Genomic DNA, 144,179 nt, shown 5'->3' with positions numbered 1-144,179 from the left:
AGCTGCCTGGAGCGGGGGCCCAACTCTCCAGGCAGACTTTGAGGCCCCACCCTACCTACCTGGCTACAGCTGCAGACTACCCTGTGGAGGGTTTCTTTTTATATATTTCAAACTTTTTAAGGTTGCTGAGAGGGCACCTTCATCCCTTCCTTGCCTGGAACAGCAGCTGTAGCTCTGTCTATGCTGGAGGAGCTCCCATTGACCTTTCAGCTTCGAGAGCCCACCTGGATTGGCCACTAACTGACCAATCAAAGCAAAATCACGGGAGGGAGGTGGGTGTGAGTGACTGTTCCCAACACAAGGCTCGGTCGGGAACTGCATCTGACCCCGACGCCAGGTCCCCAAGTCAAAATACAAAATCCTGCCTTTTGAGTCGCCGGGCTTCTCTAATGGTTCACAATATATAAATTGATTTGCAAAGCAAAAATCCCACTTTTCAGAGACAAACAGAAATCCTGCTGGGAGAAGTGAACAGTAGAAAGTGAGCTCTGTCTAGAACAGAGCAGCATAGGATTCAAAATGAGCTACCAACAAGGATGGCAGGAGCTGTGGTCGTCAGCTCTGAGCCCCATGGCCCACACCTGCAGACAATGATGGAAGAAGTTTTTGACTTTACCAGGCTAGGCAATGTTAAAAAATACTGTTGCCTTCCATTAATTCATTATGCTAAGCATCGATGACACTTGCAATTACCTGCCTTTCACACTTCTCCTTTCAATGTTGATGATGAACGCCTATTGTGCGGGAATTCATAGAAAGTTTACAAGTTAAAAGCACAGAAAGAGGCCACTTGGCCCATCGTGTCTCCACCAGCCGACAAACAAGCCAGCCGGCCTAACCCCACTTTCTAGCATTTGGTCTGTAACCCTGCAGGTTATGGCACTGTAAGCCTTCCCCATTGCTTCATTCACATTATGCATACAGTCAATCAAAAATATTTTTCCCAGAGGGTCAGAGCATATTATCATAGCCTTCATGGGCCACAACTGACACTTGGGTATCACTGTATATCATCAAGTTAGTAATAAATTCCCATTTCAATTCTCAATGCAGAAGAAGACAGTACATAAGTAAGAGAGTGGCTGCACCCCCAATATTTCTCCTGTTACTGCACATGCGGAAGAAACCTTACAAAATCTGGGGAAAGGAGGTTGGATCCTGGATATGACATGGGATCTCAGGGTCTGTTGCAATCTTCTGCTATTTTATCTCATCCTATTTTCTCACCCAATCACTGTTGGCAAAAAATATACTGAAAAACTTTACTATGTCAATCTTTCTACTACAAACAGCAAATAAAGCCTGTTCAAAAGGATAGTAAAGGAGCCTCTGTTCTTTTTCTGTTTCTCCAGGTGTTACATAGGGAACCAAGCCAGGACTCATTACATCTTCAAAGCAGCCTTTCTCATGATTCATAATATTCCTTGCAATTGGCATCTTAGATAAATCTATCTTGGAATATTTAAATAGTAACTGCGTTGAGTAAAATGCAGAGCACAACTGAGCAGGAGATGGAGGTGGCAAAGGAGCAGGAAGCACATACTGGCTGGAGGATTTGCTTGCAGCTTACTTGTCTGTCAAGTCTAGAGATCTGGACCATATGGCTAGTATTTAAATTACAAATGCATTCCAAATACCAGGTTACTGTGGGCAGAATCTTGTTGCGGCATTGGACCTGCTGGCAGGAGAGCTGGCAAGAGACCCGTGCTGCCTCTTTTTGGGATGGCCCACTGAACCATGAGCCAATCAGGCAGTGGCAAAACTAGCGGTGGGCCTTCCCTTGGAATCAAGACCCCAGGGGCAGAAGTCCCACCTACTGAGAGCTGCTAATCAAAGGCCAGCCACCCTTGGGCTCAGCAGTACCACTGGGGAGGTTGTGGCTGTTGCCGGAAAGACAGCTATCGGAGTCCCAGTATCGCGGAGCGACCCAGGCCACAGGTAAGTAATGTGGAGATGGGGTTTCCCAGGATGATGGTGGCAGGGAAAGGGATGCAGGTCGATCAGCAGCAAGGATAAGGATGTGGCTCCCAGTACCCCAACCCCCACCTTCCCAATGTCCAGTCCCTCAGTCAGGCACTTTGATCAAGGGACAACCCCCACCTCCCCACCCAGAGGTGACAAGCTGGCTGCACAGATTTAGCTGTCATGCACACAGCATGGCAACAGTCCTGCATGCAGCTGGGTTAATACATGGCAGCGAGATGAGGCCCTTAAGAGGTCATTAATTGGCCACTTACAGGCCTCAATAAACAAGGAAGGTAGACCATGGCGTTCCCACCCAGAACTTAATTCTGGCAGAGCCAAGAAGGCAGCAGGGTTCTGGTATGCCACCACCCCACCAAATTATATGTCTTTCCCGCCTCCAAGCTCACCATCAGTAAGAGAAGAAGATTCCTACCTGTATCACTTGGGACAACACCAAGCAGTTTACTGCAGACACTAATTTCAGTATGGAGTTCTCCTGCAGCATATATGCAGCCTTTCACTCTGGCTTTACATCACTGTAGTCCACCTTGGAGCAAAACTCCACCCCCACATGCCAAGGGACCAAAGACTAGTTGATGCCTCTGTAATGGATGGTCAGACTGCTGATATAAAGGCCAGTATTCTAGAGTGAACTGGACTATGAAGAAATGATGCACTCTTCATGAGTGTCTTTGGTGTACTTTGAAAATATGATGCAATTGTCAGAGAAATTCAGCACTTCCACACGCCCAGCAGGAAGGTGCATTTGAAGGGAGCATATGCCCTTGGAGCATGCCTAATATTAGACCACATAATAGCATCATAAGACATAGGATCAGAAGAAGGCCATTTGGCCCATCGAGTCTGCTCCGCCATTCAATGAGATCATGACTGATCTGATAATCCTCAATTCCACTTTCCTGCCTTTTCCCCATAACCCTTGATTCTCTTACTGATTAAAAATCTGTCCATCTCAGCTTTGAATATACTTAACGACCAAGCCTCTCCAGCCATCTGCAGTAAAGAATTCCACAGATTCACCACCCTCTGAGAGAAGAAATTCCTCCTCATCTCTGTCTTAAATGGGCTAACCCTTACTCTGAGATTATGCCCTCTGGTCCTAGATTCTCCAACAAGGGGAAACAACCTCTCAGCACCTACCCTGTCAAGCCCCCTAAGAATCTTATATATTTCAATAAGGTCACCTCTCATTCTTCTAAACTCCAATAAGTACAGGCCCAACCTACTCAACCTCTCCTCATAAGAAAATCCCTCCATACCCAGGATCAATTTAGTGAACCTTCTCTGGACTACCTCCAATTCCAGTATATCTTTCCTTAGATAAGAGGACCAAAACTGTTCAGTGTTCTAGGTGTGGTCTAACTAGTGCCTTGTATAGTTTTAGCAAGACTTCCCTATTTTTATACTCCATTCCCTTTGAAATAAAGGTCAACATTCCATTTGCCTTCCCTATTACCTGCTGAATGGGTGAATTTAACCCATATTATTTCCTGAACATGGTGGTAAACGCTTTGTGGCCCAAATGTTTACACAACATTGTTTCTTTTTATTGTATCACATTGGTGGCAAAGTTGAAAGGCTTGCCAATGGTCATTTCTTACGGTGTCCAAAAGATATGTCAACCCACCCATTAGATGGCCAGATGTAATATTGCAGGCAAATGTACCATATACACATCTGGAAGAATATTGCTACTTCACTACCTGCTACAGTTATGCCAGTCAATGTCCTTCATCTTCAAAAAAAAAGTTTCAAAGCTGACACAGAAAAAGAGGCTGAACGTTTCTACTGATAACAATTGAGGTACAAAGGCCAAACTAAGCCCTGTCAGTCTAACAGCAATCAATGGTTTTCATCACATTTTGAATAAAATTTCAATCAAAAGAGTCTGGAATGGATAGTGTAGAACTCATTAATACTAGATTGATGTAAAGGGTCACTCTTGGAGGACTTTGTGATCAAAGAATTACAGCAACTTTATCCTACCTGTTAACAAGTTTTCAAAGCTAGACGAGATTATAGTCGGCTAAAAAAAGAAAAAAATGTTCCAATTTCAACATTGAATTTAATTGAAGTCGGATTCATTCAAATGCTGTGACCTCAAGCGTAAGGCAAGCAATGTAAGGATTGCAAGATTTCATTTGTACTAAAGCTAGAATTGCTAATTAGCTTGCCCAAAGTCAGCATATCTAGACCAATATTGCACTCACCAATAATGGGTAAAGTACAAGTTACCAACTTCAGTTGAGAGGTTAAGGAATGAAATACATAGCTCACAACTGACAGTGAGTTCAACTGTTGTTTACAAAAAGTAAGATTGACTTTGATACCAGATGTTTTTTTAAACTGGATTTGAGGAACGAAGATAAAAGGCATGTCTAATAAATTACCTAATGTGATGGGACTCCATGGTTTGTACATAAATTAAATAAAAAACAGATGCTGGAAAATTCTAAGGATATCATTGGAAAATCATAAATAACTGAATTTTTGTTAAATTCCTTTGAAAGTTTCTTTAAACAAACAGAGTCTAAGAAAGAAGCTTGGAGGTGGGGAGGGGAGGGGAGGGGGGGTTGGAAGAAGAGAGGATCAACTCTAAAAACAGGAATCCCTTCAAAACAAAAAGAAGCAAGACCGAGAAAGGCGGTGCTTCCATCAGCTAATCTGGTCTTTGAAGGAGGATGGTTTCAATCAGATGTCTGCATTGAGTTAGAGTCTGTCCTTTAAATATATATATTTAATTTCTCATATTTTCAGAGTTTGAACCATGAATAAAATCAGTTGGATTTCAGCTGTTTGTGTTTGCATTGATGTGATAACGTTGCCCTAATCCTGAAATCATACCTTGAATTATTTATTAGGGAAGATTGGATTGAAGTGAGTAATAAACCTCCTGGGTGAGAACCACTAGTTAAATCAGCAGATCTTGCAATACTCAAACTTGCTAGTTAATTCCTATAAACGTAAATGTTTGGTAAACTACTTTTAGAGGGACAGTGAAAAAGTTGCAATCCATTTTTGCCACAAAGACATCACACGGAAATAATGTGATTCATTTTAATACAGTTTACATCATTATTAAAAGGAATAAAATATTGTCAACCAGTCCCTTTACCTCCTCCTATTTTTGGACCAATCTTCCCACTCTCTTTTCCTGAAGATATTGGCTCCTTATTGGGCTATTGGAGGATCAAATAACCCATAAGACATAGGAGCAGAAATTAGGCCATTCGACCCATCGAGTCTGCTCCGCCATTCAACCATGGCTGATAAGTTTCTCAACCCCATTCTCCCCGTTACATTGGCCATTTTTCACAAGTGAGACCTAACAACGAGGTCAATCGGCTTTCAACCGTAATCTCAGGAACTAGCATCGGCGTGACAACTAAACCCGATCCTAACCTAACCTGAGCACCTGCACGGTGCTGAGGAACAGGAACCTTGCCTAATTGTTCGCGTACTGAGGTCAATTGTGGCTACATGGATATACGTGGCTGAGACCAGCTACTTCAGTGTCGGTCGAGGTCCACCCAGCGGTCCTCCAGATATTTGTGGCTCACGAATTCCCGCTTTACTGGATATCTTTGTTCAATAACACCAGTGGGGGTAATTTTCTGAATATATAGCGCACATTGGAAGTTGCAGGCAGCGTCCCAGTCACCTTGCTGCTAAGGATAGTTCATCTCCGCCAGCCCAGAAATCATTTCCAAGATCCCTTTCAAGGCTAATCCTGTCGCGGGCCGGATTTCAATTCATTCCATTGGGAATTAAAAGCGTTTTTGTGTGTTTGAAAGATAACTGCATACAGCAACCTGTAACCAAGTTTGTGTTTTTTTTTTCGTTTATCCTCTACGCGATGTCACTAAACAACTCAGTAATTCTCTCCTGGGGCAGGATTTGCTAACCGGACCATGAGAAAATGCTAATATTTAGTTGGTGATTAAAAGCCAACAGGATGATTTAATCTGAAGTGTGTCTGTTCGCTTGCATTATGTTTGTGAATTCAGCCGAGTGTTTGGAAATCTGTGGTGGATGGAGATGAAATAACAGCGGCAAAGCCAAAACAAGAGAGGAAAAGCGCACTCCTTCGTAATAGTAATGTTAAAAAAAAATCTATTTGGAGACTAGGCTTGCGAAACATTCATGAAGAACAATCTGATAGGTATTTTCATCAGGAAAAGTGGGAATCGACCAGCAGTTCTGAAATGAGTGCAAAGTAAATTTGTTTAATTTTGTCAACACAGATTCTCCGTGCACTTGGCTCCTGTGTTCAATGTCTGAACACCACGCTTTATAATTCTTGTTGCCCCTCCTCCCCAATAAAACTCGGATTAAGAAAATCTCGCAATCTGCTTTAATTAAGTGGGGATCTACATCTTTCTTCCTGGCCAGTTGGCAATCTAAAATATACCCCAAGGCACCCCATCACACTGATTTTTTTTAAGCAAAAGCAAATACATTGATAACGGGGAGGACGAGCAAAGAGTACGGAAGTTACAGCAAACAAAATTTGACACCCAGCCACTGAATAGCACTAGGGGCCGATTGCCGAAGGTTTAGTCACAGAGATACGTCTTAAGAAGTGACTTAAAGGAGGGAAGAGAATAGCTTAAAAAAGGAGACACGTCGAAGCATTTCGTCTTGCACTCATCAGGACACTTGGCAAGAATACCAATATAATGGGAAAACAACAATTTATACTGTGTGTGAAGAGTGCCCAACCAGCCAGCGCTTGCAAAACCCAAAACACTGTCCAACATTAGATGTGATTCTGCGATTGGACATTTGCTAAATAATCCTCAGTGTGCTAAGAATTACACTGACAACCAATTTAAGATTGTCTTTTGGGCTCGCAGTGTGGCACATTTGCGTGTACTGGAAGCTACATAGATTAATACACAGGGCCCTGTTCTTTGCAGACAAAAAGAACATATACACCCATTGCACCTGTTTCAGCTAAATGAAATAAGTGACATCCATTCGCTGACTCATTCCTCAGGGCAATGCCTTGACTAATCAGGGTCAAGCTGCCTGGTTTAAATTTCAAACAATGCTTGGCAGTTAACTGTCAGTCATCATCACCAGGGCATTTTCCATGGCAACACCTCTACCGATCAGAGTCCATTTGCAACCAATCAGCAACCTCTTCACATACAATATAAATTGTTGTTTTCCCCTTATATTGATATTCTTGGCAAGTGTCCTGATAAGTGCAAGATGAAAAGCTTCAACATGTTTCTTTTTTCAGCACTACTCAAGTTGTGTACCAAATGACTAAAGAGAATAGCAATGTCAAAGAGGTTTGGGAAGGACTTCCGAGTTTAGGGTATTGGCAACTGAAGGCATTGCTACCAATGATCAAAATTGGGGATGTTCAAGAGGCCAAAATTGGAGGAGCACACATATCTGAGGGTTGTGGGACTCGAGGAGATTGCAGAGATAGGGAGGGGTGAGCCCTGGAGGATTTCAAATACAAGGATGAGAATTTTAAAATCAAGGTGTTACCTGACTGGGAGCCAATGTAGGTTGAGGAGCACAGGGGTAATGAGTGAATGGGGCTTGGTTTGAATGAGCACATGGGCAGCAATGTTTTGGATGATGCCAGCTGTGGCTCAGTTGATAGCACTCTCTGAGTCAGAAGAATGTGGTTCAAGTCTCACTCCAGGACTTGAGCACAAACTTCTACACTGACACTCTGAGTGAGTCGACATTGTTAAAAGTGCAGTCTTTCAGATGAGATATTAATAAACCGAGGACTTCTCAGTTGATGTAAAAGATGTCATGGCACTATTTCAAAGAAGGGAAGGGGAGTTATTCCTGGTATCCTGGCCAATATTTATCCCTCAATTGACATCACAAAGTCTGGTCATTATCACATTGCTGATTGTGGGGACTAGCTGAGTGCAAAATGGCTGCAAGTTTTTTTACATTGCGACAGTGACCATATTCAAAAGTACTTAATTGGCAATAAAATGCCTTGGGATGTCCGGTGATGATGAAAGGCACTAGATAAATGCAAGTCTTTCTTTTCCCAAGTTTACAGCCAGGAGTGCATTGGAATAATCAAGTCTAGAAGTAACAAAGACCTGGATGAGAGTTTCAGTAACAGATGAGCTGAGGCAGGGGTTGGATTGAGCAATATTGCAGAGGTGGAAATAGGCAGTCTTGTTGATAATGCACAATTGTGGTTGGAAGCTCATTTCAAGGTCAAGCATAACGCCAAGTTAGTGAACAATCTGTTTTAGCTTCAGTTTCTAGGGAGAGGGATGGAGCTAGGGAAAGGAGTTTGTGGCCGTGACCAATGTTTAGTTGGAGAGCACACAGATATACAAGCGTTCTGATGAAACGTCATCTCAACCTGAAATGTCAACTCTGTTTCTCTTCACAGATGCTGTCTGACCTGCTGAGCATTTGCAGCACTTTTTTTATTTTATAAAAATATTAAGAATCACTATAGCATTTTGTTTACAAAGGGAAGGGATTAAGTCAAGTTGGAATAGGAAATGTGAACAGTTTAGATAATATTTTACAGAGATGGTGATGAATATATAGAACAGACTGACCGTGAAGTAATGGAGTTAGACAATTTCAGTAAATTCAACAATAAACTGAATATTGCCTTGGCAGAGAAATGGATTAAGTGGTATGACAGCTTAATATTTCTTAATACATAAATATTATAACCTAGTTCTAAACCTTCAAACCATTATGGTTTATCTTACAAACCCATGAGGTTTCAAGTAACAATACAAGTCTGCTTATTTTACTTTAAGTTAGCAAGGTGAAAAACAAAAAAATGTTGATTAGTTTAGAGCGGGTGAATCCTGTCATTCCAATGATACCAAAATACCAGCAAGAGAAAATAGATGTTTGGTTAGAACAAGAAAACCTGAATATAATGTGTGCATAATACAGCGAGTAAGAGTTCCTCTTCCTCCATTTTCATGAATACCGTATGTCAACTAAGTGATTAGTAAGCATTACTATCGAAGATCATTGAATAGAAAAGAAAGATACTATAGGAAATACTAAACCTTATTTACTTCATGTTGTCATGTTTTGCCACACTTTTGTGTCACCTTTTTCCAATATAAATTTTGATGTCCACATTTATAATGGGTGCTACCTATGTAAACTTGTCATTCTGTAAAATACTCTCCTACCACTGACGGCACTTTAGCGCCTTTTTTTATTTCCCATGCTACACAGCCATAACAAAAAAGAATAATATTAATATAACATCAAAGTATCATAAAAATCTGGATAAAACATAGATCTTTAAAATAGAAAAGGAATTATAATCATGCCTTACATTATAACAATGGCTACACCTGAATTTTACTTAAATTGGTTGTAAAGTGATTTGATACATCCTGGGGTCATGAAAGGTACTGTATAACTGCAAGCTCTTTCTTTATCTGTGTGCCAGGATCCAATTCTCCCTCGATGTCTAACCCAACATCATCGGAAGACTATACTTCGTCATGATTCCCTGTGTGTAACACCACAGAAGATCAACTAGTATATGATTAAATAGTGGTCTCACTATAGGGATACAAAGTTCATTTCACAATGAAGAGCTGTTAACAAAACCAAATGAATTGGACAGCAATGAATTATAGAGATATTCCTCAGTGGGATCAATTTTTCACTAATGTGTATTCTGTTTATGCACAACTGTGTGGGTAGATTAGCTTGAAGTGAGATAATTAAAGTTTCTTTTCATTAAGTTTTAAGACCTGAATATTGTACATAGTGCTAGATCCAGAAGAATGTAAGAAATGGGAACAGGAGCAGGCTATTCTGCCCTTCAAGCCTGCTCCAGCATTCCAAAAGATAATGGTTAATCTACCTCAACTCCACCTTCCTGCAATGTTCCCTTATCCCTAGATTCCCTTAGTATCCAAAAATCTATCAATCTCTGAATTGAGTATACTCAACAACTGAGTAACCACAGCCCTCTTAGATAGAGAATTCAAAAAGTTTACAATCCTCTGAGTGAAGGAAATTCTCATCTTAGTCCAAAAATAGTCAACCTCTTATTCTGATACAATGAGCTCCTAGATTTAGACTCCCTAGCCAGGGAAACATTCTCTCAGCATCTACCCTGTCAATTCCCTTAAGAATTTTCTACGTTTCAATGAGATCATCTCACATTTTTCCAAACTCAAAGAAATATAGGCTTAGTCTACTCAAGCTCCCTGCATAGGACAATTCCCTTTCCCAGGAATTAGTCAAGTGAACATTTGTTGAACTGCCTCTATAACAAGTTTATTCTTCCTTAGTTAATGAGACCAAAATTGTACAGCAGTACTCCAGGCATAGTCTCAACAAGGCCATATACAATTGCAGTAACACTTCTTTACTCTTATATGGAGCAATTCCGAAGATGTGGCTGCAGGATGACAATGATTGGGTCCTTAATATTGAAGGGTACATGACATTCAGGAAGAATATGAAGCTAGGTAAAGGTGGAGGGGTAGCACTGTTAATCAAAGAGGGCATTGGTGCAATAGTTAGAAATGACCTTGGCTCAGGAACTCAGGATGTAGAATCGGTTTGGGTGGAGATGAGGAACAGTAGGGGAACAAAGTCATTAGTGGGAGTGGTCTACAGGCCCCCTGACAGTAGCCAGAGTGTAGGACAAAGTGTTCAAGGGAAAATATTGTGTATTTGTGATAAAAGGACAGCAATAATCATGGGTGATTTTAATCTACACATAAACTGGAAAAATCAGATTGGCAGTAGTAGCCTGGATGAGTTCTTAGAATGCTTTTGAGGTAGTTTCTTAGAGCAGTATGTTCTGGAACCAACCACAGAACAGGTTATATTAGATTTAGTATTGTGTAACATGACAGAATTAATTAATGGCCTCAGAGTAAAGGCACCCCTAGGTAGCAGCAACCACAATATGATTGAATTTTACATCCAGTTTGAAAGGGAGGAGAGTGTGTCTTAAACTTAAATAAGGACAATTATGTGGGGATGAAAGCTGAGCCAGTTGAAGTGAACTGGGAAACTAGGCTAGAGGATAGATCAATAGAGAAGCAGTGGCAGACATTTCAGGGGATATTTCAGAGTATTCAGAATTAGTACATCCCTACTATAAAGAAAAATTATAAGGGGTGGACCCAACATCCGTGGTTAACTAAAGATGTTAAGGAAAGCATCAAACTTAAGGAAAAAGCATACAACTCCGCAAAGATGAGTGGCAGAAAAGATGATTGGACAGAGTATAAAGAACGGCAGAGAATGACTAAAAGATTAATCAGGAGAAAGAAATTAGAGTACGAGAGGAAGCTAGCTAGAAATGTAAAAACAGATAGCAAGAGTTTCTACAGATACCTAAAAAGGAAAAGAATAAGTAAAGAGAGTGACAGTGGGGAGTTAATAGTAGATAATAAGGAAATGGCAGAAGAAATGAACAAATATTATGCTTCTGTGTTCACTACAGAGGATACAAAAAACGTTCCGATAAAAGCTGCAAATTAGGAGGTAAATGGGAGAGAGGAACTTGGTAAAATTGAAATCACTAGGGAAATGATACTGAGCAAATTGATGGAGCTGCAGGCTGGCAAGTCTCCGGGTCCTGATGGACTACATCTTAGGGCCTTAAAAGAGGTGGCTAATGAGGTAGTTGATGCGCTGGTGTTAATTTTCCAAAATTCTCTAGATTCTGGAAGGTTACATCAGATTGGAAAGTAGCAAATATTCAAGAAGGGAGGGAGGCAGAAAACAGGAAACTATAGGCCAGTTATCTTGATGTCTGTCATGGGGAAGTTATTAGAGTCGATTATTAAGGAGGTTATAGCTGGGCACCTAGAAGCGCTCAAGACAATTAGGAAGAGTCAGCATGGTTTTGTGAAAGGAAAATCATGTTAAACCAATTTATTGGAGTTTTTTGAAGGAGTAACATGCACAGTGGATAAAGGGGACTCTGTAGACGAACTGTACTTGGATTTCCAGAAGGCATTTGATAAGGTGCCACATCAAAGATTATTACAGAAAATAAAAGTGCTTGGTGTAGGGGGTAACATATTAGCATGAATAGAAGATTGGCTGGCTGGCAGAAAGCAGAGAGGATGCATAAATGGATCTTTTTCTGATTGGCAGGATGTGACGAGTGGCATCCCACAGGGGTCTGTACTGTGGCCTCAACTTTTTACGATTTACATCAACGACTTAGATGAGGGGAGTGAAGACATTGTAGCTAAATTTGCAGATGACACAAAGATAGGTAGGAAAGTATGTTGTGAAGAGGACATGAGGAAGTTGCAGATGAATATAGATAGGATGAGTGAATGGGCAAAGATCTGGCAAATGTGGGAAAATGTGAAGTTGTTCACTTTGGCAGTAAGAACAAAAAAGCAGAGTACCACTTAAGTGGAGAATGGCTGCATAATTCTGAGGTGCAGAGGGATCTAGGTGTTCCAGTGGATGAGTCACATAAAGTTAGTATGCAGGTACAGCAAGTAATTAAGAAGGCTAATAGAATGCTATCCTTTATTACGAGAGGGATTGAACATAAAAGTAAGGATATAATGCTTCAGCTTTACAGGGCATTGGTGAGACCGCAGTGTGCAGTTTTGGTCTCCTTATTTAAGGAAGGATGTAAATGCATTGGAGGAGGTTTACCAGATTGATGCCTGGAATGAATGGGCTGTCTTATGAGGAAAGGTTGGACAGACTGGGCTTGTTTCCACTGGAGTTTAGAAGAGTGAGGGATGATTTGATTGAAGTATATAAGATCCTGAACGGCCTCAACAAGGTGGACGTCAAAAGGATGTTTCCTTTTGTGAGTCCAGAACTAGGGGGCACCGTTTTAAAAATGGGCGTTGCCCTTTTAGGACAGAGATGAGGAGAAATTTTTTTCTCACAGAGGGTTGTGCAACTTTGGAACTCTCTGCCTCAGTAGGTGGTGGAGGCGGGAGTCATTGAATATTTTTAAGGCAGAGGTAGATATATTCTTGTTAGGCAAGGGAATCAAAGGTTATTGGGGTTAGATGGGAATGAGGAAATCGAAACACAAGAAGATCAGCCATGATCTTATTGAATGGCGGAGCAAGCTCGAGGGGCCAAATGGTCTACCCCTGTTACTATTTCTTATGTTCTTATACACCAATCATTTTGTAATAAAAGCTAACATATGATTTGCTATACTAATTACTTGCTGTACCTGCATGTTAAATTTGTGATTTGTGTACAAGTACACCCAGGTCCCTTTGAATACAAATGTTTGTCAGTCTCTTAAATATTCTACCTTTTTATTTTTCCTTTCAAAATGCATTAACTTCATGTTTCACCACATTAAATGTCATCTGCCAAATTCTTTCCCATTCATTTGCAACTATGTCCCCTTTCATCACTTACTTTCCCAGTAGCTTTGTTTCATCAGCAAATTAGGATGCATTATACTTGGTCCCCTTATCTAAGTCATCAATATAGATTGAAAAGCAATGGTCAAGCAATGTCTTGATTTTAAAATTCACTTCCTTGTTTTCAAATGCCTCAATGGCCTCGTCCCTCCCTACCCCTGTATTCTCCTCCAGCCCTACAACCCTCTGAGATATCTGTGCTCATCTAATTCAGGCGTCTTGAGCATATCCAACTTGAATCGCTCCACTTTGGTGCTGTGCCTTCAGTTGCCTAAGCTCTAAAATCTGGAATTCCTTCCCTACATTGCTCCACCTCTCTATTTTGCTTTCTTCCTCTAAGACACCCCTTAAAGCTTATCTCTTTGATCAAGCTTTTGATCATCTGACCTAATATCTTTATGTGGCTCAGTGTCATATTTTGTTTTATAATGCTCCTGTGAAGTGTCTTGGGACATTTTATGTTGTTAAAGGCACTTTATAAATGTAAGTTGTTGATTTAAATAGCTGAGGCCCAAGCACTGATCCTCAAGGTAGCCCATTCTGAAAATGACCTGTTTATTCCTAATCTATTTTCTGCCTGTTAGCCAATCCTCAATCCAAATTAACATATTACCCCCAATTACATAAGCCCTAATTGTGTGGAATAAAACCCTAACTTTGTGGTCAGGGGACAGTTTGCCATTGCAATGAAACGTCACAGAAAAGCTTAAAGGTTGCCAAATCAGGTAGCTTGTCATTGTAAAAAACACCTACAGACTTCAGCATTGGTCCCATCTACTACTGAGTAGTGTATTCAAAAAATCCTAGGTGCTTATAATAATCTCCATTAATATGTTCAATCAATATGAATTCATTATTTCAGTACACAAAGTTCTGCGATTAAACATTACTAAAACAGTTGATATGATATATAATTTAGAACAATGTACAATGAAGCCATACTATAGTATATCATTAACACCTTTTCACCTTATTTTTCAAATCCAAAAATTAATTCCTGAAAATCAGACATGGAAGTTACAACACTCTTCACCTTCATCAACCCCACCCCACTCCCCCAACTCTCAGGGTGTTCAAAACACTTTATAGCCAAATAAGCACTTTACTTTTGGTATTACAGGAAACACGACAGTCAGTTTTCACACAGAAGTTTCACCAACAGCAATGGGATAATGACTGAATAATCTGTTTTTTAGTGATGTTGATTGAGGGATGCATATTGGCCAGTAAACCAAGGGTAACTTCCTGCTCTTTTTGAAATAGTCCCTTGGGATACTTTATGTTCACCTGAATGGGCAGATGGGCCTTGGTTTAATGTCTCATCCAAAATGCAGCACCTCTAACAGTGCACAGTGGAATGAACACACCACCTTCTGATTCAGAGGCAAGAGTGCTACCAACCAAACCACAGCTGACGCCCAGACTGACTTACACGCAGCTAAGATATGATTCTGCAGGGGCCAAGCATCAATGAGTATCTCATTCAAATTATCATTCTTTATTTGTGTACATTGATACTGACTGTCAGCAGGCTACTTTAACCCTGGAGGCAATGCACATGTCTGATGTCCACATATGCTGAAATTATAGAATAGTAATTAGGAGTGTAAAAACAAATTAACATAGAAACATAGAAAATAGGAGCAGGAGTAGGCCATTCGGCCCTTCGAGCCTGCTCCGCCATTCATTATGATCATGGCTGATCATCCAACTCAATAGCCTGCTCCCACTTTCTCCCCATACCCTTTGATCCCTTTCGCCCCAAGAGCTATATCTAACTCCTTCTTGAAAACATACAATGTTTTGGTCTCAACTACTTTCTGTGGTAACGAATTCCACAGGCTCACCACTCTCTGGGTGAAGAAATTTCTCCTCATCTCAGTCCTAAATGGTCTACCCCATATCCTCAGACTGTGACCCCTGGTTCTGGACTCCCCCACCATCGGGAACATCCTTCCTGCATCTACCCTGTCTAGTCCTGTTAGAATTTTTATAAGTTTCTATGAGATCCCCCCCTCATTCTTCTGAACTCCAGCGAATATAATCCTAATCGATTCAATCTCTCCTCATATGTCAGTCCCGCCATCCCAAGAATCAGTCGGGTAAACCTTCGCTGCACTCCCTCTATAGCAAGTTCATCCTTCCTCAGATAAGGAGACCAAAACTACACACAATATTCCAGGTGTGGTCTCACCAAGGCCCTGTACAATTGCAGCAAGACATCCCTGCTCCTGTACTTGAATCCTCTGGCTATGAAGGCCAACATACCATTTGCTTTCTTTACCGTCGGCTGCACCTGCATGCTTATCTTCAGCGACTGATGTACAAGGACACCCATGTCTCGTTGCACATTCCCCTTTCCCAATTTATAGCCATTCAGATAATAATCTGCCTTCCTGTTTTGGCTAACCTCACATTTATTCACATTATACTGCATCTGCCATGCATTTGCCCACTCACTCAGCTTGTCCAAATCACACTGAAGCATCTCTGCATCCTCCTCACAGCTCACCCTCCTACCCAGCTTTGTGTCATCTGCAAATTTGGAGATATTACATTTAATTCCCTCATCTAAATCATTAATATATATTGTGAATAACTGGGGTCCCAGCACTGATCCCTGCGGTACCCCACTAGTCACTGCCTGCCATTCGGAAAAAGACCCGTTTATTTCAACTCTTTGTTTCCTGTCTGCCAACCAGTTTTCTATCCATCTCAATACACTACCCCCAATCCCATGTGCTTTAATTTTACACACCAATCTCTTATGAGGGACTTTGTCGAAAGCCTTCTGAAAGTCCAAATGAACTACATCCACTGGCTCCCCCTCATCAACTCTACCAGTTACATCCTCGAAAAATTTCAGTAGATTTGTCAAGCATGATTTCCCTTTCATAAATCCATGCTGACTCTGTCCGATTCTGCCACTGTTTTCCACGTGCTCAGCTATTAAATCTTTTATAATGGCCTCTAGAATTTTCCCCACTACCGACATCAGGCTGACTGGTCTATAATTCCCTGTTCTCTCTCTGCCTCCCTTTTTAAATAGTGGGGTTACATTAGCTACCTTCCAATCTGTAGGAACTGTTCCAGAGTCTATAGAATCTCAGAAGATGACAACCAGTGTGTCCACTATTTCTAGGGCTACTTCCTTAAGTACTCTGGGATGTAGACTATCAGGCCCCGGAGATTTATCGGCCTTCAATCCCATCAATTTCTCCAACACCATTTCCCTGCTAATACTGATTTCTTTCAGTTTCTCCCTCTCACTAAACCCTGTGTTCCCCGACATTTCTGGTATGTTATTAGTGTCCTCCTTTGTGAAGACAGAATTGGAAGACCTGCATTCCTTTAGTGCCTTTCATGACCACCAAAATGCTTTACAGCCAGTGAAGTGCTTTTTGATGTATAGTCACTGTTGTAGGAAATGTGGCAGCTAACTTGTGCACAGCCAATTCCCACAAACAGCAATGTGATAATGACCAGATCATCTGTTTTTTGTGGTGCTGATTGAAGGATAAATATTGGCCAGGACTCTGGGGATAAGTCCCCTGCTCATCTTCGTAATAGTGCCATGGGATCTTTTACATCCAGCTGAGAGGGCAGACGGCACCTGGGTTTAACTTCTCATCCAAAAGATGGCACCTTCAACAGTGCAGCACACCTTCAGTTACCAGAGTGTTGGCCTTAAACACACAACCTCTGGCTCAAACTGAACCTCTGGCTTCTAACTGAACTGCAGCTAACACTCAAGAGCTGAGAGCCTGACTAATCCTCCCCCTGACCCACCTCACTACTTTTCCTTGCTCAGGGGTGCTGAGACCATTCATAGGAACATAAGAAATAAGAGCAGGAGCCCCTCGAACCTGTTCTGCCATTCAATTGGATCATGGCTGATCCCCTACCTCAAAGCCATTTCCCCACTCCCTATATCCCTTAATGTCTTTAATATCTAGGAATTGATCAATCTCAGTCCTGAACATGCCCAATGACTGAGCCTCCATGGCCATCTGGGGTAGAGAATTCCACAAAATTCTCCTCATCCAGTCCTAAATGGCCTGCCCTGTATTCTGAGATTGTGTCCCCTGGTTCTAGACCACCCCCGCCCTCCCCCCTCCGCCCCCCCCCCCCCCCCCCCCCACCACCCCCACTCCAGTATCCACCTTGTCGAGCCCTGTAAGAATTTTATATGTTTCAATGAGATCACCTCTTCTCCTTTTCTCCTTTCACAGCTGCACAGGGCAGTAAATGAAACTGAAGCTTCCTGGTCTGTTTGATTCATTACCACAGGTCAATGCCATTAACCTCCAATCTCTAGAGTAGACTCGAATCAAAAAAATCATCGAGTTGATGCAATTTTTTTTTTTATCACTCTGACAAAAAGGAGCAGTGAAACTGCAGCTTACGCTTAATGAACTAAGGCTGATTGAGATTTTTAATAGTGGTATCATACCACCTGGAGGAGGCAGTGTCACACTGCTCCGTCTTACATCAGTAGAATTGTTACTCAGTGTATAGATACATGTTGAGGCTTTTCTGATGGTCTTTTAACGCATTTTTAATTCATGGTTAGAAAAGAGAAAATGGGATAGTCAGATTTTTTAAACTTTGCCCATCAACCTGCAACTGTAGTGACATTTTTCAAGTTCTGCTTTATCCAATTGGAATATGCGGGGATGTACAGTCAAATTGCCAGATTTCTACATTCACTTTTATCTAAATATGTTACAATCTCTGTCTCTTGCCCAACTCCAGTTGCAACTATCTTCTAAATGGAGATTTAAATTCTCTGGGCTGGCAATAATTTCATAACTAAATCACAAAATATGTGTGGCTATTGAACTAATTTAGTCCAACTCAGAAATTACATTCTTTCAACTGTCTAGGTCCCATGTACTGAATTCCTCCGCCTCCCAATTCCCCTTTGAAACCCTGCTTAGAACCCATCTGAGCAAGTATTTGGTTACCCCCTCCTTTTGGCTGAGGGTCTAGCTTTTCTCAGGCCTCGGCGAAATAACTTGGGGCGTTCGCTAAATAAATGCAAGCGATACTTGTTGGACTGGAATATCAAAACACCTCCCAACAATGAGGGAGAGATCGCGGCAACGCATCGGCACTAGGGTAAAGCTCACAAGACTGGAGTGTGACACAAAAAAAACTACCAATTTCAAAATAATTGATCACTCAGGTATTGGGCAATAAATAAAAGAGGAGAATGTGGCTTACCTTTCTGATTGTTAACTTTGACAGTTATCTGGATGGTGGATTTGCCGCGAAGTCTCTTTGATAAATACACTTTGCCGGAGTCCCTCTCGATCTGAACCGGGGCATCGGCCGGGGCGATCACTTCAAACTGTCGCCGCTCAAACTTCCAGTCGGGCACTGTGTAAATGACATTGCCGACCTTGTCCTCTTCAGGCACAGTCACCGAGTAAAACATCTCATCGGGCACGGAGCGAGCTTCTCGCCCGCCACCGGGAAGCCCCGCACTCCTGGGCTTGACATTGAGCAGCACTGTCAGGGGCTCGCTGAGCTGGGCGCTCGCCCCTCTATCCTGGCCGTAAATTGACAGTTTGAGGGGCTCCATCTCCATTAGAGAGTCCACAAGCAGGATTTGCCCGGTCCCCGGAACCACGAAAAGCTGAGGGATCTGCGGGAAGGAGCGATAGATGATCTCAGCATTCCTCCCTTCATCTCTGTCCGTGGCGGTGACACGGGCGATCTCTGATCCCACAGGAGTCATCTCGTCCAGCTCCAGCCTCAGGACTTGCTCTGGGCTGAACACCGGCCTGTTGTCGTTCACATCGCCGACTCTCACTTTCACCAGCGCTGAGGTGCACTTTGAGCTGTCAGGGCAGCCAGGGGCCGGCGAGAAGCAGCTCAGCTTCAGCAGGTAGCCAGCTCTCACCTCCCGGTCCAAAGGTGCTGCCGTTCTGAGCAGGACGTTGCCACCGGCGTGGTAGAGGCGGAAAAGCGAGTTCCCGTCCCCGCCGAGCTCAAACCGCAGCCTGGCCCCGGCGGGCTGTACAGGGCAGAGCCTGCGGCCAGGGAGGCTGAGGCCGGCCACTTGGCTGCCGGGCAGAGTGTTTTCAGGGACCTGGCCGTAAAACACCGGCGTGGGGCCAGAGGAGCCCGAGTCCCTCACAGCTACAGAGAGAAGCCACAGAGAGTGCCAGAGGAAGACAGGGCCTGGGAGACAGGATGGGATAGCAGGCAGGAGGTGCATGGCTGTCATCCCAGAGGTTGCAAACTGATGCAGAAATGAAGCTGGGACAGTTAGTCAAACAACCTTGAGGCAGTGATTTCGCCAATTTACCATGAAATAATCTCGAAAACTAAAGGCTGGCTGTTTTAAGATTGAGAAAAGCTCCTTCTCTCTTTTTTTTTGGAATCAAAGGTTTCGGCAGCTCCTGTTTAAAGCTCCCCGATCCCAGGCATGTTGCTGACACAGGAGCTTTACTGAAAGCACCAGACTTCGACCCGCTCCAACTTTCATTCAATCAGCGACAACCCCGCCCCTACCGTGCCCACTCCCGGCTTCAGCCAATCAGAGCGCAGCGCGGGGCGCCGTGGGCCACGCCCACTTGGAAACTCCTCCAATCAGAGGACTGGTGCAGAAGGCGGGGTCCCTACCCCTCGCCCGGAGTTTTTCCCGGTTGAAAGTGACATGGTCCAGAGTGAATTCTACAGTCAGGGAGGCTGCAGGATTTCTGTTGTCCTCGCTGGTTACAGCCTCTTAATATACAGACTGTCGAATTTTTGGACAACCCATGTTATTTTTAAAATCGGATTTGCAACAGCTTAAATTATGAAATAAAATTAATATGTATGTTATATATTAGAGATGCAATTATGTTCTTAATTATTTTATTTATAATTTAAAAAACAGGGTCTATGGATAAACATAATTAAGCAAAGAGTAGAGTTGCCAGCAATTCAACGAAATGACCGTTGTGCCTACAATGGTCACAGAATCCCATTAAATTCATGGAAACAATTGTATTGAGTAGGTTACCTCCAAAGCCATCTGGATTGGTCACTACAATAGAGGTAGAATATTCCTACAATGGTGATTGCTCATATTAGCTGGCTACTAATCTGAAAAGAGTCCAGCTACCATTACCAGTAACGTTAACGTTTTGTAAAGGTCGGTAATGAGCAGCAAGCTGAGCACAGCATTTGAGACAGACTTGAGCAGCTTTGACCAAGATGTCCAACAGTTAGTGTTTGCCATGGTATCTCAGAATTCTAGACTTTGTCCGAAGGTAATTTGCATTTAATTTAATTAATTATACAAATAAAATCAAAATAATTTTCAGCGAATGCAATTTCAAGTTTCGAAGACTAACGATGTCTTTGTTGAAAAGTGCAACCCTGTAATGCAATCTCCTGCAAGGACCGAATGGTGTTTCTTGCGTTCCTTATCACCTTATTCTGACAAAATAATTAATGCCTCCCTTTGGTGACCAAAAGACCTCCATTCATAGGAGGAAGTAAGAGAGGGGAGAAAAACAGCGTTTACCATTTTAGGAGGGGAATGTCTAGTCTCACGATCTAGTCTCCTTGCACTTAACTGAAAGTCCGAGCTATCACATCGATTTGCTGTGCTCTGCCGGAAGCCGGTATCCTCCAACCTAAAGTGAAAACAGAAAATGCTGGAAAAACTCAGTAGATCTGACAGCATCTGTGGAGAGAGAAACAGAGTTAACGTTTTCAAACCGTATAACCCTTCTTCAGAGCTGAAGGAGACTCGAAACTTAACTCTGTTTCTCTCTCCACAGATGCTGTCAGACCTGCTGAGTTTTTCCAGCATTTTCTATTTTTATTTCAGTTTTCCAGCATCCGCAGTATTTTGCTTTTACCCTCAAGCCTAATACCGAAACAATTTCCGAAGAGCTGGCAAAGTCCCTTTCTCATTTTTTTTTAGAAAAAAAGACAAAACGTTTACCCGTCAGCTGAAATAATCTTGAGTTACACGAACTGTGATATTCTGTTTTTGCATTGCATGCTACTTTGGTAATGGATGAAAAAGAATAGCTGTTGCAAATCGTATTTGTGAAGCGTCAAAATTGCACTCGGAACACCCTGTCTCTAAAATAACAAACACGACCAACCTATTGAAATGCTATAGGTTTGCAAGAACATTTGTCATAACAATCTTACCACAAACGTCCCATTAAAAGTAGAGAATTTTATGAAGGTATCAATTTATCTACCTACATTTCTCCTTAGTGTGTTTATATTGCGGATTGCAAATATCTAAATAACGGGTCACTACGGCAGTTAAATATACATTACAATACATTACAATTTTATTAAATTGCAGCAGGTAAATCCAAGCGATATTTCTTTTCCCCGTTGAACTGAAAAATGGATAACTGAACTAGAGGTCAATAATCTAATTTCAAAGAGTAAAACCTAATGTGATTTTGATGATATGCAAAACGAATAATATAACTTGAGGTTCGCTTACTAGGTACGTTAGAATCATAGAAATGTTACAGCACAGAAGGGGGTCTCTCTGTCCATGCCAGCTCTCTGTATGAGCAATTCAGCTGGTCTAACTCCCCTGCCTTTTCCATTGTACCCCTGCAAATCTATTCTCTTCAGATAATTATCCAATCCCCTTTTGAAAGGCATGAATCTGCCTCCACCACAATCATGGGACACTGGCACCAGTACTGGGGAAAGTGGGAGCTGTACCATTGGGATGGTCTTCATCTGAACTACACTCTGGCAAGTCATATGACTAAGGAGTAACGAGGGCTTTAAACTAAAGAGTGTGAGTGGGGATCATGTGAGGGAGATGAGGCAAATCAAAGGGTAACAACAAGGTGCTAGAGCAGGGTAACAATTTGGGTAAACATAACCAGAGTGGGGCAGGAAGGGAGAGAGGGTACAAACTTAACAGTGCACCAGTAGTTAAGGCCAGAGATTGCATAAATGGTAAAAAGACAGGGTTAAATGCTCTGTATCTGAATGCATGCAGCATTCATAACAAAACAGGTGAATTGTTGGCACAGATAGAAATTAATATGCATGACCCAATAACCATCACAGAGACATGTTATCAGGGTGACCAAGGCTGGGAACAGAATACTGCAGGACATTTGACATTTTGAGAAGATAGGAAGCTAGGAAATGGTGGTGGGGTAGCTCTGTTAATTAAGGATTTCATTAGTGCAGCTCAAAAGATCAAGATGTAGAATCAGTTTGTGGAGAGACAGGAAATAGGAAAGATAAGAGGCCTGCTAACAGTTACACTGTAGGACAGTGTATATCAGAAGAAATAAATGGGGTGTGTAAGAAAGGAACTGCAATAATCATGGGCAACTTTAATCTACATGTATCAGAGAATCACACAGTGCAGAAGAGGCCCTTTGGCCCATCGAGTCTGCACCGACACATGAGAAACATCTGACCTACCTACCTAATCCCATTTACCAGCACTTGGCCCATAGCCTTGAATGTTATAACGTGCCAAGTGCTCATCCAGGTACTTTTTAAAGGATGCGAGGCAACCCGCCTTCACCACCCTCCCAGGCAGAGCATTCCGGACCATCATCACCCTCTGGTTAAGAAAATTTTTCCTCACATCCTCCCTAAACCTCCTGCCCCTCACCTTGAACTTATGTCCCCTTGTGACTGACCCTTCCACTAAGGGGAACAGCTGCTCCCTATCCACCCTGTCCATGCCCCTCATAATCTTGTACACCTCGATCAGGTCGCCACTCAGTCTTCTCTGCTCCAACGAAAACAACCCAAGTCTATCCAACCTCTCTTCATAACTTAAATGTTTCATCCCAGGCAACATCCTGGTGAATCTCCTCTGCACACCCTCCAGTGCAATCACATCCTTCCTATAATGTGATGACCAGAACTGCACACAGTACTCCAGCTGTGGCCTCACCAAGGTTCTATACAACTCCAACATGACCTTCCTACTTTTGTAATCTATGCCTCGATTGATAAAGGCAAGTGCCCCATATGCCTTTTTCACCACCCCATTAACACGTCCCTCCGCCTTCAAAGATCTATGGACACACGTGCCAAGGTCCCTTTGTTCCTCAGAACTTCCTAGTGTCATGCCGTTCATTGAATACTTCCTTGTCAAACTACTCCTTCCAAAGTGTATCACCTCACACTTTTCAGGGTTAAATGTAGATTGGATGAATCAGATTGGCAAATATATCCTGGAAAATTAGCTCACAGAGTGTATGCAGGACAATTTCTTAGAGCAGTACACCCTAGAGCCAACCAGGAAGCAGGCTATTCTAGACCTGCTAATGAGCAATGAGACAGGATTAATCAATAACCTCATGGTAAAGGAGCCTTTAGGTAACAGCGATCATAAAATGATAGAATTTCATGTTCAGTTTGAAGGGGTGAAGTGTGGGTCTAAGACAAGTGTCTTAAACCTGAATAAAGGTCATTATAAGGGTATGAAAGCAGAGCCACCTAAAGTGAACAGGGGAACTAGGTTAAAAGATAGGACAGTAGAGATGCAGTGGCAGACTTTTAGGGAGATAGTCAATAACTCTCAGAAAATATATATCCCAATATGAAGAAAGAGTCTTTCAGAAGGATGCATCATTCATGACTGAATAAAGAAGCTAAGGATTGCATCAAGTTGAAAGAAATACTGTACAAATCTGCAAAGATTAGTGGTAGGTCAGGGGATTGATCAGATTTTAAGAACCAGCAAAGAATGACTAAAAAGAAGACATGGAAAGTTGAGTATGAGAGAAAGCTAGCTGTAATATAAAAACGAATAGTAATAATTCCTACAAGTATTTAAGTAGGAAAAGAATAACTAAAGCTAGTGTTGGTCCTCTAGGTGGTGTGCCTGGGGAATTAATAATGGAAAACAAGGAAATAGCAGAGATATTGAACAGATATTTTGTGTCTGTCTCACTGTAGAAGACTTAGAAAACTTCCCAAAGGTACTTTAAAATCAAAAGGTGATCAGGAGGGAGGAACTTAAAACAATCACCATCACTAGGGAAAAGATGTTGGGAAAACAATTAGATCTAAAGGCTGACAAGTCCCCAAGGCCAGATGGCCTAAATCCTAGAATTTTAAAAGAAGTGGCTGCAGAGATTGTAAATGCATTGGTTTTAATCTTCCAAAATTCCTTAGATTCTGGAAGGGTTCCAGTGGATTGGAAAATAGCTAATGTAACGCATTTATTCAAGGAAGGAGGGAGGCAGAAAGCAGGAAACTACAGGCCAGTTAGCCTAATACCTGTCATAGGGGAATTGCTAAAACCCATTATTAAGGAGGTTATAGCAGGATACTTAGAAAATGATAATGTGATCAGGCTGAGTCAACATGGCGTTGCAAAAGGGAAATTGTGTTCTTAGAGTTTTTTAAGGAAGTGACAGCAAGGTGGATAAAGGGGAACCGATAGATGTGGTGTACTTGAATTTCCAAAAGGCATTTGATAAGGTGCCACACCAAAGGCTACTGCACAAGACAAGAGAACAAGGTGTAGGGGGTAACATATTAGCATAGATAAAGGATTATTTAACTAACAAGAAACAGAGTAGTGGAGTGCCACAGGGATCAGTGCTGCGATCTTAACTATTTACAATCTATTTCAATGATTTGGATGAAGGGACTGAATGTATGGTAGCTAAATTGGCCAATGACACTAAGATAGATAGGAAAGTAAGTTGTGAAGAGGAGGTACAGAGTCAACAAATGAATATAGACAGGTTAAAGGTGTGGGCAAAAATTTGGTAGATGGAGTATAATGTGGGAAAATGTGAACTAATCCACTTTGGCAGGAAGAATAGAAAAGCAGTATAGTATTTAAATGGGGAGAGATTGCCGAACTTGGCGCGACGGGGGATCTGGGTGCCCTGGTACATAAATCACAAAAAGTTAGTTAGCAGGTATAGCAAGTAATTGGAAAGACAAATGGAATGTTGGTGTTTATTGCAAGGGGAATGGAATATAAAAGCAGAGAAGTTGTACTGCAGCTGTACAAAGCTTTTGTGAGACCACATCTGGAGTACTGTGTACAGTTTTAATCTCCTTATTTGAAAAAAAGATGTAATTGCATTAGAAGCAGCTCAGAGAAGGTTTACTTGATTCATTCCTGGGATGAAGGGCTTATCCAATCAAGAAAAGTTGAACAGGTTGGAGCTATCCCATTGGAGTAGAGAAGAATGAGAGGTGATCTTATTGAAACACATAAGATCCTGAGGGGACTTGATAGGCTGGATACCCAGAGGATGTTTCCTAAGATCACTACCTTAGGAAACTAGAAGAGTAGAACTAAAGGACACAGTTTAAGACTAAGAGGTTTTCTTTCTTTAATAGTGCTGTTTACATTTGCAGTTTTCCAATCTGCTGGGACATTTCCAGAATCTAAGGAATTTTGGAAGGTTACAGCCAACGCATTCACTATCTCTGCAGTCACCTCTTTTAAGACCCTGGCATGTAGGTCATCAGGTCCAGGGGACTGGTCAGCCTTTAGTTCCATTAGTTTTCCTTGTACCTTTCTCTAGCGATTGTGATTATTTTAAGTTCCTACCTCCTTGCTTTTCTACTCTTCTTGGGAGGCTTTTTGTGTATTCCACTGTGGAGACAGATACAAAATATTTGTTCAAAGTCTCTGTCATTTCCTATTTTCCATTATTAATTCCTCAGCCTCTAGGGAACCAACATTCACCGTCGCTACTGCTTTCCTTTTTATATACTTGTAGAAGCTTTTACTGTCTGTTTTTATATTTCTTACTAGTTTCTCTCACACTGCAATTTCTCCCTTTTTTACTATCTTTTTCATCATCCTTTGCTGGTTTCTAAAATTTTCCCAATCTTCTGGGCTGCCACTAATCTTTGCAGCATTGCACCTTTCTTTCAATTTGAAACCATCTTTTATTTTATTCTTTGATTGGATGTAAGCATCGCTAGCAAGGCTAGCATTTATTGCACATCCCTAATTGTGTTTGAACTGAGTGGCTTGCTAGGCCATGGTAGAGGGAACAAAGAAAAGTACAGCACAGGAACTTTGGCCCTCCAAGCATGCGCCGATCATATTGCCTGTCAAACTAAAACATTTTGCACTTCCGGGGTCCGTTTCCCTCTATTCCCACCCTTTTCATGTATTTGTCAAGCTGCCTCTTAAACACCACTATCGTACCTGCTTCCACCACCTCCTCTGGCAGCAAATTCCAGACACTCACTACCCTCTGCATAAAAAACTTGCCCCGCACATCTCCTCTAAAGTTTTCTCCTCTCACCTTAAATCTATGTCCCCTAGTAATTGATTCTTCCATCCTGGGAAAAAGCTTCTGATTATCTACTCTGTCCATGCCACTCATAATTTTGTAAACATCTATCAAGTCGCCCCTCAATCTCCGTTACTCTAGTGAGAACAATCCGAGTTTCTCCAACCTCTCCTCATAGCTAATAACCTCCAGACCAGGCAGCATCCTGGTAAACCTCCTCTGCACCCTCTCCAAAACCTCCATATCCTTCTGGTATTTTGGCGACCAGAATTGCACGCAATATTCCAAGTGTGGCCTAACCAAGGTTCTATACAGCTGCAGCATGACATCCCAGCTTTTATACTCAATACCCTTGCTGATGAAGGCAAGCATGCCATATGCCTTCCTGACTACCTTATCCACCTGCGTTGCCACTTTCAGTGACCTGTGGACCTGTACACCCAGATCCCTTTGCCCGTCGATGCACTTAAGGGTTCTGCCATTTACTGTATAATTCCTACCTGTATTAGACCTTCCAAAATGCATCACCTCACATTTGCCCGGATTGAACTCCATCTGCCATTTCTCTACCCAAGTCTCCAACCAATCTATATCCCATTGTATCCTTTGACAATCCTCTTCACTATCTGCAACTCCACCAACCTTAGTGTTGTCTGCAAACTTACTAATTAGCCCAGTTACATTTTCCTCCAGATCATTTACGTATACTACAAACAGCAAAGGTCCCAGCACCGATCCCTGCGGAACACCACTAGTCACAGCTCTCCATTCAGAAAAGCACCCTTCCACTGCTACCCTCTGTCTTCTATGACCAAGCCAATTCTGTATCCATCTCATCCAGCTCTCCTCTGATCCTGTGTGACTTTAACTTCTGTACCAGTCTGCCATGAGGGACCTTGTCAAATGCCTTACTGAAATCCATATAGATAACATCCACTACCCTTCCATCGTCGATCATCTTTGTCACTTCCTCGAAAAACTCGATCAAGTTAGTGAGACATGACATCCCCTTCACAAAACCATGCTGCCTCTCACTAATATGCCCATTTGCTTCCAAATGGTAGTAAATCCTGTCACGAAGAATCTTCTCCAATAATTTCCCTACCACTGACGTAAAGCTCACCGGCCTGTAATTTCCTGGATTATCCCTGCTATCCTTCTTAAACAATGGAACAACATTGGCCATTCTCCAGTCCTCTGGGACCTCACCCATAGCCAGTGAGGATACAAATATTTCTGACAAGGCCTCAGCAATCTCCTCCCTTGCCTCTCTCAGTACTTTGAGATAGATCCCATCTGGCCCTGGGGACTTATCCACCTTAATATTCTTCAAGACACCTAACACCTCCTCTTTTTTGATCTCAACATGATCCAGGCTATCTACACACTCTTCCCTAGACAAATCGACCGCTAAATCCTTCTCTTTGGTGAATACTGATGAGAAGTATTCATTTAGTATCTCTCCCATTTCTTCTGGCTCCACACACAGATTCCCACCTCTGTCCCTGAGTGGGCCTACCCTTTCCCTGGCTACCCTCTTGCTTTTTACATATGTATAAAAGGCCTTGGGATTTTCCTTAATCCTGGTTGCCAATGACTTTTCATGACCCCTTTTAGCCCTCCTGACTCCTAGCTTAAGTTTCTTCCTACTTTCTTTATATTCTCCACAGGCTTCATCTGTTCCCAGCCTTCTAGCCCTTACGAATGCTTCCCTTTTCTTTTTGACTAATCTCACAATATCCTTCGTTAACCAAGGTTCCTGAAACTTGCCATACTTATCCTTCATCCTAGCAGGAACATGCCGGTCCTGAACTCTTATCAACTGACGTTTGAAAACCCCCCACATGTCAGTTGTTGATTTGCCCTCAAACATCCGCCTCCAGTCTAGATTCCTCAGTTCCTGCATAATATTGTTATAATTAGCCTTCCCCCAATTAAGCAGCTTAACCCGAGGACTCCTGTTATCCTCATCCACCAGTACTTTGAAACTTACTGAATTAAGGCCACTTTTCCCGAAATGCTCTCCTACTGAAACTTCAACCACCTGACTGAGTTCATTCCCTAATACCAGGTCCAGTATCGCCCCTTCACTAGTTGGACTATCTACATATTGTCTCAGGAAGCCCTCCTGGATTCACTTTACAAATTCTGCACCATCCAAACCCCTAGCACTAAGTGATTCCCAGTCAATTTAGGGAAAGTTAAAATCACCCACCACAACAACCCTATTGCTTTTACATCTTTCCAAAATCTGCCCACATAACTGTTCCTCAATCTCCCGCCAGCAATTGGGAGGCCTATAGTAAACTCCCAACATTGTGACTGCACCCTTCCTATTCCGGAGCTTTACCCATATTGCCTCGCTGCATGAGCCCAATGAGGTATCCTCCCGTCGTACAGCTGTGATATTCCCCTTAACCAGCAGTGCAACTTCCCCACCTCTTCTACATCCCTCTCTATACTGCCTGAAACATCTAAATCCTGGGATGTTTATCTGCCAATCCTGTCCATCCTTCAACCAAGTCTCTGTAATAGCAATAACATCATAGTCCCAAGTACTAATCCAAGCTCTAAGCTCATCTGCCTTGCCTGTTATACTTCTTGCATTGAAACAAATGTATTTCAGACCCCCAGTCCCACTGTGTTCAGTAATTTCTCCCTGCCTGCTCTTCCTCTTAGTCCTACTGGCCATATTCACTAGTTCCCAGTCATTTATTTCACCTGCTGACTTATTGCTCTGGTTCCCACCCCCTGCCATACTAGTTTAAACCCTCCCGAGTGACACTAGTAAACCTCGCAGCCAGGATATTGGTGCCCCTCCAGTTTAGACGTAACCCATCCTTCTTGTACAGGTCCCACCTGCCCCGGAAGAGATCCCAATGATCCAGATATCAGAAACCCTCCCTCCTACACCATCTGTTCAGCCATGTGTTTAGCTGCACTATCTGCCTATTTCTAGCCTCACTGGCACGTGGCACAGGGAGTAATCCTGACATTACAACCCTAGAGGTCCTGTTTTTTAACGTTCTGCCTAACTCCCTGAACTCCCGCTGCAGGACCTCGTCACTCTTCCTGCCTATGTCGTTAGTACCAATGTGTACCACGGCCTCTGGCTGTTCTCCCTCCCCCTTCAGAATGTCCCGTACCCGATCAGAGACATCTTGGACCCTGGCACCAGGGAGGCAACATACCATCCTGGTGTCTCTTCCACGACCATAGAAGCGCCTATCTGAGCCCCTGACTATAGAGTCCCCTATGACAATTGCTCTTCTGTGCTCTTCCCCTGCTGAACAACAGAGCCAGCCGAGGTGCCACTGCTCTGGCTACTGCTGTTGTTTTCCCCTGATAGGCCATCCCCCCAACAGTATCCAAAACAGTATACCTGTTAGAGAGGGGGACAGCCACAGGGGATTTCTGCACTGACTGCCTGCCCCTTCTAGTGATCACCCATCTATCTGTCTGTACCTTGGCTGTGACCATGTCTGTAAAACTTATGTCACTTTCCGCCACCTGAATGTTCCTAAGTGCATCCAACTGCTGCTCCAACCAATCCATGCGGTCTGTGAGGAGCTGCAATTGGGTACACTTCCTGCAGATGTAGTTGTCCGGGACACTTGAAGCGTCACAGATTTCCCACATCCCACAGGTGAAGCACTTCACCCAAGCAACTGCCATTCCTAGAACTATTTAATAAATTAATTTAAATCTAATAACTGCTTATTGACTCCTTATTAACTATACGTTCCCTAGGGCTAGATTTCTACTATAAATGCTAAATTCTAAGAACAGTAATCCCCTGCTTCTGGTCTAGATACCCTCTACTTATTAATTAAGTGATTAATTTATTTGGTTTAATTAGTTTAACAATGTTTTAGATTCAAATTCAGTGTAAATTCCCTGCCAGCCAATCAGGTCACAGATTTACCATGACCCTACTTTTAATTAATTTTTTTTTAAGACCCAAGGTCCGCCCTCCGACTCTGCTCCCTGGAACTAGGCTGCGAATCCCTGAGGTAAGGTTTTTATACTCACCGCTCTGGAACTCCGCCCTCTGACTTTGCTCCCTGGAAGTTAAGAGTCAACCACATTGCCATGGTCTGGAGTCACATGTAGGCCAGACCAGGTAAGGATTTTTAAATTTTATTCATAACATGTCCCTGCTCATGTGACAGAGTCCCATGGGGGGACAAATTTTTCACATTGCTCAAGTTTTAAATTTTTGAGTTTATAAATCTTCAGCTTCATAAAGCAGCTCTGTGCCTCAGGGAGCTTTCATTGTGCGATCTTCCACGCTTGCCCTCCTCCCAGCCCAACTCCGGCAATGCTGAGCTCTGCAGCGTGTGATTCATGCTGGCTGGCCATTAATTGGCCAGCCAGCGTGAAATTGATGTCAGGGCCCGATCGCAGGCGACCGCTCCTGGGCCTGCCATGCCCACACGACAAGGTGAAAATCCTGGTCACTGATTCTCAACTTCGCCTGGCTAGGTGTAATATATCACTCCCTCTTTGAATTCAATCTAATCTGGTTTATTTAAAAATGCAATTGTTCTCTTTACACCTCACATTCTAAAACTTCCCCCATGTTTACCTACTTAACATTTCAAACCTAGCTTATGTTCTGTTACATCAAATCCTTCTGACCAGCCGCCTTTAATTCAATTAAATCACACAGGCACACATGCACACAGACCCCACTATTACTCTACAATAAATTCCAATAACATTATGAAAATTATTATATCTTCCTGACATCCAAATCAGATGACGAGCCTCTGGACTTGGTCATGTCACAGTTGCTGGAGCTACAAAGGCAAGCTCGGGAACATCAGGAAAGGATGTCTGCTGCTCTCCTCAGATTGCAAGGCATGATGGGGGAGTCCATCCACCTTCGCTCTGAGGTGATTGCGTCGGCATGCCAATGCAGCGAGGTCAACACTGGTAGGATGGCGGCCACCATGGAGACTTTGGTCCAGGACATCACTCCTGCACTGCTACGCGAGCTCAACTCCATCGCTGATGCCATAGTTGGCCTCCAACATTGTGTACGTGAGAGGGGTGCCGGGCAGCTCAATCTCACTCCAGCTACCCCTTCTCCTCAAGAAGTCAGCCTGGGGCCCTTAGGGAGAAGGATCAGCAGGTGCACACCCCAGGGCCATCCACCCAGGTGACTCTGGGAATGTTTGGCCCTTCCGCATCCCCTCTTCCTATGACCTCAGCAGCTCCATCTTTACAGGACGAAGAGGGTGCCACTGCCACAGCAGAACCCCAAAAGCAGGCCAGGGCCTTCCAGGTCTCAGCCCTCCAGAGGACACCTGCCAATGTCATCACAGACAGGGTACTGCAGCAGGCTGCCTCCACCTCTGTGGATGTCCGGGGAACAACAAGACGTAGTGGCAGGGTTAGGAAAGTTAAGAAGAACTAGTTGCACAGTCTGGGCACGGGTGTTAATCACTTGTACATAATGTTCACTATTATCAATAAACTCCCAAGAATTCCTCCCTGCCTATAGCTCCTTGTTCTGATGAGCAGTGTTCTTGTCACTCAGATGTGAAACCTTTCTGCACAAGATAAAGGCAGATTTCTCAGTCCAGGGCCTCTTCCTTGTGTTTTGCGGATGGTCTGGCCTCACGGTCCCTGGACACATTACTGATGCCTGCACCTCAATGATGCTTGTCATTGTTGCCAGAATGTCGTGGGCAGGCATCACCGAGTTCTCTCATTCTCTATGTGTGCTCCCAGCACCTATATCGTGGGGCTGACCCCCATCTCTTCAGCATTTGTGACCAGTGATGCTGTGCTCCTGAAGGACTCAGGTGCTGAAGGTGGACAAAGGATCAGATGCTTCTAAAGTTTCATGGCTGCATCTCTATGATATGTCCCTGAACACAGAGCGCAAGCAAGCTACTCTCGGCCAGACAGGAGTTAAACGTTCTCAGAGATCTGTGGGGTGTCCTCACTCTGAAGAAGGGTCATATGGACTCGAAACGTCAACTCTGTTTCTCTCTCCACAGATGCTGTCAGACCTGCTGAGTTTTTCTAGCATTTTCTGTGTTTGTTTCATATTTCCAGCATCAGCTGTATTTTGCTTTTATCTATGTAGTATCCTCACTGCATGTCTTCATCATCCTCCTGCAATCAAGCGACTATTAGGGCCTCCGCTGCATCTCAATAACAGGATTTTCTCAGAGGGTATGTGTGCTGCCGTAAGCCAGACTGGAGTCAAGCATTCACAGATGCAATGTGAGGATCTATGGTGCCTCCTCACTGCATGTCGTCATCATCCTCCACAAATCTGGCAGCTATGAGGGCCTCCCAAGTGCGCCTGCCTTGTTTAACCAGTGTGAGGGCCTCATCCCCGTCATCATCGCCTCAGAGAACCTCACCTTCATCCCTGTTGGCGTCCTCCTCACCTTCATCCCTGTCGGTGTCCTCCTCATTAGAGGAGACTCCAGCTCGTCCATCTCCTCCTCAGCCAGCTCCGCTCCCCATTGCAACGCCAGATTGTAAAGGGCACAGCAGAGGACAATGATGCATGACACCCTCTGTGGACTATATTGCAGGGCTCCACCAGACTGGTCCAGGCACTGGAACCTCATTTTCAGTATCCCAATGGTTTGCTCCACCAAGGTGCAAGTTGCAGGATGAGCCTCGTTATTCCTTCGCCCTGCTACAGTCTGAGGCCGCCGCATGAATGTCATCAGCCACAGCCTCTGCGGGTAGCCCTTGTCCCTGAGGAGCCATCCCTGAAGCTTCTGTGGATCCTGGAAGACGTCAGGGATCTGTGACCGACCGAGGATGTAGGAGTTGTGGATACTCCCTGGAAACCATGTGTAGACCTGCAGGACGCATTTGTGGTGGTCGCACACCAGCTGCACATTCAGCGAATGGGATTCCTTGTGGTTGATGTAGTTCACCGTGTGCTGCAACGGATATCTGAGCACCACGTGAGTGCAGTCGATCACACCCTGCACCTGTAGGAAACTCAAGATCTGGGTGAATCCAATCACTCTTGCATCCTGGCTCTCTTGGTCCCAGGCGAAATGCACAGAGTTGTGTGCCCTCGCGAAGATGGCATCTGTGACCTCATGGATGCATTTGTGGGTGGCGACTTTAAAGATCCCACAGAGGTCATCTGCAGAGCTCTGAAAGGAGCCACTGGTTTAGGAATTGAACGCTGCAGTCACATTCATGGCCACTGGCAGTGGGTGCCCTCCAGGTCCCCATGATGCCAAATCCTGCAGAAGCCGACAGATGTGACAACCAGTTCCCTAAACATGCACAGTCTTCGGTGACACCGGTTCTTGGTCATCTGCAGGAATAAAAGGTGGAATTCATAGGCCCTGGGTGTCGCTAGGCGCCAACCAGTGATGGCTCGCTTTGGCTCTTCAGAGGTGTGTGCGGGAGTCCCAGCGGCCTCTTCTCCCAGAGGGTGCTGCTGCTCCCTCTGCACAGTCAGGAGCTTCACTCGCTCTCTACTCCATCATCTTCACTCTCTGTAGGCCATCAGGCATACGGCTAGTTCACCAGGCTCCATGATCCTGATGTACTCCTGCAGGATGAAAGAGAGGGAGAAACATGGGTTAGCATGGGTGTACTAAGAACCTGTCCTGATTAAGTCTAAAGGGCCCTTAACGCTTCCCAGATAGTGCTGGCCACCATTTGGATAGACAGAGTTTAGTGCATTGCACGGCTGCCCAAAAGCACCCCCACCTCCACCTCATTCTACCCAGCCGCTTGGCGGCAGCTTTGCCCATTGGACTGCATGCTGTACTGTCAGCTCAGGCACAGACATTCTCCTAAACTGCGCTGCAAGGCTGCACTGTTAGCGTGAACCATGGGGGAGATTGGTAGACTGGTCCAAACTGGGATGATGACATTGCAAGAGGCTATGAGTACCTCTACCAGTGACTGCTCCATGGGCAGCTTTAGCAAGGAGATTGTACAATGTGTGCAGTTGTACAACTGTTCTGCCGTCCACTAAAATACCCATGACGTTGCAGTCTGTGTTGGTTGGGGGTGGGGGTGGGGGGAGGGGGCTGTGAAAAGTTCAGGAGCACTTGGTGGTACTTTGATGCCTCTGTGTTGCTTGAGTGGGCAGATAAGCTAGAGGCCCAACTCCAATCAGATCAATGGCTCTGCTTGAACTGTCTCACTTGCAGAGGAATGATCATTTTATATAGGTTTCCCTAATGCGTGTCCGCTTCCCTCACCCACCCTACCCCACAATCCGAATGCTTGTGCCCTATATTCAACCGCAAGGCAGCCCTTGCCACCCCCAAAAGCTGCGACAGCAGGGCTGCCATTGCATCCCCCCCCCCCGCAACAACCCGCCCCAACCACAAAGCAGCCTTTGCCCTCCCCACCCACACAACACGCCTCAAGCTTGAAGTCCAACAGGTGACCCTGGCGAGTGCTGCACATTGTTGCTGTGCACTCACCTCTAAGTTCCCCTCAAAGTGCAGCCTGCCAAGTGTATGCTTTTTATGTGCTTTTGTGAAACACGTTGGCGTGCTTTCCCACTGATGTGGACCGACAATCCAGCGGAGAGGAAAATTCTGGCGGACAGGCTTAATAATAATATGCAGATGTATGACAATAAGGTTCCCGGTGTCTGATGGCAGAAAACGTGGCCCGCCATCGATGGGCTGAGTGGACGATCTCAAACTGGTTTCACACCATCACGAAACCAATCGCACCATATTGCCCACTCACATCACCGAACACGCCCGACGCCAGCAGGCACAGAAAATCCCTACCTAGGTCATTAATATAGATCAAGAAAAGAAGTGGTCTTAAGTGGCCCTTGGGAACCCCACCATATACTGTCCTCCAGCCCAAAAAACAGCCGTTCACCACTACTCTCTTTCCTGTCACTCAGCCAACTTTGGATCCATGCTGCCACTGACCTTTTTACCCCATGTCAACTTTGCAGACAAGCCTATTGTATCTTTATCTTTATCAAGCATCTTTTGGAAGTCAATGTATGCCACATCAACTGTATTACTCGCATCAACACTCTCTGTCGCCTCATCAAAACATTCAATCAAATTAGTTAAACACAATTTTCCCTTAATGAAGCTGTGCTGGCTTTCTGTAATTAATTTACATTTGTCCAAATGACTGTTAATTTTATCCTGAGATTATCATTGGTAAAAGGTTGCCCGCTGTCAAGGTTAAACTGACTGGCCTGTGGTTATTTTACACCCCTTTTTGAACAAGGGTGCAACATTTGCAATTCACCAGTCCTCTTTCACTACGACTTTGGCAGCATCTTTATCTGGGTAAAGACTATAGACATTGTGAATAAGCATGAATCTTTTTCGTTTTACATATCAAACAATTCAACTGTATTGCAAGTTTTCCAAATATAGAGACAGATACAGTGCGAAGAGTATTTACGCATTTTACAAGGATTGGAGGTTGGAACAAAAATATCTGATAAGATCTATAATGATCTTAACTATTAAATATATTATAGGAAAATTATGTCATGTAGTCATGTCTTGCACATGGTTAGTTGATAATAAAGGAAGGATGATGGAATGGAGAAGGGTAATGGAGGAAGATGAGAGGATAATAGGACAGAGAGGAGGAGGAGCAGGGCAGAAGGGGCCAGCATACAATACAGTCAACACCTTTTATTTCATTTAATGACCCACCACTATTTTAACAAATAAAACATTTGAAACACACAAAGGAGTTAGACAATAAGGCAAGTTATTTTATAGGATGGTTATTATTTCAGACTAGGGACCAAATACTTTCCTCTAAAAATAAATTCCCATTAATGCATGAAAGAGAAAAATCTTTTGAGGTGTAGACAGGATCAGCAATGCTGAGGATATGGATATGGACAAAGCGACGGCCTGATCCAAAGCAAATTTTCCTGGAGTTAAGAGGTGTCGACTGACAGCAGAGGAGCAGTGAGAAAGCCACATAGGAACCATTAGTGTCAGGAATGGCTGAATGGGAGAGTAATGCTTTCAGCTGTCATGGTCCAAAACTCTGGAATTATCTCTTTAAAACTCTCCACCTCTTTCTCTTCCTTTAAGACACTCCAAACCTACCTCTTTGACCAAGCACTTTGGACCATCTGTCCTTTGTTTTTTCATGTGGCTTGGTGTCAAATTTTGTTTGATAATATTCCCATGAATCACCCTGGGACGTTTCACTATGTTAAAGGCATATTATATAAACACAAGTTGTTGCTGCTGCCATTTAGGGAAAGAAACCATCAGTCTTCTAGTTGAAATGCAGCCATCTTATAGTGCTCTTTGGGGGTTGCTTAGCTCAGTTTGCTAAATATACTGGAGTGTGATGTAAAATGACCCCAACGGTGTGGGGTTCAATTTCTGTACTGGCTATGGTGGTTCATGGAGGTCTGCCTCCACACTTTGCCCAACGGTTGTGAAGTGGTGCCCCTCAAGCTATGTATAATGAATTGTCTCTCTCTAATGGAGAAAAATGTCTTTGGTCCTTTGTGAATTATGACTAATTACCTTGCCTTATAGTGCTCCTCTATAAGTTTCAGGCATGATATTCTTTTCCTGGATACCGACAATCTTTAATGCCTCCAATACTCTTGCCTCCCTTTCCCTCTTCTTGTGGCCTGTGCAGGTCTTCTCTGCTTTACTCACCCCTGCTGCTGCTCCTGATTTAGCAGCCTTAATGGTAAGCCAAAAGCATTCCCGTGTCCAATAATTCAGAGCTAAGCAAATTTTTTGAAATTGTTCTTGGCCTCCACAAACTCTAGCTGTAACAGTATCAATGAGAAATGTTTGCCAAAACAACCAAAACTCTGGCCCAACCGTCCCCAAAATGACTAATCAGAGACTTATCTTGATGGAGGTGAAGATACTATTAAACACCATGTGTGAAAGCTAGTTACTGATTTGGCCTCCCCCCAAAATTCAAATTCTACCATCTGCTGTGGCAGGATTTGACCCTGGGTCTCTGGATTATCAATCCAGCGACAAAACAACTACACCATCACCTCCTTATTAACATCTGGGGGTTAGTGCCAAAATTGGGAGAGCTGTCTCACAGACTAGTCAAGCAACAGCCTGACATAGTCATCCTCACGGAATCACATCTTACAGATAATGTCCCATACACCAACTATCACCATCCCTGGGTATGCCCTGTCCCACCGGCAGGACAGACCCAGAAGAGGTGGCGGCACAGTGGTATACAGTCAGGAGGGAGTTGCTCTGGGAGTCCTTAATATTGACTCCGGACCCCATGTAGTCTCATAGCATCAGGTCAAACATGGGCAAGGAAACTTCCTGCTAATTTTTTTTTTGCAAAAATATACTTTATTCATAAAATATCTTCAACCACATTCCAAACCATTTCAAAAATACCATTACAGAGGTACAATCAGGTTCAACTTTTACAACATGTATCACCAGGTGCATCAGTACAAACAATATTACAATCATTTGCAGACATTCATTTTGAGCTGTACAGCCTGAGGGGATTTAAAAAGCTCCCAGTCCCTCGGTGCACTGTGGCAGAAAGGTCTTAGACAGCGACCCTTCCCCATTGCGCCTTTGCGGCAGCTGCCCCAAGCTTTAGTGCGTCCCTCAGCACGTAGTCCTGGACTTTGGAATGTGCCAGTCTGCAACACTCGATCGGGGACAACTCTTTGCGCTGGAAGACCAACAAGTTTCGGGCAGACCAAAGAGCGTCTTTCACCGAGTTGATGATCCTCCAGCTGCAGTTGATGTTTGTCTCGGTGTGTGTCCCTGGGAACAGCCCGTAGAGCACAGAGTCCTGTGTCCAGAACTGCTCTGGATGAACCTCGACAGAAACCAATGCACCTCTCTCCAGACCTTCTTTGCAAAGGCACAATCAACAAGAAGGTGAACAACGGTCTCTTCCCCACCACAGCCACCTCAAGGGCAATGTGCCGAGGGGGTGAGACTCCTGGCATGTAGGAAGGATCTGACTGGGAGGGCCTTTCTCACCACTAGCCAAGCTACGTCTTGGTGCTTGTTGGAAAGTTCTGGTGATGAGGCATTCTGCCAAATGACTTTGACAGTCTGCTCGGGGTACCATCCCACAGGATCCACCCTCTCCTTTTCCCTCAGGGCCTCTAAGACATTAAGTGCCGACCACTGCCTGATGGACTTGTGGTCAAAGGTGTTTCTCTGCATAAATTTTTCCACAAGGGACAGGTGGTACGGTACGGTCCAACTACTTGGAGCATTCCGCGGCAGCGTGGCCAAACCCATCCTTCGCAACACCAGGGACAGGTAGAACCTCAGCATGTAGTGACACTTGGTGTTTGCGTACTGAGGGTCTACGCATCGCTTGATGCAGCCACACACAAAGGTGGCCATCAGTATGAGGGCGATGTTGGGCACGTTTTTTTCCCCCTTTATCTAGAGGCTTGTACATCGCGTGCCTGCGGACACGATCCATTTTTGACCTCCAGATAAAGCAGAAGATGGCTCGAGTGATCGCCACCACGCAGGAGTGTGGAATGGGCCAGACCTGCGCCACGTACAGCAACAGCAAGAGTGCCTCACACCTGATGACCAGGTTCTTACCCGCAATGGAGAGGAAGCGTTGCTCCCACATGCCCAGTTTCCTTTTCACCATAGACACTCGCTCCTTCCAGTTTCTAACGCATGCCCTGGTCCCTCCGAACCATATCCCCAGCACCTTCAGGCCGTCAGCCCTGACAGTGAAGGGGACAAAGGATTGGTCAGCCCAGTTCCCAAAGAACATGGCCTCGCTCTTTCCACGGTTTACCTTGGTTCCCGAGGCCAGTTCGAACTGGTCGCAGATGTGGATCAGTCTGCGCACCGATAGCGGATCCGAGCTGAAGACGGCGACATCATCCATGTACAGGGAGGCTTTGACCTGAGTGCCTCCACTGCCTTGGATCGTCACTCCTCTTATGCCCGGATCCTTCCTGATGGACTCAGCAAAGGGTTCTTTGCAACACACGAAAAGAACAGGCGAGAGAGGATAGCCCTGCCTGACTCCAGATTTAATCGGAAAGCTATCTGTTTCCCACCCATTGATTGAGACTGGGCTACTGATGTTAGAGTAGAGCAGTTGGATCCAATTTCGAATTCCCTCCCCAAACCCCATTTTGGAGAGCACATCCACCATGTAGGTGTGCGATATTCTGTCAAAGGCCTTCTCCTGATCCAAGCTGATGAGACAGGTGTCCACACCCCTGTCCTGTACATAGGCAATCGTATCCCTGAGCAGCGCGAGGCTGTCAGAGATCTTCCTGCCTGGCACAGTGCAGGTCTGGTCAGGGTGGATCACCAATTCCAGAGCAGACTTGACCCGATTGTCGATGACCTTAGACAGAATCTTATAGTCCACATTCAACAGTGAAATGGGTCGCCAATTTCTAATTTCCTCCCTTCCCCCCTTGTGCTTGTAGATAAGGGTGATAATGCCTTTCCTCATGGATTCTGACATACTGCCGGCCAGGAGCATACTCTCGTACACTTCTAGCAGGTCTGGGCCGATCCAGTCCCACAGAGCCGAATACAACTCCGCCGGCAAGCCGTCGCTTCCGGGAGTTCTACTCTTCTCGAAGGACTCAAGGGCCTTAGTCAGTTTGTCAGGAGTTAGCGGTTTTTCCAGACTCTCCCGTGTACTGTCGTCTAAGACCTCCGTGATAGAGGACAGGAAGGACTGGGAGGCCGTGCTGTCTGTGGGCTTCACTTCATACAATCCGGCAGAAAAGGATTTGCCCAACCTCAAAATGTCGGACTGCGATGACTTTACTGAGCCGTCTTCTTCCTTCAGACTGATGATCACAGAGCTCTCTCTGTGTACCTTTTGGAAGAAGAAATGTGAGCACGTCTCATCGTGCTCCACGGAGCGGACTCTGGAACGGAAGATGATCTTGGAGGCCTCCGAGGCAAAGCGCGAGGCTTGCTGGCTCTTCACCTTTTAGAGTTCCTCCTTGACATCGACCCCCATCGACTGCAGCCGGAGCAGATTCTGCATGTTTTTCTGGAGTCGCGACATTTCCCTCTGTTCCTTTCTAGCTTTCTGGGTGCCTTTGAGGATGAAAAACCTCTTGATGTTTCCCTTGATCGCTTCCCACCAGTGTGTCAGGGACTCAAAGAGGGGTTTCACGGTTCTCCAACCTTTGTAATCCCTCTTGAGCTCCTCAATGTTCTCTGGGGTCAGCAGTTGCACGTTTAGCTTCCATGACCCCCTGCCCACCCTCTGGTCCTTCGCTAAGTGGCAGTCCACCAGTAGGAGGCAGTGGTCAGAGAAAAACACCGGCTTGACGTCGGTGGATCTGACTGTGAATGCACGGGACACAAACAGGAAGTCTATCCCGGAACGGATGGACCCGTCTGGCCGCGACCAGGTGTATCTACGCTGCGCTCCGTCTGCAGGGTTGCTGAAGATGTTGTGCAGCTTGGCATCCTTAACTGTTTCCATCAGGGATCTGGACGTAGCGTCCAATCTGCTGTCGGCCCTGATGGATCGTCCAGCCACATCGATGATGCAGTTGAAGTCACCGCCCAGAATGACCGGCCTGGAGGTCGCCAGCAGCAGTGGGAGCTGCTGAAAAACCTCCAGCCGCTCGGCCCCTTGTGACGGGCCGTACACGTTAATTAACCGGAGTGGAGCGTTCTTGTACATTACATCTGCTACGAGGAGGCGCCCGCCCACCACCTCCTTAACCTCGGAGACGGTGAAGTTGCCTCCCCGCAGCAGAATACCCAGGCCAGAGGAACGAGAGTCGTTTCCGCCCGACCAGATCGATGGCCCGTGGGACCAACATCGTGACCATTGCCTGTAGGAGCTGAGGTGTGGAATCGCACACTCCTGCAGAAACAACAGGTCAGCTTTGACCTTGGCAAGGTAGTCCAAGGTCGCCACACATCGCGTAGTAGATTTAATGCTACGCACATTTATGGATACAATCTTTAAACCCATTTTAAAGCATTTATTCTCCTACCAAACCTATTGTCTCTGAGAGTCCCAGACCTTTAGTCTGCTCCTTCATACCTGTAGTGGGTTAAATTCCTTCACTTTGGATGGGCTGAGGAAGTCCTCATTGGCAGTGTTCTGCTCGGGTAGCATCTGGGGGTTCGCGCAGAGAGCGGGGTTTGAGATGACCTTTGCTGGAGAAGCTTCTCCAAACCTCACCCCCTCTGGGGCGTTGCTGTTCCCAGCTTCCCGGAGCTGGGGTGCGCTGATCGCCTCACTGCTCCCAGATTCCTGGGGCTGTGGTGCACTGGCCTCTTCGGGTTGCAGGCAAAGTTGGGGTGTGCTGGTCTCCTCGTTGTCTCCAATGTTCTGGAGCTCGCGTGTCTCGTCCTCCAACTCCCTAGAGCTTTGCCGCTTTTTCTGTCAGTGCTGCCCTGGCACTTCTTCGTCCAAAGAGCTGCTGCCTTTGTCATCCGTGCCAGATGGGAGACGCCTCTTGCCACTTGTCTGGGAAATGGCTTGGTTCCTTCTTAGCCCCTTCTTCCTTTTGGCTCTCTTCACCGTCTGCCACTCCCCCTGCTGCTTTTCCACTGCTGCCTCCTCCTCCTCCATTGATTCACTCTCCTGAGGAGTGGGAGGTTCATGGGGCAGTGCTGTTGATTGGCTATCTGTTGCCTCAATCTCTTCCTCCACCTTTCTCTCTCTGTGTCCTCCTTTGTCCCGTTGAGCTCCCTGGGGGCCTTGGTGGTAGTAGTGACACGAAGCATTTCTTCTGCTTCCTCCTCGTTGGCTTTGGCTGCCTGTCCGTAAGTACGGCAGCGTTTGGGGCAGGTCCTGTAGAGGTGGCCTGCCTCGCCACACAGGTTGCAGCACTTAGCCTGTTTGCAGTCTTTTGTCTGGTGCCCTTCCTGTTTTCAGTTCTTACAGAAGGAGGCGCTGCAGTTGGCCGCCACATGACCAGACTTGACGCATGAGCGACAATGTTTGGGTTGCCCAGCGTAGACAAGGTAGCCACGGCTTCCCCCGATAGCGAATCTGGAAGGAGGATGGAAGGTGGCACCCTTACCGTCGGTCTTGAGCAAGACCTTAAACTGGCGTTTGCCTGTCCAGATCCCCAAATCGTCTCTAACCTCGGTGCAGCTCCCCACCTTATCGAAGTACCTGGTGAGGGAGGTGAGCACATCGGCGACAGGGACAAAGGGGTTGTACAGATGCACCGTCACCACCCGGTCCCGTTGCAACGGCAAAGCAAAGAGCGGCTCCGCCGTCAGGATCTTCATCTCCGGCAGGTCTCTCTTCTCCTCGAACACCCTCAGGAGCTTGACGCAGTCTGCCACTCGCTTGAATGTCACGTCGAAAAATCCAGCGCTGGGGAAGTCCTGCAGGGTGTGGATCTCCGCAGCTTCGAAACCGCACGCCTTCAACAGGATCCTCCTGGCGAAGAAGGCCCGATCCATAGGTGCTCCTCCTTCACTGTCCTTCACCGTGACTCGGACGGTGTTAGATACCCCATGGTATAGGGTTCGATTGGTTATAGCATTTGCTTCCCGACCTTGCCCTGGCAGAACCATGATCATGGTCTCTCCACTGCCAGGTAAGTAACTTCCTGCTAATTACCACATACTGCCCTCCCTCAGGTGATGATCTTACATTGCCTCTGCTCTGCACACACAAAACTGCTATCAGTAATATTCAGCACATCTCATTGAATGTAAATTCTCATTGCATCACCAGCCCCTTTGAACTCCATCTCTTCTAACAATAAAACCTCTTTCATAGTGCCAATTTTATTAGTAAGCGAGCTAGGTGCCAGATTTCACTTGCCTCCTTGAATGCTCTATTCAACAAAATGCAAATGTACCCCTACCTCTCAAAACTAGTACACATCAAAGCACCCAGGCTAGCTGGCTTTAATCCAATTAAGACACACCCACAGACTAAACCCCTATTTTAAAAGAAAAATACTTTCCAATAATATTATATACATTAATAGCTTCATGACACAAGGGCATAGAATATACTCTAGGTGGGGGACTTCAATGTCCATCACCGAGAATGGCTCAGTAACACCACTACTGACCGAGCTGGCTGAATCCTAAAGGACATAGCTGCTAGACTGGGTCTGTGGCAGATGGTGAGGGAACCAACAAGAGGGTAAAAGTTGCTTGACCTCATCCTCACCAACCTGTCTTCTTCAGATGCATCTGTCCATGACAGTATCGGTAGGAGTGACCACACACATTGTGGAGACGAAGTCCCGCCTTCACATTGAGGATACCCTCCACTGTGTTGTGTGGCACTACCACCATGCTAAATGGGATAAATTTTGAATAGATATATCAACTCAAGATTGGGCATCTATGAGGCGCTGTGGGCCATCAGCAGCAGCATAATTGTACTTGAACACAATCTGTAGCCTCATGGCCTGGCATATCCCCCACTCTAACATTACCATCAAGCCAGGGGTTCAACCCTGGTTCAATGAAGAGTGGAGAGTTTGCCAGGAGCAGTACCAGGCATACCTAAAAATGAGGCGTCAACCTGGTGAAGCTATAACACAGGACTACCTGTGTGCCAAAAAGCATAAGCATCAAATGATAAACAGAGCTAAGCGATCCCACAACCAACGGATCTGATCTAAGCTCTGCAGTCCTGCCACATCCAGTCGTGAATGGTGGTGGACAATTAAACAACTCACTGGAAGAAGAGGCTCCACAAATATTCCCATTCTCAATGATGGGGGAACCCAGCACACCAGTGCAAAAGATCAGGCTGAAGCATTTGCTACAATCTTCAGCCAGAAGTGCCGAGTGGATGACCCATCTCAGCCTCCTCTGGAGGTCCCTAGCATAATAGATGCTAGTTTTTAGCCAATTCAGTTTACTCCACATGATATCAAAAAACAGCTGAAGGCACTGGATACTGCAAAGGCTTTGGGCCCTGACAATATCCTGGCAATAGTACTGAATACTTCTGCTCCAGAACGTGCCACGCCACTAGCCAAGATGTTCCAGTATAGCTACAACACTGGCACCTACCTGGCTATGTGGAAAATTGTGCAGGTATGTCCTGTGCACAAAAAACAGGGGAAATCGAACCCAGCTAATTACCGCCCCATCAGTCTACTCTCATCAGTAAAGTAATGAAAGGGGTCATCAACAGTGCTATCAAGTGGTACTTGCTTAGCAATAACCTGCTCACTGATGCTCAGTTTGGTTTCCGCCAGGGCCACTCAGCTCCTGACCTCATTACAGCCTTGGTTCAAACGTGGACAAAAGACTGCGGTGCGGTGAGAGTGACTGCCCTTGGCATCAAGGCCACATTTCACCAAGTGTGGCATCAAGGAGCCCTAGCAAAACTGGAGCCAATGGGAATCAGGGGGAAAACTCTTCGCTGGTTGGAGTCATACCTAGCACAAAGGAAGATAGTTGTGGTTGTTAGAGGTCAGTCATTTCAGCTCCAGGGCATCACCGCAGGAGTTCCTCAGCGTAGTGTCCTTGGCTCAACCATCTTCAGCTGCTTCATCAATGACCTTCCTTCCATCATAAAGTCAGGAGTGGGGATGTTTGCTGATCATTGCACAACGTTCAACACCATTCACGACTCCTCAGACACAGAAGCAGTCCATGTCCAAATGCAGCAATAGCCAAGCTTGGGCTGACAAGTGGCAAGTACATTCACACCACAGAAGTGCCAGGCAATGACCTTCTCCAACAAAAGAGAATCTAACCATCGCCCCCTTGATGTTCAATGGCATTACCTTCACTGAATCCCCCACTATCAACATCCTGGGGGTTACCATTGACCAGAAACTGAACTGGACTAACCGTATAAATACTGTGGCTACAAGAGCAGGTCAGAGGGTAGGAATCGTGCAACGAGTAACTCACCTCCTAACTCCCCAAAGCCTGTCCACCATTTACAAGGCACAAGTCAGGAGTGTGATGGAATACTCTCCACTTGCCTGGATGAGTGCAGCTCCCACAACACTCAAGAAGCTTGACACCATCCAGGACAAAGCAGCCACCATATTAGCACCACATCCACAAACATTCACTCCCTCCACCACAGACACAGTAGCAGCAGTGGATACCATCTACAAGATGCCCTGTGGGAATTCACCAAGGCTCCTTAGACAGCACCTTCTATACCCATAATCACTATCATCTACAAGGACAAGGGCAGCAGATAGATGGGAACACCACCACTTGGAAGTTCCCCTCCAAGTCACTCACCATCCTGACTTGGAAATATATCACCGTTCCTTCACTGTCGCTGGGTTAAAATCCTGAAACTCCCTTCCTAACAGCACAGTGGGTGTACCTACATCACATGGACTGCACTGGTTCAAGAAGGCAGCTCACCACCACCTTCCCAAGGGCAATTAGGGATGGGCAATAAATGCTGGGCTAGTCAGCGAAGCCCACATCCTCTGAATGAATGAAAAAAAAACACGCAAGGCACTTTGAAATTTATCCCCCAGTGTATTATTCTATTGCCAAAGTACAAGCGTGCACCCTTTATGTTACAGAGTTTAATCAGCAAGTAAACATCAATGAGTTCACTATAAAGTTAATTGTTATTCAGGCTGAAGATCGGAACCATGATTCTTTGGAAAGTTAATGAAGAGCCTGCGAGCGACTTCAGTATATCGATGTTCTTAAGTTTATCTGTACATTTCAAATTAATGAATTCCTTCATTTCCTTACTCTTCTACTTTTTGAAAAAATGTTACAAAAATTTCCATTGAACATTTTGTTATGGATAACGTTTGCAGATAAAATTATTTTAAAGCTGCGTATGATTTCATACCTGCGTGAAGAGTCAAGATATTACTTTAGATCACAGGAATGACTAACCTTATATCCTTCAATATGTTTTGTTAAGGGCATAAGTATCAACGTGTTACACTGAAATATCTCAAAAGGTTACATCCATGACATCTCGCCAAATATAACATGTTTTATCAGATTCTTTAATTTAAACTATAAATTTCAATGGCAGTATCTTGAGGGAAATTGTACTCCTTGGGAGAATACTTTGATTTCAATTTTTTTCTGGAAATCACAAATACATCTCAATACAAAGTTAATTTTCCATAACTTTTATTTGCAACAGCACTTGTGTGAGGATTATAATCAACATTTCCAAAGCAAAACACCTTCTAAACTAAAACTACAGTAACACACATATGGATAATTCGCTATCAAGTTAGGGCTAGTCAGCAATACATGGTAACTTGAATTACATTTTGTGGTCAAAAAGTACCTAGACCTGTTGTGGTGCTGACTGAATACGACTCTAAAAGCTCTCTGAAATTGATGATACAAGATTTGTAAGGTGATCCTTTATCACTGATATGAATTTGATATTTATTCACTGCTTATTTTAGAAAAAGTTTTCTTTTAATTTTCTCCCCCTTACCCTTCATCTCCTGAATACATCAACTCACAGTTGGAGTGCTGTTGCTGGGTCATGGCTGTTTGCTACAAAACTCAAGTGATCTTTTGATATATAAAAATCTGGAGAAAGAGTATTGAGAGATTATTCAAGCATGAGGATCATCATGACCGAGATAGATAGGTTCTTGATTGGTAAGGGGATCAAAGGTTACGGGGAGAAGGCGGGAGAATGGGGTTGAGGAACTTATCAGCCATGATTGAATGGCGGAGCAGACTCGATGAGCCGATTGGCCTAATTTCTGCTCCTATGTCTTATGGACTAAATCCTCAACTTGTTCTCATTTATACATTGCCAGCACAAATCACTGGAGCAATCAAGAGCAAGAAGCTTGGAAGCTCCCTTCCAATGCAGGATTGATGGAGCTAATGGAACACGCACTCCCAACTATTCAGCATGAAACAAGGAATATCAAACCAAGAGTTTTACTGAGCTTAGAGACCACGTGGTGCATTGACCAACTGAGCTACTAAGGAGAACCTTCTCTCTTATTTTAAGCAGCACCACAAATTAATTTACTCAGCAACATTTTGATGGCAAACCTTTGACAAGTTCCGTGCAAGTCACTGGGGGGGGGGGGGGAAAGAAGAGTGAGGGTGGTGATGGTAGCATCAGAAAATACATTTAATGAAATACCAACGTTAAAATTCCCTTTGGTGTTTTAATAATACAAAATGTGCAATAGTACAAGTTAGAGAAATACAGCAAATAACAAAATATAAGGTTTTTTCCACTATAAAAACATCTGACACTCCAAATAGCATTCATTGAATACTCTTCTCTAGGAGCTACTGAAGCTTTGCAACAGAAAATTACAACAATTCATGCTTGATCATTCCATTGGACATTGTTGAGCATTTCAGCAGAAGTGAGTACCAATGCTAAAAATTTAAAAGTTATTAAACAAAAAGGAGTAGAATCTTGTATCAATCTGGTATTTGTGAACCATGCACTTATGCCACTCCTGAAATGTACTTTGTTTTCTAGAGGTGTTACAGAGCACAAAAGATAAAATAGTGCTCATACCACAGTCATGCCATACTTCATTTGTGCAGGATATGCGCAAATATGTAGAGAAGAAAATGTCAGAACAATGTAGCAAAGACAAAATGCTGAACTACAACCAGAACAAGCCTCTGGAGGTTGTGCTTTAGGTAAGTGTAGTCTGACCAGTGCACTGTACAATGTTCAATTATGGTCATAACCATTGCAAAAAAGCTCCACATGAATTGAACAGGATAGAGAGAAGAGGAAAATGACTGAACCAAATGAGAAAAGACTAGAAAACCTAGATCTCTACAGTTTTGAAAGGAAAGAGTTAATACTGTCTTCAGAGTTAGAAAAACATTGCACGGTATAGGTAAGATTAATACAAATTGAGATGGGGAGAACAACCAGAGTTCACAAATTGAATGTTGTGAAAATCTAAAACAAATATTATTAAGAATTTAAAGAGTGCAACTTTGGGATAATGTGTCAGGTCAGATGTTGGGGGGCACAGGAGAGAAGATTAAGAGCATTTAAAATATGGATGAATGCTAGTGTGGAAAAGTATAAAGCACAGAAGAATGACAGGCTAAGTAGCTATTCCTTGCTCTTGGCTTTTTATTTTGTTTAAAAAATGCCATTCTGTTCATCACGTTTGCATCTTTCAGTGAGCATTTAGAAATGACATGGTTATGGACTCTCTCAATTTATTTCATTTCCTCACAAAGGTGAGTGGCTACAGATAACATTTTCCTGTATTTCTCCTGCAAATCTCCAAAATAATCCAGTTAACCTGCACTACATCAAACATTACATTAATAGCAAGATATACAGCACCTAAACTGGGCGGTGGAAAAAGTACCCTCTCACCACTGTAGTTACTATCTTTTCAGTATTGGTACTAAGATTATACAAAGTACTGAGGGTACTGCCTCTGACAGATGCACATCAGGCACATGTAAGTGTTTATCTTTTATCCAGCGAGTAATGTAAATGTATCCTGCTGTCACGGCTTATAGTTACGCATGACTTATGGCTAATAGCGCTATTGAACATGGGAAATAAGTTTTCAGTCTAACAGTAGATACTGCATTATACTGTAAGGTTTTAAACAGCAAGTGTCCAGATTTTATAAAGTTTAAAATTTGACTATTTATTACTTCACTTTTGAGTGCAAACATTTTAATTCTAATGTCTTAGGTTTCTGAGATATACACCACCCAAATGCATTAAAGCCAAGCGATTATTTTCAAAATTTTTCTTCAACATATAAGATTAACAGGAATGGGAAATTGTATAGCACATGATAGCTCATTTAAATAATTGTCTGCAAATATCATTTTTGGTTTCACATGTTGACAGATGGACTTGTATTCATGTGAGACCAAGGCTTCAATCACAAAGCTTGAATCAAATTTCTAATACCTTTTTCTTAAATATGATGGCCATTAGACAGGATGTTGACTTTTGGGAATGTTTATATGGAGAAAAATAAACATAAGATGAATAGATAGATAAAACAAATTACAATGGACTGAGAAACTAGTGGAAATGCTTCAAGGGTAAAGCAGTTTTTACAGATATTGTCCCACAGAAATTTAAGTACAATGAATACATACAATGTTAGACATTTGTATGGAGTAGAAGGTTTGGAATTCTAGTGACAAATAGTATTTGTATGCAACTAATGCCCACATCGCTAGGTGTGACACAGAAAACTATCGCATTAATCAATAAAAGCAACACTGACGGTGGTCATGAAAATATAATAGGCTACACCATCCCACATATAGGGGGTTCAAAGTACCAGAACAGCAGAAAGAATATAGCACCAAGGAGGGAAAGAATATAATACCGAGGGGGGAAAAGACAGCAAAGGTGTTATATGACATTTATAAAGTACCAAAAAGAATCAGAAGCTTCATGCTGGGGTCTATACTTAGGGTCAAAATAATTGGTCCCTAGCAATATATTTCAATTAGAATGGAACTCTATCGACAGTACAGAAAATCTTAAAGCTACAATCCTACAGGAACCATGTACCTATTGCAAGGCACAACATTTAAGAGGATTACCAGTATGTAACTAATGCATATAGTAATGAAGCACACAGACCATCCCAACTCCCTTTTTGTTCTCCTCAACCACTTCCACCTAAATCCAATACTTGCTAGTCTGGATCATGATGTTTGATTTTCCCTAAATATAGACCAGCACAAGACAGACCAATATCCAGGAACTGATAGTATCTACCCTACAGTATTATAAGAAAGAGGTGAGGAAATTGCAGATACAGCAGTTATAATTTTACAAGGCTCTTTGGACTCAGGAATTATGCTTTTGGATTGGAAAACTGCGAAAGTTACTCCATTATTCAGGCACTACAGACCCGCCACTTTAACATCACTTGTGGGGAAGTTCATGAAATCTATCAAAGACAGAGTAACCGAGTACCTGGACAAAGCTGATCCAAGAATGTCAGCATGGATTTGTGAAGGATGCGCTATGCCTAGTTGCTTTTGTTGAGGAGGACTAGCATAGTGAATAGGGATATTGTCTACACAGACATTCTGAAAGCTTTTGTATAGAGCCCACACAAGAGATTATTAGCAAATATGAAAACGCATGGAATTGGAAGTAACCTTGTGACATGGGTCAGTAACTGAGTGGTGGGTAGGACAGCAAGGGTGAGGATAATGAGAGTGTTCCCTGATTGGTCAGATGTGACAAGTAATTTTCCCCATGGATCTGCACTTTTCCAGATAGTGTTTACTAGGAAGACAGCAACATTCTCATGGTCCTCCTATTAATGCAAGTATTAAAACATGAAAACCTGCAAATCAATGCTACCACAAGTGACTGAACCTTGGCCACCTGGCTCCTGATCCAACCAGTAAAAACCCATTGGAAAATAGGGGCAACAAAGCCGAGAAATAGGACTGGCAACAAGAACATACCAGCTCAACATTGAAGGCCAATCCAGGCAAAACATGAGCTACCTGCATAAGAAGTCTCTGACAGGAGTGTGGACACGGTCACACTGCAAGAAACCTACCTCATGGACCACTCCAACTGCCAAGCCCACATTCCAGGGTACCAACTCATTGCAAGCAGGGATAACAAGACATACCCACCTACATCAAGGAAATCCTCACCAAAGATGTAAAAGACCAAAAATCAGACAACCCTACTCCATCTCCATCAATGTAGATAAGCTGACCACCATAGATGTCTACAAGCCACCAAATGACATGTGGCCCAACATCACAATACAGCCTGCAGCACATCCAACCACTACACTGGCAACTTCAACAGCCAACATCAGATGTGGTGATACCTCAACAGCAGGAGAATAAATGTCTGACAAGGCTTCTGTGCATGACCTAAAGCTTGTGCATGATGTAAAGCAGCCTGGCATATTCATTTAGTCAGATGGGAGCAGGACCACTCACCTGATTTTGCTTCACAAACCACGAAAGCAATGGCTGAATGCCAACAAGTGCTGCCCACCTTTCCCCACTCTCAACATCACCTACACCTTGCGCACATCAGCCTTGAACTGCCATCCATAAACTCTAAGCCAAAACCATGCTGGAATTTGTGGAAAGGCAACTGGGATGCCTACAGCAGATACTTAGAAACCACCATTAACTGGATCCCACCCCTCCCCAAAAACTCTAACCCCTTCATTCAACATCTCAAATTGGCAGCCACTAAATTTGTTTCCCAGGGGCTTCAGAAAAGCTTTCATTCCTTGCTGGACCCTGGAAAATGACTGGTTCATGGAAGAATACAGGAAGAATGAAGACCCCAATGTGGCAAAAGCACTCCGAGTCCCTTGTTGAAGGGCGCTTCATAAGATGGCAGGAACCAGTGGAGAAGACTGGCTTCACGTACTCAAGCCAAAATGAAACTCCTACACCATCTGGGAGCAGCTAAACAACTCCCACATCAGTGGCCCTGAATCAACACTGATGCTGTTGCTTCACAACTCCTAATAAAACTCAAACATTACCAGCTAGCAGTGAAGATAAGTGAATGGTAAAAACAGCCTTGATGCAGTCTCTCAAGACTTCCCAAGAACAGACAGATTTCTCAGGTCTTTACACAAAAAAGAGGAAGTGGACAATGTTCTGAGTCAGAGGAGTTTTTTTTTTAATGCCTTTCGGCTCGAGTGCGTGAAGTCAATCTTCTCCGCTGTTTCTTGCCATCTTATACATAAGAGGAAGTGAACAACACTCTGTCAGCAAACAAGTCAGACAAAGCAGCAGGAGTTGGTGGGATTTACCCAGAATTCATGAAGAGCTTTGGACCACAGGGAATGAAGTGGCTAGCAAAGTTGTTCACCAATATCCACAGCACAGGCACCATTCCAAACATCTGGCATCAATCCAAGATAGTGGCCATTGCCAAGCCAGAGAAACCATTTGATGACCCATGCAGCTACTGCCCCATTGCCCTGCTCTCAATAATATATAAGGTCCTGGAACGCCTACTGCCAAGCAGATCGAGTCCCACCCTGGAAGCAGCGATGCCCCCACACCCCAACAGGCAGATTTTCAGACATGCTGCAACTGCTCTGAGCAGATCCTGACACTGACCTCACATATTGGGACTGGTTTCCAGGAAGGTCCAGAAAGACTTATCCTGTGTCTATGACGTAGCATGGCGCACAGGCATGAAACCTTGAAACTCTCCAAAATCAATGGCTCTGTGAAGACCCTACAACTAATTAACTCCGTCATCAGCAACCGACAGTTTCATGTGAACCTTGGAGATCCAATCAGCTGGCCATGCATAACCAACAACTGGCTCCCACAGTGTTCTTGCACCACCTCTTCAACATACAGACCAGTGACCTCCCCCCCCCACAAAAAGTCACAGATCTTCGCATTTGCTGATTACTTGCCCCAGGGTTTCCAGGCTAAAGAACTTCAGGACACTGAGAAAACACTCACTGAAGATCTATGTTTCCTAGAAGCCTACTCAGGATATGGAGACTTTGACCAAATGCTGTCAAGGCTGTCATTTCAGCCTGAATGAGAAGTCATGAGGATTACTTCTGAAACGTTAAGACCAACACAGCTTGAGTGGTTTCCTGTGCCAGCACATATTGAAGCTCCTGAAGTCTGAGGGAAAACCTCCTCCTCAAAGAACACCACTGGCTGACAATCAATGAAGCACTCCCATTGACACAGGACCTCAAAAACCCCATGCAGCTGTCTGAAATCCCGTAGTGCCTACTAGAACACATTCTACATCCTACAAACTAACGACAGCCCAACCTCTCGATGGTACACCTCCTGGTGATTGCAAACATCACCAACTGCAACCTGGTAACTGATCCGAGTGGTGAAGGCCCAGGTTTCAACTTTCCACAGAAACTCTGAACAACTCTCAACCGCTTGTGGATGTGCCAGGGAAGATGTGGCAACTTGCTCCACAAGTGGAACATGAGGAATAGCTTTAATTGTGACTGTGGCCATCCAAGTCAGACCATTGTCCAAAAACTGAACTTCTTTCCTGAGAGACCCATTCCTGGTGGCATCACAACCATTCACACTGTGTCAGCTGAAGCCATTGAATGGATTGTTAGCCTCAACATTAAATTGTAACTCCTTCCCCAGCCATACAAATAATAACAATGTATTGGGGATTTTGATTTTTCATTATAGAATTAATGACTTAGATGAAGGATGACAGTTATGTATCTAAGTTTGCACATAACACTAAGTTAGGAGGCACAGTTTTATAGATGGGAGTAGGAAGTTACAAAGGGACCTTGACAGACTAAATGAGTGGGCTAAACTGCAGTGAAGTATGAGGTTATTCACTTACGAAAAATAAATTGGAATATTTTCTAAATGGAGAGAGACTTTCAGCTGTGGAGGAACAAACAGATTTAGGTATTTGTATGCACAAATCATTAAAAGATAGTGCACAGATCAAAAAAGTATCAAAAAAGCTACTGAAATGTTGTTTTATCTGAAATGGTCTGGGATACATAGGGAAGAAAAGTGATGCTTCAGTTGTACAGAGATTTGGTCAGACTCCATTTGGAGTATTGCATTCAGCTTTGGGCACTGCACCTCAGAAAAGATAAACAGGCCTTGGAGATGGTACACTGGAGATTTGTCAAAATTATACCAGAGATTAAGGGGTTAAATTGTGAAGCCAGATTGCATAAACTTGGTTTGCATTTCCTTGAGTTTAAAAGATTGAGGGGTGATCTAATCGAGGTACTGAAATGCAAAAGGTATACAAAGGCAGACAGAGAAACAATTTCCTCTGGTATGAGAATCCAGAGTCAGGAGAGGGCATAATCTTTAATTTGCTAGGATTTTTAGCAGTGAAATCATGAAGCACTTCTTCCCCACATAAAGGATAGTGGGAATTTTGGAACTCTATCTTTCAAACATTATGGATGTTGGGCCAATAGAAATGCTCAAGATATTTGTTTAATAAGGAAGTCAAGCAAGAGCGAATAAATTTAGTTGAAGTAAAAACAACCATGATCTATTTGTAATTGAATGGCAAAACAGGCTTGAAAGGATAAATAGCCTACCCCTATCCCAAATACTATCTCCTACACCTTGCTATTTTTTCAACTCAGCAGGATTAACTTTCTTACCTACATCAGCCAAAATCCCTCTTAAATGCCTTATCATCATATACATTTATTTTAATCCACACCATAGAGTGTTCTTTGACAAAACATGTCAGTTGAAATAAAAATGTATTTTACAATCTAACAAACATAATACAAGCTATAAAAGATATTTTCTAAACCATCTAATACCCAGGCCTGATTTTAAAAAGCATCTTAAGTGGGTACTCTGCTCTACTTTACTACTGTTTCACCACCAAATGAGACACCAACTTGCAGTTATAGTACACTATATAAAAAAATGCACAGAATCAAAAGGATAATTTTTGTGATTTTTTTTCCTGCTCATCAAGGTGAGGAATGCTCTGCTGAGGAATGGAACGCTTTCCAGTTGAAGCACCTGGTGGTAGCATCAAGTATTCTCGGGTAAGGTGAAGAGTAGTCATATTGGACTCAGAACATTAACTCCGTTTCTTTCTCCAGAGATGCTGTCAGGTCTGCTGAGTATTTCCAGCACTTTGTTTTTTTTATTGCAGAGTATAGCTGTCTCTACTCTTTCACTGGCAAAAGATTACTCTCTGCTGTATCAGCGTGACTCTTTTCCTCCACTTTCCACACTAGGCAACCTGCGGCCTTTTTGAGTGAGATTACCAATTAGTATCAAAGTAGCTTTGTGTTGAAGGCTTTGAGACTACACAAACTCATTTATAATGGTCATTAAAGCCATTCATCCCTTCAGTCTGGGCTTGACTTCAACGTCTAACCTACTGCAGCATTTCTTTCCACTCAAAAGTTATTTTCTTTTTCAAAGTGAATGTGGTGTTTTCCTTCCCTATTTTCCACTGTTATGTTTTTCTCTTCTCAGTAAAGGTGCTGAAATGGAAAAGCCAAATCACTTGCTTCCCACCTTTGTGACTATGGTAGTATTCTCCCCAATACAGGTCTGATAAGTTGAGTTAAAAGCTAGACCACAAAAAGGACATCAATGAGCAGCAAAATACATCACCAGCATTGCCTGAGTAATCTTGAAGTGCAGATGCCTAATTCTAGCTCTTCTTGATTTTTTCCCCTCATCTGATGTTCTGGAAGATGGCTCATGACAGCAGGAGTGTGAGACAATGTGTGAACAATCTTCTATCTTGTTATATCACTCTTTAGAAATCAAGATTTTCTTGCAATTTAAAATTAAAAATATGTGGTGCCTAATAATTTGATACTAAATAAAATTCATTCGTAATATACAAGATCAAAGAACAGTTAGTTTACTGTACATGTGGACTGCATGGATGTTAAACAAGACTGTTCTAAAAGATGTTCCCCTTTCAATTTACCAAGCTAGTAATTAAAAGAAACACTAACTTAGTCATACTTAATAACAATTTTTAGTAAGGCCTCAAGGATTCAACACAAAAGTCCTGTTTCTCTGGGTATCCATAAACAAAAACAGTGAAGTAAATTACCCACTGTAATACTTTAAAAAAATGTTTACAACTGATATAAAAGTTGCTAAGCTTTGGGCAGAACTTAGGCATGTAGACTATGTGCACAATGCCCGAGTGTGCTTAAGCTCCACCTAGAGTGCAGTGGTTTTTAAGATCATGTGTAGCCCAGTAGGGTTTGTTCCTTATCCAAACAAGTAAATTCAATACTCTTCTGCAGCTGAATTAATAGATGTGGATTAACTTATTTCAACCTGTTGCAAGTTTCTGTTTTAGTCCTCCATTCTGAACAACAATACCTGAGGGTGATTTCAAAAAGCAAGATTTGCCCTCTTTTCGTTTCAGACTAATTTGTAAAAAATAAGTTAAAAAACAACTGTTATTTATATGCTTTTAAAAGTTCCATTTTAAAAGTCCATCTGTAAAATGAGACATTGCTTCAACACATTAAATATATGCAACACGAATGAGGGTGATGATTGGGAAGGTTTCAATCTTCATTAGTACTGAAATGATATCAGTGTATTGACTCTGTACATGCGATATGACCTATTCCAGTAAACACGAGTGAAATAGTTGACATATGGAGAATAGTCCAGTTTAATCTCATGGCAAAATCGTCCATACAGGGAAAACGCATAGTTTGCATCACTGTCTCCTTCACCATAAAGTATCTGGAAAAGGAAAATAAAATAAAATTGTAGTTGTGAACACATAGAAAATATTCACATCAAAACAGTCAGAAACAGTGGCCTTCACATTCTTAAGCACAGGAGCTTACTAAAGCATTTCACTTGCAAATTATTTACAGTACAGGAAAATTAAGCCCAAATAAGTCTGTAACGGTGTTTTTCTCTATGAGCCAAGACCAAAACCAATCTACCACACACTCCTCCTGTCATTTAAATGCACTCGAAGGGCAATTTCATTTCAAACAATTATTTAATTCCCTTAGAAGTGCTATGAAATCTGTTCTGACAATTTGTGGCAGAGTTCCACACTCTAATCACCCTCGGTGTAAATTTTGTTTCTAACCCCTTGAGGTTGTTTACAATTATCTTAACTCCTTCCTGCCCTTTCATTGCTATCTGATCTACTATTGTCACTCTTCAGAATTTTGAAGGATGCTTTTCGGTTAGCTTTTGTCCTCAGCGAAAGTGGAAAAGTGCTAGCTTCTCAAGTTTTTTTGAAAACTCTAACCCATCATCCTAAATGATAGTTTAGTGTATCCATGAGTACATTTTTCATTGCTCCTCATAATGGGGCATCCAAAACATACACAATAATCCAGATGATGTCCAATTTAAGCTCTTGTGCAAGTTCAACATTACTTCCTTGCTTTTGTACTCAAAGGTGGGAATTCTCTAACCTTAGTGGAATGACGGGACTGTTTTTGGGTTGGGAACTTGACTCATTGATTTGTGTGCCTGGCCAATTCGGTTTCCCAGAGCAAGCTAATTTTCATCCCACCTCCAGGCTCCCTGACCGATTAGGGAGGACAGGTGGAATAACGCCTTCATTCTGTCAAAGGAAGGGTTTCTAATTAAAGGGATCCTGTCATGGGTTACAGTGGATCAAATAAACATGGATTCCTAAGCCTGCAGCAACCACAGGAATGGAGGTGAGTCCTTGGAAGGCCACTCCCCAGGTCTCTCACTCTTCTTTGCTGTGGGATCTGATGGGCTGCAATGAGGTGAGCTCACATGAGCACAGGAGGAAGAGGACAATCTCCCCAACAAAGCAGGCCTGGGTGGAAGTGACCGAGGAAGTCAGCAGCAGAAGTATGGTCCCAGATCCAACCTGCAGACAGCACACCAAGAGGATCTGGGACCTCAGGAGGGCAGGACAGGTGAGTGGCATAGCACTTTCAGGTGTCAAGCCCACACTGAATTTCTCAGCATTATCCTGCACAGCATTCAAGTCAACATGCCTTGAAGCACCACTCATTCCTCTCTCTGCAGACACCCAACATCCCCATCTGAACAGCCAAAACACACTCACCCAATTTCCCTCTTGCACACATGCCTCCCAGTCACCCTGCACAAATTGTGTCCTTTCTTCCTTTCCACACAAGCCTTTACTAGCACTCACATGCCTTCCTTACTTGCAAGAGAGATCACTTGGCGAGAGACAGAGATGAGTGACAACCTGGCGAGAGACTAATGATATCAAGGGATATGGGGATAATGGGGAAAAATGGCATAGAGGTAGATGATCAACCATGATCTGTTTGGATGGTGGAGCAGGCTCGATGGGCTGAATGGCCTATTCCTGCTCCTATGTTCAAAAAGGGGTGCCAGGATAAAGCTGGCAACTACAGACCAGTCAGTCTGACTTCAGTGGTAGGGAAACTTCTGGAAACTTTTTTTTTATTCATTCATGGGATATGGGCTTTGTTGACTGTGTCAGCATTTATTGCCATCCCTAATTGCCCATGAGAAGGTGGTGGTGAGCTTCCTTCTTGAACTGCTGCAGTCCATGTGGTGTACGTACACCCACAGTGCTGTTAGGAAGGGGGTTCCAGGATTTTGACCCAGCGAAAATGAAGTAACGGTGATATATTTCCAAGTCAGGGTGGTGAGTGACTTGGAAGGGAACTTCCAGGTGGTGGTGTTCCCATCTATATGCTGCCCTTGTCCTTCTAGATGGTAGTGGCCTTGGGTTTGGAAGTTGCTGTTGGAGAAGAACTGTCATGGACCAAGCGTTGGTGAATTTCTGCAGTGCATCTTATGGATGGTACATACTGCTGTTACTGTGCGTTGGTGGAGGAGAGAGTGAATGTTTGTAGATATGGTGCCAATCAAGTGGGTTATTTATCCTGGATGGTGTCAAGCTTCTTGAGTGTTGTGGGAGCTACACTCATCCAGGCAATAGATATCACCACCACCATCAACACCCCTTTGTCCTTTTGTCTATGACATCTTTGGCAATCCCTTCTTTGCCTCCACCTATCACTGGCCCCCTATCCAGCTCTACCTGTCCCAACCCCTCTACCAGCTTATATTCCACCTCATTTCTCGATTTCCTTAGTTCTGATGAAGTGTCATATGGACTCGAAATGTCAACTGTATTCCTCTTTGCAGTTGCAGTCAGACCTGCTGAGTTTTTCCAGGTATTTTTGTTTTTGTGAATGAATAACTACTTCGGCCTCATCTTGAGTACTACGTCTAGTTCTGGGTGCCATACTTGAGGAAGGACGTGAAGGCATTGAAGAGAGTACAGAGGATCTTCACAAGAATGATTCCAAGGATAAAAAGCTGTAGCAATGAGGACTGATTGGAGAGGTTATGACTGTTTTCCTTAATAGAGGTATTCAAGATCCTGAGGAGTATGGACAGGGTAAATAGTGAGGAACTGATCTCACTCAAGAAACCATCAAGAACTAGTGGGCACAAATTCAAATAATTGGCAAAAGGAAGAAAGTGATGTGAGGAAACATTTTTTCACCCAGACTTGGAGTCTGGAACGAACTTCCTGAGAGGGTGGTGGAGGCAGGTTCAATCGGAATTCAAAATGGAATTGAAAAGAAAGAACGTACAAGGCTACGGGGATAAGGCAGGGGAGTGGGACTAGGTAGAATGCTCTTTCAGAGAGCCAGTGCAAAATCGATGGGCCAAATGGCCTCCTTCCACATTGTAAAGATTCTGTGATTCTGAGTGGCGAGGGTTGTTCTCCAGTGGCAATAAGTGCTGACCTGTTCGCTGGGAAGGAGGTCTTAGTCCAGGAGTTTCAGATGTCAACAGCAATGAGAGTCTGCACCTCCAGAGGTACTGGTACTCAGACAGGTCAACAGAGCTGATCCTCTCTCTGCCTGTAGACCCTGTTTTGGGGGGTCTTGCCTCTTTAAGCTCTCTGCCCTGTGGAAGGACATGTGGTTGAGGAAAAAGCAGCCGGTGCTGCTGCTGGTATTGCTTCTATTAGGTCTGGAACTGTGGGTGCAGCCTCTGCACTTGCTGCTCAGTAAAAGTGGAAGGTAGAGCTATATAAGATGATCCCATGCCATGGTGAAGACTGGCAGCAGGAAAATGTGGCTGAAGCAGAGTAAAGTGCTAGACAGGGTGTGGTGCTTTCCAAGATGTTGGCAGGCACCTACCAAGCAGTGAAAGGAAGTGATGGAAGAAGTGATTTGAAAAGCAGCTTCTCAATGACCACGGCTGCAGCTCTTCCGTTTAACTAATCAAAGGTTTCCCAGCTTGTCAGTTTCACTGAAGAAGTTCCTCCCACTGTGCACTTGCTTAGTGGCTCCAGTGAAGCACAGAAACAGCATGGAAGCCGTCTGCTGTTGGGAAAGGAGGAATTCATGGTTAAAAATACTCTTAATTGCTTTTTTAAATCACCTCACCTTTCCTACCAGACCACGGGCGTTTCCCCCTGGACTTGCAGACCGTCTGGAGAAAGTCACAAGACAGCGGGATCAGATTGGGTCAATTGCAAGCTGCAAGACCCACTTCCACAAGGCTGAAAATTCTGCCCTTTGTCTGCAGCTACAAATCAAGGATTCCATTTGGCTTTTTTGGCCTTGTCTACTTAAACTGCCATTTTTGCAACCTGTGTGACTGCAGACACAGGCCCCCTATTCTTCTACCCACTTAAAATTTTGGCATTTAAGCTGCATTTACTTGACATTTTTTATACAGTGAAATGTGCCCACAGCCTGTCTGCCAATCCTGCGATCCTATTTATTTTGCAATCTTTCAATCTCGCTGCAATTTGCCTTACTCATCAATTTAGTGTCATCAGAAAACATTGACATCGATCACTCAATTCTTAAATCTGACTATTTATGTACATAGTAGGTAAGAGTATTTCCAACAAAGACCACTGTGCAAAACCACTGTAATGATGACCATGGACCATGAAACCAATGTCGATTGTTGTAAAAACCCATGTGGTTCGCTAATAATACCCTTTAGGGAAGGAAATCTGTCGTCCTTACCTGGTCTGGCCTACATGTGACTCCAGACCCAAAGCAATGTGGATGACTCTTAACTGCCTTCTGAAATGGCCTAGCAAGCCTCTCAGTTGAAACAAACCACTACAACGTCACTAAAAAGAAATGAAACCGGACAGGCCACCTAGGCACCGGAAACGACAACGGAAATCACAGCCCTGTCAACACTGCAAAGTCCTCCTTACCAGAATCTGGGGGCTAGTGCCATAATTGGGAGAGCTGTCTCACAGGCTAGCCAAGCAACAGCCTGACATAGTCATCCTCACGGAATCATGCCTCACAGACAATGTCCCAGACTCCACCATCACCATCCCTGGGTATGTCCTGTCCCACCGGCAGGACAGACCCACCAGAGATGGGGGCACAGTAGTACACAATTGGGAGGGAGTTGCTTTGGGAGTCCTCAACATCGACTCCAGACCCCATGAAGTCTAATGGCTTCAGGTCAAACATGGGCAGGGAAACCTCCTGCTAATTATCACATACCGCCCTCCCTCAGCTGATGAATCAGTGCTCCTCCATGTTGAACATCACTTGGAGGAAGCACTGAAGGTGGCAAGTGTGCAGAATGCACTCCAGGTGGGGGACTTCAATGTCCATCACCAAGAGTGGCTCGGTAGCACCACTACTGACCGAGCTGGCCGAATCCTAAATGACATAGCTGCTAGACTGGGTCTGCAGCAGGTGGTGAGGGAACCAACAAGAGGGAAAAACATACTTTATCTCACCAACCTGCCTGCCGCAGATACATCTGTCCATGACAGTATCGGTCATTGTGGAGATGAAGTCCTGATTTCACATTGAGGATTCCCCTCCTTTGTGTTATGTGGCACTATCACCGTACTAAATGGGAGAGATCTAGCAACTCAAGACTGGGCATCCATGAGGCGCTGTGGGCCATCAGCAGCAGCAGAATTGTACTCAAACACAATCTGTAACCTCATGAGGCAGCATATCTCCCACTCTACCATTACCATCAAGCCTGGTTCAATGAAGAGTGCAGGAGGGCATGCCAGGAGCAGCATCAAACATACCTAAAAATGAGGTGTCAACCTGGTGACACTATAACACAGGACTACTTGCGTGCCAAACAACATAAGCAGCAATTGATAGACAGAGCTAAGCGATCCCACAACGAACGGATCAGATCTAAGCTCTGCAGTCCTGCCACATCCATTCGTGAATGGTGGTGGACAATTAAACAACCCACTGGAGGAGGAGGCTCCACAAATATCCCCATCCTCAATGATGGAGGAGCCCATCACATCAGTGCAAAAGATAAGACTGAAGCATTTGCTACAATCTTCAGCCAGAAGTGCCAAGTGGATGATCCATCTCGGCCTACTCCGGAGGTCCCCAGCATCACAGATTCCAGTCTTCAGCCAATTCGATTCACTCCACGTGATATCAAGAAACGGCTGAAGCACTGGATAGCGCAAAGGCTTTGGGCCCTGACAATATCCCGGCAATAGTACTGAAGACTTGTGCTCCAGAACTTGCCACGCCCCTAGTCAAGCTGTTTCAGTGCAGCTACAACACTGGTATCTACCCGGCTATGTGGAAAATAGCCTAGGTATGTCCTGTACACAAAAAGCAGAACAAATCCAACCCGGCCAATTACTGCCCCATCAGTCTACTCTCCATCATCAGTAAAGTAATGGAAGGGGTCATCAACAGTGCAATCAAGTGGCACTTGCTTAGCAATAATCTGCTCACTGACGCCCAGTTTGGTTTCCGCCAGGGCCACTCAGCTCCTGGCCTCATTACAGCCTTGGTTCAAACATGGACAAAAGAGCTGAATTCCTGAGGTGAGGTGAGGTGAGAGTGACTGCCCTTGACATCAAGGCAGCATTTGACCGAGTGTGGCATCAAGGAGCCCTAGCAAAACTGGAGTCAATGGGAATCGGGGAAAACTCTCCGCTGGTTGGAGTCATACCGAGCACAAAGGATGATGGTTGCAATCGTTGGAGGTCAGTCATCTCAGCTCCCAGGACATCACTGCAGGAGTTCCTCAGTGTAGTGTCTTAGGCCCAACCATCTTCAGCTGCTTTATCAATGACCTTCCTTCCATCATAAGGTCAGAAGTGGGGATATTTGCTGATGATTGCACAATGTTCAGCACCGTTTGTGACTCCTCAGATACTGAAGTAGTCCATGTCCAAATGCAGCAAGACCTGGACAATATCCTGGCTTGGGTTGACAAGTGGCAAGTAACATTCGCACCACACAAGTGCCAGGCAATGACTATCTCCAACAAGAGAGAATCTACCCATCACCCTTGACGTTCAGTGGCAGTACCATCACTGAATCCCCCACTATCAACATCCTGGGGGTTACCATTGACCAGAAACTGAACTGGACCAGCCATATAAATACTGTGGCTACAAGAGCAGGTTGGAGGCTAGGAATCGTGTGACGAGCAACTCACCTGCTGAGTCCCCAAAGCCTGTCTACCATTTACAAGGCACAAGTCAGGAGTGTGATGGAATACTCCCCACTTGCCTGGATGAGTGCAGCTCCCACAACACTGAAGAAGCTGGACACTGTCCAGGACAAAGCAGTCCACTTGATTGGCACCGCATCCACAAACATTCACTTCCTCCACCACTGATGCACAGTAGCAGCAGTGTGTACCATCTACAAGATGCACTGCAGGAATTCGTCAAGGCTCCTTAGACGGCACCTACCAAACCCACAACCACTACCATCTAGAAGGACAACGGCAGCAGATAGATGGGAACACTGCAACCTGGAAGTTCCCCTCCAAGTCACTCACGATCCTGACTTGGAAATATATTGCCATTCCTTCATTGTCAGTGGGTCAAAATCCTAGAACTCCCTTCCTAACAGCACTGTGGGTGTACCTATACCACATGGATTGCAGCGGTTTAAGAAGGCAGCTCACCACCACCTTCTCAAGGGCAACTAGGGACGGGCAATAAATGCTGGCCCAACCAGCGAAGCCCACATCCTGCAACTGAATAAAAAACTCAGCACATTCTTCCAATCCAAGAAATTTCCCACACCTTTTGCTTTCCACCTTCCAACTAATTGGTGCCTTTATACAAAAGTACCTGATTTACGCAGAATAACTATTTTTGCAACTGCTGATTAGACTCACTTTGAAATGATTAGCTCCAGATGCACAACCCTCCTCATGTGATAAAAGGCTTACATTATATTTGTCAGAAATACTACACAACAAATGCAATGCTACTTTCAGACAGCAGGGCTGTGATTCACCTTCTCTTCCACTTCTACAAGAAGAGAAAGTATATATTCAGTGCTAAAAGGGACATTACAGGTTTAGTTTTTTAAACTGGTATTTAAAATGCAGTACTTAATAAAAAATGAATTAAAATATTAACAAAGCATTAGCATTTATTTCTAGCTGTATAGAATTCAAGCGCAGGGAAATTCCGTTAAATTTGTACAGGATCCTGGTCAGGTTTAGGCTACTGTGTAGAGTTCTGGACTCCATACTATAAAAAAGGACAGAGAAGCGCTGGAGGAAGTTCAGAAAAGGTTTACAATGATGATAGCAGAACTGAGAGATTACAGCTATCAGGAAATACTGAACAGCCTGAGGCTCTTTTCATCTCGAAAATAGAAGACTGGAGAGAATATTTCCACTTGTCGGGGAATCCTAAACTATGGGGCATAAATACAGAGTAATTACTAATGAACCAATAGGGAAATAAGGAGAAATTTCTTTACTAAGAGAGTAGTTAGAATGTGGAACGTACTACCACAGAAAATGTTTGAAACAAATAGTTTAGATCAGGAGATAGACAACTACATGAGAGAAAAGGAATAGAAAGATCTGCTGAGAGGCTGAGACAAGGCAGATAGAATGGGAGGAGACTCATGGAGCATTAACAACAGCACAGACTAGTTTGGCCTAGTGGCCTGTTTCTGTGCTGTATATTCTATATACCCATTAATAATGCAGAAACAAAAAAGCTATGTGATTGGAGTGCCTCAAGGCTACATAGAAAAGCTTTTACTATCCATCATACAATTATTAGCATTGTAGTATTTGCTTAACATCCAAAAGTCTTCAAAAATCTTTGATGTGATGTGATTGGCCACGTGAACTGAAAACTGTGAAGTCACTGAATTTTCTACCACCAGATTGTTGTAACAACCCAACTGGTTCACTGATGACCTTTAGGGAAGGAAAATTGCTGCTCTTACACAGTCTGGCTTACATGTGACTCCAGATCCACAGCAATGTGATTGACTCTCATCTGCCCCCTAAAATGGTTTGGTAATCCACTCAGTTAGGGGCAATTAGGGATGAATAATAAATGCTAGCCTTGTCAGAAATGCCCACATCCCATAAATGAATACATTTTAAAAAGTTAGATAGGGAATTTTGTACATTGTAAAACAAAGAATTATATCTTGTGGGATTACATTCTTATGCAATGGCAATTAAAGTCAGAACTGAAACTATTTTCCACCATAAAAATAAAAAAAATGCTGGAAATACTCAATAGGTCAGGCAGTATCCGTGGAGAGAAACAGAGTTAATGTTTCAGGTTGATGACCTTTCATCAGAAAATGAAAGGGCATCAACCTGAAATGTTAACTCTGTTTCTCTCCACAGATGCTGCCTGACCTGCTAAGTATTTTCAGCATTTTATTTTTATTTCTGATTTCTAGCATCCACAGTATTTTGCTTTTGTATTACTATTTTCCACTATCTGTCCATTAGAATATTTTGTAACATAGACCATCTTGGCATAATTGCATTTTAAAAGTATTTCCTATATCATTGATGCAATTACTAATGCAATAATACTTTAAATTTACATGATACTAGAGCATCATACTCACAGAGTGCTTAGGATTTGAAGAAAAGTATAACACACCATTTCAGTCGTGCAATGGAATAGCAACTGACCATAAGGTTCTATGATTCCATAAGAATGATTTTAACTGATTCACTGGTCAACTGACCAGTGCTTTGCATTATATAGTCGTTTACTACATGGCTAAGTATAGTTCAGAATTTTTTATTCAATTATCTCATTAAAATGTGTGTTGAATTATGGGTGCTATGCTCTCAGAAGCTTGTAAACCTTCAGCTACAGTTAAAAGTATTACCCACAATCTTTATGCATCATTAAATAGTGTAACCAATGTTAAACTTTACAAATCAGTAAAGGGAAAACAAAAAGTAGCCTTACCACTCAAAATGTATTATCTAATATGTCTGAAGTCAAATGAGGGAAAAACACTAGGGCTGAAACTTCCTCCCAATCGCTGTGGCAAATTGGGACTTCTGTTTAAAACGTTCATTCCCACAATTACCCACAGAACCTAGCATTAGGCAGATGGAAATTGAGCAGCAAATAGAAGCTAAGAATGTCTCACAAAAAGAGGAACAATTAGTGGCCTTTCCTTACCATATAATGTTTCAGCATAACCAAATACCATCTCAGTTTTCTTGCCAAACCAATGCATGAGTATTGGAAAACAGATCTTTAATAAACTTACATGGCCATTTGCAACATCCAGCAAGTCCTTTACACGGCAGCCTTTCACTGGTCCCATGTCATTACAAATTCCTTCTTCAATTATGAAATAATCGGCTTTATATGACATGAGAATCATATAAATATCTTCTGCAGATCTCCTAGAATATACCTGGTAGATCTAATGACAAAACAATAAAGTGCTGAAACAAAACAGCAAACAGAAGTCCCAAACCATGGACTTGCCACTCTATGAAAAGACAGGCTTTAGCCTGTCAAACTAAAAATCATGTATTTAAATTTACTCTCCTAGTAGCATTAACCTTTAGAACAAAAACATAACCTTCTGCCTTCTATGCAATCAGTGCTAATTCATGAGGGAAGATGATTCTAAAGGCATTGGACCCTCAGTATTTTACCCAATTGGTCATTCTTCATGGATGAACATAGAAGGAGTGTAGGCATACTTTGGTACTGTGTAAGCATCATAGTAGATCATGATCATCATCCAATATCCAGCCAGACACTCAGTTCAGAGTGATCGTAATGATCAGGAGCAGCCAGTGGCCCACTCTCCACTTCCTAAACTACAACATGAAGACCAACTGGAACAGCCCTACATCTGGATCCCAGTTGAGAAGTTAACTGAGCTTACAACTCAAACCTGTGCCCCTGTTTGTCTATTCCGCAATGGATGTTGCATCTTCCAGTTGAACCTTAGGGTGGGTCCATACAGAGGCAAACACCTAAAACTCGTAATGACTCAGGTCAATGGTTCAATGCCAAACTAATACAATGTCACTCCAGTAGAACTAGCATATGACATGATGTGCATTTGTTAAGCCAATAAGAAGCACTCACCTCCTCTGTCCGTTTCCGTAGGTCCTTATCTGAATACAGTGGGTGGGTGGTCACTGTTCGGCCAGTACAGAGTTTCACAGTTCCCATTAGTTGCATACTTCCAGCAAAGACGGCAGCAGTTGGTGTTTGTCTTCTAGGCAACAAGAGCAATAAGAATTACATTTTTTTTTAACCATTTGCAAACTTTGAAGTACAGAAATGAAAGGTGTGTTTAAACTGAAGGTGGCGGCATCAATAATCTGGGTCGCTAGTATACAAAAGGAGGTTTACACAAAACTGTAGGTTTCTCAAATGAGACAGACAGTTGTGGAAGGAAAAAACCTCATATCTTTAAGCAAAGAATAAATGAGCAAACTTGCATTGAGAAAGCTCCTTATCAGTCAGGGCATCCTAAAGTGCTTTACATACAATGAAGTGCAAAGTTACAAAGCACACGATCCCATGCCCATTTTTTTGAAACAGTAAAATGATATACAGTACATATGATAAAAGGAGGGAGGGCACCAACGTCCATTTCTTAAAAAAATGGTAGGGTTTCTCTTTTGTTGGCATGAAGATCAAAATTATGCAAATAAACACCATTCTTATTTAAAAAAACGGAGCCTGCTGATAGATCCCAACTTTTTTTAAAAATAAGTTTTAAGGCAGAGGACATGCACCTTAAAGAAAAATCAAATACCAGCACCAGGGAAGATAGTGGCATAGCGGTAATGTCACTAGTAATCCAGAGACCCAGGGTAATCCCCTGGGGACACAGGTTCAAATCCCACCATTGAATTTAAATTCAATAATAAAATAATAATAAATATAATAATAAAACTGAAAGATAGTCTCAATAATGGTGACCGTGAAGCTTTCATTGATTGTTGTAAAAACCCACCTGGTTCACTAATGCTCTGCCTACATGTGACTCCAGGCTCTTAGGGCAGAATTTTGCCCTTGGTGGGCGTGCGGGCCCCACAAGTTCGGCAGCGGGTGGACAGCCGACCCCCGCCACTGAAATGGGGCCCACCGCCATTTTGAGTGGGCAGGCCAATTAAGGCCTGCCCAACGGGAAGCGCTGTGCGCTTCCTGTGCAGGGTGGGGTGGGGAGGGATCCCCAGCTGTCAAAGTGTGACTGCTCCCTGAGACTAACTGCTGCCTCAGGGAGATTACTGACAGTCCAAAAAACTTTAAAAATAGAAAAATTAAAAAATTATTAACATGTGACAATGTCACACGAGATGGGACATGTTGATAAGAAGGACATAAACTTTATTACACTTTTTAAAAACAGTCATGAAACCTCATCCCACCAGTGGATGAGGTTTCATGTATTATCAGAAGCCCGCTGGGGCTCCTGGCCTGCCCACCAGCCTTAAGGTTGGACGGGCAGGTCTTTAATTATCCTGTCAATGGCCTCAAGATAAAAGCAAAAAACTACAGATGCTGGAAATCCAAAACAAAAACAAAAATACCTGGAAAAACTCAGCAGGTCTGGCAGCATCTGCGGAGAGGAACACAGTTAACGTTTCGAGTCAATATGACTCTTCAACAGAACTAAGTAAAAATAGAAGAGAGGTGAAATATAAGCTGGTTAGCGGAGAGCAGATGCTGCCAAACCTGCTGAGTTTTTCCAGGTATTTTTGTTTTTGTCAATGGCCTCAATTGGCCATTGACCGGTCGGCGGGCAGACAGCTGATTTCGCTGTCTGCCCGCCTTCCTAAAAATCTAAAGGGACCGGGATGTCGTTGGGAGTTCCTCCTGATGTCATCCCGCGTCATTTTTCCATTGGCGAGTGGGCCCTGCCCCCAAATCGCCAATGGGAAAATTCAGGCCTTAATTGCTCTCTGAAATGACCTAGTTAGCCACTCAGTTGAAGGGTAATTAGGGATGGGCAATAAATACTGGCCTTGCCAAAGGATAAAAATAAATCCTTTACTGCATGAAAAAAATGGGTCTGTGTTCTGCAATGGCTCTATAAAGTAGAGATACCAAAGTAAAGAACACAGTATTTGAAATTAAATCTGAAACATGATGATAGAAAACAGTTCTAAAGATTAAATATATTTTGAAATAAATGGCTTTCAATAGCCCCTGCAAATTACTTTAGCTATCTCCATTACCAGACAAAAGAAAAGAGTAATATTGTGAACTACAAGAGAAACTACAGTGATTGGAGTTGAATATTGTATTAAGGGGCTGCCCTTGACCTGTCCAGCTGTTGCTAGGTTTATAGTACGAAAATGCAATTATTTTGCCTCTTAGATATAGTTTGAGGTGAGGTAATGTGTTTTGAAGGTTCACTGATCTGTAGTTTCTGTAACAAAGTGGAATGTCAGGCAACAAATTAAAATGCTATTATGCATGAAGCTGGAGTATTCAACTAAAGTTGTCTGGCTCAGCTGTATGCAGAGTAGGAACTGCTGAAGAAGTTCAATTGTGTAGGTTGATGAAACTGCTTCTAGCATGACACATGCCACACTACTGATAGATAATCTGGTTTCTGTCTCAACCAACTGCTGTCGCTTTATCCAACCATGTTCAGATTCCATCTAAATTCGTTAACAAATGGAAGGTTATGGTCCGCCCTGAGAGAACTGTGCTAAAACTGAGAGTCCCCAGTTATACTGAAAAGCTGGTAACTAAATGCACATTAATAGTAAAAGCTAGATCAAATTAGCACTTCTATTGAGTTGAATTGGCTGCATTTGGTTCACACACCATTGTGTATATTTATGTACGAACATACGAATTAGGAGCGGGAATAGGGCACTCGGGCCCCTCAAGCCTGCTCCACCATTTAATAAGATCATGGCTGATCTGAATGTAACCTCAACCCCACTTTCCTGCCTACCCCCGATAATCTTTCACCCCTTTGTTAATCAATAATCTATCTAGCTCTGCCTTAAAAATATTCAGACTCTGCTTCCACCACCTTTTGAGGAAGAGTGTTCCAAAGACTCTCAATCCCCTGAGAGAAAAAAAATTTCTCATCATCTCTGTCTTAAATGAGCAACCCCTTATTTTTAAACAGTGACCCCTAGTTCCAGATTCCCACAAGAGAAAACATCGTCTCCACATCCACCCCGTCAAGATCCCTCAGGGTCTTAAAGGTTTCAATTTAGTCGCCTCTTACTCTTCTAAATTCAGTGGATACAAGCCTAACCTGTCCAGCCTGTCATCATAAGACAACATAGCCATTCCTGGTATTAGTCTGGTAAACCTTTCTGAACTGCTTCTGATGCACTTACATCTTTCCTTAAATAAGGAGACCAATACTGTACACAGTACTCCAGATGTGGTCTCGCCAATGCCCTGTACAACTGAAGCATAACCTCCCTACTTTTGTAATCAATTCCCCTCACGATAACCAATAACATTCTATTAGTTTTCCTAATTACCTGCTGTACCTGCATACTAAGCTTTTGTGATTCATGCACTAGGACACCCAGATCCCTCTGAATCTCAGGGCTCTGCAATCTCTCACAGTTTACATAAGCAGCAGCTTTTTTATTCTTCCTGCCAAAATGAATGATTTCACATTTGCCCACATTATACTCCATTTGCCAGATCTTTGCCCACTCAGTTAACCTATCTATGTCACATTGTAGCCTCCTTACATCCTCTTCACAATTTACTTCCTTACCTATCTTTGTGTCGTCAGCAAATTTAGCAACCATCTTTGGTCCCTTCATTCAAGTTATAAATTGTAAAAAGTTGAGGCCCAAGCACTGATCTCTGCGGCACACCACTCGTCACATTCTGCCAACCAGAAAAAGACGCATTTATGCCAACTCTCTGCTTCCTGTTAGCTAGCCAATCTTCTACCCATGCCAATATGTTACCCACACACAAGGAGCTTTTATTTTCTGCAATAACCTTTGATGTGGCACTTTATCAAATGCTTTCTGGAAATCTAAGTACACTACATCCACCAGTTCGCTTTTATCCACACCGTATGTGACTCCTTCAAAGAACTCCAATAAATTGGTTATACACGAGGGAGAATTTTCTCCAGGTCGGGCGGGCTGGTTGGGAGTGGGTGCGGGTGGGCGCAGAGCCAATCATTGCCCGCAATCGGTTGTGCGCTGCCATTTTACATGGGTGGGCCAATTAAGGCCCGCCCAACGAGATGGACAGCTGGTAGCGCTCAGCACTACCTGTGCGGGCAGGGGGAGGAGGGTGAGTTGGGGCCTGTGTTCTTTCACACATACACGCAAAAGAGCACAGAAATCTCCCTGAGCCACGGAGCTGCCACAGGGAGATTAAGTTCATATTGAAATTTTTAAACAAAGAAAGATAAAAATTATTTATTCATGTCTCCTCATGTGACAGTGTCACATGAGCTGGGACATGTTTATGAATTGTGCAAAAAATATTTATACAGTTTATTAAACCTTCAGGAAACCTCATCCCGCCCGTGGATGAGGTTTCCTGAAAAACGTGAAGGCCGCTTGGGCTCTTCACCTGCCCGCCAACCTTAAGGTTGGACAGGCAGCCCTGTTAATTATCTGAATTAGTTTCTTAACGCCCTTAATAGGCCTTTGACGGTTCGGCGGGTGCACAGCCGACTCCGGCATGCGCCCACCGAACGAAAGATTTAAATGACGCACGATGACGTCGGGACACATGCCCAACGTCATCGCACGTCATTTTGTGCATCGGGCCCGGCCCCGCACACCAAAGTCAAAATTCTGGCCATGATTTTCCTTTTACAAAACTATGTTGGCTCTGCCTGATTGCCTTGAACTTTTCTAAGCACCCTGCTATAACATCTTTAATAATAGCTTGTAACATTTTCCCTATGACAGATTTGGGCTAACTTGCCTATAGTTTCCTGCTTTCTGTCTCCCTCCCTTTTTGAATAAAGGAGCTATATTTGCTATTTTCCAATCTAATGGAACCTTCCCCGAATCTAGGGGCTGAATGTTCCCCCCATCAGGGGAGTTGTGTGGGGGCGGGCGGGAGCGAGCGTGAACCCGATAGGTACCCCCAATTGGGTGTGCGCCACCATTTTACATGGGCGGGCCAATTAAGGCTCGCCTAGCGTGATGCACACTCGGAAGCGCTATGCGCTCCCTATGCGGGCGGGTGGGACTCCGTGAGTAGGGGCCTGTGCTCTTTCGCGCACGCGAGGTGTCTCAGGGAGATTAGTTTAAGTTCTGGAAAATTTAATAAAGGTGATAAAATACTTTAAGGACATGTCCCCTCATGTGAAACTGTCACATGAGCTGGGATATGTCCATTAATTTTTTCAAAAATTTTTATTTAACTAATAAACCCTTCATGAAACCTCATGCCGCCTGTGGATGAGGTTTCATGAAAAATGCGAAGGCCGCCTGGGCTCTTCGCCTGCCCGCCAACCTTAGGGTTGGACGGGCAGCATTCTTAACAACTTTCTTAATGGCCTTAATAGGCCTTTGACAGTTCGGCAGGCACGCAGCCGTTTCGGCTGTGCGCCTACCGAATTGACAATCTAAATTGGCGCGCAGTGACATCGGGACGCCCACCCGATGTCACCGCGTGTCATTTTACATGTCGGCAAGTGGACCCCACCCCCGCTCGCCATCGGGAAAATTCTTCTTTGGATAATTTTGGAAAATTAAAACCAGTGCATCAACTATCTTACTAGCCACTTCTTTCAAGAACTTAGGGTGAAGTGTTTCTAGGACCTGGGGATATATACATGTTATATCTATAGTGCCTAAATACTTTATATTGTATGTGCATTACAGAAATTATTCCTTAAAAGTGTGGCCTGGTGATGTTTTTTCTCCCTCAGAATGAGGGATATTAACAATGAGAAATGAAACACTTTCCTCTTTCATCCATCTTGTTTTTCCATTCAAACACTTGATCCTCTCTTATATGCCTGTTTATTTTTTCTCACTCCCATTCTCTTTGTTCTATTCTTCTCCAAATGCTGTCTTTCTGTTTTAATTGGAGTGTTTCCCTTCTGCTTCCACAGCGATACCCCAGGGTGCATTTCCCTCTGTCCCTCTCCCAGAAAGTACCCTTGGGCTGCCCTCTGTGGCGATGTTTGCTGAATTGTCTAGGGTGTCAATGGGTGCACTGCATCAGGATGCCCAACTGGCATCAGAGCTCACCAGTGGCATCATGTATATGAGGCCTCAGGCCAAATTTCCAGTCAGCCTCAGGTCTTCATCGTCAGCTACACCAGCCCACTTTTCATTGATTTCCAGCATGAAACCAATTTTCCAGCTACTGACGCTAACAAAGAATACATACACACACACAGACACAAAGGTGCAACTTACTTGATCCAGCTCATCAGCTCTACTGTGTCAGAGTCATAAAATTCCTGAAGTTCAGAGAGTTCAGCCATCACATCTGGAAAGAACTGATGTGCAAGTATTTTAAGTTAAATGCATAATGATCTGCAAAACTAACACAGATATGTGAAATGCACTATTATAACAGAATTTGCCATGCTCCTTCTCCTGGAGGCAATGACATCCCAGAGTACAGTTCCACAGTCACTAACCATCCTTCAGCACCTCACTGAACTGGCTATTTCTCAAATATAATCTGAAACAGTTTACTGATAATTCAACTATGAGAGGCATTATAGTTGAGCAGCAGAGGATTTTGAGATTGGTGTGGAGAAACATTAGAGAGGCAAATTAGAGGGGCCTCTTCTGTAAACAACTTGGTTGCAGCTGACTTGGGAACACTCGATGTCAGAAATGGTAAATGTTTTCAATTTAATTTTCTGTATTCTTCCTTACAGTTTCCCAGCCTCTTTCTTAGTTTCAGCCAACTTCAATATGATTCTTCTCGTCTTTGATCAAAATGGAAAACAAGAAATTTCCCAGCACAAGATCCCTGGAGAACACCATTAGCCCATGATACTAATCTCAAAAACAATCAATTAATTCCTGCTCTTTGCTTTCAACCTCAGCCCATCACTTTATCCATGTGGCTTTGAGACAATGTTCCTTAATTTATAGTAAGTCTCTTACACAGCACCTTATCAAATACTTCTGAATATCCAGACACAAAAGATATTCAGCACATTCCCTTTAGATAGATCCCCTACAATTTCCTCAAAAGTAATCAATTAGGTCTGTCAAGCATGACCTGCTCTTTACAAATCCATGATTAGTCCGTGCTTTGCTATGCATGCACTAATTTCTTCCTAATTTATGCGCTGTAGAAATGTTCTCATAACCAAGACTATTTAACGACCCAAAGTTTCCTGGCTAATCTAGTTCCCCTTTATCGAGCAGGACAACATACACCAGTCTTTTCATGTTATATGAATATATCTGAAAGTGAGGTTAATGTCTCTGCTACCTTTACCCCAATCTCCTTAAGAATTCTGGGTGCCTATTATCTGAACCTTGTGACTTTTGTTTTATTTTTAGATTCATTAGCTTTATTAAAACTTTTTTTTTTAATAAATAGTGTCCTTTTCAATATTTATCTTTAGTTGTTTCTCTTCCACAGCTTTTCCAGACACTCCTGCAGCCCTATGTTGTTCTTCACTCATATGTTTGGAATATGACTTTTAGGTTGGAGATTAAAGTATTAAATTTAAGCTAAATAGAAAGTAAAAGCAAAATACTGCGGATGCTGGAAATCTGAAACAAAAACAAAAATTGCTGGAAAAACTCAGCAGGTCAGACAGCATCTGTGGAGAGAAAGACAGAGTTAACGTTTCGAGTCCGTATGACTCTTCTTCAGAACTGGCTAAATGAAAAAGCCTGGTTAAGAAACTGATAAACAACCTTAATTTAAAGGCAAATCAAATAAGTCTAAGTTTAATTAACCTGTGTTTTTTTATTGCCATAGAGTTGGGGTATAGTTGTTAGACAGTTCCTTTGTTTAATTTATGTATGTGTGTTTGCTGACAGAAGCAAGCAGTTCAGTTTGGGAACAAAGGCAGTTGTTGATTTGGTCTTTGGTAGCCTGCAACTCACCGAGTTGGGAAAACCAACAGAATTAAATGTTCGTCCAGCCTACAACTTAAGCCTAAATACTAACTTTATTGTTCACTGCTCAGAATGCAAATGGGGGCTCGAGCTCAGTTTTGGAATTTGGGAGGGGGAAGGGAGCTGGAAGATTTGTCTGGTTTGAAGCTCGAGGAAGAAATCTACATTGGTCCTACCAGGGCTTTGGGGCAGAGGGCAGTCAGCAGAATTAGTTTGGAAGGCTGTGAGAGGGCAGTTGTATATCTGCCAACAGCCAGGACAAGGATCTGAGAAATCCATAGTCATGGGGTCCTTAAGTAAAAGTTGGAGGGTCACTTAGCTAAAAGCCAGGAAAGATCACCGTAAATCCTGTACCTTGGAGAATGCTGGATTACTGAGGAGAGTTGCAGTAAATTCTGGAGGGCTGTGGTATACTTTGGTCTCTAAAGAAGTGAATGAACCTTCAAGATTCTTGTAATTTATTAGGGAACTTTTGGGGGTGAAGTAAAAAGTAGAACTGAGTTCAGAGCATAAGTAGTTATAAACTATAATGTTAAGTTACTTTGCTTAATTGTTTTTATATACAATAAAGTTTGTTTTAGTATAAAATTGAAATCTTGACACGTAGTTCTGTCAGCTAATCACAAGGTATTCAGATTTCACTCTAAACGTCAACAGTCTCTAACAGGATCATAACAAACATAGTCCAAATACTTAAACATTTCCACATTCCTTCATTCCCAAGCACAATATGCTTCCTTCATCTTTTAATCCCACTCCTTCTTTGATTATTCTTTTACCCATTATGTGCTTATAAAAAATCTTGCTTTTCCTCTGTATGTTGACAGCCATCTTTCATACTTCTCCTTGGCCTTCCTAATCTCTCATTCTACTTCCTTTCTTTTTCTTTTATATTTCTTACTGTTCTTCAACCATGAGGCATTGGACATCCATGGCCCTCAACTATCCTACTTTAAAGCAAGCATGAAAGAGCCACAGTTAAGTGAATTAAGGCAGACTATATCATCAGCATTGCTGAAAAAAGAGACATGCTGAAAAAGCTTTTTGTCTTGCACTCATCAGGATAGAAGCAAGAATACCAAATTTCAAAGGGAACAATAATTTATACTGCATGAATAAAGAGTGCTGATTGGTTGGCAATTCTACTCTGATTGGTTGAGGCGCTGCCATGGAGAATGCACCAGCGAGCTGACTTGACAACCAATCAGCACCTGTCCTGATAAGTGCAAGATGAAAAGCTTTGACAACATGTCTCTTTTTTTTCAGCAATATTCAAATTCTATACTATCAAGGAAACTACATTATCAGCTTGGTCAAAAACAGAAAACAGTCATCATCTGCCCAGAAATGCCTTTCCCACATCTTTCTATGGTCTGAATTACCCAGCCACTTTTCGTAAGTGATTTTAAAACACAATTAACAAATATGTTTGTTAATATGTCACAATACTGAAACCGAAATTTGAAAATGTACTCACATCCTTCCACATGCTGAACCCTATTATTGTTGGAACTGCAGTACTTAACATAAGTGCCTAAATTAATAAGAAATACAAAGAATATTACTTCTGCAGAAGAAAATTCATAAAAAGCTTATGGTCTTCAATGATCTAAAGGAATATTCTGAATTCACCAGCAGCACTGGAGGCACTGTTCTTAGTCGCAACCACTTAAATACAGTCATCCAGATCTCAGGAGAGCAGACACCAAAGGCAGTGAACATACAGGCATAAGGAGTCCATAAATACTTCAAGCTGTGAAGACATAATGTACAGTAAGAGTTATTACAAGTAATTCTTTAAGTTTTTGTAACAAGCATCACAAACAGAAATTAGGCAGGTAAACTTGGCAGGGAATTTCCATTCATGTCAACAAAGTTATGCCATTACATATCGGAAGCTCAAGAGCACCACCATCTGGTTACTGACTGAAATAACCCATCTTTACCACCCAAGAAGGATAAACAATGGCAAAACCTCTTATATGAACGAAAAGTAGAAAAGTGCATTTGATTTCCAAAAACTAACCACATAGTATATATATTTATTTTCTGGTCCACACCTACTGACATGTTAATAAAAAATTTGTGTGAAATAACAGTTACCACCCTACCACACATTGCACCACTTAATCTTTAGGACAGCAATATCTCTTATAACTCGATGATTTAGTGGGGAAAATCACTGTTCGGTGTCAGAGTAAGCTGTACAAACTATGAAGGTCCAGCTTCAATTAATGGCAGTGCTAAGTTAACGGATAATGGATCCAAACCAGGGTTGAAATGGGAGTGCTACAACTGGCCATTAGTGCCCTGGGCAAAAGAGGGAGGAAGCTATAGTTCCTATGCAGGCTGTTATCTATGGAATGCCATTGGAAAGTGTCCATGTCGATGTCAGGTGACAAAAGGATCAGATTTATTATGTCTTTCTTCCTCACACACACAAAAATTACTGTTATCCTTTACAGATATCACAAAATTAAGGCCCCATTAATTTTAAAGTCAGTCAGTGTGGAAACAATTAGTGATTTATTTTTATTTATTTTTAAAATTTTCTAATAGGTTTAACAAAATAACAAAAATTAATTATCCTCTCGCCCTACTCGACACTGGTGAGTATTAAACTGAGAGAAAAGGAAAAATAAGCTACTGAATTTTATTAATATATATGCAGTTCTCATTAGCTATGGGTTTTTATAAACATGTGTAGTGAGGCCAGTGATGGAATACTAGAATTCTTCCACCTATTTCATAACACCCTGGAGATTCTAAGAACTTGGGTTCTTATTGCTAAGCATCACTTTAAAAGGTGCCCACAGGATCTCCATTAACACACTTACCCTTGGAACATCAGTGCTAATGAACCAAAAAGCACCATGTGGAACATGTGGTAAACCACCTCTGGCCTCTCACCGATCACCACATTCTCGAGCGAGCCATCACTTTTTTGAGGCACACCACTAAAGCAAAACAAACAAACTCAGGAGGCAAATTACCACACTAAAATCTACACAACTTCAAAAAAAGAAAATTTTGGACCATTGAGGCTACAGTCAAGCAAAGCTGTAATATTGGCTAAAAAGGCCCTCATTGACTTATTTTAGATATAATAGAGAATTCTTCCACCTGTTTTGCCAAAAAGTGCAATGTCTGTACCACAGAAGAAAAAACACAAATGTTACTTACATATTGTAAACATACGTCTATAATACATGACCTGTCTAATATTTTTAAAATAATTTTAAACAAATTAGAATACACTGTTAAATTTAACCCACCTTCCTGCATCATCCAATAGCTTCCTGTACCAGTACAGTTCTACATTGGGCTGCATCAGGAAAGGGGTGAGCTCGTACATTATGAAGGTGGTGGTGTAGTGGTCCCATTACTGGACTAGTAATCCAGAGGAATGGACTAAGGATGCAAAGAATGAGAGTTCAAGCCCATCATGGCAAGCCGAGAATTTGTATTTGTTTTTGAAAAAAATCTGGAGATATAGGGCAGAATCTTCTGGTCGGTGTGTAGGGGCCGGGCCTTGCACGCTAACATGTAAAATGACGTGCGGTGACGTCGGGCGTACATCCTGACATCATCGTGCGTCATTCTGATCTTCCGTTCTGTGGGCGCGCACTGGAGTCGGCTGCGCACCCGCCGAACTGTCAAAGGCCTGTTAAGTCCATTAATAAACTAATTAAAGTAATTGTCAGGACTGCCCGTCCAACCTTAAGGTTGGCGGCCAGACGAAGAGCCCAGGCGGCCATCACATTTTTCATGAAACCTCATCCATGGGCGGGATGAGGTTTCATGAAGGGTTTATAACTTAAATAAAAATTATTAAAATTCATAAACATGTCCCAACTCATGTGACACTGTCACACGAGGGGACATGTCTGAACATTTTTTTTAATTCAACTTTTCATGATGAAATTAATCTCCCAGAAGCAGCTCTGTGCCTCAGGGAGATTTCTGTGCTCTTTTGCGCATATGCGCGAAAGACACAGGCCCCAACTCTCCCTCCTCCCCCCCATCCACACAGGGAGCGCTGAGCGCTTCCAGGTGCGCATCACACTGGGCAGGCTTTAATCGGCCCGCCAACATAAAATGGCGGCGCGCAGCCGATTGTGGGCAGCAATCGGCACCGCATCCGCTCCTGACCAGCCTGCCTAACGGGGAGAAAATTCTCCCCAAAGAGTTGGTGTCAACAAAATGACTATGGGTTGAATTTTCACTTAGGGGGTGGGAAACTGGAGTCAGGACTGTTACCGGGTCCTGAAACCATACTTGGGTGGGTTGGGGTTGTGGGGGAATAGGCGTTCTTTGGAATTTTGATCAGTATGCCCCCTTAATTGGCATGGAGACAAGTTCCCTGTAGAATTAAAGGTGGCAGATGGGCTCTCAAAGCTGGAGGGTCAATCAGAGGCCTTCCAGCTTGAAAAGATTGGCAGGGTGTAGCAAAGGGTAGGTGCTGAGAGGGCACTTCAACGTGGAGGCACCCTCTCACCAAATTTTAAAAGTTTAAATAAACAGAAAAAGCAGCCAGGCCACCATTGTGGGAGGGGGGCAATCCCTCTACAGGTCTGCCTTTGGATGCACCCACACCCAGGCATGGTGGGCCTCTAGCTCTGTCTGAAGCGCTGCTCCCCAACCCCAAGCCCTGGCTTGCCTTTGGGCGCACGTCTCCAGGAACTTAACTGCACTCAATCACATTCAGGGAACTGGAAAATCCATGGTTAATAAGGCTCTTAAGGAGCCCAATTGGCTTCCTGCCTCTTTGTGGTGGGTAGCACTGCCAGTCCAGAATACGTTCAACAAACATGGCCAGCACCAGAAATGAGGTAGGGAAACTAGCAAGCTGGCCGGTACAGGTATTTTTCAGCACACCTCAGTGAGATGTAAAAATTCAGCCCCATGCAGCTGTTGGATTGTCGTAAAAACCCAATTAGTTCACTGCTATCCTTGAGGGAAAGAAACCTGTCATCCTTATCCGGCGGGGCCAAAAGTGACTCCAGTCCAACGCCAATGTGGTTAACTCTTATATGCCCTTTGAAGTGGCTGAGGAAGCCATTTAGTTCTATTAATCCACTACAAAGAATAACAAGAACAGCATTTGACAGCTGTGGTTCAGTTGGCGGCACTCTGAGTCAGAAGGGTTTGGGTTTAAGTCTTACTACAGGACTTGAGCACAAAAATCTAGGCCGACACTCGAGTGCAGCACTGAGGGTCAGCTGCACTGCTGGAGGTGCTGTTTTTCAGGTGAGATACTAAACAGATCCCTGTTTTCCCCCTCAACTGGACATAAAAGATCCGATGGCACTGTTTTGAAGAAGGGCGAGGAAATTATCTTTGGTGTCCTGGGCAATATTTATCCCTCTACCAACATCATAAAAACAAAAAAATCTTCACCACATTTCTGCTTGAGGGAGCTTGATGTGTGCAATCACTGATGGCACTGGATAGAGGAAAGTCTGAGAGTCCTAACATCATCTAGTAGTGCTGAAGCCTTGTGCTCCAGAACCCGCCAGCCAAGCTGTTCCAGTACAACTACAACACTGCCATTTACCTGACCAAGTGGAAAATTACCCAGGTATGTCCCGTCTACAAAAAGCAGGACAAATCCAATCTGGCCAATTACCGACTCATCAGTCTACTCTCGATTATCAGCAAAAATGATGGAAGATGTCGTCAACAGTGCTATCAAGCGGCACTTACTCAGTAATAACCTGCTCGCCAATGCTCAGTTTCGATTTCACCAGGGCCACTGGGCTGCTGATCTCATTGCGACTTTGGTCCAAACATGGCCAAAAGAATTGAACTCAAGAGGTCAGGTGACAGTGACTGCCCTTGACATCAAGGCAGTATTTTTACCAAGTGTGACGTCAAGGAGTCTGTGCAAAATTGGAGTCAATGAGAACTGGGGGAAATCTCTCTACTGGTTGGAGTTGTACCTAGCACAAAAGAAGATGGTTGTGATTGTTGGAGGCCAACCATCTTATCTTCAGGGCATCAATGCAGGAGTTCCTCAGGGTAGTGTCCTAGGCCCAACCATCTTCAGCTGCTTCCTCAATGACCTTCCCTGCATCACAAGGTCAGAAGCGGATATGTTCACGGATGATTGCATAATGTTAAATACCATCCGCAACTCCTCAGATACTGAAGCAGTCCATGCCCATGTGCAGCAAGACCTGGACAACATTCAGGCTTCAGTTGATAGGGGGCAAGCAAAATTCGTGCCAAACATGTGTCAGGCAATGATCATTTCCAATGAAAGAATCCAACCATCGCCCCTTCACATTCAATGGCATTGCCATCAGTGAGTCCCTCACCATCAGCATCCTGGAGGTTAACACTCATCAGAAACCTCGCTCTGCTACCCATATAAATGCTGTGACTACAAAAGCAGGTCAGAGGCTGGGAATTCTGCAGGAAGTAATTCACCTCCTGACTCCCAAAGCCGGTCCATCATCCACAAGGTATAAGCCACGAGTGTGTTGGAATATTCTCCAATTGCCTGGGTGAGTGTGGTCCAACAACACTCAAAGATATTCAGCAATATCGAGGACAAAGCAGCCTGCTTAATCGGCACCCTATCCATCACATTCACTCCCTCCACTGCCGAAGCACAGTGACAGCGTGTGTGTACTATATACAAGATGCACTGTAGCAACTCACCAAGGCTCCTTCGACAGCACCTTCCAAACCCACAACCTCTACCGCCTCGAGGAACAAGTACAGCAGGTGCATGGAAATACCACCACCTGCAAGTTCTCCTCCAAGTCACATTTCATCCGGACTTGGAACCATATTGCTGTTCCTTCACTGTCGTTGGATCAAAATCCTGGAACACCCTTTCTAACAGTACCTGTGAGTGTTCCTTCACCCACATGTACTGCAGTGGTTCAAGGCGACGACTCACCACCAACTTCTCAGGGGCAATTAAGAAAGGCCAACAAATGCTGACCTAGCCTGCGATGGCCACATCCTGTAAAAGAATGAATAAACTGTGGCTGATGCATTTCCTACATAACAACAGTGACTATTCTTCAAAAGCACTTCATTGCTATAAAGCATTATGAGGTGTCTGGTGGTTGTGAAAGTCCTTTTTCCCTTTTCCATTGTGGGGCCGTGGTTCAAGAAGGCCCTCAACTACTTTGTCAATATAATTGAAGATGTGCATTACATGCGGCCCTGTCAATGATGTCCACATCCTGAGAATTAATTAAAAATTATGATGGTGTATGCAAACATATTCTCACACTTACATTAGAAAAGCTTGATTTAAAAATGTACTATTGAGCCCCCTAGTTAGAGTAGATAAAAACACAGAACAAGTTATATGAGGTATGGAAGCTTGAAACTACCAATGTTGACCATCAGCAGGTTGCTATTGTATAGTTGATAAATATAAAGAATATAAATACTGTGAAGTATTTGTACAGCGATGATTTAATCTTATTTCAAATTGATTAATAATAGATTGGCTTCACTAGAAGTTATTGCCTTGGGCTAAAACAGATATCGCGTGGTGGAATTTTTCTCCCTTAGCAGCCTTTCAAATATTCATGCAGAATAAATGCTCTATTTTTACCAAAGGTTACAATTGTAGATTAAATCTAACAAAATTTAATCCAAAGATTAATACAGTGCTATAATGAGCCATTCAGAGCTGGCAATATTAGTAACAGTGAATTTTAAACATCATTAAGCCCTGCCTCAACTGGTTGACAACATTGCCACAGTGACCGAATGCTTCAATTCACTGTTGAAGATATCAGCCCTCCAGCTGCAACCATCTGAAATGAAACACTGGGCAAAATTTTCCCCATCGGGGAGTTGGGGGGGGGAGTGCGGGAGTGGGCATGGATGGGCGGCCCTACAGTCGGCGCCCCCAATTGGTGGGCACGCCGCCATTTTCCGTGGGCAGGCCAATTAAGGCCTGCCCAGCGTGACATCTGCACGGAAGCGCGATGCGCTCCCTGTGTGGGCGGGGGAATGGCAAATGCGGAAGTACATTTCTAAGTACAGGGACTAAGTGCTGCCTCAGGGAGATCGGTTCCCAAAGGGAAAAAATTAATCTTTGGAAAATTTCATTAACCATCCATGTCCTCTCACGTGACAATGTCACATGAGTTGGGACATGGACATAACTTTAAGTTAATCTCAATTTTTTAATTCAGTCATGAAACCTCATCCTGCCCATGGATGAGGTTTCATGCTTTTTCAGGTGGCCGCCAGCGCTCCCAACCTGCCCATCAACCTTAAGGTTGGACGTGCAGGTCCACTAATTGCTTTAATTGATTTTTCAATTACCTCAATAGGCTGTTGACAGGTCAGCGGGCGCACAGCTGGCTTGGCTGTGCCCCCGCCGAACTCAAAATGCAAATGACACAGGATGACGTCGGTCCATTTCGCGTCATTTTAAGCGTCGGCGAGTGGGTCCCGTGCCCCCCCCCATCCTCCGCACACTGACGGGAAAATTCTTCCCACTAATTCAGCAAATGCAAACCTCCCAAAGTTCTTGAGCTTTGTCACAGTTTCTAAGCATCAATGGGTGAGGGCACAGATCCATCCTATGATTAGTTAGTGAAACAAAACATTACTGGACTTTGAATTTTCTATTAAAGAAATGCACCAGACTGCATAGCTGCCTTGGGCATTCCTTGCTAGAACTTCTTGCACGTAAAGCGTTTCCAAAGACAGATCTGGAGAGCAATATCTGGGAATACTTGACACGAAAACAAAGGCCAGAATTCTTAGCTTGATTGGCCTGCCAGTGTGAAATCACAGTTAGGACCCGATTGCAGGTGGCAGTCGGCTTCCCGACCGCTCCCGCCCACCTCCGCCGAGCCCACCCGACGAGGGCAAAATCCTGGCCAAAACGTCTGAAATGCTAAACTTCCATTGCTCAGCCCTAGCATCTCTCAAATTAATGAGCATAACGTTCATCAAACAAGTTATGAGGTACGTTGTCTTAGCATCCAGTTGAATGATTCTTGTATTACTCACTCTTTCCCATTCACTGCTCATTCTATTTACTAAATTAATCCTTCAGCCGCATGAAACATCTTCTAAAATGATTTTATGCATATAAAATTTAATGGAAGTGCACTGGGAGACCACGATATTTATTTCTTGCGGGGTATTTCTTTAGAATTTGAGCTAAATGTTTTGTATGCACACAGTGATACACCTAGACGATTGCCTTTACTTCCTTCCTTACCGAAACTTCCTGGAAACTACTTCCAAAGTTGAGAAAAGGCAGATAAGCAACACAGACATACAGAATGGGAGCAGACAGGTCTGAGTTAGTCGGATAAAGAATTCCGGTGATGGGGTCTGGAAGGTTTCCTGACAGAGCAGCAAATTTGTGTTGAAGTCTCTAAGTTAAAAAAGAAAAAAAATGCACATTACTGGAACAGTAAGGAACGCAACAACAGGAGTAGGCCTTACTGCTGATCTTGCCTGCTCATTTTAGTGATCTAAAATTCTCAACTTCAGGAAGGCTTTACTACAGTACTGCACTATCCACATATCCCAATAAAAAATATAATTTAAACATAAAATTTTTAAAAAATCACTAAAGAAATAAACCAACATTTCAACTAGGAAAAAAGATTTGTGTGCAAGTCCAGATTTCTATCCAAAACACTCATTACAATACAATAAATATAATCACAGCACAGCATGCATGTTAAGTTACACAAGAGGCCAAAATTCTGCTAATATACATGTACACAGAGACCAACTCTAATTATCCTTAATATTTTAGCACTGTTACATTAGTGATTATTTCAATAATTGTTTCTGCTTAGAGAAAAGGGATGGGTATTTTGGGGGACAATTTCTGTTCCGTTCACTTTTTATGCTACCTATGATATCAAAAATGCACAATCCCTATAAGAAGAACACTAAAGTGAGAATTTTCTACAGTGGATAGGGCAAGGATGATGTGGGGTTTGGTTGCCGATTGTCCCTAAGCATGGAGGGGTGGGTCCCTGACTGGAACAGGGACAGGGACAGGCAGTGGTGGAGTGGGAGGACTACCTGAGATTTTCTCTTTTTATTTGAAGGGTACAAATGCAGGTGGTCTTTCAATATGCGGTAGCATGTATTTCAGATTCTTCTGGGGGCTGATAGATCTTTAGTTTACTGGTTGGTGGCTGCACATTAATATGAATGCCTTCTAAGGCAATGTGCCATTTTTTGGCAGGTCATGTTAAGCCATAACATAACCCATTTGAGCTGATTCTTTAACTGACTTTTCCCTTGATTCTTTAAATTGCATTGATTTTTTGCAAGAGCATATTTTACAAACATTTGGGGGTTTCTCAAGATGGGTTACATATTCTGGCTTTAGGTAGCCCTGTTATAGAACATATAAACATTATATCGAGATAAGATAAAAGCAAAAAACTACAGATGCTGGAAATCCAAAACAAAACAAAAAGCACTACCTATTTTGGAATGATCAACCACATATCGTTAATAATATGGATTCTTGCCTCTGCCTATTTTTGCCTCCCACTATGAATATATTGAGTTGTTGTTTTGGCACTGGCCAGATGGTCTAAAGAAGGCCTTTTGCTGTCCTCTACATTCCTATTTTTCTGGTATTATTTTTAATAGGTGCTAGTTCTAATTCCTGCACAACTGACTCTTTACCATTATCAACATTGACAATGAATGTTGGCAGGCTATTCAACTGTAGGCGCATCATGGCCAAGCAGAAGGGTATCTTTGAACAACATACACATCAAAATGTTCACAGCAGAGATGCTGGATAGCAGTCAGGAATGGGAGCCCTTACCAACTTTACCCTCCTGAACAGAACAGTGAGGCCAACCGTAGCATCTCCACCAGCACATTGACTAAGACCAACTAATTTATGTCAAGTGTTCTCTGGTCTACTTTGAAGCGCAAAGAAACAAATTAGTATCAGTACTCAAACGGTTGAAGCTCGATTTGAAGCTTACCGAATCTATTCTGCAGCACCAAAATATTGTTCCAAAAAAAATCCTTGAAAAGTAAAAGGCACAAACATACCTTGTAGTATTCAAGTCAAATTTTGCTTCAAAAAACTTTAATATATGCTCATTTTCTTCTTGGGGGACCATTTTCTGTGAATATTTAAATGAACAGAAATTGTGAATTCCAAGCTTACAGTCACAGTCATAGTGGCAAACAAACAACTACAAAAAAAAGACCAAGATTATAAGACAGACACAGTATCTGCTTTGCATTTGATGGAGAAATTACCTACCAATTTACTTCAACTGGCTTTAATTATCTTTAAATTAATTTTCTAGCATTTATATGCTCTTGTAAAGTGTGTGGTTCCCACCAAGACACCCAAGGCAGGGCTGCAGTGTAAAAGGATAAGTGTACAATCAAATTTAATGGTTACTCCACTCCCATGAAACCACAGGGACATCACCTGCAAAATGCAGCCGGGCAGGTGGAATATCATAGATTATAATATTAGTTTAATGTGCTGCAGTTTTCATTCATATGTTATGGGTTCAAGGAAGTATACCAGTTACATAGATATTTGTCTTCCGAAAACAGATCCCATTAACTGGGAGTAGTATATAATCCAACTGAAGCAGAGGTTCGTATGATAACTTCTTGCTCCATCATTCTGAAATAGATTTGTTTCCTTATATCACTAATTTTTGCCAGAAATTACACTCAGAAACATTCTCGTATCTTAAGCACTCAGTTTTCTGGTGAATGAGACAATCTCTTAATAAATAATAATCTCCCTTACATTGTTTCTATGACCAACACAATGGGGAACAACCCAATGTTTTAAAATTCAAAGCATCACTGTGTTGCAAAATATGAAATGAAACAAGTAAATGGTAAGTAAAAATTGTTGAAGCATCACAGAATTGCAAATACAAACTGAAAAAAGTAAGTATTTGGTGATGAAAAATAGTTCAAGTAGAAGTTTGCCTATTAATCATTGCACAGCAAAATACTGAGCCGTACAGGCTAGAAATCCAGGATTCAATTTCTCGTTTGTGTTCAGTTAGTTGATCTTGGCTGGAAACCATTTGGGTTGTTATGACTGGCTCTTGGTGCTCTTGAGCTATAGAAACTAAAATCAGACAGCATTTCTATTCATGATTATGGTCCATTGACCTCCTACTGGAAAGTCTGTAAATTTAAACATTGGATTAGGATGGGATTGGGCTTGGCTGAGATGCCCAGCATGGTGGAAATGGCCTATAAGTGCTTACCATCTCAGCCCACCCAGGAAAAATGGACACAGTATTCAAGTAAATGAAACCTTGCTCCAGCAATAAGCGGAAAAGGTACAAAAAAGCCAAGATCTCAGTCAGGGTAGGAGCAGCAGGGTCATTACAATTGGTCTTAGTGTAGAGAGCACAAAGATAGTTAACCAATATTTTTATTCTAGCACAATGCCAAGATGATCCTTGTGTGAATCAAAACTAGATCTTCCGTTTAACCCATGCAGTTTATAAAATAAATTAATTGTGTACAGTCAAGTCCAGGGATGCAACCAAACTTTCTTTCAGCAAGTTTTAAATAGGGTGTGAAATCACTTAAAACCGCACTCAGATACTCTCAAACACAAGAGTCAGCAACATGTTAACATTCCACAGAACAGAAAAACTTTCAAACTCTCGGATGCCACCTTGAGGCTTCAAAAAAAAATGAATGGGGCGTTGGCTGTTAAAATGAGAATGACATAATGAAAATGGAGGGAGATGATGTGAGCCAGGATAAGTTTGGGGATGATGCAATTGGCCTCATTGCAGTGATTTAGGGAGGGCAAAAAAAAGACAGCCCTGACTGCTATTTAGCCATACTTCCTGGAAGGTACAAATGCAGGCATATTTAATGAGCACAGGACTAGGCTTAACTGAATACCAACACTCATTGTCTAGCTTCACAAATAAATAATGGCTCTTTCGATGAAGGTCAATGTCATAATAAATGGACCACACATCTTCAGGACACAAGAGAAAATGTGAGACAGGGAAATCCAAATTTTTTTTAAAGTTTAGAAATGTAATGTGTAAAGAAACATAACATTGTGCAATAGTGAAGGATTCATTTTTAAATAAAGCTTATTCCAGATATTTGAAACAAGATTTCTCATAAAGCTTACCATGCAAATTAACAAAAACTCTTTGGGCAGAATTTTGCCCTCAGATGGCAGGCGGGCCCAACCGGCTCGGCGGCGGGCAGACAGCCGAACTCCGCCGCTGAAACAGGGCCGGCCGCCATTTTGAGTGGGCCGGCCAATTGAGGCCCGCCCAGTGGCCTTCCCGACAGGAAGCACTATGCGCTTCCTGTGCGGGGGGTGGAGGGATTCCCCATCTGTCAAAGTGCACTCTTTCACGCATGCGCGCGAAAGAGCGCACTGCTCCCTGAGGCAAAGTCCTGTCTCGGGGAGATTCGTGAGAGGTAAGTAAACTCTAAAAATAGATAAATATTAAAATTATTAACATGTCCCTCTCATGTGACAATGTCACACGAGATGTGACATGTTAATAAGAAACACAAAGTTTATTAAATTTTTAAAAAACGGACATGAAACTTCATCCCGCCAGTGGATGAAGTTTCATGAATAATCTGGAGCCCGCTGGGGCTCCTGGCCTGCCTGCCAGCCTTAAGCTTGGACAAGCAGGGTCTTTAACAAGGTTAATTATCCTGTCAATGGCCTTAATTGGCCATTGACAGGTCGGCGGGAGGACAGCTGATTTCGCTGTCCGCCTGCCTTCCTGAAGGTTTAAATGGACCGGGTTGATATCGGGGGTTCCTCCCGACGTCATCCCACATCATTTTCCCTTTGGCGAGCAGGCCCCGCCCCCAAATTGCTGAGGGGAAAATCCTGGCCTTTATCTGTAAGAAGGGCATGCCGTTAGGAACATAGGACTTAGGGGCAACAATAGGCTGCTCGGCCCACTGTGTCACTGAAATAAAGAGTAATTAATCTCAGTGCTAAATAATAATGACAAAAAATACATACTGAACTGTTAGAGATCATTCTTACCTTAATTACAAGATTTAAAGTGACTGAAACTGTGAAAACCAAGTAGAAATGAAGCAACAATTTCATCAGCCTTGCTACAAAGTGGCCTTTTTTAAGGTTTTGCTGTTAAAGAAAAGGGGAAATTAATCAGTATTAAGAGTTGTGTCACACCCCAGGGCATTTTAAACTAATTCTACTTCATAAAGAAAGTTAACTGCTTCAATTGTCAAACATATTCAAAATACTGGGCTGATTTTCATGCCTCTGCCACATCAGAATGGAGTTGAGCGGAATATAAAATGGCAGGTGAGATCCAATTGCAAAATTCCGTCCCCCATTCCCATCATTTAGCAATTTTAAGGGTGTAGGATAAGGGTGCAGGGAGCAAGCTTCAATTCTGCCCTTGCCTACTGTATTGCTGGGGTGAAGTGGAGGAGTGGGGGGGGTGGTTTGGGCATTTTGGACCCCCCCCTACTAGTTTCATGGAGTCTGGCCTGTGTTGGTAGCTGTTGTGGTTCACGGCACCTCATAGGTGTCATGAACCATTGGGAAGCCCTAGTCTGGAGTTGGGAAGCTTTTCATGGGTAAGTTCAAAAGCCATTGATTAGATGTTGTAGCTTTTATATGCAGTGATTGATGATAGGGCTTGGTTTAGAAAAGGAGATTGACTAGCATTATGAAAGCCAAAAGTCTTCAGGTGCATTGATTTATCCAGTGGATAAAGTAATTTGCTGCATTCAACAGTACTGAGATTCAGATTCCAATGCATCAGTTGTGTCTTGTGATTATATTTTTACATTGATTGACCAAGAAGCCATCTGTTCAGCTTTTGAAATGGTTGGACAGATTGCTGACTTACTTGATTGACAGCCCAGTCACCTAATCAGCCTTTGAAGCAACGGAACAGATGGTTCAGTTCCTTGATTAACAGCTCAGTTGTTCCACTATGTTTAATGTATTAAGGTTTTGCTGCCACAGTTGTGCAATGGACTCTCATTATAAATACTTGGCTGTGCTCCAAACCTCACCAATGGATTCAGCTCAGTAGAGTTGTTGATAGAGCTGTCAAGGGTACTGTGATCTTTGTTTGAATTGGCAGCTTTATGAGCTTCTAAAAGGTTTATGTTTTTGAATAATTTTTTAAAATGGATATATGTTTATTTTGACAGTTTAATGAGCATCTTAAAAACTTTCCAATGATACTATAGGGATCATGAGTTCTGTCTATACTGGGTGAATATGCAACGGGAATGGGGTTGGGCGAGGAGGGGAAGAGGGCTATGGTGCCTAACACTCATGTACAGGACTAGGCCGAAATCACAGTGAACGGAGGCAAGCCTTCTAACCTGCCTGCCTTAGCAGGAATCTCCATTCCTGCCTCGGGCCTGCTTCCAGAGGCAGTGGCCCTGACTCTAGCCCGCACCTGCCACCCTGCCATGAAAATAGCGTGGGTGGGCACTGCCAGGCAGGTGGCGAGATAGTGACATTGGAAAATGGTCCAACTTGCGATTCCCACCTTGAGGATGAAAAATCGGACCAATGCATCAAGAGCAACATAGTTGATTTTTTTGTGATATTTTGTTTTTATTAAATCGGCCAATATGAAGACAGCTCTGCTCAAAATATTAAAACTAAATGATGAAGCTTCAAAGCCATATTCTGCTACCTGAATGTACTTTGCAAGATGCGAGCCACAAATGAAGCTTAGCAACGGGGAAGCCAGCAAGGCAGAATTTCTGAACTGTATAAAATATCCCAGTACAAGGCATACTAGATACATCCTGTATATATCAGTCACCTGCAAGAGAAAACAAGGATAACCCTTAACCATTTCACAACTGCAACATCATTCCTACAGCAAAATAAAAGAACAAAAAAAAACGACACACACAGAACACAGAAATTTAAATGACTTGTTATTGTGTTCAGTACATTTTTAAATTTGTGATCAGGCAGATGACGAAAATAATTATTGTGTACTGCACTGGTTTTATAATTTATTAAAAAACATGTATTTTGCTTTCTGCCACCTGCTTTCCAAAGATAATTAGTAAGAATCAGAGAGACAGCCTTATGAATGTAGCTTGTTCTATTTGAAGGAATACTTTTCCATATTAGTTTACAGACTTAAATCTTTCAAAGGCTTGCATTAATGATCCAGACTGATTGTAGAGAAATCAATGTCCATCATTTTAGCCTTCTGTTTCATAGTCCAGCAATATTAACACCTTTTGGGATGCAGTTCTGAGTCAGTGTAGCACAATCAATCAATCAGTTTGATTCAGCTACTTTTTACTGCCAACTTCTACATCAACTATAGGAATATCATGATAGAAAATCAGAGTGCAAGCATGGTTATCACCAAGCACATTCCACAAACACAAGATTTTCCTTCAATACATTTGTAACAATTTGCAATGACTTAACCTTGACCACCACCGCTACCAAAATATGACATGGTCAAAATGTGATCAGCTCCAATTAACTTAATTTGGTCTTTGTCCACTCTTTCTCCCCTAATGAGAATTTATGTTCTATTTTCCACATACCTTGCGGCTTTGAATTAGGTCCAGGCAATCCAACAGGAAAACACTGAAGGCTTGGACAAATAATACATAGTGACTAATCTCCCACATCATTATAAAGGCAAAAGTAGATGCACACATCAGGAGATATGAAAACATCTAGGGGAGGAGGAAACAGCAATATTAGCTTTGCTACCAAAAGTCCTATACACAAATCTCAATTTCAGATGTACATTATTACACAATTTACATTGGGAAAATACCATACAATGTTGTTATGTGAAGAAAAAACATTGCGCAGGATTTTGCCCTTGGCGGGGGTGGCTGGAAAGCCGCCCGCGATTGGCTCCGCACCGCGATTTCAGGCAAGTGGGCCAATTAAGGCCCGCCCTTCGTGGATGTAGAGCAGCAGTGCCGAGCCCTGGCTGTGCAGGCAGGGGGGAGGAGGGGGAGCCGGGCCTAACGTGCAGTTCGCGCATGCGCGAGAAAGAGCGTTTCAATCTCCATGGGGCATGGAGCTGCCTCAGGGAGATTGAAGCGCTGTGTAAAATAAAATGAAGGGAATAAAAATTTAATAAAACATGTCTCCTCATGTGACTCTGTCACATGAGTTGGGACATGTTTTTAAATCAAAAATAAGTTTTTATTTAATGTTTATTTGCTTTAGGAAACCTCATCCCGCTCGTGGATGAGGTTTTCTAAAAAATGTAAAGGCCGCTTGGCCCTTTCGCTTGCCGCCAACTGTTAGGTTGGACGGGCAGCATAAATTTGAATTTAGTTAGATTGTTAATGGCCTTAATAGGCCTTTTAACTATCAGCAGGCGTGCAGCCCACTCCAGCGCGTGCCCGCTGAACAAAATATTGCGAGACTGTGCAATGACGTCGGCTCGCACGCCCGACATCATCGCGTGTCATTTTACATTCGGGCATGTCTGGCGCGTGCCCGCATGCCGAGCGTAATATTCTGCCCATAGATACCAATTGTGAGGGAAGTATAGCAAGATAGAATCAGGGAATGAGGCTGAAAGGAAATGACAGAAAAAAGTTCGAGAAACCAATTGAAAGCAAGAATTAAGGGCGTAAAATGGAAGTGATTTAGGAGGAGAGTTTCAGAGGGGAAGGATGGGTGGCAGAGGTAGGGCAGAGATGGCAATACATTGAAGATGAAAATCAGTACCTGGTCAGCAAAAGGAGCGAAGAATGTGCTAGATGTCAGAATTGGAGGAATGCTGAGCTTTTGGAGAGCTTTAGGGGGTTATCAAGATACGGCGGAGTGAGAACATGGAGGGATTTGAACACAAGGATGAGAAATTTCAATCTGAGGCTTTGCTGGACCGAAAGCCAAATTAGGTCGGCAAGCACAAGGAAGATGAGCGACCAGGATTGGTATGAGTTAGGATATGGGCAACAGAGTTTTACATCAGGTCCGCGTGCGCATCCGTGATTTTAGTAACTCCTCCATTGGCAGTAGTACCTTCAGCTGCCTAGGTCCGAAGCTCTGGAATACACTACCTAAAGCTCTTTGCCTCTCAACCTTCTTAAAACCTCCCTCTTTGGCCAAGCTTTTGTCATCTGTCCTACTACCTTCTTGTGTGGCTCAAATTTTGTTTCATAATGTTCCTTTGAAGCACACTAGGATGTTTTACTTTGCTAAAGACACTATATAAATGCAAAGCTGAAGCAGTCCATGTCCAAATTCAGCAAGACCTGGACAATATCCAGGCTTGGGCTGGCAAGTGGCGAGTAACATTTGTGCCACTGACGTTCAATGGCATTACCATCATTGATTCCCCCACTATCAACATCCTGGGGGTTACCATTGACCAGAAACTGAACTGGACCAGCCATATAAATACTGTGGTTACAAGAGCAGGTCAGAGGCTGGGAATCCTGTGGCGGGTAACTCACCTCCTGACTCCCCAAAGCCTGTCCATCATCTACAAGGCACAAGTCAGGAGTGTGATGGAATACTCCCCACTTGCCAGGGTGAGTGCAGCTCCCAAAACACTCAAGAAGCTTGACACCGTCCAGGACAAAGCAGCCTGCTTGATTTGTACCACATCAACAAACATTCACTCCCTCCACCATTGACACACTGCAGCAAGATACACTGCAGGAATTCACCAAGGCTTCTTCGACAGCACCTTCCAAACCCACGACTACTACCATCTAGGACAAGGGGAGCAGGTAGATGGGAACACCACCACCTGGAAGTTCCCCTCCAAGTCACTCATCATCCCGACTTGGAAATATATCACCGTTCCTTCACTGTCGCTGGGTCAAAATCCTGGAACTCCCTTCCTAACAGCACTGTGGGTGTACCTACACCAGATGGACTGCCGCAGTTCAAGCAGGCAGCTCACCGCCACCTTCTCAAGGGCAACTTGGGATGGGCAATAAATGCTGGCCCAGCCAGCGAAGCCCACATCCCGTGAATGAATTAAAAAAAATTGTTATTGTTGAAGCTGGAACAGAGATGATGGAGTTCACTATTTTGTATGCCTGTCAAATCTAATGAGGTACAAGCTACACTGAATGTGAAAAGCCATCCTAGTTCAAAATGAACACCAGAAAATATATGCCACATTCTTCCTCAGAATCCTGCTGACATTTCAAAATGGCCAGGAACACAGCAGTAATGCAAAGGCTTGACAATTTCCTTTACTGGATAAAGGGGAAATGAAAGAATTATAGGCCAGAATCTTCGGGTTGGCGTGCAGGGGCGGGCCCTGCTCACCGACAGGTAAAATGACGTGCGGTGACTTCGAACGTGCGTCCCGACATCACCAGGCGGCATTCCGATTTTCAGTTCGGCAGGCACGCACCGGAGTCGGCTGCGTGCCCACCGAACTGTCAAAGGCCTGGTATGGCCTTTTAACTAACAATTAACGGAGCTGCCCATCCAAACTTAAGGTTGGTGGGCATGCGAAGAGCCCAGGTGGCCTTCGCATTTATCATGAAACCTCATCTACGGGCGGGATGAGGTTTCATGAAGGATTTAGAAATCCAATAATTTTTTTAAATTAAAATTCATTGGCATGTCCTAGCTCATGTGACACTGTCACATGAAGGAACATGTCTGAAATATTTTTTTAAATTTAAATTTTGAAAAATGAAATTAAACTCCGAGGCAGCTCCATGTCTCAGGGAGATTTCTGCACTCTTTCGCGTGCATGAGCGCAAAAGAGCGCAGGCCCTGACTCAGCCTACTCCCCCCTGCCCGCACAGGGAGCGCTCAGCGCTTCCTGGTGCACATGACGCTGGGTGGGCCTTAATTGGCCCACCCACGTAAAATGGCAGCGCCCGCCTGTGCCTGCTCCCGCTCAGCACCCCCCAATGGGGAGAAAATTCTCCTCATAGTGTTTCTCTGCGCGTAATCTTAGTATTTAAGTATCTCAGTTTTTCCAGAGGTGAGTTTCTTAGAAGTTTACAAATTAGTGTCTCAGGTCTTAGATGCCAGTTTCTTTATAGGGCAAAATGTGATAGCCTCTTAAAACAGGTATCTCATTGCACGATTAATCCATTTACACTGCCTCCATTACAGAGACCATGTCAAGTTTGTGCTGTCTGTTAATGCACATGATTGCTTTGATCAGCCAATGTGCCCATATTTGTGAGAGGCTAGCATCATATATAGCCTTAAAGGGTAAGTGCATTTTGGTTGAATCAGATGCTAGAACTAGCTGGGGAAGAGTGCCTGACCTGCAAGAAGAGTGACTAATGTTGCAATGGGGAGATAGCACGTTCCAAGATTCTCTGGCACTGCATTGGATACCTCGGTGGAGGATGGGGAGAGGAGGAAAGATTGTCATCTATCCATAAGGGGCAAGGAGGCCCCCCAGACAAACTTTACAAAGACAGTGGGACCAGATATCCATGGTGGTCAATGCCAGGAGTCAAGTCTCGAGTACCTGGATGCAGTGCTGCTCAAGCTCAATGACCACACATGAGTGGTCAAGATCAGTGAATGTAAATGTCATGTCTTACCAACTGCACTGCTAGCCTCACACACTTTTCAATGCACCATACTTCCATCACACAGCTACCAACAATTTTTATTAATCATGACTCATGCCCAACATTCAGCTTCACTACAATAAAAGCAAAATACTGCAGTTGCTGGAGATCTGAAATAAAAATAGTAAGATTCTTCTTCAGAGTCATAGTGGGCTCAAAACATTAACTCTGTTTCTCTCTCCACTGATGCTGTCAGACCTGCCGAGTTTTTCCAGCACTTTCTGTTTTTCATTTACAGCTTCACCTCACCCTCACACGCACATGCACATCGCATAGCCAGTTATTCAACCATGAGAACCACTGCACCACAGTTACTGACACTCTTCCCTTGCTCTGGCAGGACACGTAGGCACGTAAAAAGTGGAAAGACAAAGGAGAATGAATTTGCAAGGAAAATACAAAGAGGTGCAAAAATATAGAGTAGTTATAATGGAGGATTTAAATTATCCTAATATAGGCTGGGTTAGTAATAGTGCAAAAGGCCTAGCAAGCGATTCAGTTGTAGGTGGCTTGCAACCACCTACTCAAGGGCAATTAGGGATGGACAATAAATGCTGACATTGCCAACGACGCTCACATCCCAAGAACAAGTTAGAAAAAAAAGGGGGGATTTACACATAGAAGCAGAAGGCATGAAAGAGAAGGCATTTGAGACACTGGATGGGTTGAGAATTGATAAAGAGGAAGTATAAAAAGGTTTGACACAAATTGATAAGTCACTAGGAATGGATTAGATGCATCTAAGGATACTGAGGGAAGTAAAGGTGGAAATTGCAGAGGCACTTGCAATAATCTTCCAATCCTCCTCAGTTATAGGGTGGTGCCAGAGGACTGGAAAATTGCAAATGTTATTCCCTTGTTCAAATAGGGTGTATGGATCAGCCCAGCAACTACAGTTTATCCTCAGTGGTGGGAAATCTTTTAGGTATGATAATCCAGGACAACATTAACAGTCACTTTAACAAATGTGAATTAATTAAGAAAAGCCAGGACAGATTTGTTAAAGGGAAATGGTGCTTAACTAACTTCATTGATTTTTTAATGAGGTAACAAGTTGATGAGGATAATGCAGTTGATGTTATGTAAATTGCCTTCCAAAAGGTGTTTGATTAGAGTGCAACATAACAGGTTTGTCAGCAAAGTCAAATTCCATGGTATAAAAAGTGGCTGCATAGATACAAAGTGGCTGAGTAACAGGAAACAGAGTAGTGGTGAACCATTGTTTTTCAGACTAGATGAAAGAATTCCCTGGAGGGGAGCTGCAAGTATTAGGGACGCTGCTTTTCTTGATCTTAGATTTAGACTTGGGTGCACAGGGCAAAATTTCAAAATTTTCAGATGCCACAAAGTAGTAGTATTGTGAACTGTGAGGAGGGTAGTGATAGATTTAAGAGGACATAGACAGGCTGATGGAATGGGCAGACAAGTTGCAGATGAAATTTAATGCAGAGAAGTGTGAATTGATACATTTTTGGTAGAAACCACAAGGAGAGGCAATATATATACTGAAGGGCACAATTCTAAAGTGGGTGCAGGAACAGTGATCTGGATGTATATGTGCACAAACCATCGAAGGAGGCAGGGCAGGTTCACAAAGTAGTTAATAAGGCATACAGGATTCTGGGCTTTATAAATAGAGGTACAGAGTACAAAACCAAGGAAGCTATGATGAACCTTTATAAATCATTGGTATAATCACTGGAGTATTATGTCCAGTTCCGTGCACCATAATATAGGAAGGATTTTTTTTTTTATTCGTTTATGGGATGTGGGTGTCGCTGGACAGCATTTATTGCCCATCCCTAATTGCCCTCATTCAGAGAGCATTTAAGAGTCAACCACATTGCTGTGGGTCTGGAGTCACATGTAGGCCAGACCAGCTAAAGGCAGCAGATTTCCTTCCATAAAGGACATTAGTGAACCAGATGGGTAAAGGCATCAGAGATACTGCCACAAAGATTCACGAGAATGAAGGCAGGGATGAGGGATTTCAAGTTATGTAGATAGACTGTAGAAGCTGAAGCAGGGAAATGAAGATTGAGAGGAGATTTGATAAAGGTGTTCAAAATCATGAGGGGTCTGGAGAACGCAGATAAGGAGCAACTGTTCACATTGGTGGACATGTCAAGAACCAGAGGTCACCAATTTAAAGTGAACAGCAAAAGAACCAAAGGCAAAATGAGGAAAATCATTTCTATGCAGCAAGTAGTCAGGACCTGGAATGTATTACCTGAGAGTGCGGTGGAGGCAGGTTCAATCATATCTTTCAAAAGGGAATCATATAATTATCTGAAGAGAAAATAATTGTAGGGTTATGGGAAAAGGGCTGAAGGGAATGGGACTAGGCGGGTTGCTCAGGCAGAAAGCTGGCACTGACACAAGCTGAATGGATCTCTTCTTTGTTGTAACCTTTCTACGATAAGTGAAGTCAGCAGCAGCTGACTGCTAGGGGTCAGGCATGTTTTTATCCCAATGGAGGAGAGGGTGATCACCACCATTAAAGCGACTGCCGATGGCCAGCAGCTGGATTGAAACGATAGAAGATGATGGAATCTTTATTCCTAACACTCCTCCTCATATAACAATCTCTTTTGATTTTCAACATGCAGATATTGTAAGCGTTCACCTCTCGCTTTATCTATTCATCTATTATCTATTCATCACAATCCTACCCTTGTGCCTTTCTCCTTTCAACTCTCCAAGAACTGCAACTTGGTCAGGCAGTGGTGGAAGAACAGGAAGTAGGAGAGAAAGAAGGCAGTGATGAAGAAGAAACACTCACAGTTGCAACAACCAGTTCAGAAACTGACACCGTGTTACAAATATGAAGTTTGTAAGGCTGTTATGTTTTGCAGTGTCTCTTTAATTTAGGGTAAAATGGAGGAACGAAGGGGGTCAAGTGGCCTCTTCTGAATTCTGCCCAACAACAAGCTTGGGTTGGTTTGGTTGTCAAAGGGGGTCCCAGGTTGTCTTACTGGGAAGGAGTTGTGATATATTCACACCTTAAACAATGGCCAAGGCAACTGTGCAGACTGTGGATAGACTGTTTGTCTCCAAGTCACAGGGAGGTATTAGGAACGTCAGGTTTGGTAAATCATTATACTTTAAAATGTCTATTTAATTCCAAGATAGAATGGAGTTTGGGGTCTAGAGGATAGCTAACATCATTTCTACCTGGATAGAAGGCCCATAGGATTCATTTTGCCATGGAGATTGGCTAAGAGGGGAAGAGTCCATTGCAAGCCATTGTAGTATCAGCTTACAGGTTTCTTAAGATATCACTGAACCTCACAGAGAAGACAGCTTGCAAGAATCTGGGAGAAAGGGACAGCAGAGTTAGCCCTATACATTAAGCAGAGAAAATACTGGCCCTGTCAGTCAGCAGATGGGTGGCAGCTCATGCTCAGATTGAAGAGACTAATTTTGAGAGGATTTAAACAAGGCTGAAAGATTCACCTAGCTTGGCTAGAGGTTTGAATCTCCAAATTCGTCCTTCACTGTGAAAGCCAGCTTGGGGATTAGAAGGTATCCAGCTGGACAAGGAAAAAAGAAGCATGCCATCAGGAGCTGAGAATATCTTGGGACTGGTTCTTGGAGAATGAAATGTCCACTTAAGGGACAGAGCAAAGTATAACCATGCAGGAGGATTTTTTGCCATTTTAAAAGTTAAATGGGGGATCTTTTCTGTAGTTCAGTGTATAAGTTGCCCCTGAATAGTGTGTAGACAATGTTGTTTTTAGTTTGTTCATTACAGAAGTCTTAAAACTTGAAATCCTGTCATGTGATCCTTCTAGTCAGCCACTGGAAATTTGAATATCATTCGAAAAGCTTTCGGTCTCTACAGGGATGGTAACAACTAAATGTAATTTAGAGGACAGCTTAAAGGTGGGACCGGAATGAGAGGGGAGGAAGAGGGGAGGGCATTTGTGAGGGCGGCTTTGGGGGTGCTGTGCTGCAGGGTGGCCACTACCACAGCGTGCCCAATTAGGAAAGCACTCCTCTCCAAGCCCGCAGGGAGGCCACCAGGGTTTACCCGGATTTATCCTAGCATTTGTCCTCCAACTAGACACTCCACCAAAGCCCATGCTGTTGCCGTCAGCCAGCCAGCCTGGACTGCTATTGCCCATGCTATTTACACTATAAATGTCATACTTAGAAAAGTGTAGATGTGCAGAAAGTTTGATGTTCCTATATATCAATCCTTAAAAGTGGCAGGACAAGTTAATAAGGGTTAAAAAAGTACATGGTTACTAGTGTTTATAAATTGTGGATTAGAACGTAAAAGCAAAGTGATCATGCTAGAATTTTATTAATCACTGGTTAGGTCTCAGCTAAAGTACAGTGGCAATTCTGGGCACTACACTTCAGGAAAAATGTGAAGGTAAGAGGAACAGTAGAGAAGTTTAACAGTGGCCAGAATTTTCCCATCGGCGATTTGGGGGCGGGGCCCCGCTCACCGACGGGAAAATGACGCGGAATGACATCGGGAGGAACCCCCGACATCATCCTGGTCCTTTTAAATTTTTAGGAAGGCAGGCGGACAGTGAAATCAGCTGTCCACCCGCCCACCTATCAATGGCCAACCTTAAGGCTGGCGGGCAGGCCAGGAACCCCAGTGGGCTCCTGATAATACATGAAACCTCATCCACTGGTGGGATGAAGTTTCATGACCATTTTTAAAAAGTGTAATAAAGTTTATGTCGTTTTTATTAACACATCCCATCTCGTGTGACATTGTCACATGAGGGGGACATGTTAATAATATTTTTCCTTTTCTTTTGTGCACTGTCACTAATCTCCCTGAGACAGCACTTAGTCTCAGGGAGAAGTGTGCTCTTTCACGCGCATACGTGAAAGAGCGCACTTTGACAGTTGGGGAATCCCTCCCACCCCCCCGCACAGGAAGTGCATAGCGCTTACCATCGGGCAGCCTGCTGGGCGGGCCTTAATTGGCCCGCCCACTCAAAATGGCAGCGGGCCTCGTTTTGGCGGTGGGGGTCGGCTGTCCACCCGCCGCCGAGCCGGTGGAGCCCGCACGCCCACCAGGGGCAAAATTCTGCCCAGTATGTTACCAGGGATGAGGGACTTTAGGTATCAGGAGACGTTGGAAAAGTTAGGACTGTTCCCTTGGAACAGGGAAGCTTAACAGTGTACCTAGTAGAGGTTTTCAAGATGATGAGAGATTTTTACGGAATGAATAGGGTAAAAATATTCCCTTTGGCAAGCGAGTCAACAACTAGAGGTCATGGATTCAAAATCAATAGCAGAAGATCTAGAGAGGAGGTGATGAGAATTTTGATCATTTAGGGCTGTCAGGACCTGGAACTCTCTACTTGAAAAGGTGGCTGAAGCTGATTCCATGAACATTTTTAAAAAGGAGTTGGATAGGTACTTGAGGATGAGGGACTTATAGGGTTATAAACAAAAAGCAGGGATGCAAAGCTAAGCAAGATTGTTCTTTAAATGAGCCAGCGCAATTGGCCTAATGTTTCCTTCTTGGCATTGTAATTTTCAATGGTTCAATGAGAATTGATAATTTGGTCATGTGTTTTTAATTGCCCTATTCTGCCAACACAAGCAGTAGCATTTAACAGAAAGTTAGATAAGTACATGAGGAAAAAAGGAAAAGCTGGCATATATTGACAGAGTGAGATGAAGTAAGATGGGAGAAGGCTCATATGGGGCATAAACGCCAGCATAGCCCTGCTGGGCCAAATAGCCTGCTTCGATGTTGAAAAGTATGTGGTAGTCAACATCAAAATTAGATGTGGTACTACTAGAAGTTAACAGCTGAAAGTCAAAGTCAGGAATTGAAAATATATACAGCAAGCATATGCAGGCTTTCCACTTAGAAACTAAGCATCACACAAAACATTTAATCTAAATTTGGATTACTATGGTTCACCACACTCACCTCCAAAGTAGAATTAATGTTGGTCTTCAGATAGCCTGTGAGTGCTCCAACTTGTAATGCAAAATATGGTAATGCCCAATTTTCCCTTAAAGGAATGGTATATTCCACTCTGGTTGTATCAATCCTAAAATAGATAATTAAATCAGAAGTACATTAGATAAGACACATGCAATTCTGAAGTCTAAGTGTAGGTGTCAGGCTTGGCTCAGTGGTAGTCAGAAGGTTGGATCTAAGGCCCACTCCAGAAATTGGAGCATCTAGTCTAGGCAGATACACAAGTGCAGTCCTGAGGGAGTGTTACACTATTGGAGGCGCCATCTTTTGGATAAGAGGTTAAACTGAATGGAACCCATATAAAAGAACCAATGGCAGAGCAGGCTCAATGTGCCGAATGACATAACTCATACTCCTATTTCTTATGATCTAATGATTGATAGTAAAGCAAGGAATTTCTCAGAGTTCTGGTTAATACTTATTTCTGATTCAACATCAGTAGAGACAGTTTATCCATCATGTACCTCGTGTGTACAAAATGGCTGCAGTGTTTCCCTACATTTCAAAAGTACTTCAGTGGCTGTAAAACTTTGGGACATCCTATAGTTGTGAAAGGTGTCAGTGGAAGGTCTTGTAATCAAACAGTTAAAATAAATCAATATCTGTAATGACAATTTTGATTGGGTAATGCATGTTCAAGTAGTTAAAGAAAAAACTTGAGTGTATTAAAACCATGAATTCCTGCACCGTTTATATTATAAAAGAAACTCTACACCATCTTGAAGAAGCTCTTTAGTCATGACTACTAATACTTTGAAATATCTACTTTAGATTGGCATCTAGATTCTAGAATGCTTCCAGTGGGTTAGAGGTTAGCAAGTGTAACACCACTATTCAAGGAAGGAGGGAGAGAAAAAGGGAACTGCAGGGCAGTTAGCCTGGCATCAGTCATAGGGAAAGTGCTGGGATATATTATTAAGGAAGTCTTAACAACGTACTTAGAAAATCATAGTATGGTCAATCAAAGTTGACATGGGTTTTACTAAAGGTTTATTTACCTACTAGTTACATCCTCAGAAAAGGTGCTGAACAAATGGTTAATACGAAAAATAAGGGCTCGCGGGGCAATATGTTAACATAGATAGCTAAGGACAGGAAGCAGAAAGTAGCGATATTTTCAAGTTGGCAGGCAGTGCATAGTGGAGTGCCGCAAAGATCAGTGCTGGGGCCTCAGCTATTTACAATCTATATTAATCACTTAGACAAAGACTCAGAAACATTCCTAAGTTTTCTGATGAAACAAAGCTAGGCAGGAATGCAAGCTGTGAAGAGGACACAAAGAGCTGCAAAGAGATAATGACAGGTATGGTGAGTGGGCAACAAGATAGCAGATGGAGGGTAGTGTGGGCAAGCGTGCTCATTTTGATTGTAATAAGAGAAAAATAAGAATATTTCTTAAAAGGTGTGAAACTTGTAAATGTTTATGTTCAGAGGGACTTGGGTGTACTCGTACAAGGAACACAAAAACTTAGCATACAGATACACCAAGGAATTAGGAAGGCAAATGGCATATTAGTCTTTATCGCAAGGGGATTGGGGTACATGAATAAACAAATCTTGGTGCAATTGTACAGGCTTTGATGAGACCACACCTGGAGTAGAATATGCAGTTTGGTCCCCATATTTAGGAAGTACAGTGAAGGTTCGCTAGATTGGTTCCTGGAATGACAGGGTTGTCCAATGATGAGAGGCTGAGTAAACTGGTCTATATTTTCTAGAGTTAAGAAGAATGAGAGGTGATCTGATTGAAATATACAAGATTCTGAAGGGGCTTGGCAGGATAGGTTGCTTCCCCTGGCTGAGGAGTCTCAGGATATGGGGGCCATCATTTAGGGCTGAGATGAGGAGAAATGTCTTTACTCAAGGGGTTATAAATCTTTGGATTTCTTTACCAGAGGGTTGTGGATGGTCCATTGTTGAATATATTTAAGGCTGAGATAGACAGATTTTTATTTTCTCAGGGAATCAGAGGATACAGAGTACAGGCAAGAAAGTGAAGTTGAGGTCAAAGGTCTGTGATCATATTTAATAGTGAAAGCAGGTTCGACAGGCCATATGGTTTACTCCTGCTCCAATTTCTTATGTTCTTATCTCTTAGGAATTTGATTCCACAATATGAATACACACAGATAAATTAGATCAACTTTTTAAAGGGTGACTTTGCCATTAGAAATAAGTGGGCAGTGGCTTTTGCTGGGAATGAGGGAACAGAGGGTCAAATATTTGAGATATTGAAACAAAGACTGGCATTTATATAGAGTCTTTGATGATCACAGGACATCCCAAAGTGCTATGCAGCCAATTAAGTATTTTTGAAGTTAAGTCATGTTTGTAATGTAGGAAATGCAATGGCCAATTTCCACACAGCAAACTCCCCCAAATTCCACACAGTAAACTCCCCCAAACAGTAATGACCAGATAATCTGATTTTATGATGTTGATTGAGGGATAAATATTGACCAGGACACAGGGGATAACTTGTCTGCACTTCATTAAAAAAAATTGCTGGATCTTTTACGTCCACCCAAGAGGGCAGAAGGGGCCTCAGTTTAATATCTCATCCGAAAAATGGCACCTTTGACGTTGCAGCACTCCGCCATATGCACTGGAGTGTCAGCTTTGATTTTTGTGCTTAAGTCCTGTTATGAGACTTGAACCCACAGTCTTCTGACTCAAAAGGTGAGAGTGCTACCAACTCAGTCACAGCTGACATTCAAGCTTGGGGTGGTATATGGATGCAGCTCAGACAAGTGTAAAGTTGACTTATTTAAATATAGTGTCCTTAGTGCACAGGTTAGGAAATACTTAATAGATTTGTTCAAAATTATGAAGGATTTTTATTAAGTAGGTCAGATCAAAGTATTTCCAGGTAGCAGGTGAATCAGTAACCAAAGGACACAGGTTTAAGGCAACTGGCAATTAAAACTGAGGAGAGATTAGGATAATTCTCTTTTTTAAATACGCAGCAAGTTGTTAAGATATGGAATGAACTACCTGAAAAGGTGGAAGAAGAAGCATCAGTATCTTTCAAAGGGAACTGAATATTTTCATGAAAAGGTGACATTTGTAGGGCTGTGTGGGAAAGAGCAGGGAAGTGTGGCTAACTGAATAGGTCTTCAAACCAGCACTAATATGATGGACTGAATGGCCCCTTTCTGTCCTGTATGATTCTATGGAATACAGTACTGTGCTTAGAGAGTGATCCCAGTACAGACTGGGCCATGGACTTGGGATATCGGGCTGAGGGTTGGATATCAGCTCAGAAACAGATTTAATGAGCTGTTGCTGCACTGTACTTTAAGACGATGACAATTACTCCAAGCAATGTGTTAGCAGAAGCAAAGTGATAACTTTGATGCAGTGAAAGTGACAAATAAGGATTCCATCTAAACTCCTTTATCAGGAGATGTCTGGAGGCGATGCTGAAGGAGGTGCAGTAAAACTAGGCTCTCATTTTTGAATTCAACAGGTGCCCTCCTAAGGAATCTGCAATTTCGGCTGCAAATAAAGATGCAAACAAACAGATGAATGCTATATTGCATGTGAAGAAGCTATGAGCACAGGAGAGAAAAAAAAATGAGAATGGTGCAGAAGTTTGCCTTAACATATCTTGTAAGCTGCACCACCTTGAAGAGAACAAAGCCTCCTTCCTGCTGCTGGTCACTTTTCTTCGAGCAAGTGGTAATCATTCACTGTGGTAAATAAGGCGTCAGTAGCCTGATGCATGCGGTTTGGTTTGACAGATGTCACCTGCCACAGCTTCAAAAAAAATCCCAGTTGCATGGAAGTTAAAGCCACTAGTTATTTTCATCACCAGGACCAGAGCCATCCCAGCTGTGGGTGGAATTTGAAGGTCAAATTTGAAGAAGGCAAAGCTCTGGGCTTGCTTCTCCGATGCTGTGTATCCTGGTTCTTTTTTGGGACATGCCCAAGTAACTCTGACAGGGTTTGCAGACACCTGTTAGGGCAAGGGTGGGTTGGATCAGGGCTGGACACCTCCAATGCAGTCCTGCACAACTCATCCTCCAGCTCCTCGAAGGCAAGCGGAACTCCCAGACAAATGTCTACCCTATGAGCGTAGAGGTTCTGAATTAATTAAATGTAGAAACTAAGCGTATGAAGCAAAAATTCAGTAGAAAATGGGCAATGAAAAACATGCACAGAATAAAATGCAACAAAAGGAAACAAAGTAGAAAAGCACCAGCTTATCATCACTCCCAAAGCAGTAGTGCAGCTTTAAAAGAATGGCGGTGAATAGCCGGAAATTAGCACACAAATGTGCCTGTTTGAAAGAGGTCACATCATGTTACATTTAAGCAGGAAATGGCAAAGGAAATTCTATCCTAATTAGCACAATTTTTATCTCCACTAGGTGTTGTTACATACCTTGTTTGTGAAGGTACAACAAAAGAAAATCTGATTTCTACACGAAGCAAGGCTTACCGGTTGATAATGTACCACACTACGGTAAGCATGCCTGCCATCCATGTCCCACTCAGCATCCAGCTTGTGACATATAGCGCAGTCACATAAACTGCTTGCAACCCAAATATTATGCCAATGTAAAAATACACTGGTTCAATTGCTTCCTACAGAAAAAGAAAATGAAAGAAATAAGACTTGATAAAGCCAGTTCCTGCAAAGTAAGTTTATACAGAATGTATGAAGGTAATGAAGCAGAATCTCTAGAACACTCCCTTTAGGTAATTACATAAGTTGAAACCCTAGCTCTGACCAACGCTGCCTAAAAGCCAAGCTTCCTTCTGGGTACCAAGGGACCAGCTTTTACAAAGGGATTTACTTTACATTAGTTAGGAAGTAATGAAGAGTGGTATTATTAATGTTGCAGCACAGACACCCACAAAATTAATACAGATGTGAAAAAATACTCCAGAATAAGATTATACAATAACCTTAATAAATATTCATTAACAATGTTTCCGTTCCATAACCCATCGTGCAAAATATTAAATCACATTGCGATAAGCATCGGTTTTTTTTGGGCATTTGTTACTTAAATCCAATGTTTCTTTCCCTACCCATTGCAGTTTGCAGAGGTGACTGGTACTGCAAATAGAACACAACGGAGCAATGTGTACATTATGGGTTTAAAGGATATTAAATTCAGAATTTGAAGTGGAGAGCATGGTTTTCTGTAGGTTTGACTGAATTTGCTGTCTTGTGTACCAGTGCTGCTTTTCCCAGCTGTGATGGTTAATTTTACTCGTCCTAATTTAAAGTTGGAACTTCCTGAAAATCCATGAAGATGTTAGTGCATTTATTCTTTAATTTAAGAAAAACATAAATGGCAAATTATTTTTCTGATCAGTTGATGGCAAGGCCATTGTTTGATCCTCATCCTGTTTTCATGAGAAGCACATTTATACAGTCAGATTCTGTATCGATTTTCAAGTCAGCGGCTTCACTGAGATCAGTGCTTTCAGTAGACGCTGTTTACAGGAACACTGGAGGTGAATATTAAATACCCTTAGCCCTCTGTAGTTGGGGGCTGGTAGTTGGCACAAGGGCAGTCCTTATGGCAGTCTCTCATGGGTTAAGGAACTGGAGTCATGGGCAGGTACATTTTTAAAAATTCGTTCATGGGATGTGGGTGTCCCTGGTTGGGCCAGCATTTATTGCTCTTCACTAATTGCTCTGTTCACAAAACATTTAAGTGTCAACTACATTGCTGTGGGTCTGGAGTCACATGTAGGCCAGGTAAGGATGGCAGGTTTGCTTCCCTAAAGGGATTATTTAATCAGAGACCCAGAGCATTACCCTGGGTCTCTGGAATACCTCTAGTGACAATACCACTACGCCACCGCCTCCCCAGCATAGAAGAGCTGCAAGCCAACATAATACCAGCAGGAATGCTGGAGATGACTACTGTAATGTTGGACAGATGCAGCTGAGAGAGGGGAGAAGCAGAGCAATCAATAATGAGGAAACTATTCACAAATGCTGTTACTCCACTATGGAAGATTATAAGGTTCCCTCAAGCACCTACATTAGTAGTGGTTTTATTGCTTTTAAATATTGACTCTTCTGACACACATTTAACTGCAGCTCTCTTAATGCCTTTATTTTCAGAATAAAAATGTTAAAATAAATTGCATTCAAAGAAAGGTGTCTATGGATACACTACACATGGGCTACCAGTACATACATACTTGACTACCAGTAATGCGGTACAGTATGCCAGCGAAGACTTCTGGATACAGATTGATTTGTTGCACAGAATTAAGGGTCCTCAACGATAATGTCTTGTTATCATGTGTCAATTCAAAAAGGCCTAATGGTAAAATAAAATATTTTCCATTAAGGAGGGATATTGAAATAACGTAATATATAGAAAGAAAAATACAGCTCTAAGCTGGTTTAAACATACTGAGTAAATCATTTTTATACGACATTATGATGTAACTACGTTCCTTGCCTGATAGGCTTTCTCCACGAAAGGTGGCTTGTTCACCCAAGAAAATGACCATACCAGTGAGGTGATCATCAGCAGTTGAAGCACAGCAAGAGTGAAACATCGGAGGTCCAACAGCCCAATGGGTTGCAAACATACAATAAACTAATGTACATGTCCCAAAGTAAATGAATGCAGGTTACATTACAGAACACAAAGTGAAATACTTACACTTCTGGTATAAGCTTTAAAAATTTGAGACAATGGTGGAGCAAAAGTCTAGTCATGCTGCACACCCAGAGAGAAAAAAACAGAATGGCATCTACCTATGGTAAAATAAGAAGTTCTACTAAAAATTGTGAGTGGCTTCAAGTATTGCAGCTTGTGGGAGAAAAATAAACTACCAAACAAAGATATATCGCAAACTTTTTAAAATACCTTCTTGGATTGATGTCGCCTGCAACATCTTTTTATAATAGTAGTAGTACAAGCCACTGTTCTCTTGAAAAGAGATTTCTCGTTCAAGATCCTAAAGGGCACAGAAATGAGCAAGGTTACTGAGGGCAATCAACCTTGTTCCTGTGCAACAATGAATCTAACAGTGAGAACTCCAAAATGTTTGTTTCAATGATTTTCATGTGTTAAAATATCACATACCAGCAAACAAAAATAAACTATACAGAAATATACAATCTCTGCAGAGGACATACACTGGCGATGGGTAGGGTGGAGGCAATATATATACTCTTCATTAATGTTTTTGTTAGTTCCGAAATATATGAGGGAAGATATATCTGGGTGCGCACCCAGGTGCACTGATCATACCTGTGTGCAGTGAATTCTGGGAATTTAAGGGGTTTCAAGCACACCTGTAAAGGAACTCAGCTGATGTTCCTCAATTTACTCATAGGTTCATTCACAGGCGTCAGCTCTTACCCACCTATTTTTCAATATTCACCACACACAGGCACAGACTCAGGACAATCCCCCCCATATTCTCATATTTCTCCTCATCAGGAAAGGTGGCAAGTTACTCATTTAATAAAAAGGATGACAAATGATAGAAATCTGGAACTGTAGTAGAAAATGTTAGAAATACATGGATTAGTCAGCGTGTCAGCAAAACACTTGGGGGGTGGGGGGGGTTTAAAACCTTTGTTATAAGTGAATTTTAGTAGAGTTGTGGGAGGGAAACTGCACATGGAGAAGGTTTAAAATGAAAATACAAATCATTAGAAATAAACTGTAGGTCCATCCTTACCAATAAAGAGGCAAAAAAGGTCAATGCCTTGGACACAGAACCCTGCTAGAATTTTGTACTATACTGAAATGTCAACTTTTCAATCTGTAACCTCGTAGCCTGGCATATCCCTCACTCTACCACTATCATCAAGCCAGGGGACCAATCCTGTTTGAATGAGAAGTGTAGGGGAGTATGCCAGGAGCAGCACCAGGTATACCTAAAAATGAGGTGCCAACTTGGTGAAGTTACAACAAAGCACTACATGCTAAACAATGGAAACAGCATTCTCTAGGCTGAGCTAAACAATCCCATAACCAACGAATCAAATCAAAGCTCTGCAGTCCTGCCAAATCCCATCATGATTGGTGGTAGACAATTAAACAACTATCTGGAGCAGAAAGCTCCACAAACATCCTCATCTTCAATGATGGGGAGCCTAACACATCAGTGTAAAAGATAAAGCTGAAGCATCTGCAACCACCTTTAACAAGAAGTGTCGAGTTGATAATCCATTTCATCCTCCTCCTGATGTCCCCAGAATCACAGGTGCCAGTCTTCGACCAATTCAATTCATTCCCAATCATATCAAGGAAGGCACTGGATACAGCAAGAGTCACGGGCCCTGAAACATTCTGACCGTACCACTGCGTGCTCCGAAACTAGCTGCACCCCTAGCCAAGCTGTTCCAGTAGAGTTACATTGGCTTCTACTCAACAATGTGGAAAATTGCCCAGGTATGTCCTGTCTACAAAAACCACAACAAAACCAATCTGGTCAATTTTCACCCCACCAGTCTACACTCAATCATCAAAGTGATGGAAGAATGATGGTGCTATTATTATTATTATAGCCTTCAGCAATAACCTGCTTAACACTGCTCAGTTTGGGTTCCATTAAGAACACTCAACTCCAGATCTCATTACAGCCTTGGCACAAATATGGACAAAAGAGCTGAATTCCAGAGGTGAAGTGAGAGTGACTGCCTTTGATATCAAGGCAGTATTTAACTGAAAGTGGCATCAAGGTGGTCTTAGTGAAATTGAAATCAGTGGAAATCAGGGCAAAAACTCTCCACTGGTTGAGGTCATATCTAACACAAAAGGAAGTTGGATTGATTGTTGCAGGCCAATCATCTCAGCATAGGCCATCGCTGCGGAAATTCTTCAGGTAGTGGCCTAGGCCCAACCACTAACAGCTGTTTCATCAATTACCTCCTTCCAACTTATTGGTTAAGTGGAAATGTTCGCTGACGATCACACAATATTCAGTACATTCGCAATTCCTCAGATACAGAAGCAGTCCATGCCTGCATGCAGTAAGACCTGGACAACATTCAGGCATGGGCTGAAAAATGGCAAGTAACATTCACGCCACATAAGTGCCAGGTAATGACTATTTCCAACCAGAGAGACTCTAACCGTGTTCTCTTGATGCTCAACGGCATTACCATTGCTGAATCTCCCACCATCAAAATCTGGATGTCACTACTCACCAGAAATCTGCTCTATAAATTCTGTGGCTACAAAAGCAGGTCAGAGGTTGGGAATTCTCTGGGGAGGAACTCATCTCCAGATTCCACAAAGCCTGTCCATCATCTACAAGGCACAAATCAGCAGTGCAATGAAATACTCTCCACTTGCCTGGATGAGTGCAGCTTCAACAACACTCAAGAAGCTCAACAGAAAACAGCCTTCTTGATCAGCACCCCATGCATCACCTTAAACATTCACTCCATCCACCACCAGTACACAGTGACAGAGGTATTTAATATCTACAAGATGCACTGCATCTACACACCTAGGTTCTTTCAACAGCACCTTCGAAACCTGTGACCTCTGCCACCCAGAAGAACAAGGGCAACAGACACATGGGAACACCACACCTGTAAGTTCCCTTCCAAGTAATACACTATCCAGACTTGGAACTAGATCACTCTTTTTTCACTGTCGCTGGGTCAAAATCCTGGAACTCCTTTTCTAACAGCACTAGTTAACAGTGAAGATACACCACATGGACTGCCATTGTTCAAGAAGGCAGCTCACCACCACCTCCTCAAGGGCAATTAGGGATGGGCAATAAACGCTGGCCTTGCCAAAAATGCTCATGAATGAATTTTAAAAAAACTCGCTTCTTCTCCTCTGAGATGCTGAAAGACCCACCACTACATTAACAGCATACCTTGTTGTAAAGAAAATGAAAATATAGCTCAGCTCTGAAGTTACTAGTTTCATCTTTCTCATGGACTGCTGAGTGCCCAGGACAAAGACACTTTCCTTAAAGCTTATGTTGAATTGGAGTTGAAACAGTTTAGGAGGCAAAAGATGGAGAGGTCAAAGTGCATGTGGAAGTGGGAGTTAAGTGACAAGCTCCAGGAAGGTCAGGGCTAAGTTTGCAGGTGGAAATCAATGTTTAGCAAAGATGTCATCAGTTCCCAATGTGGGAAAGACCACATAAGCAACAAAATACAATCTAGTAGATTAGAGAAAATAAATTGCTGTCACTCATGGGAGGATTGTTAAATGTCCAGCCAATGCCTCTGAGAAACAGAATTGGGACAGGAAGTGGAGATCTGCCAAGTGACAGGGTCATGTAATGGGTGATTGAAATAGCAGATGATGATCCGTTAAATGCAGAGGCTTGTAGTGGGGCAATGCAAGGACAAGGGGACCCTGTCCTTGTTGTATAAGAAAAGGGGCAGACCTGATTAAAAGCTCTGCCAATCACCATTGAGAGGAAGAGGGAGTTTAGAAGAAGCTCTGCTATGGAAAATGGAATAATCACAAAAAATGTAACAGGGGCAGAAAAACTGGGAGAATGCAGTAGAGATTTAAGAGGCATTGAGATGAGAAATTATCCATAGAGTTATGAGAGTCAGTGGGCTTCTAATAGATTTCTATTGAAAGCCAGTCACAAGAGATGAAGAAATAGAAATCCAAGAAGGAAAGGGATGAGTCAGGGATGGATCATATAAAAGTGAGGAATTGGAAGCATAGTAAATACATTTTCAAGATCAAAGTGGGCAGGAGGCAGAACCAAAACAATGGTCATTGTAATGGAGGAAGGGGTCAGCAAAGGGATCCAAACAGGATTGGAACAATGAGTGTTCCACATATCCAATAAAAAAAACAGGTATAGCTGGAACCTTTACTGTCACTGGGTTAAAATCCTGGAACTCCCTCCCTAACACCACTGTGGGCATACCTACCCCACATGGACTGCAGCGGTTCAAGAAAGCAGCTTACCACCACCTTCTCAAGGGCAACTAGGGATGGGCAATAAATGCTGGCTGAGCCAGTGACGCCCATATCCCATGAAAGGTTTTTTTATTCAAAGTGGGTTACAATAACGACACCCATTATCTGAGGGAAATTAATGGAGTTAAAAAAGTTGTTCAAGGAAAGAAAATATTGAGCCAGGTGAAGGCTGGTAGTGGTGGATGGAAAGTATTTGAGCCACTGTTCAACTATTTATTTACCTTCTATTAAACAAGAAATGGATAATGGCTCAAACAGAAGCTGTAAAACACTGGCTTTAATATTTTTGCTTTTCTGTTACAACTAGAAGGAGTACCAAAGGCTGCACTCTGGAAAGCTAAATCAGGTTCACTGTGGTAATGGATTCACATAATGCATCATTATTAAATCTGTCATTCAATGATTCCCAAGCACGACCATCTTACGCTAAACTGGTAACCCTGACTGCATATGGTCTACCACCAGTGTTTGATCTCCATTTTACTACTGGAATATACTTAATTTACTTAATTTTCATTCAAACAACAATAACAACTTGACCCAGCACCTTTAACATATTAAAAAGTCCCAAGGTGCTTCACAGGAATGTTACCAAACAAAATTTGAAAGGTAGGTTTAAGAAGCGTCATCAAAGAGGTAAGAGAGGGAGAGAGGCAGAGGGGATTAGGGAGGGAATTCTAGAACTTAGGGCCTTGGCAGCTGAAGGCTGACAATGGTGGAATGATTAAGACCAGGCATGTTGAGAGGCCATAACTGGAGGAGCTCAGATATCCTAGAGGGTTGCCGAGCTGGAGGCAATTACAGGGATAGTGAATGGTAAGAGAAGGGTGGGGTGATGGCCAGTCAAGAGGAATGGGGGTGAGGGGTTGATGGGTGGGTTGCTGATGAGGCCAAAGGAGCAGGGGGTTGACAGGACAGGAGTTTGGGGGGGGGGGGGGGGGGGGGGGGGGAGAGAGAGAGAGAGAGAGAGAGAGAGAGAGAGAGAGAGAGAGAGAGAGAGAAAGAGGGCTGTCAAGGCCCAACTTCTCTTCCCGGACATACGCAGAATTCCGTCGCCCCAACCCACCTACTCCCTCCTCACTCTCAAGTCCAGTCTCTCCAAACCATGCTTCCCCCAGGCCTGTCTGTCAACCCCCACACCACCCCCCATCCCTGGATATGCCTGGACCCTCCTTCAGCCCACCCTGACTCCTTCCCACCCCTCCCTGCCCCCTCAGGCCTGCCGGGATACCCATTCCCACAGGGCCAGCCCAGACTCCTCCTCCCCCTCAGGCCTGCCCAGTCACTCCGTTCTACTCAGGCCTGCCTGGACACCTCCACCCCCTACCCCATCAGGCCTGTCCGGACTCCTCTCCTCGGGCCTATCCGGACCACCCTACCCCCTTGGAACGGCCCACACCCCAACTTCCACCTTGGGCCTGCCTGGATCTCTTCCCCTCCCACTTGGGCCTGTCTGGATACCCCTCAGGCCTGCCTGCCCGCACGCCCACCGCCCCCCACTCCTCCAGACTGTCTGGATCCCTCTTCCATCTTGGGCCTGTGCTACACCTGACACCCCAGACTTGGGCTTGAGAATGCTGCCGCTGCCAGTTCCAACTTCAGAACGCACCCCTGCCCAGAATCCAGCCTGAGTGCCGTCACCGCCGCTGTGCCGGACCCACCCCACCCCCGTTGCTGCCGCCGGGCCAGGCCGCATGTGGCCTGACCACACTGGACCTCTCAACCCCCAACTACCCATCTGCTGAAGCCGGACAACTCTCTGAGGAGAGTGCCCGTCAGTGCTTCCTCCTGGCTGTGTGGGCTTGTGTCTGCACATGTGCACTGTGCTAGCTCTGAATTACACATGTGCATGTGCGCAGACACTCTTAGCAGTTTCCCTGTTGCTGCCGGGAGGAATCTGGGACAAATGGTGCCACGGGAAGCCCACAGCCATGACATGGGATGGGGAGCCAAATTTCTGGACAATCACTGAAAATCCAGGACTGTTGGTCACCCTGCCAGGGTGAGTGATGGAGTCAGTGGCTAAGGAACAAGTCAATCTTCCCAACATTTTGCTGGGAGCAAATTTCTGTTCATCCAGTCCCAGATGTTGGACAAGCAGCCTGACAATTTAGAGAGAATGGTGGGTCAAGAGAGCTAGAGGGTTTCGTCAGCGAATATGTGGAATCTGACGCTATGTTTTTAGATGATGTCATGCAGAATGATCAGAACTGGTACTTTTAAAGACACCCTTATTCAAAAATCACAAATCTGACTGATGATGAAAGAAGAGATAAAAGGTGTCACTATGGCATCTCACAGGCTCCAGTTACACCTGGGGCAGAATTTTCAGGGTGACGTGCAGGGGGCGGGCCCCACACGTCAGCGCGTAAAATGACACGCGGTGACATCGGGTGAGTGTCCCAACGTCACCACGCGCCATTGCGGTATTTCGCTGGGCAGGCGAGCGATGAAGTGCGACGCGCACCCGCCATTAATTAACGGGCTAGTTAAGGCCCTTAACTCGGCAATCAACGCCGATTCTCAGGCGCCCATGCGATCTTCGGCTCAGCACACGGGCACAACGGGCAGGTGGGTAAGAGACCTTTTAATAAAACTCGTCCATGGGCAGGATAAGAGGACTCAGTGGGATTGTCAATCTGGTCTGTGAAGTATTTATTGCAGAAAGTATTTTTAAACTTGCCTGTGTGATCTGCAGCAGTTCAGAATGAATTCCAGCAGTTTTCTGTGTACTTTTAACCTTCAGGTCAGCACTCTGCAGTCAGTAATCTTTATCGGGCCTGCAGCTTTCCGCAGGCCTCCCTTTCACCTGAGTTTGGGTTCTGACATGTCTACTGGAGGCAGCTCCTCTGAGGAGGAAGGGAGGGCTAAAATGAGAAGATGACCAGGAGTGGACAATCAGCCTCCAGGGGAGCCACCTTTGGAAGGCCAGGCGCAGGCAAAAGGGGCGCAGGGCCAAGAGATAGTCCAAGGTGGAAGGGGCCACAGAAGACACCATTATCCTGCTGCCAGGGTATACAGGCGGAGAAGCAGCTACCTCAATGTGACAGAAGTGCAGTACCGAAGGAGGCTCCGACGGTCAAAGGAGACAGTGCACTACATCTGTCAGATGATTGGCCCCGAGATCTCTCCTAACTGTGTGGGTTGACACCCCATGCCAGCAGCCCTGAAGGTCACAGTTGCCCTCAACTTCTATGCCTCTGTCTCCTTCCAGGGATCGGTGGGTGATCTTTGCAGTGTCTCCCAATCAGCTGTCCACATTTGTGTCAAGCAGGTTACAGACGCTCTGTTCAGATGAGTATTGACCTTCATCCACTTCTGCTGCGACCAGGCAAGTCAGGCAGAGTGAGCCAGAGGCTTCGCGGCCATTGCTGGCTTCCCCCGTGTCCAGGATGCAATAGGCTGTACACATGTGGCCATCAAGGTGCCAGCAGGTGAGCCCGGTGCCTTCGTCAACAGGAAGGGCTTCCACTCCATGAACGTGCAGATAGCGTGTGATCACAGGATGCAGATTCTACAAGTCTGTACAAGGTACCCAGGCAGCTCCCATGATGCCTACATCCTCAGACACTCCCAGGTGCCGGGGCTCTTCAGTGCTCCAGCCCAGCTGGATGGTTGGCTGCTGGGTGACAAGCGCTATCCCCTCAGAAGGTGGCTCATGACGCTTCTCCGCCATCCAAGAACAGAAGCTGAGCAGCGGTGCAATAGGAGCCACGCCTCCACAAGGGCTGTGGTGGAGAGAGCCATCGGTCTTCTCAAGATGCACTTCCGATGCCTGGACTGCTCAGAGGGCGCACTCCAGTACCCCCCAGATCGTGTCTCGGTGATAGTGATAGCATGCTGCGCTCTGCACAATCTTGCGCTGGAAGGGGGGGACGCAGTGGATGATGAAGACATTGACGCAGTGGATGCGGCTGCACATGATGACTCCAGTAATGGTTCGGAGGATGAGGAAGCACAGGGCAATGATGAGGGTCTGAACGCTGACATGGGACTAAAACAAGGAGGCAGGGACACCCGGGAGACTTTAATCCAACGAACCTTCAGCTAGCTCCATGATCAGGAGGACCAGCCTTGCCTGGCGCTTCCATATGCGGCACTTAAGTGCTAAATCTGCCACTTCATCAGCTGCAACTAAGGGCTTTGGACATAAACCTCAATGTCCACTCAAACACTCATGACACATCTGTAAAACATACAAATGCAGCACAAAGGAGCCACCCTCAGCCATGGTAACACATCTGGATTTAATTTTATCCATGATATGGTGCAACAAAATGAAAGCAAAATGTTTTTACAACAGCAATAAATAATAATTCCCTAATCTAGGACCAACACAAAAGCACCAGTGAGAAACCCGTGGTGTGCCTAAGCTGCCTTATTCTTACGTTTACGGGTGCTATGTCTTGGTGCCGCCCCATCGCCTCGGAGTGTCATCTGAGACAGCCTGCCGACTCTGCTGTCCTGGTGGCCTCGATGACCTTGGTGGCCATCCTCTGGCCCATGGACCCTGTGCTGGCCCCGCGTGGGAGGGAGTGGCCAGTTCCACAGCTGGCATCTCCCCAGTCATTGCAGCCTCAACGGATGCAACAGTCACCGGCAGAGGGGCGGAGGATCTGCTGCCCTCATCCACAGCGCCCTGAGAGGAGCCCCCAGAGACGACAGGCAACTGCTGCGCCAACGTGAGGTTGCTTCGGATCTCCCTGCTCACCGTAGATGGATGGGCAGTGAGCTGGGAAACTTAGTGTCTAGACCATCTCCCACATTGCCAATGACCAGCTGTGGCCACTGGCACTGTGAGGGCTTGCAGGTCCAAGCGTATCCCTAGGGGAAGCTGCTTGTTCTCCTGGAAGCCAGTCTCCAGGAGAGTCACCAGTCTCTCCATGGAGGAAGCATGACACTCTGACATGAGGCTCACGGCATCACTCATGCTCCGCGTGGACTCCTCCACCACGGACGCCAAGCGAAGCATGGTCTCACGCAACACTCTCAGATACTCCTGCACACCCACCCACATTTCCTGCAGCTGCTGCTTCACGGACGACTCCAGAGGTACATCATCACGCCCTGACTCAGCATGTGCCTGGTCCCCTACAGTCCTCCTGCTGCTGGCACCATCGACACTCTGTGCCTCTGCCATCTCCTCCAGCAATTGTGAAGTGCCCTCTCCACTGTGCCCCGGAACACTAGCCGATGTTGCAATTCCCACCGATGTGCTAGTATCTGCGCTGGTGCCTGCCTGGCAGAAATGGTGTGATGCAGGTGACAGTTCACAGCCCTCAGGTGTGAGAGGGGGCATCTGTAATGGAGCCTGGTCGCCAGCCTCTGATGATGCTGAAAATAACAACAAGGACAGTGGATCAGTTTGTGTGCACACAGTGACAAACTTCATCCCTTTCCCCCAGGCTCATTATGCGCTCAACCTTCCAGAACCTAAGGCGACGAATATTGGTGGGGTGGCAAATAGTCAGGAGGAGGCCCAAACATTACAGGCGGATACAGACGGGCTGGTCAGAGTGCCTAAGGAATACCAAACGGAATGTTTTGTGGATAAGTGTGAGGTGATGCACTTGGGCAGGAGAAACAAGATACAGGAATACACGAGGAACGGTAGGACCGTGGAAAGTAAGGAGGACCAGAGGGACCTTGCTAGGCATGTCGACAGGCCCGTTAAGGTAGCGGGACAGGTACATAAGGTGTTTAAGAAGGTAAATGCCATACGCCTTTATTAGCCAAGGAATAGAATGTAGGAATAGGGAGGTCATGTTGCAAGTGCAGAAAACGCTGCCAAGGCCACAGCTATAGTTCTGCGTACAGTTATGATCAGCGCTTCATGGGAGGGATGTGATTGGAGTGGAGAGAGTGCAGAAGTCACTGACCAGGATGCATGCTGGGCTGGAGAGTTGGAGTTATGAGGACACATAGCATAGACTGGGGATATTTGCTGTGGAGAACAGGAGATTGAGGAGTGACATTATTGAGCTTCATAACATTATGAGGGGCATAGATAGGGTGGACAGAAAGCAACTTTTCCCCTTGGCGGAGGGATGACTAACCCAGTGGCATTTATTTAAGATAAGGGGCGTGAGGTTGACAGGTGAGGTGATGAGGAACTCTTGCACACAGTAATGTGGGACGCACTGGCTGAAAGGGTGGTGGACACAGAAATCCTCCTAACATGTAATAAGTATTTGGATGTGCAGTAGCAATGCCATGGCATACAAGGCCATGGGGGTAGTGGTCAGAAATGGGATAAGGCAACTTTGGAAGGTGCTGGACATGCGCATCTTCGAAGTGCCGAGGGACCTTTGTCTACGACCCACACCTCTGACTCTATCAGTCTGTGAATGAGCAGTGTTGCTACATTAATGATTCCAACAATCATCAGTGCTTTGGATGGTGTGAAGTCAGAGCAGATGTCACTGTGGACCTCAAATGCCTGGCCGCTCCATCCCAGCCTCACCGACACCTGTGGACCTGGGCGCATGGTGCGTTTCAAGCTCCAGGGCCTCCTGCTCAAAACAGCTCAATATCACCAACTGGGCCTGGCCGCCTCCAGTGCACAAACGCTCATAAGCATTGTGCGCATTTTTCTCCTGCAAAACAGAGAACACCATTAATTGGGGCTGATCGCACATGTACTCTGCACGTGCACGCCGCACCCCAACCACAGTGGCCCATCTGAGGCCTCCAGTGCCTCCTCTCCACGCTACTGCTGATCAGTCACAAAAATATAGTACAGCTGCTCCCAACCACCACCCCCCTGCCAACAGCCACCTTGGACACATTCTGCGTCCATCACTTTCAGAAACACACAGTCTTAGCTCCCATGGCAACAAGGCACAACTAGGTGTGGCGCCAAGGGCACCAGATGGCTCTTGGCCACGAGACCTTGAGGCTCCCCTTCCATAATCTCATCACCATAAATAGGACATGTGCTGGAGTTCTGAGTATGCGCCTAGCTGCATCTCCTGCAGGTTGCCCCCAGACTAGTCATGTGCGACTAAGACCAACACATGGTGCGGGGAGAACCCATCTTCTCATGAACCACTGAGGCTGATGTAAGCATGGTCACTATCTACTTGCCCACCCAGCGTGCGACAAATGCCTAACATGGGTCAATGCAGCAACGACAGTAAGACTTGGGGCCAGGGGGGGGTAGCCTCAAATGCTAAGGCTACCTGCTGGGTAAATGCCCAGCACCACGTGGTACTCACCCCTTCAGAGCGCAACAAATCGTTGAAGCTCTTACGGCACTGGGTCCAGGTGCACCGCACCACGTCGTGGGAGCTCACCACCTCCGCCACCTCCTCCCAGGCACGCTTCGTCATGTGGAGGGGCCCTCCTCCTGGGGAAACAGCATCTCCCGCCGTGCTGCCACCTCCTCAACAAGGGCAGCAAGGCAATCATCAGAAAAGCGAGGGGCACATTGGCCCCCCGCTGGCCTACCCTGCAGCCTACCCTGCCCCTGGGCCACATTCTGCAGCTGCCCTCCTCCTCTGGCTTTCCCTCAACATTGGCCTGCTGTGCAGATCTCCTGTGGTTCCACCTGCAGCTGGCCATAGTGAACAGCCTAAAGGAGACTGCCAGGCCTTTTTTTAAACAGACTGCCGGGTCGCCATTGGACCCAGCGGTCTGTACACGCCCGCTGCAAACTTCTGACTCCTGCTCTCCACGGGAGTCAGAAATGCGCTGGGCGGGTCTTAATTGGCGGCACGGCCCCGATCACGGGCGGCAATCGGGTCCGTGGCCGCCCCCGTCAGCAACTGCTCCGCCCGCCCACCAAATGGGAAACTTTGGCCCCATTTTCTTTGTAAGGATATCTGGAACATTACATTGCACATGGTGTGGGTGCTGCCTCTTGCTTCCTTGTGAATTACATCAATTATGCTTCCAATTCCTCATGTTTACATAATCCATCTCTGACTCATCCCTTGTGGCTTCTCTCTCTGATAACATTTTTATCAATCAGTGTCAGTTTAAGTGAATCTAATTTTATATGGAGTACACATCAGAATAGATATGTGAGGTCAAATTAAGCATAATAACAGTAAAACCACAAACGGAATTCACACCTAGCAATGAGGAGAACAAATATAATGGCAAAGTTTTTACAAAACAAGCTAGTTTACAGAAATTGATATTTTACAAAGCAAGTGTTACACGAAAGCTGTGAAAAATCACCTTATGCAGACTTTGGTGTCATTTACCATCACAAATGAATCTGTAGAGTCCTATATTAATACTGTGAAACAGATACTCAAATACTTTACTCAGAAGCCCTATGGTTGGAACAGTGTCAAAATAATGCTTTGTTACAAGAAATGTGACAACACAGATTACCTTACATCTCTTCTGTCTCTTAATCACTTAACAGTCAGAATGACTATAGATTTCTGCTCCAAAACCAAATATGTTTTAAGATGCTTTGTGCTGATAAACTAACAGTATTTGAGTTTCAGATATTTCTCTTGAAGTCCACATATTAAAAATTGTACAAATACATATTTTCATTTTTGTGCAGATCCTGTGATGGAAATTAAGTATGAATCTAAAGGTGATTTATCAAAAGTGAGGTTTCATCATCTGCCTCAGAACACTTGGAGTGCAGAGAGCAAGTACTTCCCTGCAAAAAGCGGGGTAAATAACAATAAATACAACGCCATGGGTGAATCATCCAAGGTCTTAGAAATAGAGAATCTATCACAGTCTTGCCTGTGCTCTGCTAATTCATCAACCATTAGACATTAAAGCTAATTTAGATTTGCAATTACCTAAATCACATAAAAAAGGTTTTATGCAAATCTGGCATTTTTCCAATTCTATCAGTAACATTTGTCTGGACACTACAGTTAAATAGCATAGCACAGACCAATGACTGAGAATTGCATGGTTTTCAGAGATTTTCGAAGAGATGTCTCTCGAATTGCACGAAAGTATCTAGTGCTGATTCTTGTAGTAGTTCCACAGATGCCAGTCCTCTCCAAACTTCACACAAGAACCCATTCTGAATGTGGAGACTTTGGGAGTGCTAGTAGCAACTGTGTGGGACATTGGTCCCATGTCTAATCTGATCCTGAAGATTTGCATTTTCTAGCATAGGGTTCAGGAGTCAGAATCCTAGCTGATATATCTCCTCCGCCTCCTTTCTCAGGGTCATTTAGGCCAGGTGTAGCATTCTGATTGCAGATGTTCTAATTTTATTCATTACTGCTTATTTATAGTGCAGTATCTGAAAATCAACCATTTTAAAAATTCCATGATCCTGACAATCATAGATCTGCAAAGACATTGTGGGATATGCTCTAAAATGATGAAATTTCAATATTGAATATATTGGCTAAAGCTTTTAAATATCTTCTGCCGTGCTAGAAAGTGAGAAATGTTTCACACTAGCAGCAGCCACCAAGTACTTCTTGATGTCTCAACACAATCTACATCAGACAATAATGACATATACCTTTGCACAGCAACCATTTTATGTTAGGCTGTTTGTAAACATGCTAGCAAGTTGCAAGATTTTCAGAAATCCAAGTTTCACAACTGCTAAAGCAAGGTATTCTTAAAATGCACTGCTACAGGCTCCAGGAGGTCTTGTGGTGTACTGGGTAGTGCCCTGCCTCTGAGCCAGAAGCTCTGGGTTCGAGTCCTACCCAGGATTTGATGACCAAGGAAGGTGCATTTATAACACAACAGGTTAGTATGAACCTGCAAAATCCTTCTGGTACATGCAAATGGCAGGCAGTAGGAGTTTGAGAGATTTCTGGTCAGCCATGTGATGGAGAGAATGTTGGAGCCTTGACCATCACTATCCATAGTTCCAGACTATATCATGCGTGTAAAAGGGAATGTTGCCATAGCAACTCGGACTCACTAAGTGAACTGTAAAACACCACCACCTCAGGCCCCAGCCTAGCCATTATACATCCTGGCGGGGCTTCTGAGCCATACACATAAAGATCTGAAGGTTATTGAAGGATCTTTCTAGTGCTGTTTCATTGTCAGTTTCCAAGATGTAATATAAAACATATAAAATGAATTAGGAAATGTAAATCAAAATATTTCAACAACATGCATGCCCATTTGAAAAACAAATTTGTTATTTGAAAATGGAGACAGAAAAAGAGTGGGTTGGAAAAGTGTAAGGCTGTTTTGAAACATTACTCCAAGTCAACAATGGTTTTCAAATCACAATACTTTTGAAAAATTGACTCCAATATCTTAGATGCAGTTCTGTACTTTACTGTACACATATTTTATGTTCACTTCTCACTTCTAAACATGACAGAAACCAAGGGAAAGAAAAAATTTAGCTTGTAATTCCAAACTGTGTTGATTTCAGATAAAGTCAGGCAGCTTCAATCAGCTGTTCACACCACGTTAAAATATAATTTTACTCGTGATGAGATTCCGGATGCAACTGCTAACAGTTAGGACTTTCTATTTTTTAAAAATATGTCGGTAATTTACCTTCTCAGTTTTGCCAGCCTCTGCATCACAGAATCACAGAATTGTTACGACACAGAAAGAGACTATTCAGCCCATCGCGTCTGCACTGACTCTCCAAGTGAGCTTTATGACTTAGTGTCATTCTCCTGCCTTTTCCTGTATGTTGTTTCTACTTAAATAATCATCTAATGCCCTCTTGAATGCCTCGATTGAACCTGCCTTCACCACACTTCCAGGCAGAGCATTCCAGACCCGAACCACTCGCGGTGTGAAACAGCTTTTCCTCACTTGCATGTAACAGAAAAATCACTTTAACACAAATGCATCCACTACACGTGATGGGCACTACACATTTTTGCCCTTTCATGCTACCCATCATTCCTCTGTTCCTTTCTTGAAGGAAGTGGCTATTACAACAACGAACTGGGTTTTACATTGAAGGCAGGCTCCCCACATCCTAATTTTGGGACGAGCTCTGCTTAAATTTTTGGGGTGACGGCTCTTTAATTAAATGGCAGGACTTCCTTCCATTTCTAGGAGGACTCATAGAGCAGCCAACCAATTGCAGGCCAACAGCTCTGCACATCGGCAGCACCAAGCAGGAGTGGTGGCCACTGCTGGTGCCACAGGTAGACCAAGGAGGTGATGTTCAGCAATGGAGCTGGACAGTCAAGTAACTCCAAGATCTTGGCTGACAGGTCCCTGGGGGGGGGGGGGAAGAGAGAGAGAGAGAGACAATGGGGCATGGTGGTCAGGGCAATGAGAGAGGGTGAATATGGGGAGGCAAAGCTGTGGGAGAGGGTGCCTACAATTGACATAGGGGGCCCAGGAAAGAAGCACCCCCCCTGCCTATTCACTCACCAGCAGCCCACAGGTTTAAACCTGCCGGGCTATATCTTGGGTGCAGGCCTCTCCTGCCACTCGTTATATTGGAGTGGCGGTGGGATGACGTCCTAAACTGGGCATTAATTGCCCACTTAAGGGCCTCAATTGGGCCATTGGCAGGCCCAACGTCTCCCCCGCGCCCGTAAAATCGCGGAGGGGGTGGAGACAGGTGGACTAGCCGCGGGTATGCTGCTGATAGCCCAGCGCCCTAATTTACATATCAACCCCGCCTGTTTTCCCTCCCACAGGTGACCCATAAAATTTAACCTAATGACTACACTTTAAAAGAACTCAATTGGCTTTTAAGCAGCTTGGGTTGTCCTAGGGTTATGAAAGGTGCTACATAAATGCAACTGTGCTCTTTCTTTCTGTTGGTCTACATTTTAGTTAGCCATATCGTCCTTTATCCAAATATCTATTCTACACATTTTGTCATGCTATTCAATTATAGAGGCATCATGTCTAAGCCCATATGTGCACTTTCTACTAGATCAAGGACACTGGTTGATTTTATTTTGCATATTACAAGTGGTTTCCCCATAAATACACACACTGTTAGTGTAGCATAAAGTAATAGAGATCAGGAAGGCGTTTGATTCAACACCCGAACTGTTTTAAGCTAGATGAACTAATGGGAGCACATCAATTCGTCTCGGTGTTCCTTCTCTAATGAAGCAAAAAATAAAATCTGCCAGAGACCATGATCTGCTGAAAAGTGTACATATGGACAGTTGGTGAGTAAAGGATTGGGCTTGGACATGATTCCCCCAGACAGACAGGCAGGCATTTCTGCAGCTGCAGCCGTGAGCACAGGATGGTATATGGCCTCCCTGGTGCCAGGGTCAAGAATGTCACTGAACAGCTGCAGAACACACTGAGGTGGGAAGGTGAACTGCCAGCGGTCATGACCATCGGTACCACTGACATACATAAAAAGGGGGATGTGCTCCTGCAGTCAGAATTTAGGGAGCTAGGTAGGAAATTAGCAAGCAGGACCTCAAAAGTAGTAATCACCAATTACTCCCAGTACCACATGCAAGTGTGTAGAGAAATCACTGGGTCAAAATCCTGCAATTTCCTTCCTAACAGCACTATGGGTGCATCTAAACCACATTGGATTGCAGCAGTTCAAGAAACCACCTTCTCAAGCCAGGGATGGGCAATAAATGTTGTCCTAGCCAGCAAGGCCCACATCCCGTGAAAGAATTTTTAAAAAGGATAGAGCAGAAAAACGTGTGGCTGGAGATATGGTGCAGGAGGAAGGGTTTTAGATTCTTGGAACACTGGGATCAGTTCTTGGAGAAATGGGACCTGCACAGGCCAGATGGGTTGCTCCTAAACAGAGCGAGGACCAATTTCCTTGTGGATCGATCTGCTAGTACTAATGAGGGTTTAAACTAATTTGACAGAGGCACAGGGGCCAGGAGGTAATACTTGAGAGGAATACCAAAAGTGCAAAGAATATTGGGACAAGACAGACAGTACTAGAGTAGAAAATAGTAAGATATTAGGTGGTTTAAAGAGGGAAAATAATGAAGGCTAAATTAGGGTTACAGTGCATGTATGTGAATGCATGGAGTACTGTAAATAAGATTGGCGAGCTGTAGACCCAGATAGTCATGTGGAAATATGATGTTGTGGCGATAATGGAGACCTGGCTCAAAGAACGGCATGACTGGGTATTAAATATTCCTGGATACATTAGGAAAGGAAGGAAAAGATTAGAGGTGGCTGTATTGACCAAAGAGAACATTGCAGTACTGGAGAGTGAGAATGTCCCAGAAGGACTAGAACTAGAGCTAAGGTGCAAAAAAGATGCTCGGTGTAGTCAGAGAAGTCCAGGAATTATAGAGTAAGTATAATGGGGAACTTTAATTATCCAAAAATAGACTGGGATAATAGTAGAGCAAAGGGCAGAAAGGAGCAAGGATTTGGGACATCTGCTCAGGGTTGGAGAAGAACCTGCAGTGGGAGGGGGAGGATCCAGTTGTTGTGGTCCATGTAGGTACCAACATCATAGGGAGAACTCGGAAAGAGGCTCAGTGATGAGGATATGGGGAGTTAGGCACTAAATTGAAAAGCAGCACCTCAAAGGTTATAATCTCTAGATTATTACTTGAGCTGCGTGCTAATTGGCATAGGGGACATAGAATTAGAGAGATGAATACGTGGCTCAAAGGTTGGTGTGGGAGAAGTGGGTTCCGGTTTGTAGGGCACTAGCATCAGTACTGGGGAAACTGGAGCTGTACTGCTGGGAGGGCTACACCTGAACCAGGCTGGGACCAGTGTTCTTGCGAACCGCATAACTAGGGAAGTAGGGAAGGTTTTAAACTAAATAGAAACATAGAAACTAGGAGCAGGAGCAGGGCATTCAGCCCTTCGAGCCTGCTCCACCATTCATTATGATCAAGGCTGATCATCCAACTCAATAGCCTGCTCCCGCTTTCTCCCCATACTCTTTGATCCTTTTCACCCCAAGAGCTATATCTAACTCCTTCCTGAAAGCATACAGTATTTTGGTCTCAACTACTTTGTGGTAACGAATTCCACAGGCTCACCACTCGCTGGGTGAAGAAATTTCTCCTCATCTCAGTCCTAAATGGTCTACCCCATATCCTCAGACTGTGACCCCTGGTTCTGGACTCCCCTACCATTGGGAACATCCTTCCTATAGTGGGGGCAAGGGATCAAATATGGAAAGATATGGTATATCAAAGAGCAGAGACAAGTTAAGAAAAGAATAATATGGGAAATGAGAGTCAGAGAATGGCACAAAGGGAGAGAGAGCAAAAACCTTAAAAATGCACAAAGAATCCAGGCTAGATGTTACAAAGATAACAAGATGACTAAACTAAAGGCTCTGTATCTGAATGTGCGTAGCAATCAAAACTAAGTAAAGGAGTTGATAGCGCACATTGAAGTGAATAAATATGATCTGACAGCCATTACAGAGGCCTGGCTGCAAAATGATAAGGATTGGGTCCTGAATATTGAGGGGTATATGACCTTCAAGAAGAATAGGAAGCTAGGTAAAGGTGGAGGAGTAACACTGTTAATCAAGGTTGCCATTTGTGCAATAGTTAGAGATGACCTCCGTTCAAGAGATCAGGATGCAGAATCGGTTTGGGTGGAGATGAGGAATAGTAGGGGAAAGAAGTCACTAGTGGGAGTGGTGTACGGCCCCCTAACAGTAACCACAATGTAGGACAAAGTATACAAAAGAAATATTGATAAAAGGGCAGTAACAATCATGGGAGATTTTAATCTACATGTAAGCTGGAAAAACCAGATTGGCAGTTGTAGTCTGCTTGATGAGTTCATAGAATGCTTTCGAGCTAGTTTCTTAGAGCAGCATGTTCTGAAACCAACCAGAGAGCAGGTTAGATTAGTCTTGGTATTGTGTACCGTGACAGGATTAATTAATGACCTCAGAGTAAAGCCATCCCGAGGTAGCAGCGACCACAATATGATTGAATTTTATATCCAGTTTGAAAGGGAAAAGACTGGGTCTAAGACTAGTATCTTAAACTTAAATAAGGGCAATATTGTGGGCATGAAAGCTGAGCTAGCCGAAGTGAACTGGGATACTAGGCTAAGGGATAGATCAAGAGAAGCAGCGGCTGACATTTAAGGGGATATTCAGAATAAGTATATTCCTACTATAAAGAAAAATTCTGAAGGGAGGACCCATTATCCATGCTTAACTAAAGAAGCTAGGGAAACCATCAAATTTAAGGAAAAAGCACTTACCTGCGCAAAAATTTGTGGCAAGTCAGATGATTGGTCAGAATATAAAAAATGGCAGAGAATGATGAAGAGGTTAATCAGGAGAAAGAAATTAGAGTATGAGAGGAAGCTAGCTAGAAATGTAAAAACAGATAGCAAGAGTTTCTACAGGTATTTAAACAGGAAATTATTAGGTAAAGTGAGTGTTAGTCCTTTGGAGAGTGACAATGGGGAATTAACAGTAGATACTAAGGAAATGGCAAATTAAATGAACAACTATTTTCTTCTGTCTTCACTATAGACAATACAAAAAACATTCCAGTAATAGCTGTAAATCAGGAGGTGGAAGGGAGAGGGGAACTTGGTGAATTTACAAACACTAGGGAAGCAGTACTGAGCAAACTGTTGGAGCTGCGGGCTGACACATCTTAGGGTCCAGAAGGACTTCACTGTGCGTCTTAAAAGAAGTGGCTAAGCAGATAGTAGATGCCTTGGTGTTAATTTTCCAAAATTCCCTAGATTCTGGAAAGGTTCCATCAGACTGGAAAGCAGCAAATATAATCCCCATATTCAAGAAGGGAGGGAGGCAGAAAATAGGAAACTATAGGCCAGTTAGCTTGACGTCTGTCTTGGAGAAGGTATCATAATTGATCATTAAAGAGGTTGTAGCTGGGAACTTAGAAAAACTCAAGGTAATCAGGAAGAGTCAGCATGGTTTTATGAAAGGGAAATCACATTTAACCAATTTATTAGAGTTCTTTGAAGGAGTAAACGTGCGGTGGATAGAGGGGAGCCTGTAGACATACTGTACCTGGATTTCCAGAAAGCATTTGGTAAGGTGCCACATTAAAGGTTATTGTGGAAAATAAAAGCTCATGGTGTAGGGTGTAACATATTAGCCTTGATATAAAGTTGGCTGGCTGGCAGAAAACAGAGTATGCATAAGTGGGTCTTTGTCCTTTTCAAATCCCTTTTCTGTTTCTCCATAAACTACTTTTTTGTATATTTCAAGAAACCAAACATTACAAACAAACCAAAAGCACTCTATTTCCATTTAAAATTCAGAAAAATGGTACAGTGGTTTTCACACAGATATAGTGCCTCTATTCTCAATGTAACACACTATCTCAGAGTATCTTAACAGTGCAGAAGGAGGCCATTCTGCTCATCGAGTCTGAACTGGCTCTCTGAAAGAGCATTCCACCTAGTCCCATTCCCCTGCATTATGCCTGTAACCTTGCACATTCTCTTTTCAGGTAGCAATCCAATTCCCTTTTGAATACCTCGAACAAACCTGCCTCCACCAACCTTTCAGGAAGTTTGTTCCAGGCTCCAACTACCCTCTGGGTGAAAATTTTTTTCCTCACATCACTTTTACTCCTTTTGCCAATTATTTTGAATCTGTACCCTCTAGTTCTTGATGTTCTCTTGAGTGGGCACAGTTTCTCACTATTTACCCTGTCCTTACGCCTCAGGATCTTGTATACCTCTATCAAGTCTCTCTTAGCCTTCTTTTCTCCAAGGAAAACAGTCCCAACCTCTCATCATAGCTACAGCTCTTCATCCCGGGAATCATTCTTGTCAATCACCTCTGTACTCTCTACAATGCCTTCGCATCCTTCCTCAAGTATTGCGCCCAGAACTGGACGCAGTACTCCAGATGAGGCCTAACTAGTGACTTATACTATGCTTTCATGACCTCCTTACTCTTGTACTCAATGCCCCTGTTAATAAAGCCTAAGATACTATATGCATTATTAACTGTTCTCTCAGCATGCCCTGCCTTCTTCAATGACCTATGTACATCTACACCGAGGTCCCTCCGTTCCTGCACCTTCTTTAGAGGCTCTCCCTTTATTTTATACTGTCTCACCATATTTTTCCTGCCAAAACGAATCACCTCACACTTCTCTGCATTGAACTTCATCTGCCACTTGTCTGCCCAATCCACCAAGATGTCTATGTCATTTTGAAGTTCAAGATTATCCCCATCACAGTTGACAACATTTCCAATCTTCGTATCATCTGCAAATTTTGAAATCATGCCCTGCACACCACAGTCTCCACACTTACTTCCCTCAGCACTCTTGGATTCATCTCATCCGGTCCTGGTACCTTATCTATTTTACTCAGTGTTATCACTCCTGAAATGAACCCCCGTGTTTTGTTTACTTTTTTTAATGACCATATTACCAGCATTGTTACTTGTTGTGATTTATCTGTACCCCTTCTTTTCCTCTATCACAATTATTTAAAACACTTAATCTTCCTAGGAGTATACAGTGCGCTTATTCTTCCCACCAAAACGCACTATCTCAAGCTTACCAATATTTAGGACTCTATGCCATTCTCCCAGCTCCTCCGTCACCATTGCATCTGGTCCAATGATACAACCATCCACACCAGCTTTTCTGAAATGTTTTCTATTTTTCCTAAACTGATGATTTCCCCCACCTTCATTGATAGGGGCCTCGACCATGTCCACCACATGTCCTGCACTTCTGCTCTCACCCATTCCCCTTCCTCTCAGAACCACAGCATGATTCCCCTTGTTCTCAACTTCCACCCACCGGCCTTCACAAGCAACAGGTCATTTTCGCCACCTCCAGCATAATGCTACCACTAAACATCTTCCCATCTTCTCCTTTTCAGCACACCAAAGGGATTGTTCCCTCTATGATATCCTGGTCCACTCCTCAATCACTCCCAAAACCCCATCTCTTTCCCATAGCACCTTTCCATGCAAACAGGGTAGATGGTGGTGTAGTGGTAATGTCACATTTGCAGGAGGGTACAGTTAACTAGAAACTTAAATAGACCAGTCATATAAATACTGTAGCTACAAGAGGTCAGAGCTGTGAATTCTGAGGTGAGTAACTCACCTCCTGACTTGCCAAATCCTATGCACCACAAGGCAAAGTCAGGACTGTGATGAAATGCATTCCATTTGCCTGGATGAGTGAAGTTCCAACTACACCCAAGAAACTTGACACCATCTCACCTGATCAGCACACCATCGACCAACTTAAATATTCACTCTCTCTACGACTGCCGGCATTCTGTGTCTGCAGTGTGTACCATTCACAAGATGCACTGCAGCAACTTGCCAAGCCTTCTTTGACAGCATCTTCCAAACACACGATCTCTTCCAACTAGAAGGACAAGGGCAGCAGACGTATGGAAACAGCACCACGTGCAAGTTTCCCTCCAAGATACACACCATCCTGACTTGGAATTGTATCAACAGTCCATCACTGTCGCTGGGTCAAATCCTGGACTCCCTTGCTAACAGACGTGGATTGTACCTACACCACATGAACAGCAGTGGTTCATAAAGGCCTTCCCAATTAGGGCAACAAATGCTGGCCATACCAATGACATTCACATCCCATGAATGAATTTTAAAAAATGCATTGATGGTGGGGTGGAAGACCTCCCTCAACCCCTCCACTGCCTGATCTGTCACACTGTTTGTCTGACCTCAAGTATGGGTTGAGTAGAAATAGCTTCCAATTAAATATTGGGACCAAAGCCCTTGTCCTCCCTATTCACTAGCAATCAACTTCATCCCTCTCCCTGCCCACTCTCTGAGGCTGAACTGGGCCGTTGCAACTTTGATGACCTTGAACTTCACCCTGAACCAAGCTTCTGACTCTATATTTGCTCAAACACCAAGCTCGCCTGCCTCAATCTCTGTGACATGAACTGTATCCGCCCCAACCTCAGTTCATCTGCTCCTGAAATCTTCATCCATGCCTTTGTTAGCTTCCCACCAAACTATTCCACTGGTCTCCTAACTAGACTCCCACCATGCGCTGTAAACTTGAGCTCATCCAAAACTCTCTCCCCAAATCCTAACTCACATGAAGCCCCATTCGCTCAACACCCCTGTGCTCACTGCTTACATTATCTCTCAGGTCAACAAAGACTCCACTTCAAAATTTTCAACCTTGTTTACAAATCTCTCATCACCCTGCCCCTCCCTATATGTAACCTCCTACACTTCATTAACTTTCTTCATTTATGGGCTCCTGCACAACCCTGGTTTTCATTAGAAGTGAGTAAGCATTCAAAGTTTGGAGGGGTGGGGAGGTGGTGGAGGTTACTGTCAGGCCCAGGGAAGGTGGGTCCAGCATGTACTTGGGGTGTTTTGAGATGGGAGAGTCTGGCCCCTCTTGTTGCCAGAATCCTTGCCCTCCCCCCAACCCCCTGGTCAATGGTTTCACCCCCGAGTCGTAGTGTCCCTTATTTTCTACCCCTCCCCATGGTTGGTCACCCTGAGCCTGTCAAAATGTGTCGAATAGACATTTAGATATGGTACTATATGAGTATCTAAAATGCATGCCAGCAGAGAGAAAGAGCAAAGTTGCATTTATATAGTACCTTACATAACCTCAAGACAAGCCAAAGTGTTTCACAGCCAATTAAGTTATTTTAAAGTGTAGTCACTTGTAATAGCCACTGCCTTCAAAAGAGAAACTGTGGAATGAAGGGCAGAGTTAAAGAGGAAAAGAGTACAGTGCGTAGTGTGTGCATTGGTGTTAATGTAATTTTTCTACAACATGCAGTGGCTGGTAAAACTGAAAAGGCAAATTACCAACATTTTTTTTTAAAACCACAGAAAATCCTAACTATTAGCAGTTGCATCCAGAATCTCATCACCAATAAAATTACATTTTAACATGGTGTGAACAGCTCATTGAAACTGCCCAAAGACCTGGCTTTATCTGAAATCAACATAGCCTATTAAACCAATAAATACAGCACAAGAGAATAACAAGGTGTGAATGGTGGATTGAAACTGCTGTAAATGTGAATGTGGCTGGAACCAGTACACCCTTTTAAATTGGTAAGTACTTTTGAATTGTCTGAAATATTCAGCATGCCACATTATCAGCTGCTCCTCCGCAAAAGACTCCAAATGATGAGGCACCATTTGCACAATATATGTAACTGCCCATGTGAATGACAGTGCCTGTTAGGGGACAGTTACTGTCAGCCTGTGGCTTCAGAAAGATACATACTGAAAGCACTGTAAAAATACTCAAATGTCTGCTGGTAACCATTATATTGGAATTTTTGATCACATATTCAAAGTAAAACTCAATATTAGAGTGCCAAGCTTGGAGGACTTTGTGGATAGGGTAGGATTTTCTCCTTTCCGTCTCAATCATGCACGTCTGATCCTTCCCACTTGCACCCAACCAAAAAACAACCATGCTATAGGTAATACAGCGTATCCTCATGATGTTGCCATTTCTTGGAAGCCAGTCACGGGCCTGAGAATTCAATTTTCTAAATATTAACAAATCGACAATCTATATTAGCAAAGTGCTGCTTTTAAACAGGACTTGCAATCATCTGGTTCGAAGATCATTAACAGACCCTGACACTTGCCTTTATTTACATGGGAAGTATAGCCATTGAACAAGGTACCAGAGAACCACAACTGCTTGTTATTCTGAGTTACCACTTCCAGAAAAGGAGGGTGGGAGAAGGAAAAAATATACCTTTTGCATTATCGTGAACAGCAAATTAGGTAAAACTCAAAATATACAAACAATCTCACCTGTTTGCTAGAAAACCAGAATTTTCTTTCATGAAAGGTAGAAAGATACACAGCATATAACATTCCACTTGCAACTGCTGCCCAGCTGCCAAAGAAAACTTTTACCCATTGATGAAATGCAGCTGTAAAACATTAAAGAAACGGTCAACTCGCAATCAAATACAAAACACAAAAACTTCCCATACAAGCTTTTAAGTTTTTAAATACAGACTAGAAAACAATAATTTGTGGGTGTACTTGAATTGGAGTTGTTGAAAACAGTATTGATCAATGTCGTTAACTTTTACAATTAATTGTGCCTCTTTCCCTTTTAAGGTCAAGTTCAAAACGGGTACAATTTAGCTCAGTGAGGCACATTAATTCATTATTCCTGAGTCTACCATAATTTATAACTTGATGTTTAACAAAAGTATAACCCAGTCCTGCTTGAACTGTTTATTTACAAAACCATAGTCTGTCTTTGTGCAACTCTGTCCTGCCAATGATCTGTGCAGAAGGGGTACAGTTTACTTTAATTGGAAATTTATCAAGTTATTTTCTCAGCTTCTAGCTAATTTACAGCTCAGTTTGGCTAGCCCTAATGAACAGTTAGGGACAACAGTTCTTCCAACATGCAAGATTTGTTTTTTTCTTACATTGAAAATTAGACTCCCACAATTATTCCAAACAGCAGAAATGTAATTGTTTTTCATACAAGGAGGGGAATGCCACCTTGTTCAAATTCAATGTAGGAGAAACCAAAGTAGATGTGCTGCATGTGAATCATTGAACAAAACTGGCTCACAAGTGAAAAAAAGGTACATGCCATTGTGAAACTGAAAATGCGCATTTGTTTCCAGTCATGCATTCAGGACAGACACTTAAGAAGTGACTCCAGTTCAAGGCCCCTCCACTTGAGAAACAGTGGAGGCAATCTGCACTCTACAAGAAAAGGAACAACAACTTGTATATGTGTATAGCACCTTTAATGTAATAAAACATCGCAAGGAGCTTCACAGGGGCAATATAAACAAACTTTGACACTGAACCCGATAAGGAGGTATTACGGCAGACAATTACAAGTTTGGTCAAAGGTGGAGGTTTTAAGGAGTATCTTAAAGGAAGAAAGCAAGGTGAAGACACAGAGAGGTTTAAGTACAGAATTCCAGAGCTCAGGGTCTAACCGCTGAAGGTGCAATATCAATGGTGGAGCGATTAAAATCAGGGATGCTCAAGTGACCAGAATTAGAGGAGCACAGATATCTCAGAGGGTTGTAGGGCTAGAGGGAGGGGCGATGCCATATAAGAATTTTAAAACAAGGATGAGAGTTTTAAAACAAAGACGTTGCCAGGGATCAGTGCATAGGATGATGAGAGAACAGAATTTTGGTGCAAGTAAGGTCATGAGCAGCAGAGTTTTGAATGATCTCCAGTTTACAGAGGGTAGAATGTGAGAGGCTAGTGAGGAATGCGTCAAATCTGAATAGTCAAATCAAATAGTCAAATCTGAAGTAACAAAGGCATAGATGAAGGTTTCACCAACAGTGCTGAGGCAGGACTCAGGTAATGTTATGGAGGTGGAAATAGGAGGTCTTAGTGACAGCATGGATTTGTGACTGAAAGCTCAGCCCGCAATGAAATATCACACAAAGGTTGCTGACAATCTGGTTCAGCCTCAAACAGAGAGGGGGGTGGTTGGTGGTGAGGGAGGCTTCGTTTAATGCATAATTTGCGCCACTAACAGCTAAAGAGGAATAGTGAAACATAGGAAGCGGGTGACCATCAGCTGGGAAAGGGGCAAGGAGAAGAAGAGGAAAAGAACTCAGGTAGTGATGTTATGGAGAACTCCTGAGGTTCTGAAGTTGTCTGACAGGCTTACAGTGTTGGATAGCTATGATCAGGAGGAGGGCTGGCAGTGGCAAGTCTTTTCTTAAACAACGTAAATTGGTTTATGCGATGATAGCCTAATTGAATTTCCAATTCTGTTCTTCCTGAGTATTTCTCAATCCACGGGATAATTTCTGCATTGCTTGCAGTAGCATCTACTTGGAATAAAACTGAGAACGTGTCTTAGGTAAAAAAATTATTTGTAGCAATTGTGTTGTTACTACGGCAGTCTTTAAACAGCAAACTTTTAAATGTCATTGTAGGTAAAAGTAAGAAAAAGGAATCAGGAAGTATAGTGATTATGTTACTGGACAAGTAATCCAGAGAGCTGGACTATTGATCTGGAGACATAAGTTCAAATCTCACCATGGCAGCTGAAGAATTTAATTAATTAATTTAAATTTTAAAAAGCTAAAAGGCTGGTAGTATCAGTGATAGTGACCATGAAACTACCAGATTGCTGCAAAAACCCATCTGGTTCACTATTATCTTTTAGGAAAGTTGTCCTTACCTAATCTAGCCTGTATGTTTCTTCAGACCCACACCAAAGTGGTTGAATCTTAACTGCCCTCTGAAATGACCTAGCAAGCTAGTTGTATTCATGAAAGCAGATCATCACTATTTTCTCAAGGGCAATTAGGGATGGGCAATAAATTCTGGCCTTGTCAGCGACACCCACATCCCACGAATGAATACAAGAGGAAAAATACAGGTGCTTACATTTGCTCCTTGCATCCTTACTTCCTGTGCTGACCATTTTGTCTTTCAGTGTCAGCTTTTCTCTGTGTGCCTCCTCGTTTTCTCCCCCATCCTTTGAGGTGATCTCCTCTGCACATACTTGTTCACCCTCAGCCTTCGGAACAGGCTCTGCATCTGCCATCAAGTTGGCCTCCTCCTGAACAGTGGGTTCTTCTAGACATTTCTGTGTTCTCTTTCTCAGTTCTGTCATTTCACCTATAGTGTAAAAGCTATAACATTAGTAAGAATATTAAAATGCTTGTTAACTTTCAGAAAAATTAAAAATTACCATTATTCCCCACTGGCATCTCAGACATGAAACTAACTTTGACGAAGTTCAACTGTTCAACTGTCCTGCAGTATCTCCCACCTATAGATTTTGACTTTCAGCAATAAACTTACACAAAAACTTGAAAAATAATATCACTGGTACTCCCTCAAAGTATTTACTACCCTCATTAAATAACTTATTCCCACTTGGCACTATTTAGTGGTATAGCAAATAAAAAATCAAATATTAAAGTAATAATTCATATTTCATAACTAACGTACATTCCCTTGAGGAGTAAAATCCCCACAGAAAATGTGGTCCAAGAGGAGCTAATGAGAGAAGTTAAAGTTAGTACATCATTACCTCTCCAGTCTGGAATGCTTGGGAGCAAGTCATTTCTGGATTTCCGAATTTTCTGGATAATAGAATGACATCAGAATGCCGAACCACAAGTGTGTGAACCATAAAACACCATAGAAATATATACTTTTGCAGAAATAGGAAGGTGCCATGCACTGTGCCCAAGAGCTCCTTTAACAATCACTACAAATATTTAATAAGTTTTCAATATAACAAAATTGGAAAGCTTGAGACCCCAAGTATAAGTCCCAGGACCCAAGTATCAGCTATGTTTTCTTAATAATTTTGTGTATTGCTGAAAAAAGGCATTTGGTCAAAGCTTTTCGTCTTGCACTCTTCAGGATAATCGCAAGAATACCAATGTCAGGGGAAGCAACAACTTTATACTGTATGAGAAGAGAGTGCTGATTGGTTGGCAAGTGGACTCTGGTAGGTAGAGGTATTGCCAAGGAGAATGCACCAGTTAATGGTGTCTGACAGTTAACTGCCAAGCATTGTTTGAAATTTAAACCAGGCAGCTTGACTCTGATTGGTGAAGGCACTGCCCTGAGGAATGAACCAGCGAATAGCGATTACTTATTTTGTTTAGCTGAAACAGGCACAATGCGTGCGCGTTCTGTCTACAAAGAACATGGCCCTCTATATTAATGTATATAGCTTCCAGTACACACAAATGCGCCACACCACGAGCCTGACTGACAATCTTAACTTGGTTGTCAGTATAATTTATAGCACACTGAGGATTATTTAGATGTGTATTTAGCATAGTAAGCTGTGAGGAAAAGGAAAAAAAAAACTTGCATTTACATAGTGCCTTTCATCACCAGACTTCTCAAAGTGCTTTACAGCCAATGAAATGCTATTGAAGTGTAATCACTGTTGTAATGTAGGAGGATGGAAGGAGGGTACAAACAGATATAGACAGGTTAAGTGAGTGGGCAAGAGCAAGGCAGATGGAATATAATGTGAAAAAATGTGAAGTTATCCATTTTGGTTGGAAAAAATAGAAAAATAAAATATATTTGAAAAGATGAGAGACGAGAAAATTTTGGTATTCAGAGGGACCTAGGTGCCCTTGTACGCAAATCATAAAAAAGATAACATACAGGTACATCAAGAAAAGCATATGAAATGTTCGCCTTTATCACAAAGGGAATCAAGTTTAAGACTGAGCGATAGAGTCTGACTGCAATTGCAAAGGGCCTTAGTGAAACCACACCCGGAGTAATGTGTACGGTTTTAGTCTCCTTACCAAAGGAAGGATATGTTTGCTTTAGAGGCACAGCAATGAAAGTTTATTAGTCTGATTCCTAGAATGAAGGGGCTTTCCTATGAGAAGATATTGAATAGGCTAGGCCTATAATCCCGAGAGTTTAGAAGAATGAGAGGTGATCTTATTGAAACATACACAATTCTTAAGGAGCTTGGCAGGGTTGGGAACGTGCTTCCACTGGCAGGGGAATCTAAAACTAGGGATCGATCTCTCAGAATAAAGGGTCAGCCATTTAAGGCTGAAATGAGGAGAAATTTATTCACCGAAAGGGTTCTGAATCTTTGAAATTCTCTACCTCTGAGAGCTGTGGTGCTGAGTTATTAAGTATATCCAAGACAGAGATCAATAGATTTTTGAATGCAAAGAGAATCAAGGGATACGGGGATAATTCCACAACTTTAACACAAATACAGATTCAATAACAGCACATACTATATACAGGTGCATTTGCAATACCCCCCATTTGTGTCATTAATCAAGGAATAATAGCAGGTCTGATATCAGAAGCTTTAGTTCTGGCCAAAGACTTGAACACTGTGGATGAATTGAGTTTCACATTTTGCAGGTATGACTTTGGATCTGAAAAGTCTCCCAATAGACAAAAATATTTCACACAAGTCTATCAGGCTCCATAAAATGTACATTCTAATATGAGTATTTCAACCAATTCTAAACTTGTTAAATATTCCAATATTTGTATCATACCGTGTCTTACTCTGTTTCTGTGTAGGAGTAAACCTGCAAATTTAAGTCTGTACAAAATAAAAGTTATTATATAGTGCATTGGGCATCATGTATGATCTCCAATATTGAAAGGAGGGGTAATTACTATCCCTAAACACATTGGGATGGATTTGTAGCCCCCATCAAAGGCAGAATGTAAGGGGGGTGCATACTGCAGGATAGCCAATTGCCACAATTAAAGGCCTATTGAGGTCTGTTAACGAAAACTGACTGGAGTTTTCTGGGGACAGCTTAGTTGCCTGGAGGCTGCTGGGGCTGGCGGGAGGGGCAGTGCTCCAGGCAGATTTAGAGGGCCTGTCTACCTGCCCTGTACAGGGAATCTGCTCTCCAACAGTGCTGGCCTAATCGCAAAGGCTATTTTTAATTTAAAGTTTGAAAAGAGTTGGAGAGAAGGTGCCTCCAATTTGAAGTACCCTCTGTCTCACCTAACTGCCATTGCATTCTGCTGCTAAAGCTGTTTTCATGCTAGAAAACCTGTGATTGGTTCTCCGGTTTTGACAGCCAACCCACTGACCATTAATTGGTCACTCCAGGGAAAAATCACATTGAATGGCTGTTTCCCCACAGAGTACAGGCATCTGAACACATCTTAGCATGCTGATGGGTTTAGAAGTCCACAGAGAAAATGCTGCCCAATATCTCAGACACAGCAATGGTGAATTTCTGAAGTGGTGAACTTAACTATCGTAAATTTGACAGAAGGTCCACAGAAATCTCAAAGAAACCACATATTTCCATGGTTTCCACAGCTTTTCCACCAAAGTTACAGTGAACAAACAGGAAACTCTCTGCGGAAATAATGTCCCTACCACATACGAGGGCACAGTGTTCAGATCAAAGAAGACTTAGTCAACTTACTGAAGCAATCTTCTTGCTCAGAGTGGAAGACAAAAATGTCTTCAAGTGGAGTGTCATTTCAGCAGAACACGACTAACTCATACATTCAGAGCTGTGACCAAGGGAGAGATTGAGCTATGGTTTGTATGGGGCTAGTAGGAAATTAATTACAGATATATTTACTTATTAAACTTCAATGCACAGGAGAAACACTTTATGTTACTACATTGTGTCACCTGCACAGATTTATTCATCTAACTGATATGCAAAAAGTAAAAATACATCCATTTACTTGTCTGCAGTAGGTGAAAAGCAAATTTAAGTACTTTAAAGAATTCTGTGAAATTGACAAATTAGCTGAGACAAGCATATCTGAAGGAAGTGTGTCCCACTGAGATTATTTGAGCTCAAGATTTCAGAAACTGAGCTAACAATAAAGACAATGTGGCACATCAGCAAGCAAGAGAGGATTCTGGATTAAGTATTTCACAGGGCAGTCACCTAGCAGAATGATAGGAAGCAGACAATGGTAGAGGAAGAAGAGATGACTACTGATAGTTCAGGGAAAGCATGGAGGAATGTCCAGAGAAAATTATTCTCTCCGACAAGTTTGAAGCAGTGGCCTCCAATAGTGAGGATTCTGTATTTTCAAGATAATGAATGAGAGGTAGTGTAAACTAAATGTTACAATTCTAAAGGAGTTGCAGAAACAGAGAAACCTTGGAGTTTGCATACAGAACTCTTGAAAGGTGGCAGGACAAGTCAGTAACCAGAAAACACAGATTTAAGGCAATCGTCAAAAGAACCAGAGAGGAGATGAGGAGAATTTAAAAAAGAAATTGCAGCAAATTGTTATGACCTGGAATGCAGAGCCTGAAAGGGTGAAGAAAGCAAATTCAACAGTAACTTTAAAAAGGATTTGGATAAATACCTGAAGGATGAGAAATTACAGGGTTACGGTGGAAGAACAGTTGAGTGGGACAAACTCTTTCAAAGAGTCAGCACAGTCACGATGGGCTAAATAGCCTCTTTCTGTGCTGTATGGTTCCACGAATCCATGACAACTCAGAGTAGGACAATCAACATTCCATACCAAGTGCTCCAGGATGGATAGGGTGAAATGAGCAATAGGTGGCCTCACAGTGGACTCTACTTTTGCAATCCAGTTCTAGTTTCCTGAATACTTTTGTCGCTCCCAGGTGCTAGGGTAAGAGACATTTTGAGAAGACCAAAAAAATATACATCGAGTGAAAATGCAGTCAGTCATTGTGGTCCATGTGGGAGCCACTAATCTAGGATTGAAAAACGCTTTGTAAAAGCAATTTGGCAGATTAAAAAACAGGAATTCATGGATAATAATCACTGGTTAATTACGCCTCCATCCATATGCTGATAAAGTTAAGGTATGAAGATTAGGGTCTGGAGATAAGTGGGAAGAATGTCAGCCCCATTGACACGATTTCATTGACCATTGACAAATCCCTTTAGGATTCCAGTAGTGAAGCAAGTTAACGGGCTAAATGTCGATCGTGCTCTGGAGCATTGCAATCTGCCTAGATAAATGATTTTATTGACAACTCCATCACAAAAGATAAATTTAAGTTTGGTTCTGAACATCTATTGTGAAGCAAGATATCTTGAAACTATCTCAAATATGGAGATCCTTGTTGACTTCCCCCGCCACAACCATCTCAAGGAATCACTAATTGGACATTGTACGTTACACAACTGAACACACACAGCAGTGTTTGCTTTGCAGGGTCTTCTGCAGGTTCAGTTTAGAGCAACTGCATTTTATTTATAGGGTTTAAGAACTTAATTTTGCCTTCTCCTTCTCCCAACTAAGCAATTACTGCAGAGGGGCAAGTGAGATAGGTGAGAATTTAATTACTGAGGTCAGAGCCCAATGCAGGCAACTGTGTGTTCTCTTGATCACAACTCTTATTATAGGAGAGCTGCAAATTCTCCACATGGGTCCCCATGCAATTGCACAAGTTGCACGGCTGTTACACCATCCCTGGACACACCATTCTTAACTTAGTCTTGGACGAGCACAGCTTCAGTAATAGCTGCTTGCCTTTCTGCTGGGTTGTATCAAGTACGAACGTATGAGTGGTGCTGCTGAGCGTAAATAGCTAAAGTGACATTGCTTGTTATCATACCAGTCTCCAGCAGCTGCCTTCCAAAATTAAAATTTCTTCATCAGTTAATTGAAAAATATCTGGCTTCAGTGAGGTGGTCAGCTTGCTTCATTAAAGTCAACTTATTCTAGATTTCCAAGTCCAAGGTTTAATCATTCCAATTCTTTATCTGCATATGTCCCAAATCTTCTGTTACTTTCAGCATGTTCTATGACTTCTTTATTTATGATCATAGAACAATTAAAACTTGTGTTTAGAAAAAAAAAGACTTACAGATATATAGCACCTTTAAAGTAGTAAAACGTTCCAGGAGCTTCATCAAACAAAATCTCTCACTGAACCATATGAGATGTTCGAACAGGGGACCAAAAGACTGGTCAAAGTGGTAGGATTTAAGGAGTGTCTTAAAGAAGGACAGAGAGGTAGAGATTCAGAGAGGCTTAATTAAGTGAATTCAAAAGTTTAGGTTCTGGGCAGCTGAAGACGTGGCTGCACTGGTGGAGCAAGGAAAATCAGGAATGCGCACAAGACCAGAACTAGAAGAGGGCGGAGATATCAGAGGGCTGGAGGAGCTAAGAGATATAGAGGGCAGGGCCATGAAGGATTTAAGAACAAGAATATTAAAATGGATATTTTGCAGACCAGAAGCTAACATAGGCTAACAAGTACCGGTGAATAGAACTTGGTAGGAGTTAGATATTAGTTAGCATTGTTTATGGAGAGTGCAAGAGGGGAGGCTGGCTAGTGAAGTATAGAAATAGTCAGGTGTTGAGGGTTTCAGATGGACTGAGTGAGTGGCATAGATGGGTGATGTTACAGAGCTGGACATAATGATGATGGAGAGCATGAGTTCCAAGTCACCATCCTGACTTGGAACTATATCACCGTTCCTTCACTACCACTGGGTCAAAATCCTGGAAATCCCTAACAGCACTGTAGGTATTCCTACAACACAGACTGCAGCAGCTCAAGTAGGCAGCTCGCCACCACCTTCTCAAGGGCAATTAGGGATGGGCAATAAATGCTGGCCTAGCCAGCAATGCCCACATCCCATAAACGAATAATAAAAAAAATGGCTAAGCTCAGAGTCAAATATGGTGTGTTGCAAACACTCTGGGTTCAGCCTCAAGCAATGGCCAGGGGGAGGTTTGGATTCACTGGGTAGAAAACAAGAGTTTGTGGCACGGACAGAAGACAATGGCTTTTGTCTTCCTAGTTTTTACAAGGTATGTCAGCAAACTGACGGTGGAAGACGTCACAACCTAGCCCAGTAATGGTCCCATCTGCAGTCCACATATACTTCACAGAAGGAGTCACTTAATGATAATCAGAAGTGAAAACCTTGGCTGATTCTCTAGCTCAGCAGTGCTGAGACCTATTACAAAGTCCCAATTGAGATCAGATAACTCAGATAAATAAATAAACTCAGATTTGTAATTGAAAAGCAGGAACTTTTGGTCTGCATGGCTTACAACTATCCTGGCACATTCCTCCCCAACTGGCTCAAAATTATCCCAACCGAAATATGAAAGTATATTTTATGTTTCAAATGTTGATGGGTCTTTTGAGTATTTTAATTTTTTTATTTCACATTTCTGGTATTTGATTTTCTTTTAAATTCTGCATTTAACTGTTGTTTCACATCTCAGCAAAGTATACATTGTTCTACCTACATATCATATACAGACGAACTGAGCCATTGCCAATCTTCATCTAGAGTGATTTTTTTTTTCCCCCATCTGATCTCACACACTAGCTTTAATAGTGAAGCACAACGCTTCCAGATTCCATGCCTCCAGAGCCTAGATTTATTTACACCAAAGCAGGAAGGACCATGGTATAACGATCAGTCTGTCTTCCTGTTTTAAAACCCCCTGATTTAATTTGCAACTATGGAAACCTTACTACGACTCAAGCGCGACTGCGCGGGTGTAGCCAATCCGGCTAAAAGGAAAAAAAGCGAACTAAATGCACCCCAAGTATTATTTCAGTCATTCATTTTTGAAAGATACATTCATGAAGACAGATACAAACCTGATACATTCATAGCCCGGGCCAACCAGCGAGCATGCGCGCGCCGACCCCGAAGAAGCGCGAGCAGCCTTGGAGTGCACGCGCTGCCCAGACAATTGCACCTTTGCAGATAAAACAGCAGCCAAGCAGCCACGGCTGGCCAAAGAACAACAAGGATGTATAGTTATATATATATTAAATAAAAACAATCTTAGGATGCTAACATTACCGACCAACAAATTACCAAACAACCCCGCTCTCCAGCCAGAATTCCCCGCGCGGGTGCTGCAAATAATTGTGTCCGACTTGTTTAAAACATGGTTCCCAGGAATCAACAAATCGCCTTTTTTTTTACTCGAAGTTTCGGTCTTGTAACAATCTTTCATTTTCTCTTTTGGGGAGCAGGGAATATATTTATTGAAAGGGGTAAGCGCACAGTGTTTAACCTACCGTTGTATGCCTCCAGCAACCAAAAAGACGTTGGTTATTATTTATTCCCAGGAATACAGAAAAGCGATGAATTGTCAGAGTTTTAGCATATATATTTTTTCTTTTCCCACCTATTTCCATTATTTTTAAATGTATTTCCGTCCATTGTTTTATCCCTACCTTTTAGCCTATTTCGATCCCTTCCCCCCCA

The 144,179-nt window shown here is 43.3% G+C and overlaps 2 protein-coding genes across 5 annotated transcripts in view; both read right to left on the bottom strand.

Moving 5' to 3' along the window:
• The window catches only part of LOC144680093 (neural-cadherin), a 298,432-nt gene extending 278,760 nt beyond the window's left edge, over positions 1 to 19,672 (bottom strand). The window contains exon 1 of the mRNA XM_078541239.1: positions 18,588 to 19,672. Within this exon, the coding sequence (XP_078397365.1) occupies positions 18,588 to 19,596 (1,009 nt within the window). The 5' untranslated portion in view covers positions 19,597 to 19,672. The remainder of the gene's footprint in view (positions 1 to 18,587) is intronic.
• A 26,940-nt stretch (positions 19,673 to 46,612) lies between these two features.
• Positions 46,613 to 143,816, bottom strand: LOC144679881 (putative C-mannosyltransferase DPY19L4). Of its 4 annotated transcripts, none has more exons than XM_078540784.1 (19): positions 143,773 to 143,816; positions 135,883 to 136,116; positions 133,297 to 133,418; positions 108,609 to 108,699; positions 107,929 to 108,050; positions 106,202 to 106,347; positions 101,705 to 101,828; positions 91,798 to 91,932; positions 90,915 to 91,046; positions 89,270 to 89,371; positions 86,287 to 86,360; positions 84,464 to 84,622; positions 78,087 to 78,206; positions 76,882 to 77,002; positions 76,727 to 76,783; positions 73,573 to 73,655; positions 67,313 to 67,445; positions 66,474 to 66,632; positions 46,613 to 56,691 (listed from the first exon to the last, which is right to left on the bottom strand). In XM_078540784.1, exons 2-19 carry the CDS (start codon positions 136,109 to 136,111, stop codon positions 56,518 to 56,520), a joined length of 2,283 nt encoding a protein of 760 aa, XP_078396910.1. In that variant the 5' UTR covers positions 136,112 to 136,116; positions 143,773 to 143,816; the 3' UTR covers positions 46,613 to 56,517. The 4 variants fall into 4 exon arrangements, with proteins under 4 accessions (XP_078396910.1, XP_078396908.1, XP_078396911.1 ...); XM_078540782.1 differs by lacking the exon at positions 143,773 to 143,816 and adding an exon at positions 143,561 to 143,744; XM_078540785.1 differs by lacking the exon at positions 143,773 to 143,816 and adding an exon at positions 143,561 to 143,652 and having other exon boundaries at positions 135,883 to 136,130.
• Positions 143,817 to 144,179: the final 363 nt, after the last annotated feature.

The sequence above is a fragment of the Cetorhinus maximus genome, chromosome 4 (genome assembly GCF_964194155.1).
Source record: "Cetorhinus maximus chromosome 4, sCetMax3.hap1.1, whole genome shotgun sequence".
NCBI classification, from domain to species: domain Eukaryota; kingdom Metazoa; phylum Chordata; class Chondrichthyes; order Lamniformes; family Cetorhinidae; genus Cetorhinus; species Cetorhinus maximus.
This window is presented reverse-complemented; position numbering and strand designations above follow the sequence as displayed.

Bases quoted from the DNA above. Each gene is read 5' to 3' on its own strand.
- LOC144679881 (XM_078540782.1), bottom strand. The intron at 89,372-90,914 runs GTAGCAGAATAT...TTTCTTTAACAG, and splicing joins ATCTTGCAAAGTACATTCAG to CAAAACCTTAAAAAAGGCCA. The intron at 56,692-66,473 runs GTAAGTTTATTA...TTCCTTTTCCAG, and splicing joins TGGATGTTGCAAATGGCCAT to ATACTTTATGGTGAAGGAGA.